The sequence below is a fragment of the Colossoma macropomum genome, unplaced genomic scaffold (genome assembly GCF_904425465.1).
Source record: "Colossoma macropomum unplaced genomic scaffold, Colossoma_macropomum, whole genome shotgun sequence".
In the NCBI taxonomy this organism is placed as follows: Eukaryota; Metazoa; Chordata; class Actinopteri; order Characiformes; family Serrasalmidae; genus Colossoma; species Colossoma macropomum.
The window spans coordinates 18,302,589-18,414,037 of record NW_023494794.1 but is presented as its reverse complement, the minus strand read 5'-3'; the positions used below and the strand labels follow the sequence as shown (position 1 = coordinate 18,414,037).

The 111,449-nt window shown below is 38.6% G+C and overlaps 7 protein-coding genes across 13 annotated transcripts; 4 read left to right on the top strand and 3 right to left on the bottom strand.

Moving 5' to 3' along the window:
- The first annotated feature begins 1,215 nt into the window (after window positions 1-1,215).
- On the top strand, window positions 1,216-22,403 carry hmbsa (hydroxymethylbilane synthase a). 2 transcript variants are annotated; one of them, XM_036580465.1, is made up of 14 exons: window positions 1,216-1,420; window positions 4,222-4,275; window positions 6,428-6,500; window positions 8,593-8,642; window positions 10,334-10,389; window positions 11,875-11,952; window positions 12,987-13,064; window positions 13,194-13,269; window positions 14,465-14,578; window positions 15,926-15,964; window positions 18,981-19,100; window positions 19,927-19,980; window positions 20,158-20,244; window positions 21,232-22,403. In XM_036580465.1, exons 1-14 carry the CDS (start codon window positions 1,394-1,396, stop codon window positions 21,400-21,402), a joined length of 1,077 nt encoding a protein of 358 aa, XP_036436358.1. In that variant the 5' UTR covers window positions 1,216-1,393; the 3' UTR covers window positions 21,403-22,403. The 2 variants fall into 2 exon arrangements, with proteins under 2 accessions (XP_036436358.1, XP_036436359.1); XM_036580466.1 differs by lacking the exon at window positions 1,216-1,420 and adding an exon at window positions 3,969-4,120.
- A 1,016-nt stretch (window positions 22,404-23,419) lies between these two features.
- On the bottom strand, window positions 23,420-24,116 carry LOC118814729 (histone H2AX). The gene has a single exon (XM_036580463.1). It carries the CDS (start codon window positions 24,004-24,006, stop codon window positions 23,578-23,580), a length of 429 nt encoding a protein of 142 aa, XP_036436356.1. The 5' UTR covers window positions 24,007-24,116; the 3' UTR covers window positions 23,420-23,577.
- A 1,893-nt stretch (window positions 24,117-26,009) lies between these two features.
- On the bottom strand, window positions 26,010-60,542 carry c2cd2l (c2cd2 like). 6 transcript variants are annotated; one of them, XM_036580458.1, is made up of 16 exons: window positions 60,202-60,542; window positions 58,717-59,151; window positions 42,584-42,679; window positions 42,325-42,444; window positions 38,538-38,651; window positions 38,032-38,145; window positions 37,460-37,562; window positions 36,118-36,250; window positions 35,112-35,176; window positions 34,606-34,727; window positions 31,645-31,816; window positions 30,564-30,671; window positions 30,240-30,373; window positions 29,502-29,739; window positions 27,199-27,249; window positions 26,010-27,057 (listed from the first exon to the last, which is right to left on the bottom strand). In XM_036580458.1, exons 2-16 carry the CDS (start codon window positions 59,077-59,079, stop codon window positions 26,804-26,806), a joined length of 2,187 nt encoding a protein of 728 aa, XP_036436351.1. In that variant the 5' UTR covers window positions 59,080-59,151; window positions 60,202-60,542; the 3' UTR covers window positions 26,010-26,803. The 6 variants fall into 6 exon arrangements, with proteins under 6 accessions (XP_036436351.1, XP_036436352.1, XP_036436350.1 ...); XM_036580459.1 differs by having other exon boundaries at window positions 60,358-60,542; XM_036580457.1 differs by having other exon boundaries at window positions 60,164-60,541.
- A 1,919-nt stretch (window positions 60,543-62,461) lies between these two features.
- Window positions 62,462-70,213, top strand: dpagt1 (dolichyl-phosphate (UDP-N-acetylglucosamine) N-acetylglucosaminephosphotransferase 1 (GlcNAc-1-P transferase)). The gene is made up of 9 exons (XM_036580456.1): window positions 62,462-63,449; window positions 63,579-63,699; window positions 64,370-64,583; window positions 65,589-65,735; window positions 66,084-66,168; window positions 66,450-66,638; window positions 68,075-68,162; window positions 68,316-68,471; window positions 69,359-70,213. Exons 1-9 carry the CDS (start codon window positions 63,295-63,297, stop codon window positions 69,422-69,424), a joined length of 1,221 nt encoding a protein of 406 aa, XP_036436349.1. The 5' UTR covers window positions 62,462-63,294; the 3' UTR covers window positions 69,425-70,213.
- A 2,042-nt stretch (window positions 70,214-72,255) lies between these two features.
- Window positions 72,256-85,659, top strand: LOC118814725 (histone H4 transcription factor). The gene is made up of 10 exons (XM_036580455.1): window positions 72,256-72,366; window positions 74,606-74,806; window positions 76,547-76,776; window positions 77,581-77,680; window positions 79,165-79,317; window positions 79,849-79,926; window positions 80,509-80,629; window positions 82,153-82,291; window positions 82,506-82,630; window positions 83,547-85,659. Exons 2-10 carry the CDS (start codon window positions 74,644-74,646, stop codon window positions 83,905-83,907), a joined length of 1,470 nt encoding a protein of 489 aa, XP_036436348.1. The 5' UTR covers window positions 72,256-72,366; window positions 74,606-74,643; the 3' UTR covers window positions 83,908-85,659.
- A 3,604-nt stretch (window positions 85,660-89,263) lies between these two features.
- On the top strand, window positions 89,264-94,046 carry si:ch211-117m20.4 (complement receptor type 1). The gene is made up of 4 exons (XM_036580453.1): window positions 89,264-89,574; window positions 90,994-91,161; window positions 91,808-92,014; window positions 93,377-94,046. The coding sequence occupies exons 2-4, from the start codon at window positions 91,029-91,031 to the stop codon at window positions 93,388-93,390; spliced, it is 354 nt and encodes a 117-aa protein (XP_036436346.1). The 5' UTR covers window positions 89,264-89,574; window positions 90,994-91,028; the 3' UTR covers window positions 93,391-94,046.
- Window positions 94,047-94,164: 118 nt separating this feature from the next.
- tcnba (transcobalamin beta a) lies at window positions 94,165-102,475 on the bottom strand. The gene is made up of 4 exons (XM_036580454.1): window positions 102,349-102,475; window positions 99,097-99,238; window positions 96,943-97,077; window positions 94,165-94,370 (listed from the first exon to the last, which is right to left on the bottom strand). Exons 1-3 carry the CDS (start codon window positions 102,425-102,427, stop codon window positions 97,002-97,004), a joined length of 297 nt encoding a protein of 98 aa, XP_036436347.1. The 5' UTR covers window positions 102,428-102,475; the 3' UTR covers window positions 94,165-94,370; window positions 96,943-97,001.
- Window positions 102,476-111,449: the final 8,974 nt, after the last annotated feature.

Here is a 111,449-nt window from a genome sequence, read left to right as displayed (position 1 = left end):
CGAGGACCACAAGCCCACTAAGCACCCTTTGGTGGTCCATGAGCCTATACTGAGGGGGGCAGTGGTCCGTAGTGGGTCTGTGATGAAACTTTGTCATAAAATAAGTGAAAGAATAATTGACTTAGCCATATAAAGGAAATGTAAGATGTTTTCAGACAGTTAATAGCATTACTACAAGCCCCGCAATAACAGTGCACAAAGGCAGCTTTTTAAATTTTTTGCCCTTTGCCTCTAGAAACACCTGACCTGTCAGTTGTCCACTTGCACCAATATTCTGCCGATATTTCATGTTCACTGATACATATCACATATTGCAAGAGTAGGCCCCATGTCACTGTGTTGAAAGTTTCCCATAAATGACATTTTAAGCGAAAACATTGAGTTTTGTTTTCTTGTAGGCCTTCATGCTTTCTAGTGATAAACAGGTGGGCCTTGAAGTGGAAAGGTTCAGAACCTGTGGTCTATGCAACCTTTATGACCGTGTTACTGGCTGAAGACCTCTCATAAAATTAGAATGAGAATATTCCTATTTCAACCTGATAAAATAACATTAAACAGCCAGTGAGCTGAATGAACATAAGTACCTTAATGTGTTAAATGTTATGTAAATGCTCATTCTTTGGTTATAGGTGTAGGTGTGAACTATCAAAATGTCTGTGACCTTTTATCATATAAAAAGCTATTTGTGGAAAATGCATTTTAAAAGGGGAAGCAACTTAAAATCCCATTTTATCTCTCGACCTGTCTCAGAAATCATGAGGCATTTTCCTTCTTTCCTATCTGCGAGTGACAGATGGTTTTAGTGAGGGTCTCTGATCTAGCTGAGCATTTCACTTGATGAGAGGAACATTTTTGGTATTGGTTAATATATGGTGCATGGCGGCATAGTCACAAATCTACACTTCCATCAAAAATGACCAAAAAAACGATAATTTTGTCTTTTAAATGTTCCGGTGTGATTAATTGTTCTTTAAAAGACGAGAAGGTCAACAAATATCAACATGTTTAGCACAGAAATGAAGAGGAGCAGTTTTGATGTATTCTAATAATTTCCAAAAAGTGTCTCACATTACCTGATTTGGCTGTATATGAAAGGGATGAGAATAAAGTTGCCTTAACTAATGAAAATAAATTACTGAATCGATTAATTGAACCGGACAGCTCGAACGAGTCGGTTCGGTGAACTGAATCGAACTTCCTCTCACCAGGGAAGTGACATTCCAAACGAGGTCACGACTGGCGGTTGTAGTCTTGGTAGTGGCCGGCGAGGAGTAGTAAAAATCAGTTACACATGTGAAATTCTCGCGGCTGTTTCGCCTACGCGATTGGGAATTCTTCATGACAGAGACGGGACGACTGTTTTCATCGTTGGACATTTCATTCAGAAAGGAAAATGTCTCAAGAAGCGAGCACGAGTTCAGTAAGTTAACCAGAGTTTTGTGATTGAGGGCGAAGAGCCAGTGTTGGGCTTTGATTGGTTATCCGAGACGTCAATAAAAACAGTCGAGCCGTTCTATTGGCTGGCGTCTCACTGCCCGTCATCCATTGGAGGGTCGTGAAGAAAAGGCGGTTTATGTAGAAGCGCGGTGGAAGGAAGCACTTCCCATGGTTTTATCTGAAGTATTAATTAGTGTTAACGCTAAAATGGCCCATTTGGGAGCGTATTAAGGTTGTGAGTTTACAGCTGGGCTGTTCAGTCGATATGATTGAAAGGCGGGTTGATTCACTCTTTACCCTTGACATGCACTCAATGAAGCGTTGCAAGTGACAGAAATCAACTCGTGTGAAAGCACTCGCTCATTAAACTCAAAGGGGAAATCCACCGATTTTTCAAAAGTTCTGCACAGTTCAGTCGTTCAGATGTAAACAAAGTCCTTCTGAGTGTTTTGATATGAAATGCATATGAAGTGCGTTGTAGAGAAACTTACCGACTCGGATTTCTTAAAGGGGAACGCCACCGATTTGCCACTTCTTGAAATGTCAGTATAATTCAGTAGTTGAGATGTAGCGTTAACGTTAGTCATTCAGAGGGGTTTGATGTGAAATGGTTCATTTGGGAAAAAAAAACGAAATAAATAAAAACATACAGACTCAGAGTTCTTTACAGTGGTGGTGATGGGAACCGGGGATCCCTACACGCCTCTGAGTTTTTATATAACTTTGATGATGGTAGGATAGTCATAAATCTGAACAAAAGTGGACTGGGGACTGTTTCGGCTTAGAACACACTTCATGTATCCCTCCACTATAAATACATTAAAATACATTGATTAAAATAGGTTTTAGACCAGCACTTTTTTCACAGACGCAGATGTCATAACCATTATATGAAATGACTTTCTGCAAGGGAGCTTTCAGAGTGATCAGACTCCTCAGATGTCTGGTTCCTATCACCACCACTGAACAATTTGGACTCCTTAAGTTTCTCTAAAACAAAGCATTTCAGACCAAACCACTTGGAATGACTTTAACATGATAATGATGTAATTATGCAGAAAAATTTTAAAAATTTGGTGGAGTTCCCCTTTAAACAGTGATAGTGATAGTGATAGGATCCAGGCGTCACAATGTCTACAGTGCATATATGGGTCACTCCATGAAAAAAAGTGCCATTTGAGTCAACATTAGGTGCTTGTATTAGAGACAGAAATCTGGTAATAAATGTTTTTCAAGCATGCAAATGCATGTATTCAGTGTTTATTATTAACATAGTATATGATTTGTTGTATTGCAAGTGGAACCTTTTTTTTTGCATATTCATTCATTCATTCATTCATTCATTCGTTTGTTTGTTTGTTTGTTTGTTTATTTGTTTTAGGAATGCAGGCATGTCCATATAGAGTCACTGAGCTTCCGTCTTAATTATTACTACAAAAAAGTTACATTAACATATAATCTTTGCCATACTCAGTTGTGTATGTGCTGCCACATTAACAGTACATTTATTTATGAATTTCTTTGGTTAGGCCTGTCACAGTTATTGCATAATTGCCTTTATTTGAGATGGTTTTCCACAGTTATTATATTTCCCAGTTATATTATGCAGCAACAAACAAAATGTGAATTGGGTCTGTTGGGCTGAGGTAAAACAAGGTTAGAAAGGAAGCAGTAAATGCATTCATTCAGGCATCATGGAGGTTCTGAAAAAAAATCCAACTTCTAACTTAGTACCATGGTGCTCTAAGATATTTTTACATAGTGGGCAGTACTGAGTGAGTCACTGCACTAAATCCAAAAAAAGCAGGCCTAATTATGCTCATTTTGTAAGGTTTTTTTTTGTAGTACTAATGAAATCCACGATATGTTCAGAAAACTGTATTATGTCAAAATTTATCATGATAACGTTAAAATATAGTCTTATTGCCCTAATGACAATTAATTGTCAGCCGAAATTTAATGACCAAGAAAGCCCTACTTATTGTGTGGCTTTTTAGAGGCTTTACACATCTGGTTCCCATCACCACCACTGTGAACAGGTCTGACTCAGTATGTTTCTCTAGAACGGAGCATTTTACATCAATACACTCCAAATTTTATAAATGATGTATTTCACCTATAATGAAAAGCTGTTGCATGGCTTATTAAATAGTTGCTTTTTTGATTAGCTTGATTTGATTAGGCTTCTCGACTCATTGAAATGACCCCACATTATTTAGCTATAGTTTTCTATAGCTATATACAAGTTACTGTTGTAGGCTCATCTTTGAGCCTCCGTGAATCGATGAAACTGGCAGCACCTCTTAGCTATTGAGGCTGTTTATGGTGCTGTCTCCTCAAGCTGAGAGGCAGTTAGGCTATCCTACCTCCTCCTTCAAGAAAACATGGCAGTTAAGATGACTGAATAGCAGTGAACAGTAGCAGTCTTGTGGAGAAATGTGTGTGTATCTGACACCACACACTCCACACATGCACCAGCTAACAATGAGTTATCAGCATTGTCCAGAAGATGCAGGGCGTGGGGACTCGGGCCCTTCAGGATGAGAGCATGTTCTTTTCTGAGCTCCTTCTCCAGAGTTCATTCATTAGTTAGGCCTTGGACAAGAAGGCACACTATCCTTTATAGTCTAAACACTTCAACTGCCAACCACTTAACATGGAAGGACCGTTTAAGTACATAAGAGTGAGTTGGAGGAGTTTTGTTGGCCTTTGTCAGCTACAGGTGCTGAGGTTGTTGGACAGTGGCACTTGGATGAGATTTGTAATTTGGCTTCTTTCTTTCAGGAAGGAAATGGAAAAGTCACCCGGGTTATTCGCATGGGAACCAGGAAAAGCCAGGTGAGAATATGATTTGTTCATTGCATTGGTGTAAATGTCTGACCTCACAATGATTTGATTTGATTGTGATTCTTTTGGAAAGGATTCAGCTCATTATAAAATCACCAAGAGTCGACTTTTCAATTCAGACTGAACGTTTCAGAATTCTTTAAAAAGTGGATTTTACAAATGACATTGGAGTTAGACATATTGGAAAAAATAAAACATAACACATAAAATATGTCATAACTTTTACACAGGACACAGTTTATGTTTGCGGGTAGCTACTGATGTTACATGCCATCTGTGCAGAATATAGACAGCATTATAAATTCGGTAGTATTAGAAGCTAGCCCAGTTCGTTATTACATGGTAATTATATTTAGGAATTTGGCAATTATAGTATCAAGAAACATGCAAGCTAGAGGGCTCTGTGACACTCACATGTAGTACCTTGTAACGAAAATTGGATCATGTCATTGTTCATTGCACTAAGTCTGCAAGCGATAATCATTTTTCTAAATTTACTTTATTGTGCAAGCTTAGCCCCTTTCTGCAGACCCCCTGCTGGTCATTCTGCCTGTGAAATAGATAGATATTTTGAATTAATGTTATCAAATAAGGTTGATTCCCCCTGAGAAACTCAACTGAGGCAGAAATGGGTTAATTCTAATGCTTAGAAAATGATTCTAGAATATATTCTTAACCAAAGAGTTTCTGAAAAAAAAATTTGAGTCATTTATATTTATGAACATTTGAAAAAGACCTACTTTCACTTTTTTTCCTCATTATTCTGTCTTTCTTGATAATATCCTATTAATGAAGAATCAATAAGTTAAGAACAGGCATTAATGATGGGTAACAGAGTTTTATTTATTAGCGTGATAAAGCTTAATCATTTTAAAAGAGCAGTTATGAGCTGAGGGTGGATAGATGAATGAGAGCGGGCGTGTCAGACAGTGTGCTGTGATCGGATAAGAGCCCATCTTCATCTGTCCCTACAGAGATTGCTGGGAGTGACCAAGTCCATTTTACTCTTCACAGTACTTTATCAGCGATGACTTATCATTACTGTCAAACCCAAACCTTTTATCTTAATGTCTTGTCTTTTTTTTTACATAAAAAATATCATCTTCCTTTTACATTGTGTGAAAATCTAATGATAAATTGTCCAATAGAAATGGTCCAGAATTACTTTGAATACATTCTTGTAATATTAAAGGGGAATTCCACTGATTTTTCAAAGTTTCCATATCATTCAGTATTGTTGAGATGTGAACAAAGTCATTCAGAGTAGTTTAGTGTGAAAATTATTTATTGTAGAGAAGCTTGAAAAGAGTTCTTTACAGTGGTGGTGATAGGAACCAGGGGTCACACTGTCTACAATGCAAATATAGCAATTGTACGTACTCTCGAGTTTTTATGTGTATAATAGTAATGATAAAATAGGTAAATCTGAAAAAATAAGTTTTCTTTGGATACTTCTCAGGCCAAACCCTTCTCTCAGAGCTATTGTAAAACAATGTCTCAGGCACCAGGCAAAATATCTGTAACCATTTCATGTAATAACTTCCTGTGATGTAGCATTTAGAGGCATTAAATAATTCAGACGTCTGGTTCCCATCACCACTACTTTGAACAATTTTGGCTTGCTAAGCTTCTCTACAATGGAGCAAACAGTGACTTTGTTTACATCTGATAATAAATTTCCCCTTTAAAGCAAGCGTGGCCAAAAATAACAACCATACTTTTCATTTTCACAATACAAATAAATATCACAGCATTTAGTTTTTCTGAGTTTGATATATTGGAAAAGACAAACAATAGTGCCACATTTAAAATAATGCCAAAACTTTGAACACAGTGATTTATTATGTAGCGTTTCAGATACTGCACTGTGCCAAATACAATTAAACAGGTCTAATTAAACTCTCTTTGTAGTGAACTATGCAGTTGTTCCTTAAGTACTGACAATATCCATGATATGCTTAGAAAAGTAGATGGTGATGTAATTTATCGCCATAACAATAAATATCGTGCTGTGTCCCACCTCTATGTTAAGGTACTTTCTTGTGAAGTTGATAGTGCTGCTGCAAGCATTAGTCTACATATCTTTTGACAGCAGATCTTGCTGATTCTTGTATTCACTGTTGGAGCTGTGTCTATGTTGCAGTTGGCCCGGATCCAGACGGACAGTGTGGCAGAGAAGCTGAAGGAGCTGTATCCTGACCTGCAGCTGGAGATAGGTATGAGACTCATGGCCTGTGCAAAAGTCAGAGACCTTCCTTCATTTATTTCATTTCCAGTCAAAACAGCCATTATGCTTGCATAAGGAAGGAAAAAGTCAAAAGAAATAACAGGAGTTCCCAAAACTGGAGTTCAAAAATAATTAAAAGATACTGACAAAATGGGGCTTCTAACTGTGCAGGACCTGGAAGACCACCACAACTATCCCTCTCAGATAAACAGCACTTAAAGCTTTCATCCAGAGAGGAGAAAATCAAGCTCCACTCTTACTTCAGATCCGAAAAAAATCCAGGTGTTTCCATCCTTCCACTGTGAGCAGACCACCCAACGCTATGGGTCTGAAAGAATGTGCAGATGTCAAGAAGTCATTACTGAGAAAAGGAAATAGACAAAACAAGAAAATTTGCAAATCAAACAAAGAAACTGCTGTTCTCAGAACAATGGACTGACCACCCCAAAGTCCAGTCCTCAACATCACTGAGTGCATTTACATGTCCTTAAGAATCTGATAACCGCAGAAAATCAGATTTTGTCAGTAATCTGATCAACGCATTTACATGCACTTAAGTAATCCGATAACAGGCAAAACTCCAGCTCTACATGAGTCAGGCAGTATTCAGATTTCTGCTTTGCAACCAGCCAGTAAACTCACACAAGACGTGATGTAAACATAACATAAAAGTCAAACTTCATGCCGCAACTTTTTTTTAAACATTGCGCCACTTTATCTGAAAATATGAACATACATCATCGAGAAGATGAAGAATATTTAAATGTTTTATTTCATCAAGCATGTAATTGGTTTCAGCATAGCTCCAAAAGTGTTCATTGCCGTCTCGCAGGTGCTGTGTTAAACGCTGCTGGCTTATTTCCGGTACCGCCTTCTATTTTCGCATATGTGAGACTGAGAAATCCGAAAGAAATCAGAGTAAGAGTTTACATGTGCTAAGAAATCTGCTTACTGAGCTAAAATGTAGCTCTTTTTATCGGATTTCTTAGTCTGATTTCAAGACCTTACTCCGATCTAAGAAATCAGAGTATGCTGTTTATACAACCATTTGAATAATCGGATAACAGCAGAAATCTGATTATGACCAGATGATGAGGTGCATGTAAACACACTCACTGAATGTGTTTGGGATTACTTGGATTGCAGGAAGCAGAAAATGCTACCAGCTTAGTCTCCTGAAAAGAATGACAGCTGTAAAAAAAGGCTGAGTGGACATAATAAATACTGAACAACATGGTCTGGTCAGTTGTTTAGGCTTCTAAGCAGTTTTCTGTTAAATATGTTTTCAGATTTTTTTCCTGACCCTTTAAAAATGAATAACCTCATCTGCTTAATGACCGTTTTGACTAGAAATTAAATGAAGTCAATGAACATTATCTGTAAACCTCTAGGCCTGCCACTATCAGTTAAATTAGTAATTGAGTGATTACTGATCAATCTTTAAAAAAAAAAGCCAGAAAATAAAAATGAACATCATGAACAGAAACACATCATACATAGATTTCAAAATGCTATTGTATTTATTATAAAAAGACAAAAACGTTAATAGAGGCTTAATTACAAAAATACTCATAAATCAGTGTCTCTATGAGGACTTTATTTCTTGCTGTAAGAGAGAGCAGTAGGAGAATTTCAGATTTGCATAATCATCGTACAGCTTTCCAAATAATCACTGGTCATTTATCAAGAAGGTCAGTTTTCTGTAGCTAATCGTGACACAGTGTAATAGCCTCTGTCTGCTTCTACAATCCAGTTTCTTTTATTTGTTTATTGTCTGTGTTTATTTAATTCTTCATTTTCTTCGTCTGTCCCATTCACCACTGCTCTCTCAGTCTGCCTCTCTCTCTCTCTCTCTCTCTCTCTCTCTCTCTCTCTCTCCGTTTTTGTCGCTCTTTTCTCTGCAACGCTTTCAGACAGTTGAGCGATTGTGTTTTAATGGGACTGTGTAATCTACACCATTCCTCTCGTCTCCTCCTCTGATGAATCCTCCTGTCTGTGTCAAAGCAGATCAGCACTGATGTCAGAAATGGAGTCAGTGGGCACAGTTACGTTTTGTTAAACGTTTCCTATGTGTGTTTCAGTGGCCATGTCGACAATCGGAGACAAAATCCTGGACACCGCATTATCAAAGGTAATAATACACATAAAATACATAATATTACAGAGAACAGAGCGCTTCCAATACAGTCATAAGAAACCCAGTGTTTAGGGCTCAACGATTAATCGTTTCGATATCGAAATTGCAATTTGAAATATTTTATTTTATACAAAAATTATATCCCACATTATTCAACATCTTAACAAATTGTGAGTGATTTAACCTGATAATGTATGGCCTGTGAAGTGGCAGTCTAGCACATTCATTCAGCGTTGATCTAAAAAAAAAAAAGGATGTGCTGGTGCTCCTTTTTTGATGGAAAAAAGGCCTGGAGCTTAAGTTGGCAAAAATAATCGCTTTTAAATTGTAATCACAATTGGATATTTTCCCCACATCATTCATCCCTGTGTTTATATTACTGCCTTCTGCGAATGATCATTCTTGGTGTTTCTCTGATGGTTGTTAATTGTTATGGTTGATGCTGTTACTGTTATTTTTAATAAAATAGATTATATGGATCATTCCACCGAGTTGGTTCAACTCAATTTGGTTCCAAGGAGTTGATTCCAAAAAAAATCAATTCTTCTACTCCAACAGCTGTGGCACTCAGGGTCAACTCTTGGCCAAATGTTCGGAATGAACTCTTCGACTTTGTGTTTTTTCATCATAATTGTCTTGAATTGTCGTGAGTTTGAGAAGCTGGCGAATATGAAGTCCACTTCAGCCTCGTGAAGATAACATCCAACTGCTTCCGTTTCAAAGGATTCTGACTAAAGTAATGATTTTATCAGTACATCACTCCGAGTTTCCCCTCACCCCTCAATATGCGGAATGTTATACTTTTCACTTTGAGTGACCCTACATATTAATATTAAAGTTTATATTAAAGTTTTGAACATCCCATTTTGTCCTTATGAAAACAATCAAAACACTACAGAAACTTTACCAAATGTTTCAGTGGTGACAATTTTAGCTCATTTTGAGCAGAACTCAAAAGCGCCAGCCAGTACCTGACTAGCAAACATAGCTTTGAACAGTTGTACACACATTAAATCATAATACCTTTCATTAAAACACAAAAGAGTTTACTCTATTACAGGAAATGTGTTTCAGCAGTGACAGTTCTGAATCTTACACAGTGCTTTTCAGACTTTTGGACACATTTACTTTAAAACAATGGGATCCACCTGCTCGTCGTGTGGCCATGAGGGACAGGGATACAGTCTAAACTTGGGACAGCATTTTTGAATGACCTTTTCATTTAAAAATTAAATTCATGATATCTAAATTGTTCAACTTCACTTTAAAAGAAATCAAAAAGATCTTTAAAAAAATGACTAAAAATGATAAGTATTATTTTCAGAAGTTTAAGGGTTAAGGTTTAGGACAGCCACCTCCTAATAGAAAGTACCCTATAAATGATGATTTTGTGTATATTTAGTTTATTACTATCTCAGTTAATGCCTTGGGTTTAAATAAATCATAACATAATCCTTGTAAATATCTAAAGTCTGAATACTCAAATGTTTTTTAAATAGTTTTTTTTTTTTTAATTGTGGGACTGCAGTTTGAACCAATTCAGTAGAATGGTCCATATCTGAAGAACAAACTAGACAAACATGCTTTGGGATTAGGTATGTTTTAATATATTGCACAAAATTAGTCTTACAGCTACTTTCTAACTAAAAGCTGCTGAAGATGTATTTTTCTTGCTGTTGTTCCAGATTGGAGAGAAGAGCTTATTTACCAAAGAACTGGAGAATGCCCTTGAGAGAAACGAGTAAGCCGTATCCGCTGTGCCTGAACAGAAGCGCCATTGTGGAGTCCTGCCCATAAAGTGACCAGGCTGGATAAAATCTTGCTTAAACCACATCACTGAGAATCAGCATAACAAAACAACAGACCTTTGCCCTGTTAATTATGTTGTAAGATGCTTGAACCAAAGCCTGGGCTTAAACAGTTGGCTTGGAACTTTTTTTGAGCTTTTAGCGCCCTCTGCTGTGAAAACACGGGTACAGCAGGCGATTCTAACATAGCAGCTTGGAATCTTAAAGGGAACTTCCACTGTTTTTTCTAAATTTTGGCATCATTAATTTAAGGTGTAACCAAAGTCATTCAGAGTGGTTTGATGTGAAATGCTTGATTCTACAAACTTACAGAGTCAGAATTGTTGACTGCAGTGGTGAGGGGTCCAGACATCCAAAGTGTTTAATGTCTCTAAAAGCTACCTCACAAGTTATTACATGAAATTATTATGAATATGCTGCCTGATGCTTGAGACGTTGTTTTTCAAAGACTTTTTTTAAATACATGCATGGTGGAGAGGTACATGCAGGATGTTGTGAGGCAAAATAGCCCCTGAAGAAAAATTATTTTTCAACATTTATCACTGTTTTATTACATATTACATTTATTATGTTACACATAAAAACTCAGACAGGTTTTAGGTGTAGGTTCATCTGTGACTTCGGATAGCAAATAACATTTTATTTGGATACACATATTTGCATTAACCACCACTGCATTAACCACCAGTGTAAAGGAAATTAAAGCAGGCAAGTTTCTCACCATTTAATATCAAACCACTCTGAATCACTTTGTTTACATCTCAAGGATTGAATTATGCAAACTGAAAAAGGAAAATGGTGGAATTAAAATTAAACTAAATCAGGATGGTGACTGAGACACAGTTTTGACTTTTTCAGCTCTTTTTAAACATATCTTAAACATGGCTTGTGTCTTTCCCACTGAAATATACTGTACCTGTACATAGTTCCAGTCAAAAGTCTGATTGAATTCATCTGAAATGTATTTCCATATATTTTTCAAAATATGTGTCAGGTTTGTAATATATTTCCATATATGTTTGACAAATGGAAATATGCTCTTATATGGCAGAATATTAAAATCTATTGGCACATATTTAAATATTCAGAAATGATTTAATATGAGCGTAACATATATTTTTCTTCTATATGGGAATTTTTCTTCTTAAAGACTTTTTAATCTATAGGCTTCTGATTTAAATGCTTGAAATAAATGGGGCAAAGAAAGGGCTTTAAAGAGTCTAACATAGAAGTTTAAATTTACCCTACACTATCTTGGTCACTTCACAGTTCTGTATGTGCTATTTGATTGTTCTGATGTCTTTACTATTATTCTAATACAGAAAATAGAAGGAAATGTCATAATGTGACTGTTTTCTCACTGACATTGACTATTTAATTTCTGTTTTTCTGTTAATTTATTCTTTTTCTCTCACCAGGGTGGACCTTGTAGTGCATTCTCTGAAAGACCTGCCTACCTCACTGCCTCCTGGCTTCACTATCGGCGCTGTTCTTCAGTACGTTTTAGCATCTTTAAGGCTTTATATGGTGAAACTTTTGCGCAACTGCAGAAGTTGCAAATCGCTAGCTTTTTGAAACATGACCTCCCTGCAACTTAAGAGCTACAGAAAGCAAACACGTTCCATTATTCTACTAGTTAGTAAGAGTAATAGTTAATGTTTCTCTATATTGTATTCTTGCTATATAAAATGTATCATTTTTATGTCAAGAGGAGATGAAATGATCTTGCTATGTAATTCCGAAACAGCAGGCTGGCAAAACATAAGTGCTCACACAAGCAGCAAACATTTGTTATGTTAATGTTAGCTGGGTAGTTAACTAGTTGTTAAAGCTAACTGGTTACCAACACATAAGGAAAAATATCCCAAGAGACCATCCTCCCTTTTATATTTTCTTGTCTACAATGCATTGAAATAAATAGATTGAAATAATATGATTAAGAATATTGTTTAATATGATGACATGGTACAATACCTGCGTTTTGATTGGCTGTTTCAAGAAACTTGTTTCAAAGTTGGAATGATTGCAACTGTTGCAGCTGAGTTTAAGCAAGTTTGATGTGAGTTACAGGAGGTATGGCAAGCCGTTTTAGCTTTTAATCAAAGACACGTACAAATTTAACTTAATGAAATTCTAATTATATCTTGCTTAAAATGACTAGTGAAAACGTTTACATGTAAGAGCAACATTTATACTTGTAACACTTACGTTTTTCCTAGTAACAAGTCAATTACAAGATTTATTAGAACAAAGTCTGAGAACTTTTTATATGAAAATTTAATAAGCACAGGTTACAATGTAATTGAGTGAATTGGGATATTTTACAAGTTGATGTCAGATTTCATCGAATTTCTGATATAAAAATTGTGGACTAACAGCTAAAACGGCTTTCCATAGACACAAAATAGTCTAATGCACCTTTCGAGCATCAAAAGATGCAACCAAGCTGCTTCATTTTAAAATAAGTGCATTTGAATAGTATGACAGTGCTATCATAAGTACTGACTTTGACATTGTGGATATCTCCCAGACGTGAAAATCCCCATGATGCTGTGGTGCTTCATCCAAAGAATGCTGGACTCACCTTGGACGGCCTGCCAGAAAAAAGGTAGAACATTTATAGACATGTTTCTTAGAATATCTAGCATCATATTCTCAGCCTAGCATAGGAAATTTCTTTTTAAGCCAGGAAGTGGTCAGAGCTCTTACCCATTGTGACCTTGGTGTCCTCTTTCAGTGTGATTGGCACGAGCTCACTCCGCAGAGCGGCCCAGCTGAAGAAGAGATTCCCTCAACTGGAATTTGAAAACATCGTATCCTTTCTCACCCAGTGCTTCACTAAGTGTCTGCATGCTCATGTGTGGGTGAAAATGCAATGTGTACATTCTCTTTTAGAAGTTGAGTACTTTTACAAATACATGTATACAGTTATTCTAATATGGTGATAATCTACAACTTTACATTTTTAAAAATAATGTAGGAAGCTGCAAAGAAATATTAGATGTGATCAGAATGACAAGCTGAGCTACTTAAGCAATAGAACACGTGAGGGAGTGTGTTATCACGAAATAACATCATGGCTGTGATTTGGTCGCTGTAGATCATCACAGTTGTGATGTTATTTGCGATAACACACAGCCTTGAGTGTTCTGTTGATTTTATGCAACAGTTAAATAAATAAAGTAAGAAATGAATAAACTGGGTCAGAAACGCGGCATTTAATATGTTTTAATGTTCGCAATTCCTTCCGCCAAATTATAGTTCCTTAACAAGCAGCTTGTTGCTACGTCAGAGTAAAGAGCTCCGCTCACTCGCTGCACAGTCTGCTGTAAGCCTCGCCTTTTGAAGTACAGACTGAGCCATAAAACTGCTGCAATATCAAGTTTAGCTCGGTTTGGTCAATTTTTGCTGGATCAATATTAATGTTGTTTTGTTCCAGCCAGTCTGTAAAGCATTTTACAGCCCATTTTGTTTGGCGAATGGTATCGTGTTCATTTCTGGCTAATTCCAGGTTGTTTAGGTGTTCCGAGTCTGACCAAATCGGCTGTCGGTCAAATGGGATCTTAAAAGTATCCATTTTCTGTTTGTGGCAAAGTAAGAAGTAAAAACGTTCAAATGGCTTGAGCGTCTCCTACAGCTGTCAAAGTTGTTACTTAGCAACGGCGTCTCAGCGGAGTGATATAGTGTTTGTGAGAAAAACATGATGTTATGGCAAAATAACAGCACAGTTAGAACGCTTCTCAACTGATCAGCTTGCTAACTAACTGCTGTATAAAGATTATTATAAAGCCATATAACTTGTTAATGAAAGTATAACAAAATATGTAATATTGTTATTAACTTCTGGTGTTTACTCTACTTATTGTAAAATCCAACCATTTCTAATATGACGGGTCATTCCAAACTTTTAAACAGTAGAGTATTTTGATTGTGGTATGAATCCAAAGGGTGCTTGCATTTATGAGAGTGTTCATGTACATGTGGTGATCCTTTACTGGGTTGATTTAGAGGGGAAACCTAAACACCCGTCTGAGGAAGCTGGATGAGAAGGATGATTACGCTGCCATCATTCTGGCTGCAGCCGGTTTAAAGCGCATGGGCTGGGAAAACCGCATCAGTCAGGTAGATTTCCATGTGAATCTTTATAATAATTATAATAACTTTATTTATAGAGCACTTTTCATATTGGTGGCTGCTCAGGTTTACAGACAAATGAGAAAGATTAACAGTAATAGAAGAAATTAAAGCTGAATTTGATTTTCTTGTATTATAGTAACTGTTCAGTAACAGCAGTATGAAAGAAGAAAAATTAAATAGAAGTTGAGTATTCATCTAAAATTATATGAAGCAATCACAGATCAAATAAAAAGATTAATTTAAAGAAGGATTTTAATTAAAAGGTGAATTAAACAAATGGTTTCAGACATTTCTTGAAAGTGTGTACCGAGCTTGGCAGCCTAATGAAAGGTGCATAATAGCTTAATAACTCAGAGTCTCCACGTTTTCTGTGTTTTATGGAAGGTATTTGCAGAAGATCAGTATCTACAGATCTATGATCATGTGTTAGAACATAAACAGACATTCTGAGAGGTACGCAGTTGTTTTCAGACCATTAAGTGCTTTAAAAATTAGATAACAAAATTTAAAAAAATACAGGCCACTAGTGCAGTTCTTTCAGTATGGGCGGTTAAAAGCTCTGTGTTTTGTGTTGTTAGGAGTTGTAGATGTTGGTTTTTTTTGGGGGGGGAAATTCAGTAAAAAGGGGCATCAACTCTGCTTGTAACTTGCATGAACAAGTTTCTCTGCATGCTTTAGGATCACTTTAGCATTATTTCTCAAATAATTGAGTGTCATCAGCAAAGCTATGCAAATTTATATCATGTTACCTCTACATAATGTCACTGGGCACTCCACAAGAAATTATTTCCCAGTGAAATAATCTACTTTTGTAAAGTGGGAACTGAAAGCTTGAAATATCCTCTTGATTTTAGCGATGCAGAAGTTCAATATTCTGGATCGATATTTACACAATGCTGGTGTTTAACCATCTACACTAAAGTATGTTATGCTATACTGCATATTCATGTTTATGTGATTTGCTACTGTGAAACATGAGTGTCCTATCAGAGCACTTATGTTGGATCATTTCTCTGTATCTGCTGATGCCCTGAGTTCATAAATCATATGTTGAAAGACAAAAAGTTGGATTGATACATCTCTACTTTATTCATAGACAAATATAGACTTTTGTGCAGTATTACCGTCTCATGCTGTGTAGTGGGGCAAAAGAGTGACTTGCTGGTAGCAGAATCAGTGAATTCATGATAGAGCTTACATGTTATGCAAGCATACCACTTCATAATGATTTATTACGCATTCGTTCATAATGTTGGTTGGTTTGAAGCTCTGGCTTTTATCTGTTGTTCTCCACTGACAGCTTAAATTTCTGTTTAACATTGTCTCTTTCAGGTCTTGGGCCCTGAAGACTGCATGTATGCTGTAGGCCAAGTAAGTTGTCAGATATAACTGGCCATGCAGGACCGTTGAACACTGACATTACATTAAAAACAGCTGCTACTGGATATTATTGTCATTTAGATTTCAAGATTATGTATTCTAAGCTAGGTTGTCTATGTTTGCCCTGTACAAGTATAAAAGAGAGACGTATACGGCTTTATCCTGAAATCATTGTGTTTTGCAAGAAAGCAACGTAGGAAACACCTGTGTAGCCATCTGTGTCAACGGCCGCCATATAGAGCAAAACACTGCTACGCTGCTGTTGTGTTTGCATGTGAGCAGATGCCCCAGAATTTCATAACGAAGGCAATCGTATACAAACCCAATTCCAAAACAGTAAAACCCAATTCCAGTATGTCAGATGCTAAAACGAAAAGTGGTGATTAGTAAATTCTGTTTGACCTGTATTAAATTTAAAATGGTACAGAAAACACAATATTTGATGTTTTACTTTATAAACTTTTTTGTTTTTTATAAATATATGCTCATAAATGAACCAAAAATTTTGGGATAAGAGCATGTTTGCCGCTGTGTTACATCATCTTTCTTTTTTGCGCTTAAAAATCGTTTGGGAACTGAAGACACAAACTAAACTGTGCCTGAGGGGTCGAAGGTCATAGGCATTTATGTGTGGGTTTCGGCCTTTTCCTTTACGCACAGAAATTTCTCCAGATTTCCTGAATCTTTTGATGATATTATGCACTGTTTAGGGTGAAATACATAAACCTCCTGCAATTGTTTGCTGAGGAGCATTTTTTGATGATGCATTTTTGGCAAAGTGCTAAGTCTTGATCTATCCTTGTCTATAAAGGACAAGGCTTTTCCTGGATGTTCCTTTTTATATCCAAGCATAATTGCATCACCTGTTAAAAATGTTTTCCGAAAAATTCACAATGTTTCTAATGTCTTAATTGCCCCGTCCCAACTTTTTTGGAATTGGGTTTGTATGTTGATATTGAGAGATAAGCAGAGTTGGGAGTGTCCCCAATCACTCAGTCCATGGGTAAAACCTCAAAATACCCCCTGGCTGACTGATGAAGACACTGTCACAGGGGTGTAAATCTCACAATGATTCAAATGCATCATGAAGTCTCACCCTCCGTTTCAATACTGTTGCTCGATGCCATCTCAAGGGCCGTTCCACTACTGTATTAGCTAAAATGAAAGTTTGTTAGATGACATTGCAGATCATTGCATGGTTATTTTTTTTCACTATTTTTTACATCAGTAGGTATCTAGCTAATTATAACGTACATTTTGGTTTACATAAGTCCAGTTACGTGCTTGCATGCCAGTTATATAGTAGGTCGGTAACAGACATGTAGATATTTTGTGTGCAAAAGTTTGAACACCCACAGTCAAATGATGTTTTATTTATATTCTAAATGAAACTAAGTTAAAGCATCCTCTACAGAGAAAAAACTTGAATATGGTATTTTACTTACAACTTTTAATGCACACTTTCTATGTATTTGCTATAGGAAAACACATAGGAAAAAAACAAAACATCAGTTGTGCCATAACTTCTGCACAGGCCACATTTTATGTTTTATTGTTTCCAGTATGTTAAATTCAGCAAATAAACAGTAATTATGCAGTAAGTAATTCTGTAGTAATTCTGCAGAAGTGTGTTCTCTGTAGAGGACATGTTAATTTATTTTCACTTCGAATATCAGCAAAGCATGTCCTATGACCAGGGGCATCCAAACTTTTCTATACTACAGTAACTCGACTGGGTAGTTTAGGATTTCCTAACTTCAGATAAGATCTTGTCAGATATAATTATTTGTTTATCATCTTACCTCTAACACGTACAAACACTAACAAACCTAGTACTGAAGTTTCTGTGATATGATCCCAGAAAAAAAATCTTTTAAAAATACTTCTAAAATGTCTCTATAACATTTTATTTTGGCCAATAAATTTGCTAGTTTGGTATTATATAATATTATTATAATAGATTACAATTCTAACGTTTTAAAATCCATGCACTTGAATTGGCATGGCACTGATGAGCATCTCACGGTTGTACTCAACTCTGTTTTTTAACATTCAGTTTGCTACATTCAAACTGGGCTTTGTGCAGCACATTGCTCCATATGTTACAAATGATACTAGTTAGCAAGCCAGCATCAAAAGAAGAAACGCCGTGCACCATCGTTCTCTAAATCTTAAGCTTAAACCAGACTAAGTGTTTTTTTTTTACCAAGTTAAGTACGTTATGCTCAGGCTGCTTAAAAATGGTTTCTGTTAGCTAGCTAATTGGCTTACTGAGGCTAGCTTATAGGTATAAGAGGCTAAACGCTTTGCTTTAAAGCAGTATTGAAATTAAGTTTCAGTTTTCAGTTACTGTGCAGTTTGATTTACATATTTGGGTCAACTTATTTAATATGCAAATGTGATTAGGGTAACTACTGTTAACACTATTTTATTGTAGAAAATTAAAATAATGCCATATAATAATGTTTTTTTATTTGAAAACAGTGCAAGAATTTTGTTTTTAACAAGAAATTTGCTAGTCTTTTATTATTGTAGCACGGGGGGTGCACAGAAGAAGCGTAGACCGCTCAGAGTTCATGCCCATGACACAGCTTTACTTTGACGCAGCAGCCAAAGCACAAGAAAGGAAAATCATTCTTCTTTCCAAAAGGGAAAAATGCTCTTTAAACCTCTAGCACAGCCAAAGCCTGCTACAAAATCCTGCCAGGGGTTATGAATCAGGACCCGCTCTCCCAAACACAGTACCTACTCGAACTGCTCCCAAGTTCACATATCCTGTAAACATACTCCACATACATGAAAATGCAAGTGAAAACCTTTACTTACTTTTCTAAGAACTAAATGCAGTCCGGTTTAGCATCAACAAGCACCATGGGGAACCAAAGCATTCTCTGACGCCGCGTTATATTATTCTGATCAATTATAATTCATTCTAACATTCTGAAATCAATGGACTTGCATTGGCACAGATGAGCATCTCACAGTTGTACTCAACTCTGTTTTTCAGGGAGCACTGGCCATAGAGGTGAGGGCGAGAGACCGGGACATCCTGGAGATGGTTTCTATCTTACACCACCCTGACACTGTACTGCGCTGTATAGCAGAGAGGGCCTTCCTCAAACAGCTGGTTAGTCTTCCTCACTCACTCGCACAAAGAGAAAAGCCAAACTAATGCTGCCGTCACGTGCTGATCGGACGTTCCTGTTTCCCCACTTGGGAAGCCGTAATTAGTACACCTTTGCGTTAAAGTGCTTTTGTGGCCGGAGACATGCTTAGCTAGTTAGCTTGCCTGATCTACTTTGGTGTATCTCATTCACCAGTGGGAGGAGAAAAGTCATTTTAACCAGTAATATCATGATCTACCCACCCCCACTTATCACGAAGCAAAAACTAGCTCAAAGACCCACCCTAACCGTCTCTGCCATGGTCGCTCTCTCTGTTTGTAGCTAGGCTAATTTTGCCTTTTCTCTACTTGTTAAAAATACTAGAAACATCAGGTTCTTTATTTCATATTTGCTATCTTAGAGCTAACAGGCTAGAATTAGCTACCTAGAATTTTGCTTACTGAAGAAAATATAACCATAGTTTACAGCATTAACATGGATGTTAGCTAGGTCGCTAGCTAAGTTGTTAGCTTCAGTGGTCAGTACCAAGGCATACATTCTGGTATGAATATTGTTCCCACTTGTGATTGTAATTGGAAAGGATGTTTATGTGCAACTTTTAGATCAGAACAGGTTTATCGTTTGCTTTGTATCTTAGAAGTAGTGTAAAAATAGCTAAAGCATGGCACATTCTTGCAGCAAGGCTGTTATAACTGTCCTTGTTCTTATATTTGGCAAATAACCCTGAAACAGCTCACATACAGTTAAATGGATTTGGCTACTTTTGTACTTTTGTACTGTTTGACTACTATTTTCTTGTATTATAAATCTCCTTCTCTCTGCTCTTAGGAAGGAGGCTGCAGTGTACCAGTCGCTGTGTACACAGAGGTGAAAAACTCTGTGGTAAGTAATATTCACATATGCTCAGTGAATTTGCACTTAAGGGGAATAAAGTATCCTCTCAGGTCTCAGTCACTGTGCTGCTAGTAATGTTAACTCAGATGGATTGACCTGAATATGTGCTGTTGGTGTATAACCGTGCATATATCTGGGCTAAAATAGTCTTTTCTCTGGTTGCAGCTCTATTTGACAGGCGCAGTTTACAGTCTAGATGGTTCCGACTGCTTGAAGGACACTATGCAGACCAACGTAGAGCTAGACAACAAGGTTCGAGTCTAGACATACACATACACATTTTCTTTTTCTGTTTGTCATTCTTGCTAGCCATCCGCTAAGCTGCATTTTAAAATTTTTCATCAGTCTAAATGGCTTAATTTCACTCTCATCCAGTTACAAAAGGCAGTTTCTGAGTAGTCACGTTTACATGCAGCCTAATAATCTATTAATAATCTGACTTATAGCTCAATCGGAATAGAATACGTCCATGTATACACCTCAATCGGAAAACAATTCGGAAAACAATTTCTATCCAATTGAACGAGGTGGGTAATCCTATAAATAATCCGTTTAATGGAAGACGCCTGTATCCGATTATATTCCCAGTCGGAACATGTATGTATGTTCTGCGCATGTGCGTCATGTCATAGCAAAAGTTTATATTGTTCAACATGGCGGAGCACAAACTGGTCTGCAGAGGAGACAAAGTTTATGCTCTGATCTTTAAACGACGTGGTGGGACGGGCGTCCAGCTTATGCGTCTCTGAACACGACGTCTTACTCTCGCAGCTTCCTTAATAAGTACATGTGAGGTACATTTTTCTGAGTCTGACATTAATTTACGTCAATTAAAAACACAAGCGCACCAACTGAAAACTCATCTCACTCTGCCTGGACCTCACGTCGTGTTCGCTGTCATGGTAACGTTTACTCTAAGTGGTCCTCCATGCATGTGCGTCATTTTGGATTGGATTACTTGTAGTGAGCATGTACACGAAGATTTTCCATCAGATTGTTGAGTGGAGTGAGCATATAAACACCTCAGTCTTAATCTGTAATCAGAATGTATTCAATCGGATTGGCAAAAATCTTTGCATGTAAACGTAGCCAGTGTTCAGAATGCAATTCCAGCCTCGCTCCTCACAACTTTACACATTTTTTTTAATTATTTATTTTAAAACTTTGTGTCACCTTACTGGACAAGTGTGAACTGAGCTTTAGATGCGGAAACCATTTACTCCTCTGTGTGCATTTTAGGTGCCTGAGAGCACAGAAGAGCGTGTCCATGTCGGAATAACAGCAAATAACATCTCTCTGACGGCTCTGGACGCTGCAGAGAAGCTGGGCGTGGACCTCGCCAACCTTCTGCTTACTAAAGGAGCCAAGGACATCCTTACCACAGCCAGGCAGCTCAACGACGCCCGATAATGGCTCTTCTCAGACACTGCGGTGTGCAGGCCCTTTGGGAGATCTCTGACCCACACGACAGACTTTTAACACTGTCAGCTTGAAAACTGCATACAGACACCCACCACAGTCAGAGTCATTGTCACCTCATGTATAGTCACATTATATTTGTATCTGTCAGCATGTAAGATATATCCAATGCCAGAGCAGGACAGCTGCAGTTCTATTTAACTGGAATTAAGAGAATGATTGTACGCCTCCATTTACCAGTATGACCACCATGAAGATAATTCTTTTAGCATTGCCATTTGTGCCTTAACTACACTGAGCCTCAGGCAAAATAGTTCATTTGGAGCTGAATATCAACTGTGATAACATTTCATTTATCAATTACGATAAGTATTTGTAACCATATTACAAGTCAGACGGTCTCTGCTCTTTTAGTGTGATGGACTTTTGTCCACCGTAAAAGAATTACTTTTAGTGAGGTGGGACATTTTCATATCTGGTCATAACATCAGGCAAATCTGCAGCCACGTTTACTCCTAAATGCTTCCTTCTTTTAGCCTAAATCTTTAGTGTCTTTTACAGTGTCATTGTAAAAACACTGGGTGCTACTTCATTTTAGTGGACTTGGGCCTACCTACTTCTCTTATCCACTGCCAAGCCCTTAGGAGGCCCTGACACAGATTAGGCCTAGTGGAGCACTAAAAAAAGATTTTGAGTGGTGAACCTCCATAAGCACTATTAATTCAGGGCCTGACCTAATTTGTGTTCAGGAAACCGCCCCTTATTGTTTGATGGGCAAACAGGACTGTGTAACATTCTCCCAAGAAAAGTCTAGGCAGTAAGATGGACCTCGTACTGGATATCGTTTATGGCCTGAGTCCTCTAAAACTGCCAGGATGCTGATTCATTTACACGTATGTTGTTCTTACACTTTGAAACGTGCCTTATTGTGGTAATGCAGTCTTGAGCTGTACTTCTTAAACTACTGAAATTAAAATTATTTTCCAAAGGTTTCCTGTATATTTGTTGAATTGTCAGACACCATGAATTCCCAGCCATATTCAGTCATTTAAGATTAAAGAGGTGAAACCATAAGTGCATCTCCTTAGCTTGACCAAAGATCATGTATAATCCTGTGTGGCTTGACCGGTGTTGCTACTGACAGAAGTTTAAGGGGAAATATCTCAGCGATGTGTAAAAGCACTTTAATTAAAATGAAGAATTATCTGCTTCAAATAACATTTTAAGTTCATTCATTTAGATTAGGTAGCCAACACTACCCAGGTTAGGCTACAACATTAGTAAGTTACAGGGGAATTCCACCAGTTCAACAAAATTTCTGCACAACTCATTTGTTGAGATTTAAACAAAGTAAAATGGAGCGTTTTGATATGAACTACATTCATATACATTGTTCTTTACAGCAGTGGTGATAGGAACCAGAGGTCATGGCAGCTTCAACCGCCAGTAAACCTACATGCATCTTCTGATTTTTATATGTAATGTTGAAAATGGTAAAACACTAGTGACTAAAAAATGGTTCCTTTGGGGACTACTTTCCTCATAACACCCTGCGTGTACCACTCCACCAGGAATTAAATGAAAAAACTCCAGGTATCAGGCGGTGGATTCATAAGCACTTCAAGTGGCAATGTCCTGTAATGTAATGTAGCTTTTAGAGATATTAAACACTTAAGACTTCTGGTTCCTACCACCGTTACTGAATTCTTCTGACTCAGTAAAGTTATCTAGAAATGAGCAGTTTCTATTAAACCACAGTGTATGACTTTCTCTCTTGAACATTTAATAAGTAAATTCTTGTTGGTGGAATTCCCCTTTAATTGAATTAGCAGTGCTAGAATTGATGACTTAGCGGGAACAGTTCCGACCTGCTACGGTATGTCTATATATAAAAAAAAATAAATAAATAATAAAAAAAAGATTACCAGGAAACAAAATAAGCACCCACCTGAACTAATTACAGCATAAAATTCAGTTAACAGACACCAAAATAAACAGCAGCTCCAAGGTAAGTTCGAGAAACACGTTTATTGGCAACCGTAGAAAAATCACAGAGACACATCGACAGAGAAACAGTGGGAACCGCTCTTTTTCAGAAGAGCTGGGTGGCCCTTAAAAGGGCCTTTGGGTTTGGGTTGTTCAGGCAGTCAGAGTTCGCGCCACTGTTTAGTATTCTTGGGACTGTGAAGATCCTTTCTTTCCCGCCTTGCCGGAGCTCGGGGCGGCCTGGCCGGTTTTCTTGGGCAGGAGCACGGCCTGGATGTTGGGCAGAACGCCTCCCTGAGCGATGGTCACTCCGCCGAGCAGCTTGTTCAGCTCCTCGTCGTTGCGGACGGCGAGCTGAAGGTGACGGGGAATGATCCGGGTCTTCTTGTTGTCCCTAGCGGCGTTACCCGCCAACTCCAGGATCTCAGCGGTGAGGTACTCGAGCACGGCGGCCAGATACACAGGAGCGCCGGCACCTACCCGCTCAGCGTAGTTTCCTTTCCGCAGAAGACGATGGACACGACCGACTGGAAACTGCAGACCAGCACGGGAGCTGCGGGTCTTGGCCTTGGCGCGGGCTTTTCCTCCGGTTTTGCCTCTTCCAGACATATTCGTTGAATTCTTCTTTTGCTTCTCTCAACTAAAGAAAATCAGAGAGTGAGGTGTGTGAAGTTGGTGCAGTATTTAAGGACAGGCTGAAAAATGGGCGCTTTGACCCTCCCCCACATTCCTATTGGTTACGTCCACACCGAGAAGGTTCTCATTGGCTCTTGGGACAAAAGCCTGACAGGATGCGAGCTCTCATTGGCTGCAAGCTGCTATGCATAAACAGCGCAAACCAAAACACCTATCAGAGCTTTGCTAGCCAAGCTCCACGCTGATTGGATGGCAGAGTCTAGCTGTTCTATCATTGGTCTTTACTTCTGTCAATCGACTTTGGGCGGAAAATTCAAACCAATTAAATATGTTCCCTCTGAATTTTAAGTCGATACATCTTGGCGGAAAGTCAACAAAGCCTTTTCTTTGAGATATCAAATTATACCCCAACCCTAACCTCAAAAGACATCAGCTGAAGGTTATCTTAAGATAGCTTTGAAACATAAGATCTGTTAAATGCATTATGTGTTAAAACGTCAGATTCTCATGTAGGATAAAATAATTTAAAAAGTCTCACATCTGTATCTAAATCTGTTAGTATTAAAATAGACATAGCAGGAAACCCTGAGTATACAGATTCAATATTTGTTCTTTAAATGTACTACTTAAGATGAGCATCTAAATTTAGGCCATCATGCTCAAACTACACAGATACACCTAGATGTACATGTATGCCTGTGCTATTTCAGGCTATATTTGTTGCAGGACTGAAGCAGATTCATTCTTTCCCCCCTCCAATATCTGATCCAGAATTTTCTGCTGGTATTGGCTCGATACCTATCAATATTATATTGGCCTCTCTAATTAGAAGGGCTTTTCTTTTTGATAATAGCTCATCTGTATCATAGCTCTGGCACAATATTATAAATCATCCAAAAGTTAGCACATTTAAAAAGAACACTAAGTAAAATGCATTTTTCAAAAATAATTTATTCAGAATAAATTAAACATTGAAGTAGCCACATAGTAATATAAAGCTCCAAATATCTTAGAGGCATTCTTTTCTCTTTAGGCGACTCACTATTACCATAGAGAATGACATTCTGGGCCTAATAGTAGTGTAACATTGGGGTCTTCATTCAGCCTTTTTTTTTTTTTGGTAGGAAAGAGGATAACAGACTGGAGAAAGAGCAAAGGATCTCAGCCATTCATAACCAGATGAAAACATTAGTTTATAACTTCTTCCAGATGTCAAACAAAAATGTTCAATCAATTTTGCAATCAAAGGAAATGCATTGGAATGTGTCGGCCTGAAGTAATCATTGAGAAGACTGCAGAAAGGGTTAGGAGACGACAATGACCTGGATAAGTGCTTACATTTTCATTCAACCAGCTTTCACCATCAAAGGCCATGGCACCACACTTCCTAGAACAATCTTGCTATTGTCTTGTGACGTACGTGGTCACACAATTTCCCTTCGAATAGCTAAAGCCACCAGAAGCTGAGTTAAGCATTCACCTTGCTGCTAGAAGTCTGCCATTTTAGCTGTTATGTAGATCTGAAGGTGGAATTGAGAAGTGCTCCCACTTAAACAGTATTATTTACACATGTTTAGGTCGAGTCAGCTAAGCTATGCATGCAGGGGAACCCACTTTTGGGCATTCTAAGTTTATTGCAGCTAAATAAATAAGGACTTAAGTCACGGTAGGGAACTTTTATTTTGGAGCATATTGTCCAGGATGTGTCTTTTTTCCTCTGAGCAGTGAGTAGTCTTGAAAAGATTGAACGTAATTTGTGGAAACCGTTCATAATATCCCCTGAGGTTTTTTTTATTTATCTAACCTGAAATACTTATTATAGCTTAGTGTAAATTTAACTTGATATAATTTATCATTATAATCAGAAACTTTCAATCATAGTTAAATTTGTCTTACTTCTGTTTGTATGATTCATAGCTTTACAACTAAAATTCACTCAAACATAACTGTGAGATATGCATACTACTCCTGTGTACTAACAAACATTATAAAAGAAGAAGGTGCCACAATGAAAGTACCACTATTTGAAAAACAGGGCTTAATATTTGTTGATCTAACTTGCTATTAACTACAGCAAAACAACAAAGCGCACAGCATAAGCCTCACCATAATTAACCCATTAACAAATCCTTGTTTGGTAAGGAGTAATAATTTAGTGTCAGTGACAGTAAACAATACACAAAATAAGAAAACCGATGAAGAAAAAGCTCCCCAGCGTTGTAAACAATCAGAGAAAGTTTCAAAGTGCAACTGATGAAAATTAAATAAATAATAAAAACACATAGCAACATAATGTGGGAGGCTGTGATAAGGATTGGTTTATGTCGCCCCCTTGTGCTGAACAAGTCTTACAGCATTTCACTCCCCTCCTATTTTCAATTCACTTCTGTCCCTTATCCTCCATGAAAGCAGCTATTTAAAGTCTATTATTAAACCCACAGTTTAGACAATCAATAGGTATTTCAGAAGGAGACAAATCCCTTTGTTTTTCTCTATGTTTCTTTGAGAATTCTGCCCTGAACACAACATTAGCCAGAGCACAGATGTGCGTCCGCCTGAGGCGTATGTACTCATCACACTCGTGAAGCAACGATGGCTGTTTGGGTCAAATATTGTGGACAAGGAGGGTCAAGGCTATGCCTGTCACCTCCCAAAAAGGGAGCACAGGCTTCATTTTGTTCCAGGAACTGTTTCTAACGCTCTAGCTGCCCCTTGCTCGTTCGACTGGCGCCCGCACCACGTCTATCCAGTTTCTCTCTCTGTCCGTGTCTCAGTTGTCGGCCGTGTTGGCCCCCCCGTTGGTGGCGCTACTTTTGCCTTTGCTTTTAGATGAACGGAAGGAGAAGCGCTTGATCAGGCGGCGTGAGAAGCTTCCAGACTTCTTGCGGCTGCTGGAGGAGCAGGAGGCTGTGGACGAGTCGTTGCCCAGGTTGCAGACGTCCTCGTGGGACTGGCTGAAGCTGGGGTCCTTCTGCTTGTGCCTTCTGCGGAACAGCAGTTTCGTTCCACTGCGGAGAAAGCCCACTGCAACCCAAAAATCACAGTCAGACAGTGAAGGCTTATAAACACAGGCACACAATGTTTCTCCATAATTTAAACACAGATATAAAACATAGTCAAATCTGAGTGGTTTGATATGAAATGGTGCATAGCAAAGAAACTTACCTACTTGGATCTCTTTACAATGGTGGTGATAGGAACCAGGAGTCGTAATGTCTACAACGCAAATATAGGCATAAGCAAATGACTAGTATGCCTACATGTGTCTACAAGTTTTTCTATGTATAATGTTTGATAATGGTAAAATAATTACAAACCTGAAAAAATTTATTGGGCACTATATTGCCTTACAACACCCCGCATGTACCCCTCCATGCATTTAAAATAAATGAGTTAGGTAATCTCAAAAATATCATAAAACAATGTCTTAGTCATTAGGTAGTGTGTTCGGAATCGTTTCATGTGAACTTTCTATGAGGGAGCTTTTAGAGTCAGTAACCTCTTCAGACGTCTGGTTCTCATCACCACCACTGTGAACAATTCAAACTCAATTGGTATAATTCATAATATAATTTTTGAGACGTAAACAAAGTCTTTCAGAGTGGTTTGATGTTAAATAGTTCCTTGTACAAAAGGTTACAGACTCAGATTTCTTTACAGTGTTGGGGACAGAAACCAGGGGCTACAATGTTAGTTAATGGTAGTTTCTGATAATGATAAAATAGTAGTTAATCCAAAAAATGCCTTTGAGTTCTGTTTACCACATATGTAAAAGAATGTCTCAGGCATTAAGCAGCTTCCTTGGAAGCATTTTATGTAATAACTTTTAAAACCTTTAATAACCTTTTTAATAATACCTTCCTGTGAGGGAGCTTTTAGAGGCATTAAACGCTTCGGATGTCACCACCACTGTGAACAACTCTAAATCGGTAAGTTTATCTAGAACGGAGCATTTCACATCAAAGCACTCTGAATTACTTTGTTTACATCTTTACCATTTATTTATAGAGACATTTTGTAGAATCAGTGGAATTCCACTTTAAGCTGAGGGCACACTACACAATTTTAGCACTGATTTTCCAGGCATAGACAAATTTCTATTATTTGCATCAAATCCCATCCAATCCAAAGCAACTGGAGAAAAAAAATTCTGAATATTTTCTGAGGCTGCTGTGCTTTCTCCGTTGTGCTGACAAAGGCCACTCACATTCTGTATGGACTCAGTAAACACACAAATTAGCTGTAGTTTGGCACATGATAGGCACCGGGAATTTGCCATTGGCGCTTTGCCACAGCTTTCTCTGGGTGAAAAACTGTGCTGTGTGAGCCTCGTTTTTGGAACCACAGATAGTAACGCATCCTGTAATGTGAACAACTACACTGTGTTTTCACATACTTCTGATGGCAGTATGTTTACATAATACAGATAGTACTAGTCAATACTATGAACAAACAAACTCATATACCATTTTTTGTTTGTTTTAGACATTTTACAATGATAGCAAAGATATCAAGACTATGAAATAACATCTAGAATTATGCAAAGAACAAACAAGTGTTAAACAAATCAAAACTACATTAAGTTTTAGATTCTTCAAAATAGTCCTGCCCACAGTAAAACCTTTTTTTTTTAATCAACCATCTTGTTTCAGAAACATTGTATATTGATACATCCATATACAAAGGTTTAAATACCTCTAGTCAAATTCCAGGTTTTGTTGATTTTCTGAGTGAAAATAAGTTAACACATCCTCTACAGAGATCAAACCATACTGCACAATTTCTATTTATTATTTGCTGAGCTTAACATTTTGGAAACATTTTTATCAACTTTTATTGTTAAGCCTTTAGATTAAAATGTTATTTAGATTAATAAAAAACATATATTCAGTCAGGTGTGTACACACCTTTGTTACTATAAACACTGACCAGCAACTTCATTTAGTACACCTACCTTGAATCTACACGCACTGTCCATTGTATCAGCTCTACTTATCATATAGGTGCACTTTGAAGTTCTACAATTACAGACTGTAGTCCATCAGTTTCTCTGCATACTTTGTTAGCCCCCTTTCACCCTGTTCTTCAATGGTTAGGACCACCACAGGACCACCACAAAGAAGGTATTATTCTCAGCACTGCAGTGACACTGACGTGGTGGTGGTGTGTTAGTGTGTGTTGTGCTAGTATGAGTGGATCAGATGCAGCAGTGCTGCTGGAGGTTTTAAACACCTCAGTATCACTGCTGGACTGAGTATAGGGTTCAAGGAGGCTTTTTTGCAGGGTATGCAGAGAAAAAGATGGACTACAAACTGTAATTGCTTATTTAAGAAGTGCACTTGTATTAAGAAGAGCTGATAAAATAGACAATGAGTGTAGATAAAAGTGTAGATACTACTTAATGAAATGGCCAGTTGGTGTATACAGATATTTGTTTGTGTGCCCTAATGTACTCCAGAGTCAGGCACCTTTATGGTCTTTGAGGCTGCGTGTCTCTAGCGCTCCAGTAGAGCCTGTCTCCGACTCCACGTCATCCACCGACGGCCGCTCAGACACGTCGGATGGCGTGGTCTCTTCCGCGTCCTGGTTGGGAGTTGCTCCATGGTGGTTTGGGGCTCCACTTGGAGAGTGGTCCCCCTGCAGGGCAGCATCCATGGCTGCAGCATAGCCCACTGACAATGCAGAGTCATCTTCTGTAATGGGAACCTGGAGGATTGAAAGAGGGATTTTAAAAGAGGGTCTAAGCCTAGGCATTAGTTAATTTGGCTTATTCCCAAGCTAGGAGCTCACTAGGATGAGGTGATTAAGCAATAAGCTACCTATGAGTTACCCTAAATGTATTATGATTTATTATGTGGGGTAATTAAGGTACATTAGCTTACAAAGAGCTTTCGTCGTTGTGCCATTGATTTTGCATTTACTTAAAACAGATATTAAATGTATAAAACTCCTAGAAGCGAAGTATGACAGAATCTTGGAAGACTTGGAAACTTATTTTTAGAGCTTTGTCTGTGATATTTTCAGCTGTGATTATATTTTAGAGTCTTTAAGCTGATGACAAGCTGGCCTATGTAGTGCCCCACACAATAAGTACAGAATGTAATTAAATTAACTTAATGAGGGAGAGAGATGTCCGAGACAGCGGAATTAAAATTGACAATAAAAAGACAGTGACATCATTATAACATCACATGACATCATCAGACCTTTGACACTCCAGAGATGATGAGTGTGCTGCGCTTGGTGGGGGTCTTCTTCGCTGCCTTACTGGCTGACTCAGTCAGCTGCCGGATGGCTGTCTCTGCTACGGGGTCCAGCCCATTTGAGAGGGGGCTTTCTGCTGAAATACAGACCATACGTACACATGTAGATAAGGAACAAAATGAACAACGTTCATATTAAGGCACAGGATAAGAAGAACCATCTCACATTCATTGCTTCTTTCACAAGTTAGAGCTGTAATTGACACTGACACATGGCAGACTGTGTGTTTTATAAACCTCTATAAGCCTTAATAATGCTGAACTGACTGCTGGGCGTGGGGCTGATGCTGGCTTGGCTCTGGAAGCTCTCTGTCAGCACTGTCGGCCTTTTCTCCGTCACCTCCACCTTAGACGGAGACCTAGAGGGAGAATCGCCTATACGTACATGCAGTGGTAGAGAAAAGACAGGAAGGAAAATAGTTATAAATTGTCAGATGAGGGTCATGGGTCCAGTGGTCCTTATTCATTAAAGCTGCGTATGGTCAAATCTCATCATAAAATAAATCACATGCAAATTTCACAGACAGTTTTATTATACCTTAATTTTATCTGTACGATTAAACTGTCTGGTAGAAGTGCACATAATATTTTCATAGCTTGAAAAATGCTTGATTTGAGGTTAAATAATCAAAATTGTTGTCAAAAACAGCAAAACTGTGAGGTAAAAAAAAGAAGTGATAATATTAAGTTTGCACACAGCAATACTTGTTCTAGAGGACATACACTTATTTTTTCACACTGATTAAAACAAATGCTGCAACCATACATTCCATTAAAATTTTTTTGCTTTATACTACCAATACAGTAAATAATTACCTCCCTAAAACACAAAACATAGCTTACATACTACAGTAGAAGCTTATATACTGCATATTATCACTCATGCAGACCGTATTTAATGAAAATAATCTCACTGCAAAATCACTTAACAACATTATCTAAAGAAGGCTACTACACTTTAATCATTTGCCAATTTATTCTTTTCAAACACTAATTTTAACACTATAAAGCTATTGTAGTGCACATTCTGCTTGACCTTAAACTCCAGCTTTAAGGACAACCACTGGCACATGAGCCTGCTGAATACTTTTGTTTTATCTTATTATCCAAACATCTGTATGTATTAGGGCATACTTCATGTAAAGTATATGTATATGAGGGCAAATTGGGGCATGTTTGTTGCAAATTAAATGTAAATAAAGTACTCTTGTGTGGGCACAGAACTGATTCACCCACTGTGCCCATATCACCACTCATCTAGAAGGCATTTCTAAGGTATGCAAGATTAAATGTACTTTATGGTCATTAGGACTGGCTCTGATGAAAAGGGAATTAACTAGCAAGGTACCTAGCTTGCGGTCCAGCTTCGGCCGTGACTGGATGGTAGTAACTGTGGTGACGATGGTGCCGTCTGGCATGATAGTGCGGTCCACGTCCACCTTTTTGGACGGTGTGAGTGAGGAGCGAAGTGGTGTGGCGTTCTGACATCCACGCATATCATTCAACTCCATGTATAGGAGCTACAAAGAAACAAAACATTGAAAAATCAGATCACAACAGAACACACTCGTAAACAGCCTGAAAATAAACCTAATGCAAAGAAAGTGACCATGGTCACAGAGATGGATAGCCATGTGTAGTTACTGAGTTAATCAGGGACAAGTGGTCAGTCTATTTGGTAGTCTGAAGTAAGGAGATACGCTTCTGTTAAATAATTCACTGAGACATTTAAAACAGTAGCTTATCACAACTCATATCAGTGATGGAAGACACTGGCTGAAGCGTTGTGGACGTTGTAAACAACAGATTCTTTTGCATAACCCACTACATCTGCAGGAATGCAGTGGATAATGAAGAGTTTTCATTATTTTTAAATAAATTATTAATTTGGTCCAAATGTTTTTAAAAGTAGGGCTGGCCTGAACAATGTTAATATAGAGTATACCTTTGTTATTCTGGTATCAGTTTCCTGTTTAGTATTAAGGGGATTTGTCTTTGTTTAGCCACAAAAATAACAGCCTAAAATAAATGTAAACAGCAAAGGCTTCCGGTGGGAATGTTAGTTGTTTTTCTTTATTTCTTTTCTAATAAAAGGGGAATTCCACCGATTTTTCAAAATTTCAACATAACATAGTCGAGATGTAAACAAAGTCATTCAGAGCAATTTGATGTAAAATGGTGGTAACAGGAACCAGGGGTTGTGATATGGCCAGGGGTCACAAATATAACCATTTTATTTATTATCCAAAACAACCCGTGAACCTACACGTCTTTTGAGCTTTTATACATAATTTACATTTTTATTGATGTAACAATGCAGAAATTTTTATTGATATCACAAAAGCAGCTGTGAAGTCACAAGTTTTTACCATTGTATTAGAAAACAATCTCCACCACACACACCATTGGCACAACATAGGAGCTGCTCTGCTACTACCACAATAAACAAAATGACTATATTTAAGTAAATTATTATTGTATATTTACAACCCCGCTCCCAATGATGTGTAAATCATTTAAATTCTATATTTCAATGAAAATAGTATCATATTAACACATCATCATATCAAATGTTGAAACTGAGCATTTTTATTTCTTTTTTTAAAAAAATTATTTGCCCATTTTGAATTTGATGCCAGCAGCACACTTCAAAAAAGTTGGGGCAAAATCCTGTTCACCTCTTCTTTTAACAACACTCTCCAAGCATTTGGGAACTGAGGAGACCAACTGCTATAATTTTGAAAGTGAAATGTTTTCCTAATCTTGCTTGATATAGGATTTCAGCTGCTCAGTTTCATGGTCTCCTTTATCATATTTTTCATTTCATAATGCAGCAAATGTTTTCAATGCTTGACAGCCCTGGACTGCAGGCAGTCCAGTTTAGCACCTTGACTCTTTTACTACTGAGCCACGCTGTTGTAATACATGCAGAATGTCTTGCTGAAATAAGCAAGGCCTTCCTTGAAAAAGATGTCATCCAGATGACAGCATATGTTGCTCCAAAACCTATATGTATCATTCAGAATTGATAGTGCCTTTACAGAAGTCAAGCCATGCCATGTGCACTAATGCATTCCCAAACTGGACTGTCCGTCTCCTCTTTAGCCTGGAGGATGCAGTGTCCATGATTCCCGAAAGGAATTAATGTTGATTTGTTGGATCACAGGACACTTTTCCACTTCACCATAGACCATTTTCAATGAGCTCGGGTTTATATATGGTTTCGGCGACGAACTGTGTTCATAAACAGTGGTTTTCAGAAGTGTTCCTGAGCCCATACAGTGATTTCAACTACAGAATTGTGTCTGTTTCTTATGCAGTGCCGCTGGAGGGCCTGGAGACCACTGCCAGCCAGTAGTGAGTATACAGAGATTTCTCTGGATTCTCTGAATCTTTTAATGATACTATGTACCGCAGATGATGCAATGCAAAAGTTCTTTGCTATTTTACATTGAAAAACATTATTCTTGAATTGTTGCACTATTTGCCCGTGCAGTCTTTCAGAGTGGTGAACCCCTCCTCATCTTTACTTCTGGAAGACCCAGCCTCTCAGGGACACTCTTTTTACGCACAATCATGTTAATGACCTGTTGCCAATTAACCTAATTAGTTGTGATGTTCCCCAAGGTGTTTTTTTAGCATTAGACAAGTCTACCAGTCTTTTGTTGCCCCTGTCCCAACTTTTTTGAAACATGTTGCAGGCATCAAATTCAAAATGCTTTTATTTTTCAAAAAACAGTAAAATTTATCAGTTTCAACATTTGATATGTTGTCTTTACTATTTTCAATTAAATATGAGCTTAAATCATTTGCACATCATTGCATTCTGATTTTTATTTACATTTTGCAAAGCGTCCCAACTTTTTTGGAAACAGAGTTGTAGTTCAAAACATAACAGAAATATAGTGATATAGATAATAGTGGCTGTGTTATTTGATTGGATTTCTTCAGAGTTTACGAATAAAAAAAAGAAATGGCCTTGTGAAATGTTTTGATGCATGTCTAGCGTAGCTGGTGTGAACTGCAACACTGATTAATATGGAAGCGTATCTGTTCTGTCAGACAGACGACTAAATATGCTTTAAATATAATTGTCTTTAAAGATGATTTTGGAAGATCATTTGGAAATATCAACAAAGCCGGTAAAATGCTGTTCAGGCCAGCCCTATCCAAAAGGTACGTTAGTTTAGGACAAAACACATTTAGGTATAAAAAGAATTGCCAACTGGGTGGAATTGCAATACTTTTCATACTTAAATGCTCAGGAGAGACCCAGGAGACTGAATACCATTTCCAACATCCCACTCACCTCCAAGGTGACAGTAGCTGTCGGTGCCAGACCATGACCTGGTGTGATGGACAGTTTGTGAAGTCCATTGGGACTCCTCCTAGGGAGATCCAGTGATAAGCAGGCATGACCCGGCAAGAATTCTGCCAGATGGGACAGAAAAACCTGATTGTGCCAGAGTAAACACAAAGGGTGTCCATCCTTCCATTTGGAAATAATTTGAATAGGGGATGGGAGGAGGTTTCTTTGGTCTCATGAACCCACTTTCCTGCACAGTTTCAGCTATTCCCTGTTATAAAACATCTTTATCCAACCTGCAAGGAGCTTGAAAACTAGCTGATGAGTTTGATTAGGTTTGGTTTTGGGGAGAATACCTGAAACTATGCAGGGCATTGGAGACTGAAACTGAGAAACATTTTATGGGTATTTACATGATCAAATTCAATATGTTTTTCTTTTACTCTAAGCATGCTAAAGACCGCAAACACTTAAATGAAAATGTTTTTTGGTACAAATGACTGACTTACGTTCTCCTTTGCTGTTGCGCTCCACAAGTCTAACTTTGAGTTCTTTGGTTTCTGGTTGCAAATCCCTAAAAGAGAGAAAAAGACAGCTGTAACATGTTCAGTCATGTCTTCACAAATAACTGCACACACAAAAACACTACATGAAACACTAAAAAAAAAAAACATAAACTAATGTTTAACCACAAAGAAGTTTTTGATCAATGCACATGTCAAGGTTAATTCTTCAAGCAACTTTTAGGATGCCAACTAGTCTTTGTTTTGTTAATAGTCAAGACCTTCACAGTACCACAGCATATTGACTTCACTGAACTATTCAAAGCAGGAGTGTGTGAACATGCTATGAATGGTTTGATTAAAGTGAGCTAATGGCCCATCGTCTGCTCAGGCAATGGCTTTCGACATCCACAGCCCAGAGGGTGGAGGGTGGATTCACTGGCAATCTCATGCTTTTATAAATAAAAGGATTCTGAAAACACTCAGCTCTCCTCTATTAGCATGAAAGGAGACTTGCTTAATTAGCATGAAAGGGACACGCTAAAAAGGTCACTTAAGAATGTTTAAGCATATCTAGGGCAGCCTGTAAAGGCTTAGTCTCCTGGTGAGCATGCCTCATTTAGAGAAATCACCTAACGAAACAAATGGCTGAAGATAAAAGCATTATAGTAATTACTGAATGAAAGACTTCTTTTCATCTGAGGTAGCTCAGTTGGGATCGCTTCACTCTTTCATTCCATAAAGCTTTCTATAAACTCTTGCAGAGATCACATTCACATTGCTAAGCTATTTTTTCAACTTCCTGATAAAGACAGATTTCCAATACAGAATCTTCATTGTCTGTGGAATATAATCTTATACCTAAGCCTAATCCGTCCTATTGCATGTTCATACTCAGTAACTACTTCATGTTGTCCATCAGAGCTGGAATTTCCACCCGAGATACAATCTTAGAAGAGCTCTGAGACATTAGTATGACCAGTCTGTTACTGGCCAGATAGGGTGCACTCACAGCGTGAGGTCTTCTCCCCAGTCCAATGTGGCTCCAGGGCTGGTGGAAGGTGTGAGGAAGCGTGTTCTCTTCTCCAGTGCGGGGACATCCAAGCTCAGGACGCAGCACAGCTCCCCGACATGAGCCTGGCAACCTGAAGACACAACATCACTAACCTACAGCTTACCCACACATCTGAACACAACAGCTTGAATACAGCTGCCAAGACTACCTTATTTTACCAACAGGGGATTTACTTCAGCCAAAAAGAAAAATATTAAGCAGAGATAGCTATGTCTGATGTAAACATACCAACGCACCTCCTAAAGGGGTGTGGCAGTAAACTCTAGAGCAAGATTTTCTGGTTCAAAGACTAGGAAAACCTTTTAATGACATATCTTGAAAGTGGAAGGGACTTTTGAAAAACGATAACTGCTTTGGATCTTTTTTCTCACTAGCTGGCAAATGTAGAAGGATGCCAGATAGCTAATGTTACTGCTAGTAAGCTGAACATATTATAGCCATCATTTGCCTGTGGCAACTGTCCTGAAATCATCATTACAATGAAGACAATGGATTACTCGTCGACAGAAATGACTTGTCAGATGAGGAGGACAACATGCTAAAAGATTACAGTTTAGTTATCTAAATACTTCAGTTTGATTCTTTTTCTCTGTCATTCTTCAACTGAATTGTGTGCATTTGATAGAGAAAAAAATCTTGTTTGACAACTGAGGTAAGAGTTACATTAATGCTAGCTCTGTTGTATTTATTAGTCCACAGATGGCTGCTAGGCTAGCAGCCAGGACTGGGTGACATTACAGAGATTCCCAGTATTTTTGGTGTAATGCTTGCTGGGTATTGTAGTGGTGGAACACTGATGAATGAAAACATGAAAACAATCTAAAACAATGAATTCTGCCAAACCGATGAGGCTGAGGGATACAACACGACAGCATACTGCATAACACTGCAAATACCATATTAAATGCTAGTTTTAGGCTGGAAAGCTCTTTAACATGCTATATTTGTGAAGAACCTACAGAAAGCAGTTAATGGGTGCACTGTTTATGGATTTTATCTTTCTAAGCTTATGATTCATTTTAAGAATGATGACACAGCATGGAAGGCGCAGATAAGAACAAAATACCACTGCAGCACCTACGAAACACAAAGTCTTTAGCACAAAGACTTCTATAGCGAATTATGACATTAAGCTGTAGGAGTAATCTGTCTTTTGTTTTAAAAGAAGAAAGACTATTCTACTTGGAAATCCTCAATAAATGATTAAATGAAAAGAAAGCCTACGCAAACATGTAACATGCAAACAAATCTGTATACAGTGGCTGAAAGGCAGGTCTACCTTTTTTCACACTGGAGGCTTTCAGTTGACGCACCAAAAGGCGTCTGAGAGCATTGTTCTGCTGTGGAGAGTTCTGGCTCCCTTCCTTCTTCTCTCTGGGAAACTGCAAATGTAAGAGGGCAGAGGTTACGTGTAAAGCGGAATATGCTATGTGGTCCTTTCTTCTGAATTAGTTCAAACTGTGGTCCCACAGTAAGAAAAAAAGGATTAAAAAAAAACAACTAAGTATTCAGATCTTAGATCAAATCTTAATCCCCTAAACTGATTCATCCTACATTTAATTTTCAAAATAAAAAAATATATATTAAATTAATGCTATATTAAAAATGCCATCTGACATTTTTAAGTCACTACTAAAACACACACGAGCTGGAGTCCATAGGCAGAGGCTTGTTTCAGCCAGACCCCCTGCATTTTAGAACAGGAAATTAAGACTGCATCCCTGCAAATTCATGACATCAATGAGTGCAAACTGCTTTACTCTGCTAATAAGCTGATCAGCTCACCAACCAATCAACAGACACGAACCTCAGGTAGGATATTGATGGTATGTGTGCTTTTTTTTTTCTTACAGCAGGGCTGGAGACACATGCTCTCAGGTTGAGGATCATGGCAGGTTGCGTGGCATATAGTGTGTCCTCCACCAACTTTGCTATCATATCCATGTCCACCTCTGCCTCGGAGCTCTACGCACAGGAAATAACCTAATTACACAAATCAACTCTACAGCAGCTGCCTGTCACTGTGCTCAACATTATAGTGCCATTTCTGTTACATAGTTTAGTGGATGAGTCCCTCTTAAAAGCACAGTCATACTAGACTTGGAATAATATTAATATTACTAAACTGCTCACTAAATCTCATATCTTATTCAGCTCACCAGTTTCTGAGCTCAATCAGGCATGTTACGAGTGCTTTGGTACTATTTTTGAACACTAATTTAAATGAAAGTCATTAGAGGACAAGCTGTTATGTGTTAAATATTAACACACTCTGAGCAGCATTATCTACTTATTACAAACAAAATGCAAAGAAACCATAAGCTGGTGTATAGCTCAGGTAATTTCCCTCCCCCTACCTCTCTCTGAACTCTCTGTCGTGGAGTCACGGTTAAGGATGGCAGGGGTTGCTGGGAAAATGTCCAAGAGACCAGCAGGCCTTCTTCCTCCACCTCCTCCAGACAAACCTGCAACTGCAGCAGCACCCACACACCAGCATTTGTAACAGTAGAAATTATCTAACATCAATACTTACATGTCTTTCAGCACTACAGCTTGAAATATTTATCCGGACCAGACAGGACATGACTGCATGCGTTGGGCGTCACTTCTCAAATATGTGTCAGGTTTGGGTTAGGTTCAAATTACCCAACTGGGTTCTCACAGTCCATCTCCCACTTCTAACAGATTTTACCCTGCATTCTCCCTGATTTTCTTTTTCCTCCTTACTTTACTCTTCCCCCTACTTTCTTTACTTTAAAACATTTTTAATCAGACCACTCGAGTTGCTGAAAATTTAGCACCAAGGTCTATGAGGCCCACATTTGTGAGAAAATGGATAGGCGGAAAATAAAACAGTGAATCGATTCATGAGAGGGCAGATTAGTTGCATAAAACAGGTGGACAGGTGATTATTAATTATTTATTACTCTGCTTCGAGGCATGCCCAACAACACACTTATCCTTACAGTGATAAAATCACTGTAACGCACAGGCTCTCGTGGCTTCTTGCTATATTTTATTATGTCATATGTTTTATATTTCTATATATTATTAATCTATAAGTTAATGATGGATACTATTGTCGCTACAGTGTAATTTAACTTGTGCTATCATTAGAAATAGCAGGTTTCATTTGGGTCAGCTCAGGGCAGTTTCAGAGAGAATTTTGTTGGGTTCAGGTCAGTTTCAGACCCAAAACTTGTGCTGTGGGTAAGGTCATTCAGGCTCAGAATGGGGTGTTCAGATTGGGTTGTTTTCAGGTTTGGACAAAAATGTACGGAACAATTATAGCTCTGTTTGACACAAGCAATTCTTGTACTGTGAATGACACGAGGCAATAGCGTTTGCATTCTTAAAGCCACACTATAGCCCTATTCAGGGATTAGTTTTACATGAGGAGGTGTGATAATGTAATTATTACCAGTGTTTCTCAGTGATTGTAGTTCTGTCCGAATGCGCCATGCGGTATGTTTTACAGACTACGCACTCACGTGTGAGTAAAGATTCCAGTGTCTTTTACCTTTTGTAAAACGTGCAATTAAAATAACCTATTTTAATCCTGTGCGAATCGACATGTTGTGAAAAACGCTGTTATGTTCTGTGGAAATAGAGTTTCTAAAGTATGGAAGGGTTTACCTGTGTTCTCTGACGAAGCTGAAGTCAGCTTGTTAGAATTTTCCTGTTTCACCTTAAATAGTGCGGCAGTTAATATTATAACAACCGCTGTATTTACACTGCTCCGGTACATCAACGCACAAAATGTAAGGATGTTGCTGCACGGTGCATGATGAGTCCGGCATGTCAAGTCTTGCGTACGCAGTACCAGAGAACTTGTAGAGAGGAGAATTTACCACAGTGTAATGTTTTCCATGCTTCCATGAACACTAGAGGGCGCTCTTGAGCGAGCCCAAAACGAACGAGGTTAAGATGGAGCATTGGAGTTAAATCATAGTTTATGAATGCATAAACATTTTTAATGTAAAATAATACATAAATTTCCTGAACACAGAACAGCATAAAACATTTTAACACCATTGTTATATTTTAAAACAGTTTTAAACCCCAGTTATAGGAGTGTAAAATGGTGCCTCATGTATGTTCATGACTTCTATGAGCACAAACATCCAAAGAGCTGCTCTGCTAGCCAACAAGTCAGCACTCAGTCGGTGTAATGCTAGCATCTAGCTGCCCAAAACCTATTTGCTGCAGAAAAAAAGGAAACATAAATGTCAGTTTTCTTTGCTTTTACAGTGAAATACATCCTTCTACTTTAAAAAAATTAAAGGAAAGCTCTGGGCAAGACATTAGAAACAATTAGAAACTCAATTTTAGCCGTTTAGCTCCATTGACCCTTATTCATTGAGGATTTACTCGTGGGTACCCTCTGGGGCTTTGCAATCATGTTTTGGATATAACAGGGGAAATAGAAGAGGTCATAAACTGGCTCTGGTGGCGTGGAAAAGTTGAGCGGAGCTGATTTTCGATCAAGTGAATCGCCATCTGTCAATGCAATGTATCTACCCAATCAGGAGGCAGCTCGTGTTTGCGTGATTCATGTCTGCAGCACAAGGTATGAAACATTGATTCCCCTTTTCAAATGTTCCAGCGTGAAAAGGTGCACCAGTGACAAAAGCAAATACATTTAAATACAACTGTTTACCTCCAAAATTTAAAACCTGAGCAGGAAAACAATCGCTTGGATGATAATAAAACGAAATGTCTGATATTGACCGCAAGTGGTAAATTAACGACATAAATCCTAATCTTTCCAATTTTATTTCATTAACATTTTGGAAAGTATTTGAAGATGCGTAAAAATGACGCAAACTACATTGACTATCTGATTATTCAAAAAAAAAGAAGCATTACTTGCATAAATATTACCTTAGGGTGACTACATTTTTATTGTATTTCACAGGGAACACCCCCATAACACCCACATATGGGCAACTGAAGAGGGGAGGACGCACCGGAGCAGTATAAGTGCAGCGCGAGGTGCCACAATGTAACTGCTGCACCATTCAAGGTGGAAAGAGAAAATTCGAACAAGAAGCTGGCTAATACAAAGCAAACTTCAGCCTTGTTGTTCTCTGTGGCTAAAATCAGGCCGACATGTAATGTTACTGTCCTGTCTCACATGTTCAACTCAGAACATGTAAAAATTCCAGAAAAAAAGTATGATTTTATGCGCTGAAGATGACTGTTTTCTAATAATTTAGGATGATACTAAACACAGTGTAATAAACAGCATTAGTCAGCTTAGGAACACTCTAATGAATTACAGAACTTCCCCCAAGTAAGCTGCAAGCTTGCTGATCGATCCTATGATGTTCCTATCAAATACCGCATAAACATTTTGATGTATTACAGGCGCTCACATGGTCTGAAGGCTTCCTTCTGAGTGCACTGAGATTAAGTTTTAAATGGTGCTTCTCCATTAGTCACAATCAATAATCAGAATAAATGCAATAATCACCTCTTCTATTCACATCTAGCCCTAAAAATGTAGATTCACATTATGGAGAATGGATATCATCTTTTGATTACATGAACTCTGTGAACTATAGTCCCTACAGTCACAATAAGGCTACATTAAATTATTGAAATGGCAAAAGGAGACCTACATGCAAACTGATACTACAGGCGTGCCTCCCTTAAGAAATACTGTAGTTTCTAAGGCTTCACTTGGAGCAACACAGAGATCCAAGATTATCAAATATATCTGAATTAATTATGTTTTCATTGCAATCTAAATGGCAAATTTTGCGACACAAACACAGATGCATTAGCAAGTAAGCTTGTCCTTTTCAAAACATGTCAAAAAGAAAACAGCACTGAATGGGTTGTCAGCACACAGCAAAAATGGATTTAAAAACTAATCCAATGTGATCCTGCTGCCTAATTGCAGCCTTAAGGTACATTCAGTTTGCAATGTACTCTTGCAACAATGAAACAGCTAAGCACATTACAATTACTGCCACTGTAGAACATCTTAGGACTGTTTGCACATATTTACAAACAAAAGACTCACCTTAAAATCTCACTTCTCTACAAAGCTGGATTAATCTGTGCATTGCTGAGAAAGTAGCTATAAACACATATATGCATATTCCTGAATGTAATTACTTCTTTTTTAGTTTTTACCTGGGCCTTCATGGGGTCCATGGTGATCTGGTATGTATCCATGGAGACGGCCGCCGGTGACTGCTGAGTGACAGTCACTGGGAACGTTACCATGTCAATGGAACAGTTGCACTGCAAAACCTGGAAGGGGAGAGTAGTGAAATTCACAAAAGTGGACAAAAACAGTGTGGATTTGAAACACTTCACAATACAGGTTCAACACAGGTTAAAATATTCATGCCAGAACACTCAACTATAAAGAAGTGGATGTGTGGCTTACCATGCTGTGTGCTGATTGGTCTGTGCAAGTCACATGGTCAATGGACGCAGAGGTAGGGAGCTGAAGGCTGTCATCAAAGGTGATCTGAATTGAGCTCTATGGAAGGAGACAGAGACACAGACTGACACTGATTTCCCCAGCAGAAAAGGCATCTCTATTGTGGGGCAGTCAAAAACTCCTCCCATCTGTGCATTCTGCTACCAGCTCAAAACAATGCTGAAGGAGACTGAATATGAACAGTGCACTGTGATATCTATTTATGGACAGCAAGGTGTACAACAGTGTAGCTATTCATATTTTTTGATATACAGAAAAAAAAACACACACTGAACAGCTTTGAAGAGCTAAGAATGAGCCACAAGAATTCTGACTGCAATCACCTAAAAAACAAAAACAAGCCATCTCTCGTGATCAACAACAACCCTCTCCAACACGGCACTCTACATCTAAATATGCCATTACATAAACAACTGAGATTACACACTGCAAAAATCGAGCACTTCCCCTGTGTCTTTTCACAGACACACATGCTGGCGCCACAGGCCAAAACACATTGGTCAGTGAAGCCCAGGATGTGACATCACTCTGTCCCGGGTGACAATGGCAGGCGGCCATGGCTTGGAGCTGCCAGCGCTGGTTCGAGCCAGAACACCGCAGCTCCAGAATGACATAATGCAGCACATAGGAAGGCGCCAAGTGGGAAAGAGCTGATTCAGGACCCTGTTCCTCAGCTCAAGCTCTGACCCAAACCACTTCCAGTGTAGCAGAGATTCCTGGTCTCAGATCAGCACAAAAATGGCACGGCGCTACATGGAGGGAAGCCAGGATGGAGCAAGACAGGCATGCAAGCAATCAGCTAATGGAAATGACTGAGGAGAAGCAGGCTGGCAAACACAGTGCTGTTCAAACTGTTGCTCAAGGGAATGTTCGGAGTGAATGGGCACATTCTGTCTGTGACATTTTCGTATAGGCAGTGGTTCTCAAACTAGTCCTCAGGTTCCCTCTACTGCAGCTCCCAAAACACTGAACAAAGCCTTCAAAAAAACACAGAATACCTGGTATTCATGGGAATTACAGGGCACTTTGCAAAACAGATTTCATGGGGCGTATCCCATACCTCTAGTCGTGCAACTCTGTTTCCTTTTTTTGTAACAGTTGATGAAAGTGAAAATGGAGTAAAAAACGTCCTATCTGGTACATGTTTGGCGTTGAATCCTCCTCCCCTATCTTTACATCCTTTCTCGGCAACCTCAAAGAGAGGAGCTCAGACATCACTTTCATCATTCATTACTGGGCTTAGACACGTATGTCCTATTTATCAACAATTCAAATTATTAAAATGCAACCATGTCAACAATTTTATTAACTTACATCATCCTTTCATCTCATTAACTGTAATCATCCAATAAAAACACAGGGTGAAGGAGGAGATGTTATACCACAGAGGTAGGACAGAGGAGTCAAGGGGGCATCAATTAGAGTTTTAAGATCCACCCATGTTGAGGCCGTTTGATATACTCACATTATTAAGCACTGGCACTAGAGCTGGCACCAACCCAATTCTTTTTGTATCAGCACTGATCCTGCATCTATTCATTATCACAATATTCAGCTTTTAAAACGCAAAATTAAATCAAGGTTCTTCACAAAACTGGAGACACTCGTGCATTGGGAGCTGATGCCAGCAGTAAATGCTGCGTCTAATATCAAAGAAAAAAGGTCTCTAATCGGATTATGTAACAAATTGAGCCTGAAATAATGCAACATAAGAAAAGAATAAAGAATAAAAAATGCTCTCTCTAACAGATTGGTCACTGCACAAAATCAGAGGTAATCCAAAAATCAGTGCCTTGAGTTTCTTTTTACAGAACACATTGCAATTACACTGGCCCAGTGGGATGCATTTCGTTTGTATTCTAAAGGTTATGCTATTAGCAATACCAGTTCAGATCTGTTTTAAAAATTACGAACACTGCGTATCCATTAAATTATCTGCAATCTGCAATTAAACACACACACACACACACACACACACACACACACACACACACACACATCCCCAACTTCATACTTCATGCAATCAGAAACAGAGTGAAAGAACTCTGTAACTCTAAAGCAAGGGAGAAGTCCTCCTGAGTGAGAATCAGAAATTGTGTCAAGGCTTTGATACGTCTAAACATAATTCACAACAGAGTCAGGGTTTTCCTCCTCTCGTATACTTTCCGGTGTCTGTCTGTCTGTCTGTCTCTGTCTGTTTGTCTCTGTCTGTTTGTCTCTGTCTGTTTGTCTCTGTCTGTTTGTCTCTGTCTGTTTGTCTCTGTCTCTCTCTCTCTCTCTCTCTCTCTCTCTATGAGCCAAAGGGATTAGTAATTGTGTTTGACTGGATTGCTTCAACTGGCTTGGGCTCAGCGCTCTGTGGAGCAGAGGAAGAGAGGACACAAATCCCCTATTGTCATGGCATATGTTCATCATTGCTTTATGGCAATCTCTCTCTCTCTCTCTCTCTCTCAGCAGTGTGGAGGTACAGATGTGTGATCATTAGGGGAGTTACGATACTGAATATAGTTCGATTTTATGTTACAAGAAATATTTTTAATATTAGTGACATTAAACATATTGACATAACTGAATTGGATTGAATAATATTGAATAATAACATTCCTCAATATTCACTGAAGAGACAACCACAAAAGTAAGAAGAAACATGTTCTAGCACCCTGACATTATTACATTTTGTGTGTATTTTAACTATTTTATATATAATTAAATATATACTGTGGAAAAGTCAGTTTTTTGAACTCCTGTTTTGGAAACTCTTGATTTCCACTTATTCTCCTTTGACTTTCCCTTCCCCACTTCTTATATTTAATCTCCTCAGAAATATTTCCTTTTACCATTTTAGATGCACATGGGAAAGAAAATTTCAAAGCAGCTGAAGTGTATTTTGGCAGTTGCTTGTGTGAATATTAGTGTCTCTTTGATGGATAACAATGTTAGTGAAACCTTTGGGAACAGCTTTTGTGGTTGGTTTTAAAGTTGGAAGGAGGGAGGAGTTAAAATGGCAGGGAGCACAGAAGTAGACACTGGATAAATGAAATAATGATAGATTTAATATTATACTTAGTGGTGGAGGCTTTTTGTGTAATTTTCTGTTAAATATACATGCTTCCTGCTTTTGTTTCCTGACAAAGAAAAATTAATAAATAGTACTGGACATTTTGACTGCATACTGAATAAACGAAAGGGAGGGATATCTTCTAAGAAAAGTACCTGTTTGTTGTTGATTATGTTTTCACCAGGTGCTCGGGCTTTGATTGATTATATATATTGTATTGTATTGTGGTGCCAAAAAACCAAAATACATATTGTATGATTAAATTTGTATATCATTACACTACTAGAGGGAGACTGTGTTGTGTGGTTTTCAAAAGTGGTGGTTGAGCTCGTCAAAGATATCATATGGCTGCATGCTCTAGTGCAGGCATGTAGTCTGTCATAAACAGGACAGGAACGTAAGGTATGGCTGGAACTACAGTGAGGAACATAACGATGACTAAGCAGGACTGTCTGCCCTCCATCCTTTAAGACCAAAAATGAGATATGAGGTTTCAGCAGGAAATGCGTTAAAGCTGTCAGACTTCAGTCACAGTTATCTACAGACAATAAGATCACACCCACTCCCTTCTCTCCATTCCAGCACACATCATCCCCCATGTTCACTCAGTCCTGCCTTTCCAAAGCAACCGGTTTTATGAGGAATACTAGTCGATAACAGTTTGTAAACTTTTGAGTTCATATTAGGTCTAATTACAAGTCTTAAAGTAGGGCAGCACAGCACTACAAAAGAAGAAAATGATCAACATTAAAATCCATTAAATCATAGATCGTGCTGCTTTCGATCACGTACAGAGATGCTTACATCACAACACAAATTCACTACCAGGCATCACCCCTGCACAACTAATTTGCATAGAATGACAAACCCTCCAAATTTACATCACAAGGTTTGCATGGCAGCTGCAGAACTCCTCCTCAGATTTCCTTATCAGACATATCACCCAAAAACAAGAAAACGACTTCAAGTACATAAACACTTAACACGTCTTCAAAGTTAACAAAGATATAGGTCTTTAGAACCGAAACATGGCTAAAAGCACAAGTTAATGGCTAAGACTTAAACTAGAACTTGAAGGCAGGCACTGTTGACTCTTGGTTGTGATTTATGCAATAATATATGAAAAGAAACGCTCCATAGTGAGATATTGGCACTGGTGTGCTGCAGTCATAGGCAGAAGGGCAAAGGCCTGCATACAATTATTATTATTATTATTAAGTGTCGTCAAGTCGTTTCCGACTCCAGGTACTCTCAAAAGTCTTTGCCAACACCGAAGTTCAGAGGTATCTACATTTTTTCCCTGTCTCGCTTTGTTCATCGCCTAGCTTTCACATCCATAGAGAATCACAGAGAAGACCACAGCCTGGACAAACCTGATCTTTCTTTGTAGAGATACATCATCGCATTTGAAGATCTTTCCAAGCTCTTTCATCCTTCATCTGCCGAGTGCTATTCTGTGTTTTATTTCTTGCGTTCTCTGTTGTTAATAATTAATAATAAGTAAGAAAAGCTGTCCACCATTTCCACATCTTCTCAATCAATGCTAAAGTTAGCTTAGTTTCTTTCATCATCTATCAAAAAACGTAGTCTTCTTAATACTGAGCTGAAGTCCTATGTCTACATCAAGTGTCTTGCGGTTATACCACAGTTTCATTATTGATATTTCTTATTAGATTTTTAGACAATGATGACACATAAGCTGATTAACAATTTATTTACATCCCACAAAGTTCTGATCTTTTTGCCAGTGCTGAGGCATACGATGTGCTTGAGACTTCAACTAGTCTGTGCAATACATTTAAACGCAATAGTCAAATTAGAGGAAAGGTCATACAGCTCTTTTTCTCTACCTCATGACTTTGTGTCTTCTCATCCTGTTTTATCCATTTGATTTGATCCAATTTATCTATGCCTATATTAAAGGTAATTAAAGATTTGTCACTGTAGACATCTTAAGCTTATCACTTAATCATAAAATCCCCTCATAAATTGACAATTTTAAGCTTTTTACTGTGATCACTCAAAATTATTAGCTGTACATAGCACACTCACTTCCATTAATAAGGACAAAGTGAGAGTTTGATGTGTATCGCATTTTGGAGTAACACTCCCTGCTCGAGTTATGTTACTGTGTCTAAGAAACAGTATTGATCAGATCGGGCCAACACATGACCTGTTAGGTCATCTGGGCCGATCTTGATCCATTTCCTTGATCGAGATCTAGTTCCTTGTTGCAGCTAATACTTTTTTGACAATATAGGGAGACACTGGCATCCATCGAATGTCTCTTAGCCAATTTCATTGCATGGTCAGGACTAAGTCTATGTTAACATTACAAGCCGCATTGCTCAATTCCGATTTCTTGCTCTTGATCCGATCTTTCTAACTGTAACATTTGTGCAGGTAAATCTGTCATTAATGTGAATGAACCTGTGTCCTGAAACAACCCACATGAGCATATCCTAATTAATAATGTCATGTAAATTAACCACGTGCGTCATGAACAACAAACAAACTAGCCAGCAGAACAACCCTTCGTCAAGAAGATAATTTGCTCTGAACAGCTCTCACATAATTAGAGTAAAACGAGGGGGGACGGGTCGAATGCTTTGTTTTTGCATCTTTTGCTGGCACTCACTTCAGGTTAGGCGCTGCTGCCAAGTTAACGCTGAATGATACAAAAACAACACATGCGTTCTGGTCCGAGTGTTCCCATCAAGGTCGCACAGGCACGATTTGATATACATCTGATTGAACAGCACATTTGAAAGTGGCTCAGATCCATGACACAGATCTAAGAACATCAGATCTGTATCACAATAAGACAAAATATCAGATTTGTGCCCCTTCAGCCTGGTAACCTAAACATTACCCAACTATGGTTAATGAAATATAAACATGATTCTCATGATCCAAATTCTAGATTGTGTATGTGTGTGTGTTGACACTGTTCCTAGCCTCTCTGATATGGTGTCACTTTATGTTTAAATCACCCAGGCGTGGACCCCTTTGGCGTCCTCAAACACACCACCAGTCTGTCCAATCATCCAGAAATAAAACAATGCCAGGACTGCAAAACATTTTTAAAAAATCACAACAATGTTTCCCAGCATGCCTCAGGCCATTTCTAGCACAAAGAGGGCTAACGACTTCGGAGGACGAACACAGGGCTACCTCAAAATAAACAGTGAGACAAACATACGCAGACATAGCGCCTGAAAACCGGCAGCTTTGCCCGAGTGCCTAGCTTGAAGTATCCTGCAGCGAAGCTCAGACGTTTTTTTTTGAAGATATCAGTGACTCATGTGGAAAGTTTGGCCTCAACAGATCTGCAATTTCACTTCTGGCTTTAAAACCTTACAGCAGATGCAGGCTCAAGTCCTGGCAGAAAGAAACAAACCAAAAATTTGAAAACAGGAAAAAATGCAGATGCTTCATGTGCAATCAGGTGTGAAAAACTAAATAATGTCTACAACTGAAAGGAGGAAACACGTTACATTCTAGATCATAAAATAAAAACCTGCAAGTGCAATTTAATTACTACAGGCAATCTGTGCCATATGAAGGAGTCACCAACATGAAACAGAGAGGGACATAGAGAGAGGATGAGAGACAGAGAGAAAGACATAGAGAAAGAGAAGAGACAAAGCTTTGACCTTGAGTCTGTATTCTTTCGCTGCACATGTATCTAGGTTGCCTCAGACACTGAGAGACATATTCTACACCCGAGGCATGATAATATGCCATCCTCTCATTCTGACACTCACACACACGCGCACACACAGTCAGACATTATCAGATCACCCAGAGCAGTGTAGATGAGAACAAAGTGTCCAATTAATTTGATTACAGAAAACAGTTATTTTTTTCCCTCACTCATTCTCAAACAAACAGTGGATGTGGAATGTGGCTCGAGCTTTGACTGCACGTGTGCAGACTTGAGCTGTGAAGGCATGTTTCACAAAACAGACTCTACAGACCCAGAAAAAAAAGTATTTAAAAGTTCACGTTTAACTTTTAATGTGTGGATTCATACACCTAAAACAGTCATAATTAATATTTACATTATCATTAACTCTCTTGGTACATTAGACTTAAACCGGCTATTTTTCTTTAAGCCTGATCTACGCAAATGATCTCTCTTCTAATTGGCTGTCCTACATTGCAACACACTCAGAAAGCAGTCCAGACTGGAACACTTCTTTTCTACTGAAGACTGAATAGTGGATGCGCACAGGTACTCGAGTACACGGTTAACCTTTCAAGGTGGCGATATTAGAACAGTGAAATGGCTATTTCACTGTTCTAATATCAGAATTCTGTCAGAATTCTTTATGGGACGACTAACAGTTCCGTCAAACGGCAATATTATGTTTTACCAATACTGTGAAATTAAATGACTGTCCATTTATTAACTCTTACAGATACTCAAATATCAAAAGAAGTCAGTATGTACATCGCTACTCATATATGTTTTCATAACCGCTACTCATATAGGTTTTCATAACCGCACAAAAGCAATGAATTTAAAACAGACTGTTTTACATATGCGGTCCATATGTAGACCACATAGCCCAGGAAAAGGATGGCACATTTGATGTTACATCAAACTTCTTGTTTCAAAAAGCAAAGAAACATTGTTTTTTTTTTCTCTGATCTGCCCGTTAAACCTTGTTATTACATACATTACAGACATGTTACTACATACATTACATACATATAATATCTAACCCCAAACATCTTTATAGAGCAACAAGTACTCATACCAACACTTAAATGTTATATGGTATATAAACACTGAAATGGTACATGGTATATCACACAAGCTGAAAGAGCTTTTAAGGGTTTGGAATGGCACACAGAATGCAAGATGGCATGTACTAGCTGTGTCAGGGACACATCTGCACAGCTATTTGCAAACGCCCTCTATTCTGCCATCATGTGATTGCTGTGCTCAACATGTCCTCTGGGTGATTGTATGACTCACATAAACACACATACACAGCATGAAGTCCACACACAAATACACACACATACATACATGCATACACACACGCATACACATGTGTGCACCAGAGCCATCAATTACAGAGCGTTGTGCAAATGAATCAATAAACTGATTTGGTAGTGACCATTTCAGAGAAATCTGTGAGAGAGTGACATAAAGAGTTGTAATAGCCTCTGTATGTGTGTGTGCACCTGTGTCTGTGTTTGCGTGTGACCATGCGTGCATGACATATGTGCCTGCAGACTTCAGTCATTGCATAATCTCAAGTATGCGATGCATTAGCCTGATATTTGTGACTGAATCTGGGTAAAAATGTGTTTGTCAAAAAGGTCAAAACAAGTCAGTCTCATTAGCGAGCTGAGAGTCAACGACTTTACAAGTCGTTTAAGATTTTGTGTGAGTGCTTAATCATCTTAAGGAGATATTACAGTAAGTATGTGTATAAGACACATAATCGGTAAGTGATACTATATGTGTGTGTTTCTCTCCTTTTGTTTGTGTGTGTGTGTGTGTGTTTATCAGCACTCAGAGGACGTCCTTCTGCTGACATGGTCACACGTAACCAGCTGTGCCAATCCCTTTCTGCCAAATCCCTGGATTATTGAGGGTGAGAGAGAGAGAGGGAGAGAGGGAGAGAGGGAGAGGGAAAAATAGAAAGGGGAGAGGGCATAAGAGAGACAGAGAAAAAGAAAGGAAAGAAGAATAAAAGAGGAAGAGAAACCATGAGACAGGGAAAGAAAACAAGAGAGAAAAAGAGACTGAGAAACAAAGAGAGAAAAGGAAACAGGAGAATGAACACAGGAGACAAAATGAGAGAAAATCTTTGCAGGAGCATGTCTGGGTATGGGAAGGGAGGGGAGGGAGGGGGACAGAAAGAAAGAGAAAGAGAGAGAGAGAAAGCGAAAGAGACAGACAGACAGACATGGAAAGAACAGAAGAGACAGAGAAAGAAAGTAAAAAATTAATGTGTGATTGCAAGAACATGCATGAATGTGGGGTGGAGGGGGATAAAGCTTCTTAGTGACCTCGTGTTTTACACATCGCAGCTGTAACACATGGTCCACTATGCACCTCTCCATCACTCTGAATGACTGGGATGAAGTGCTGAGGCCTGCATGTTTCACTATTCAACAAGGCAAACAGCCCCAAAAGGGTGCCACTACATCAACAGCCAATTTATTATTAGTTAATATTATTATTGGCCTGGGCTTGCAATTACAGCTGATGATTACAGCCAATAATTTAACATTCATACATCTCTATGCACCATCCCACTTTCCATTTCTCTATCCCAATAAAACATGGCACTGATCTCTCCTTTCTCACTCACTGAACGCTCAAGCCACTCTCTCTGTCACTCTCTGTGCACCGGTAATCTGATTAAAATGCCACTGTGTGTGGAATTGCATGGTGAAGATTAACCGGCTGGTCAAATTCCCATCCTGACTTCCTCGCGAGAGGTCACATGGAGTTGGTGTGAGTTTCTTAGCACATGCTGCAAATAACAAGAGCTGAAGGCCGTCTAAATAACATCCACTGTCATGAGAGCAAGAGTGCGCTTTCTCTGTAAGGGGATGCTGCTGGTGTTGTGTTCAGTTCCACTGATCTGACTGCCCATGAGTCATAAGCTAGCGTCCACTCCGACACATACACACAAAATGGTCCCTGACCTCTTCACCTCCTCTAGCTGTCATTTCAAATATACTCATAGCGCTCGTATGTCCGAGATGCGAGCCAACAGGGTGCTCATTGAATGGTGTTTCTTCTGTCTCTTTCGTTTAATTTCTTTCTCTTATGCCCTCTCTCTTCTCCAGCTGTTCCTTCTATGGTCTTAAAAAAAAAAGCCTCAAAAAAAGAGTGCTTTGGATCAATGCCACTTAGGGATCACTTGTGGTTCCCCAAAGAACCTTCTAATGTATAGGTCCTGAAAGGGCCAATACCATGGAAAAAAAACACAATGTAATACACATAGTGCAGTATGCAAACACAGCTAAAGCTCCATAACATACCATTTACTCTGCAGCCCATATGGTCTGCACATACAAATTAAGTTGCAATAGCAGTTTGTTCTGAAGTCATTGTTTTTGTGATGTCACAAAAAACAACACATTTCCATATATCCACCTATTCAGACCACAGCAGTTTAGCTCCGCCCATTCACAGTGAAGTTATAAACTGTGTTTCAGCACAGGCTGCTTTCTGAATAGGCACAATTCAAGGCAACAAATCAGGAAAGAGATTTACAAACACCATTCTTAAAGGTGAAGCCTGTTTAAACTTACGGAATAAAAATGAATTAAATGTTTTTGGTACATATATCCTCATTAGTATGCAATGTGGTACCAGTTTAGCACTAACTCATTAGCTCCTCTGAAGATGTAGCTTCCGACATGAAAATGTACATTTCCCTAGGGCATTTTTTTTTAATAATAAAATGTTTTCAAATTTTACTTCCAGTGCAGTCTAAAATGTTAGCCCAGAACCCTGTACTATTTCGAGCTTTCTTTTCTTTCCTTTTTTGCTGTTTTTTTCCTTCCCTGCAGTTAATCTGATATCCATTTCATTGAAAAAGCAATAAGCAATGTTTACAAGAAAAAAAAACAAAAAACAAAAACAAACATGCAAGCTATGTACCCGTAATCCACTTAATCATAATGGGTCCACACCCATGGGCGATGCCATGTTTATGTGACAGCAGAGGGACAAACTTGTCATAGAAGAAAAAGAATTGCATGCTCACTGTTAAAGCTGCGAAGGCCACATTAGTCACTTTCCCATAGGTTACTCAAAGCAGTACATGACAGGCGAGTTGCATGTTGCTAAATACTGAATGGGGAAAAATGATCAAAGCGGATTGTTGCTACTCTTTAAACATCGAAATGATGGGGAGTCTGCAAATAATGTTAGGCCATGTAATAAAGGAATAAATAAATAAAAGCTAAAAGACCAGGGTCAGCAACGAAACAGGCTAAACATCAGTGTTGCGTTTTCCGGGCGGAAAGGACACAGGACTTCAGAAGGATGCCAAACTTGCTTTTTAACCAAGTTAACCAATTGAATATACAATTACTTTACTTGTTGCGTCGAAGTATAGCAGTATTTTGGCACTAGAATACACGCTAATAGCATTCAAGCTACATACCAATTGAATGCTTTCAGCAATCTAAAAACAGAAGTCGTCCAAACGACACTAGTTCCTATTATGCAGTACTTAATATTGATGTAATACTGCTTGGCCCTTATCAGGATAAAAAATTATTCATTTCAACTAGAAGTGATAGCAAAGTTATGGAAGAATTTTTTTGGATTTTGAACCCAATTTTCTCCCCAATTTAGTTGTCTCCAATTTGGTTGTTTCGTAAGGCAAAGAAGAAAAACGCTTATTGCACATTTAACTCAGACATCAAGATTAGTCTGGATGTACATCCTCCTTGTTCTATATGAATTACAGGTTTTTCCTTGAACCCTCCATCCATGGAAATAATTTAGGAATCTTTATTTTTTGTAGTGCAACAAAGCAAATAGTGGATGCATTCTATGCCCAAACAATATCCCTAACTGGTTAAACAGGTCCATAGAGTTACAGTAAGCGTATACTAGAAAAAGTGACACTAATCTGAATGTCAGGAAAAGATGAAAGACAAGTTCTTCTGTAACCTCCTTCTCACTCTCTCTTTTTGTCTTGCACGTGCAGACACACACATACATATATACCCACACACACACACACACACACACACACATACACACACACACATACATACATACATACATATATATATATATATATGTGTGTGTGTGTGTGTGTGTGTGTGTGTGTGTATATGTATATATACACACATATATATATGAGTCTAAAAAGGTTGTCACTAGGACCGAGACAGAACCAGGATATCAATTTTCCTAGAGCTATGCCAACAGGTGGCTTGCTGTGTGTTAAGGTGGTCGGGCATGACCTAGCGCAGGCTGTAATTTACACTCGTGACCTGAGCTCTTGTTCTCTCCCCCTCTCTCTCTCTCTCTCACTCACTCACTCACTCACTCACTCACTCACTCACTCACTCACTCACACACTCACACACACACACTCCCTCACTCACACACACACACACACACACACACACACTCCCTCACTGCAATCCCACTAGCAGGTTTTTCAGGTCAGATAGATTTAATCATGCATGTTTGAGGGGGTGGGGGGTTTCCATCGAGACGGAGTGTATATCTGAAGAACATGAGGAATTAACCTGGAACATGTATTCATTTCACCCACCTCTCAGCACATGAGATGCACAAAGTGCTAGGAAACTGACGTCTTGGCAGCAAATGTGGTGGCATGACGACAGTGTGAACCCAAACCACGCATGTCACAGCAATGCTTATGGTGCCATCTTGTAGCATACAAATCAGCAAAGAGATCCAAGGTGTTCTCTTAAATCAAGAAATACAGTCAAAATAAATAGGATTTTTCCTTGATTTCAGGAAGAAAAACACCTTAAGTCATCATTCCTCATGAGTTAGCAGGTTCCAACGCAGTGTAGACCCTGGCTACTGGTCAGCTTATGCAGCAGACTAATCTGACAATATGCTCCTTGATCTGTTCAACAAAGCATATATTTTCCTCCTGAATGAAAACCTAAAACCGAAAGTCTTTTATCTTGTATTAGAAGACAGAATGTAGATCAGAGTTTCCGAATTGGAACATTTTCACTAAACCTTTTTTGACAGACTGAGAGGCTTTCACAAGCAAGCCTCTAAGAACATTCAAACATACAATATGACCAATATTTAGATAAAAAAAATAGAGGAAGGATATTCAACAAACAAAAGAGAACTTAACAGTCTCAAGAAACAGAAGCAGGAGTTCCTAGAAAACATTCAATTTTCAGCTTCTACAAAATCCTCATTTCATCATGCAATACTTCTAATCAGCTGAATGTAAAAGTGAAAGGTGATTAACAAGGCTAGTTATTCTCAAAACTATCCTCTGACCCCAATAAACCTCTTGCTTCAGTACATCCAGGAAGATATCCTCACGTTGCAAGGTCATTTAATGACTGAAATGTCTGAATATGCCTTTTTGGTCAAAGACTGTGTCCTTTCAAACTAAAAAGGAAACATTTCTTTCATTTAGTGTTGTTGTTCATGTAACTGGGGTCCTGGAAACAACTGTAAGAGGTCAGAGAAACATACTGGAGGAACAGGGAGACTCAGCATCTCTCTCTCTAGAGCAGCAGGGTCAGGCACCTAACATGGGATTTTGCCACATTCACATGGCATGATATCCACCTCTTTCTTAAGTTCACTCACACACTTCACATTTGACCTCAATACCTCAAAAATAAGCATTTGCTAATTTGTCTTGTAGTCACAAGAGAGACTCTTGAATTTAAAACACTTCATTAAGAAAAGCCCTGACTCCACAACAGCGTAGTCCATCATGCTCTGCAGAATCTTACACAGCAATCGACAGAACGAAAATGCTTGGTGCTGTTTCTGCACTTGGCTCCCATCCACACCTGAAATTAAACGGAGGTCCTGTAAACAGCGTTCTGCTGGATCTCTCATCTTTTCCCTGAAAAATACGACTGACTGTGGAAAAACTGAAGCTGGAGGACATGAGAATTGCATAACCAACATCCTCTCCGCACACCTCCCCTTGACAACCTATGAAATAACTAGGTTGCTGAAGTGGCACAACTATTGGCTGGAGACCTTGCGACAGAAATGGAGTGGAAGACGACGTTTCGAGTATAATCTCATTGCTTCCTATTTTACAACACCTTTGCGATTCAGGGAGACCCGACAGCATTAAAATCAGCTGAGATGCTTTCGGATATGCGGGAACGTCGCATATGAGCGGGCAGACAAAACAGTTAAAATTTCCAACATACCAACATTCACTCCAGCTGATCAGAACAATTGTGTAGATGGCTACCTGTCACAAATATACAAGTATACCTGCATGGCCTTCACTGACAACATCACTTGAAAGCCTTTTTGGATGTTTCCAAACTGGGCAAGTCCTAAGTCAAATCATGTGAGATATTAAAGTGGGAAGGGGTTGGGTACCACCAAGTGTCATTCTTCTCTCCTGTGGAGGGGTGACTGGGGCTCAGATTGACCCCCTTTAAACTCAGCCACCACACAGAAAACGTAACGATGACAAGGCGAGGGGCAGAAAGAACGAGGGAGGCAGGACATCACTCACTCTCTCATTCTGTGCCCAGAGGGCAGTCTACGGCACTGAGCTTTGATACCCAGGCAGATCAAACGGAGACACGGTTAAATATAGGAAAGGAGACCTTTGGACACGCCAGCTATCTCACACTATATTGAACAGTCTGAGTGATATGCTCAGTGCTGGTAGAAGTCACCCTTTGTACTGAGCTGAGACCAGTTTTCCATGGTCTTCCAAGTAAAGCACAAAGGGAGAAGCTGGCTTCAGATCAGAAGACAAATAAAACACCTACCCTGGAGCTTCTGGAACAAAAAGAGAAAATGAAGGACAACTCAAATTTGCATATGGGAGTCAGAGCCTTCACAACATGCCCATGAATGCTGGCATCTTAAAACTAAACACACACAGTGCAAACATCTGTGAGGTACTGGCAGTGTTGTTACTACGACTTACACTGCATAGCTAATTAAACAAACTCTGTGAAAGCCAACATTAACAGCTTGAGTGTGAAAGAGTGACCATAAAAAGGATCCCAGGACTCCCTTGATTGAAGAAGACTTTTTATATGTTTTTTATACTGCCCAATGCCCCTGGGCACAACAGTTCAGATTTTCTCCACTAAATGCAGAGCTTGTGACACAAGTGTACAGGTTTTTCCCTTTTAACCAACCTGTGAAATGAGACATGGTGACTAATCAGAGAAATCAGATGTTGTTGAAATCATTTAACCACCTGCGATAGCTAACGTGGTGGCATGACCGTGGGCGTCCACCCCACTGCGCTGGTCCCCTGGCATCCCAGATGCTGTTCCTTTGGCTAAATGTTTGCTAATATCATTCTTGGAAATAAGATCTTAAATAAAAAGGTGTTAAATAAACTGCTGTCATACAGAGGGGCTATCAATGTAGAAGCTAAACAGTACCTAACAACATAACCTAGATTCAATGATGTCAGCATCTCAGAAGAGGGGACCACCAGTCGCCACAACAGCAATATTCTTAATAGAAGTTTTAATAAATATTTACTTTTTAAAAACAACACCTGATTTTAGGTAGAGAAGTCTGCTTGTTAATCATAAATACAATGTATACTGTCACAAATTCTTACTTTCATTGTACAAAATTTTTTCTGTCTACCACAGAAGGATATGTATATATACCACTGCTGTCAGAACAAAACCTCATATCTTCAAAATGAGAACTTCACAGGAGAATCAAAACCACACTTTACTTTTAATGTAAGTCAATAGAACCAGACTTTTTTCCCCCCCAAGTTATTTTGGGCCAATTATTTTGCTCCATTCATCATGAAATTTCCATACAATGTAAAGGGCAACAGGCATTTTCAAACAATTTAAAAAATTTAAAAATCAACAAAAAATGGAGATGCTATGTTTTATTCTGACAGCAGTGATTATATATGTGTGTATGTGTGTGTGTGTATGTACAGTATAGGAAACAAGCCTCAGGAGAAAGATATGATATATGATGTAATGCAGAGAGAGCAAGAGAGAGAGACAGACGTTACACAAGAACCTGTCTTTCACTCCTGAAACTCAAACTCCTACACATTGACTAACGAGTAATCCTGCTACACACACAGTGCCCACACACCCTCTCTGAAACAAAGTCTATAAATACCTGTGCCCATACATAGATATATGCACGCCGAGATATGACAACACACACCTACATACAAATGCCCAGAAACATATGTTCAAACACTGCCACAGTCTCAGGACCAACCATACACAAAAACAACTTCTTACTAATGTCATACAGTAACATGCGTTCCCTCAAACATCTGATTCTAATGCAGTGTTAACTCACCCCTTGTCTGCAGGCTTGTTCGTTAAGCGCTCTCACCCACGCCCTCTGCCAGTGTTCCCTGAACGACTTGAACGCGAAGAGGGAGGACAGGAGCCCTTTGACCCCAGCCTCAGTGTCACTTCCCGAGCCATCTCGCCCAAATCGGAGCCTCAGGAGGGAGCCCCACACTCCGCCCGTCAGAGTCTGGTGGGTGAGGCTGAGGGGCAGCTGCCAGGAGCTCTCTTCGCTCCGCTGGAGCCTGGCACCTCTCCTAGGCCTCAGTAAGGCCAGGGAGAACTGAACAAGCCAGGCTAGCACGACCAGCAGCGAGACACAGAAGAGTGCCACTAGCACCAGCCAGCTCACGTCCTGGAAACTCATCATCTCCCCTCTCGCCGATCACTTCAGTCGCATTTTTATTATGGGCTGGAAATTCTGATTAATCGAGGTGGGAGTCTGTGGAGATGGAGAGAGGGTGTCATTACGAGCACAACAGAAAAACTTACAAAATAAAAAAGAAGGAGATACAAATGCTGGAGTGAATTCTTTTACATGCAGGTCTTGAAAGGAGAACGGGACAATATGAAAATATTCAAGTCAGAGACAAGAACACCACGCTCTATATAGCATAATTCACGTACAGAAAAATGTCAAATTCTAAGCTTGTACCCCAAGAAGATCATGGCTACATAATCTAATATAGTGAATTACCTGAAGGCTTGTATACACTGACTTATCTTGCAGATTGCAAACGTACATGTAACACTGGTGTTCAGTAAATCCACAATCATTAAACTTATTCAAAGAAAGCATGTTCCTTCCAGCTAGCCGTTTATTTCTCAAGCTGCTCTGCAAATTTAATGTGAGTTTACGGATCTCCGCGTATGAGAAAAGAATATTATTCAATGCTTGTCTCCGACTGCGAGAGTGTCTTTCCCTCTCTCCGCTCAGGGTATCTTGCTCGGCGAACACCTGGCAGCTCTAGCTGCGGCGTTTCGCTTCCACACACCAGCACAGCAGCCAGTGCGGCTCGGCGGTAACTTACGTAGCTACACACCGGCATGTTAAAGATGCACTATTTAAGTTTCTAACATCATTTATACGTGTAACTCGGCAAATATCTTTGGCTATATTGAGTTCTGTTGTTGATTATTTATTTCCCTTCTGTTTACGGCCACCGTGAGTTTAGCCGCCTAGCTCGCTAGCTCAGACCAAGGAGGTTAACGCTAGCTAGCTTCATTCTCGCCAGCTTCTTATTCGAATTTTCCGTTCCACCTTAAACTGTGTAAATGTCGCATTCTGGCGCATGTAGCCAGTTAAGGGCGCGAGAATGTAACTGCTGCACCATTTAAGGTGGAACGCACATTTCGAAATAAGAAACCAACTTCAGCTTCGTCTAGCTCCGTCAGCCGTAAACACCATGACTAGATGAGCTCGCAAAAAGCAAACAAATGTAAGAATTAGTTACCGTTTTCAACAAACGGCACAATGAGTAAATAACGTTACAGCAAGTCTGCAGAATGTCCAGCAGCAAGACGCCAGTCCGCCAAACGCAGCCTGGCAACCAACATTAACGTTGCTGACAACCACCGTTAGCCTCCGCGGCTAGCCGCTGATATTCTCGCTCGTAATCCGAACAACCGTCTTTTTCTATGGTCTTACGGTCACTTTTGTTCCTCGCATCTCCTCGGAAACATTTTCTCCACGTTGTAGTGTGCACTTCGATTCGAAACATTGACTTATAAGCTCGTGCCGGACCGTAACTATGACTGCGTCTGCCCTCCCACCGCTCCCGAAACGGACAGCAGAGCTGAGCGCAACTGTCAAAATCGCTGCACAAACAGCGCGCGCACCCAGCGATGCCCGACTCCTGAATGAATGGATCATTTGATTCGGTTCTTTTCCATAAATCGAATCGAACCGATTCACAAGTACAACTTTGGGAGCATTCACAGAGCAGGTGTTTCCTGGTCACAGATTAAACCCAGTCTAGGACTATATTGTAATGTCAATGGCGAGTTAACTTCGAAAAACCTTTCCAGTGTAGGATTAGGCTAAATCTTGCAAGCAAGAGTTTTTTTCCCATTATTATTGTACTATTATTTACTAATGTTTTCATTATGTCCTTTCGGGAACCGCGTAAAATATTGTATTTTTTTTCCTACGTATATATTGTATTGAACAGCTGTAGAGGGTAATTACCTAAACTTCATCACAAACAATGTTTGTACATATTGTACACATGATAAAAAAAACTTTTAAAATTAGCCCCATAAAATCACAAATCATTGAATTTCATCTACCAAGATAACATGAAATTTTTATTGCTCAAAACTGCTCATGTGTTTTTGCAGTGAAGACACTAAATGGGGCAGATCGTAAACGATTGAGAACGAATGATTCGTTGAATCTGACATTTAATCCTTTGAAACGTCCAGTTCGAAAGAATCGGTTCGCTAAACTGATTCGAGCTTCACAGCACATGTCGCGCGCATTTAAAGGGACATGTACTGCATGTTCTCGGTAGCGCGCACTCTTTCTTCTCAGCCGCCTTTTGCCTTCTGGCGAGTTTAATGCCTCTAAAGGCCACCTCGCAGAACACTATCACATGATAGTTTTGAAACAAGCTTTTGGGCTAAAGTGTCCTTTTTTCACATTTATTCATGGCGGAGAGGTACATGCAGGGTGTAGAAGCAAAAGTAATACCCAAAAAACATTTTTTCATTTACCACAATTTTACCGTTGTCAGCATTACACCTAAAATAGGACACATAGATTCACTGGTCATTTTAGTAAAGTGTCCACATGTGTGTTATCACAATCCCTGGTTCCTACAACCACCACTGTAAATAAATCAGAATCAACAGATTTCTTTACAATGCACTTAAAGGGGAACTCCACCAGTTTTTCAAAATTGGTACGAACTAGACGAAAGGGGTTATGAGCGCTACTTGATGCCTGTGACAGAGTTTTGTGTTGAAATTTTAGCCTAAAATGTCTTGTTAACCCATTTTAATCCATTCGTGGCGAAAGTATACATCCAGGGCAAAGTAGTCCCCAAACAAAACGTATTTTTTCAGATTTTCCAATATTTTACCATCATAAACATTACATATAAAAACTTTATGAAGAAGATACGTGTAAGTTCAATGGTGATTTCAGATAATTAATAAAATGGCTATATTTATGTTATAGACACTGTGACCCCTGGTTCCTATCACCACCACTGTAAAGAAATCTGAATCTGTAACTTTTTCTACAATGAAACATTTCACATCAGATGAATTTGATTACATTGCAATAACTGAATTATGCAAACATTTTGAAAAATTGGTGGAATACCCCTTTAAGAACGGGCTGTGAAATGGGTTGTGGGATATATTGATGACAACCAATATCATATAACCACTTATTGCAATTAATCATTAAAAAATATTTATTTCTGTATTTGTATGTGTCGAAATGCGAATTTAAAAATCGCTTCAATCGGGATTACAGAGTATAATGTTACACCAGCATCAGAAAAGTGAACGTTTAGCAACGTGGAACGTCCTACAATCTCAGCTCCTTTTCATTGATGATGATAGTCACAGACGAATAACACACGAATAATATTTTCCCATATATTAACTCATGACAAACATAAAGAAGCAGTGTGCTGACATACGATAAACATAAAACACAATGTTCAAAATGCTCGATTAGAGACGTTAAATTTTTAGCTTGAATGCTATTAAACAAATGTGTTGCTTGAACGCACCACCGAACGCCGAGGTCTTCCGTTTCAGTGTTCAGTAAAATTGAAGCCGAAAGAAGATTCGTCCGTGTATTTTAGATCGATTTTGTATGTTGAGTTTTACGCTCGAATATGCAGTTGTTTGTGTTTTATTTGCCTGGAAAGATTTTTATGAAAGGTCAGACTATGCAGCGTTCATGTTGACGGAAGTAGACGTGGAGTTTTCAGTTTGTCCGGCGGCTCGGCTGGAAACAGCGACGTTTCTGTCAAATGTAGCTGAATTTTCAAGAGTTAGCGTTTAGCTACGTTAATCTTTGGGTTATAAACCATAATCGTTCACGCAACTCTATAGTCTGCTTTCTGTAATTTAGCAATGCACGCTTTTAACGAGGAATACCTGAAACACGGTGAACTTATTGCTGTGGGAGCTAGTTAGCTAGCTACATTAGCTTGAACTGTCATTCATTAATCTGATGACTGCTCTGTTGAGCGGCTGAGTTACAGCTTGCTGAAAATTCATGAAGCAGTTGTGGTTTAAAACAACGAAAGAGGTCGTACATTAGCTCTTGCTATTTTGTTAAGATGTCCTTAGAACTACTTTCGTCTACTTTAGGATTTATAAGCATATTAACTAAAGTTGGTAGTTCAATAGTCTGACAGACGTAACCGACAGACAGGAGTCTGCCTGTGTTTTCTCTGAATAGAAGGCTTGAAAGCTTCATAGTCGTGTTCGGTGAAGGAAAAATGTTTATGTACTGACAAGGAACTCACTAACTTTTCTCTCGAACTTAAACGGTCCGCATCGCTCTGTCCAAGCTATATTACAGTAATAGGTAAAGTAATAGTTTTAGTTAAATTGAAAAATGTCTCCCATTCCCATCCTCCCCCTTATTATCAACTGCTGCATGTCTGCTCTTGGGTGTGTTGCGACACTCAAGCTCATTCCAGCCTTCAAGGAGCATTTCATATCTGCCAGGCTCTATGGCCTGGACATGAACAAAACAAGCAAAAAACAAGTGTGAGTTTCAAGTTGTTTTATTTTTACACTACACTACTTTAAATGTTTTTTTTTTTTGGATGAGGTATGTGTCTGGAGTTGTTGACATGAAGGAGCATGGCTAACTCATCCTATTTTCCATTCTTTCAGGCCAGAGTCTCAAGGTGTGATCAGCGGCACAGTCTTCCTCATCATCCTCTTCCTCTTCATTCCTGTGCCTTTCCTTGGTTGCTTCGTGGGAGAGCAGTGTCGTAGCTTTCCACACAATGAGGTAAAAGCAAGATGACTGAGTGTGCCTCAATAGCATTAAAAATACTTCTCATTTTGTATTTCCAAGGCCCTCACCAGTAATCAAAATCTGCTTAATCCCAATATCATTGAGTTGCTTTAATTTCTCTGTACACTTGATTACTTTTCTCACTGGTGGTACGCTACACATATGCCTTCCAATTAGTGAATTCAGCCACTTAAGGTAAACTGTTTTCAATTGCGAAAACACAGCTTGTATAATCTAAGTAGAAAAAGCTTTGTCAATAAAATGGCACACTTTGGAGCAGACCCACATGAGCCTGAGGTCACCATGCCCAATGCCAAGCATCGGCTTGAGTGGTATAAAGCTTCCCAGCACTGGGCTGTGGAGCAGCGGAACTGCATTCTCTGGAGTGATGGGGCACCATCAAGTACCTTTGGGATGAGTTGGAGTGGTGTTTGTGATCCAGATCCCATCATCCAACCTGGCTGAATGCAATCAAATCTTCACAGAAGTGTTCCAACATCTAGTGTAAAACCCTCCTAGAAGAAGAGGGGCTGTTATTGTAGCATACTCCCTATAATAACACTGATTTTAAAAGAAATGTTGGTGTCTACAAACTTTTGGGCATACAGTATATCTAAAGCTTTGTTCTGGCTCTGTTTGTTTTTGTTCTTGATCTGTGATGCAGTTTGTGCAGCTGATTGGTGCATTGTTGGCCATCTGCTGCATGATCTTCCTTGGGTTTGCTGATGATGTGCTAAACCTGCGATGGAGACACAAGCTGTTGCTGCCCACAATGGCCTCACTGCCTCTCCTCATGGTCTACTTTACCAACTTCGGCAACACTGTCATAGTGGTGCCCAAACCGTTCCGGGCCCTGCTGGGGATGCATCTGGATCTAGGTTAGTTGGACTTTGACTGAAATAACTTTAATTTCTTTTAAATGCATACATGCTTCGAATGATGTGTGAATGATAGTGTGGAAAAAGTTATAGTGTGGTATTTTAGGTTATTGGGATAAAAAAAAAATACTGTGATATTTGAAAAGGAAGAATAAAAGAGTAAAAAATGACCAGATAAACTATAAAGGGGTTTGAGGGGGTGGATTAAGGCAGCAGTTAAATATTCTGGTTAGGCTGTATGATATGGACAAAACACCTTATTGCAATTATATTCCTACATATTACAGTTCCAGTAACACTTCATATGATATCAATAACGTACATTTGAACGAATACTTGCTTGCAAACACCAAAAGAAACATTCAGAGATAGTTTAAAGGCTCATTTACATACTGTAGCATTTTGTAACATCATTATTGCAAACACAAATGGTGTAGTTAATATTAAGGAACAATATAATTTGCAAGGTTTGTGTATAGCACCTGAAAGAGCTGTCAATACATGGTGATTCAGAAAGATTCATTTGATTTCAAAATGATTTATTTCACTTATAAATCATTACCGAACAATGCAGTGAATTGTAAACGAGCATAAAATGTATGTAATTTTACAAGTGCTCAATATGAACCTCCTCCAGCTGCATGGACAACATCAACACGATAGTCAAATTAATCCCATACTTGATTGAGCATGTTGGGTGTCACTGTACTTTCAATGTGATTTCGGAGATCATCCAGTGTTGTTGGGCGTGACCTTTTTCTTGGAACTGTTGGTACCAATGACGAATGCTCTGAGCTTTTGGAGGTTCACTGCCAAACTGACAGTCATAAACTCTATGACCCCCTCTTTCAATTGGTATGTAATTGGTTCCTAGGCACCTCATGGTTGTAAAAATATTGCGCTTTGAAATTGGATTAATCTTTTTGAATCACCCTGTATTATCTTTTTAGCATGTGTACTGCTTCGTAAATGTCTGAGGATTTGTATTTGGTCTGTTTCGTGCAGGTATCCTGTATTATGTATATATGGGCATGCTAGCTGTGTTCTGCACTAATGCCATCAACATCCTGGCTGGCATCAACGGCATTGAGTCTGGACAGGCCCTCTTCATCTCTGGCTCCATCATCATCTTCAATGTACTGGAGCTCAACGGTGAGCTGAGGTTATTTTTTGATTTCCAATGAATTTGTGTATGACCAAGAAATCAATCCTTCTTGCAAGGCCTCAGAGCTTCCAGAATATAGACGGGAGAGAAAAATGAATTTGAAGGCTGAAAACACTTTAGGAGCTCATATTTCAAGGTCGTTGAAGTTCTCTGAAGCTTTCCCCTGTGGCAGATCATGCACTAGAACTAGCTTCCATGAACAAACTCTCCTGCAATGAGAAAAGCATCCTCTCTTCAGCTTCATGTAGTGTTTATCTCATATTTTCTGGCTAATGTATATTACAAAAAAGATACCATTTACACAGATTTAACTAACATCCACTTTTCCATTGCAGGAGACTACAGAGATGACCATGTTTTCTCTTTGTACTTCATGATCCCTTTCTTTTTCACCACGCTGGCCCTGTTCTACCACAACTGGTTTGTTTGATGTCTTCTGTTGTACATACCTGTTCAGAATGTATTGTTATAGTAACATCAATGATGTATTCATAACACGATACCTGTATACATCCCTGTTTGTTGTTTAACAGTTACATCGAATGAAAAAGTTACAATACAGTACAGGCTTCTCTCAGCTGAGTGTATCATATGCAGTGCTAAAGAACAATGCAAAACAAACCATATACAAGCAGCAAATATCTTGACAGCCATGACTTTATAATGTAATCAGCTCTGTCATTCTTTTGCTTGTCTCTTAGGTACCCCTCTTCAGTATTTGTAGGAGACACGTTCTGTTACTTTGCTGGGATGACATTTGCTGTAGTGGGCATTCTCGGCCATTTCAGCAAGACCATGCTGCTATTCTTCATCCCCCAAGTCGTAAACTTCATATATTCTCTGCCTCAGCTGTTCCGCATAGTCCCATGTCCTAGACATCGTTTGCCCAGGTAGTCCAGATTTTGTATTTGCAGTGACTTATTTACTTCATTTGCATTTGTATATAGATTTTTGTTTTAGTTCAATTCAGTTTTTACTGTCTCACAAGGGGAAATTTGGTTGGCAGTAACTACACAATATATAACACCACCAGTAATGTCCTGATCCAATCCAATGGAAAATTTGAGAGAAAAGAGCAGGCTACTGCATGCATACCAAAGTACTATGAGTATTCAGGTGTTCCACATCTATAACATGGTTATTTCACAAACATGCCACACAAACAAGAGATATAAGTTTAGAGTGTGTATCACTATGCAGATCAAAAATCCAGTGATTTTACTGCAACATTTTAAACCTGACAGGGCCCGTATTTACAGAGTTTCTCAGTTTAGAAGTGCTGACCTAGGATCTGTTCTTGTCCATAAAGTCATAATAAATCAAAATACCAGATTTTTACATTATACACACTAACCAATTTTATTGTAGCTTGGTATGTTATATTTAAATTGTGGAATATCCAATGTTCATTAATATTCACTGTGGAATACCCAATATTCATTAAGTACTTGAATTGAATGGGGGGACAAAAAATGGATGTGGACATGCCTACATGCCAAACAAAACACATACATATATCAGAATAATTTAGGTTAGGGATATGCTAGTTAGGTCTGGTGCCATAAACCCCAGTTCAGTTTCATAGTCACCCCAAATTTAGCTCTTGAGTTCTTAAACTCTCTATTAGTTCTTACTGCTTGCATCTAAAACCATCAGCCTGACGGCAATAGTTAAAAATCTCCCTGCAGTGGAAATTCAAGACAGTCTAAAATGGCCTTTGCCTTCTTCAGTACTTGCTTATGATACAAGTCAATAAGCCGGGAGTGATGCAATTTGATGACCTTGCTTGGCATTTTGTTCATGCTGGCAAGATCAGAATTGTGACTTTGGCTAATAGACAGTGCTGGGAATGTGCTAGTGTGTTGTTATGTGTTCACTAAACCCACACAATTTGATAAATAAATATCACAAGGTTATAAATATCATCAGCAAAAATGTTTGGCTGGAAAGAAGTCAGAATCAGCCATGAAAACTTGTGATCAGTTAATCTCTATAAACTATGTAGCAACAGAATAATTTAAAAGTAACTCAATAAAACTTTTATACATCATAGAGGAATTCACATTAAAAAGGTTCATCTTCCTGAGGAAAAACAGACCATCGAGACACTGTTTTACACACAGCCACGGTGCAATTTATTGTATGATACCAAAGTTCTAATACTCAACAATCTTGATACTACATCCTTTTATTACAGTTGACTTGAAGCTAGGTTGGACTCCTAAGTTGTTCCACACTTATCACAATCATCTGTGAGATCTGAGACAAAATCTTTGATCAAAGTCAATTGACTTCTGAAGTATAAATGTGTTGAATCTGTCTGCAGATTGCAGGCGGACACTGGAAAGCTTGGCATGAGCTACTCTAAGTTTAAACAGAAGGACCTTGGCAAATTAGGACAGCTTATTATAAAGGTGAGGCAGAACATACCCTCAACGTATTTGAGAATTCTATCAAAGAATATGACGTGACTTGAAGTATAACTTTGGAAAAAACTGTTAGGGTAACTCTTTTACACTGAGAGATTTAGTTGATGAAAAACCTCCATTTCTTTCATTGTCCTGCAGGTGGCAGAAGTGTTATGGCTGCTAGACGTGCGCAGGGGTCAGGAGGGAGATGATGAGTTTATTGAGTGCAATAACATGACCCTAATTAACCTGGTGCTGAAGATACTAGGCCCCACACATGAAAGAAACCTCACAGCCATTATGCTCTTAATACAGGTGAGGGTACAGTCTAAAGCCTCTGTATTTCATTTCCCTATATGACCACCTCTACTAGGCTAAGCTCACATTACACTGTTGAAATGGAACAAGTCTGATTTATTTATTTATTTATTTATTTATTTTGCCTGAATGTGACAGACCTAATTTTGTCAGAACAATGTGACCACAAAAATCTGATTTTCTTTGCTCAAATCAGATTATCATCCCACACATCTTTCAGGCACATTTAATATTTTATGTTTTTTTTTCAATGTTAAACTCTAAAAAAAATAGAAATTGTGCCTCAGAATTTGCACAAAAATGCCATATTTAAGGGTGTTCTCTGTAGAGGATGTGTTAACTTATTTTCGATTACAAAATCAACAAAACATGTAATTTGACAAGGGAAAACTTTTTATATGACTATATATGTTACATATAATCTTTTTTTTTAAAAAAACACTGCAGTTTTCCTGTTTTGTCTTGTTTTAAGATGTCTTGCTAATATTTGTTTCGAACCGTTTTTTTAAAGTCATATAATTTAAAGACAATTCAAAAGTAACATAACATACTCAGGATTATCAGTAATCAGAAATGTGTATCAAAATACATTTTTAAGTAACGTTCCCAACCCTGCCTATCTTTATATTAATTTAAAAATGTCTGCAGGCTGTTCCTTTCAGGGCAGAGTTGTGGTCACATTAATGACAGATATGGGTCACTGAATACAAACCGTGAGACAGAAAGCGATTCGTGCAGAAAAACTGATTTAACATTAAGCATGTGATGTGAACATAGCCTTAGATCCTTTTTCATTGTTTAGGGTTTGTCATTTGCTTTCAAGCCTTCTCTCATGCTGTGTTGCCTTGATTAAGTTAAATGTTGCATTTTCCCATCTTACGCAGGTCTTGGGGAGTGTGATTGCTTTCGGAATCAGGTATCATCTGGTTCGGCTCTTCTATGATGTCTAGCCCTCGCCACACAGAACGCATAAGAGCAACAGGGACTTCCCTCCTGAAACAACATTACTGTATTTCTAACAACGGATTAAGAGCAATTCTGAATGGCTGCAAGTCAGCCTCTCATTTACCACTTGCCTGAGGATCTGTTTACAGTGTCATACAATTCAAGCACTGTGTTAACACTTCCATATGTGAAGGTGCACAGTCAAGCCTTTCAGCATCATGGTTCAATCGTCTTGGACAGAAGGGCAACAGTCAAAATAATTCTGAAATGTACCAATTCTAATACAGTAATGAAGTGGGATAAATGAGCATCACATTAACTCTGTCCGAACTATTTAGCCTATGGCAGAAGCAATACTGAAGGAATATAGAAACATTGCTATTTCAGAGACAAACTGCCTGGCAAATGTAATTGTTTGAATGAGTAAATAAAAAGGTAGGACCACTGAAGTACTTCAGCATTAAATTTTATGCCTGCAGTGATTTCTTTCACTTAGTAATCCCTATTCATTATTTTTGCACTTGGAAGTGCAAGAGGACTAAATCTGAAAGCTTGTAGTACAATCTCATTTACATTGTACTCAAGTAAAAGTGCAAAATGTGGATTAAAAAATAAGTATAGTACAGTACATATCAACAGTAACCTCCCATCTCTAAATTCTGTTTTGATGGACTGTAGTTTGGAAATGTGAGTAGTTTTTCTGGGGTCTTGCCTGTAGGGTCTGGGTTTTTCAGAACACATTTTAGCCTGAATGCTGAGCAGCACAAAGCGAAATATATTTGTTGTTACCTGAAGAAGTTACTCGTGTCATTTTTGAGCGAATGCCTAGAGATTTTATGGTATGCATATAAATACATATATTTTTCCTTTATCCAATATTTCCAATCCAATCCTGAGCCTTGTGGTTTCATCAGTTTGACACTGGACCGAATATGTGTCAGAAATTATTGTTTACTCTCCTCATGAAGAGCTTGGGTTGAAATTAAACATTTTTAAACTATTATTGTGATGCTTTATTTCACCAATTTTTTAATATTACACTAGTAATTGTTAATAATTGGGCTGTTTCACATAGTCTGAGGTAACTGCAATTGAGCCAAGTCTCACATAAAACAGCATGACTTGTCTAAGATTGTGAAGATCTGTACTTCTAATATATGAAACTTGCAACCTCACCTTTCTGCAGAGAAAGGCATATTTCATCTAAACATTCTTGGAGGAGACCTTTATGGTTTTGCTGAATTACACAAATGCATATCAACTGGCTGACAAACAATTCAATTTTTGATATCAGACATTACATTTCAGTAAGTGAATAGGTTATTAATACTATTCAAATGAAATTGGCCAGAATTCAATTCTAACAACATTAAAATTTTACTGCTGCATCAACAAGAACAGTCCAGTCACAGCTACATAGAGAGATATTATAGTACTGTTGCAGTCCATATACACTCTTTACAAAGATGAATGCACATTTGAGAGTTTAGTGGAGCAAAACCCCTAAGCACTGGTTTAAAGAGATGTGGGAAAAAGTGATGTGGGCAAAGCAGTCATCCTTTACCTTATTTTCTACAAGTGCATGTGCACCAAGAGAACAGTACAGGCCTGAATGCTTGACCTCTACAATAAGGGGGTCTGATGGTTTTGTTATACCATGGGGACATTTTGCTGGCATGCTTTGGGTCCCCTTGTTCTGTTAGAGGGAAGGGTCACTGCAAATCAATACACTTATTCTGACAGATCATCATTCCATAATGAAACATTTCTATCCTGATGGGGGTGGTCTCTTCCAGGATGACAGTGTCCCCTCTACAGGGCATGAGGGGTCACTGAAAGGTTTGATGATATACTGTGGCCTTCACACTCATCAGATCTCAACCCAGTTGAGCCCCTGTGGAAGATTTTTGACTGTGTTAGACAGCACTCTCACAACCATCAAGATACCAACTAAGAGAATATCCTATAGAAGAATGCTGTGCCATCCCTCCAGTACAGTTTCACACTCTTATACAGTTTACGCTAAGGCGATTTAAAGCTGTTTTGGCGACCTTACTGAGACACTTTATATTGATTTTACACTTTAATGAGTCACCTGCCTATATGTTTCTTTTGCGTATAGATATATTTTGTATTGCCAGAGCCGGTTTAAGAGGAGCCCGGCCACTTCCTATCCCCCCTGTTATATCAAAAATTGGACTGCTAAACAGCAGAGGGCGCCCGCGAGTGAGTCCTCAATGAATGGGAGTGAATGGCGCCCAAAGGATAAAATAGTTTCTAATCACTCACCCAGAACGTTTCTTTAATTTAAGAAAGTAGAAGGATGTATTTCACACACAAAAAAAACAAACAAAGAAATCTTACCTGTATGTTTCCTTTTTTTCTACAGCAAACGGGTTTTGGGCGGCAGGAGGCGGGCATTAGTGCTAGAGCGTGATGATTGATTGGCGAGCGGAGCAGCTCATTGGCTGTTAGCACTCACTGACGTCATGGACGTACATGAGGCGCCGTTTTAAACTCCTACAACTCGAGTTTAAAAGCTCTTAAAAATATAACAGCGGTGTTAAAATGTTTTATGATATTCGGTGTTCAGGAAATGATTGTATATTTTTACATTAAAAATGTTTAAGCATTTATAAACTATGATTTTGATCAAATGCTCTATATTAACCCATTCATTTTGGACTCGTTCGGGAGCGCCCTCTAGCGTTTGAGAAACACGGAAGACAGTGCAGAGAGGTGATTCTCCTCTCTACAGGTTCTCTGGTATTGCCCCGTTTACACGGAACACTTCAGAGGACACGAATGTCCGGAGGAAGGAGATCTCCGACGGACTGAGAGAGACCTGTTTTGATTGGCTGCTCCGCGAAGGGGCGGAGTTTAGGCGATTCGTTTGTTTTTGTGGGAAACAGCAGCGCGGAGGAAATGTCAAAAACAGGAGCACAAGGTGGGTCAATTTGGAGCTTTTAAACAAAACTTAAACAGGAAACTGTTAAAAACAACCACAGTGAAACGATCTTTCCGTATCTTATACCACAAATACAAAAACCGCCACTGGATACTAACTTGAAGTTGTCACGCTCATGCTAACTGGCTATCAAACCCACATCCTCCTCTCAGTTACTGAGGAGTAGTTAGCTAACTAACCTAACCGGCCTGTGAGAGACGTAAAAAGTAACGTTATTCCATCAGTTATAAATAGATTTTGGGTTCGTTCGTTGTCTGGCTGTTAACTCTGGTGCTCAAATGTAACCATGTATGTTGCAGTGGCGTTAAGCCTAGCATTATTGATAGATATACGTGACTGTGCTGGAAACCCGCGAGTTAATTCATTCTTTAATTTTACCGCGCCTTTCAAAGGGCAATTCCACCGTTTTTTAAAAAAAGCATAGTTCAGTGGTTGAGATGCAGGTTAAACAAACTGATTCAGAGCGTTCTGATGTGAAATGATACATCATAGAAAAACTTAGCAACTCACCCAGGTCAGGCTGTCTTTTCAACGGAAGTGATAGGAATCGGGGTCTCAATGTCTACAAGCGCAAATATAGCCATTTTATTTACGATGCAAAACCACCAGTTAAGCTACACGTGTCTTCTGAAGTTTTATATGTGTAGTTCATGATACTAAAATAGTAGTACATCTGGAAAAATGTTTTTTTTTTTCTTCTTCTGGGGACTATTTTGCCTTATAGTGTCCTGCATGTACCCCTCCACCATGAATGTCGTTTAAAAGATACATTTCAGGCCAAAACCTTACCGAAAAATCGGTGGAATTGCCCTTTAAGCCTCCGTTTGAGGTTGGCTTTACTAACGGCGTTAACGCACAGGTTGTTCGCTGTCGCTGGTCGCAAATCAGTTGTGGGTTTCTGTTGTGTGGTTAAACCCTTTAATGTATTATTATGAACATATTAATGATCATCCTTCAGTAATAAGGATTAAGTTGATTTACAGCAAGGCCAAAAGGGGGCAAAGAAAGAAGCGTTTTTAAAGGTGCGATGTGTTTTCGTCAGTCAGCGATACCACGTGGCGTCAAATACGCTTGTTGTTCAAGGTGACGCGTTAGTAATGATGGGCAACATGACAAGACTTTAACATTACCGATATAAATTATGTCACAGCACCCTTTTCTGAGCATATCGTGGTCATCGTCAGTTCTTAGAAAACCATGACCAACTTACTAAGAGAGCATATTTAGTGTTCTGTTTAGCTAGATTATTTGCAGGACTGTATGTAAAACTGAACAAAAATGACTATACCCATAACGTCTTTCACTGATTTTTTTTTTTTAATGCGACAATGATGAGCTTTTTCTGTTCCAGCTTATCATATCTCAGAAAACAAAAAAAATTTTATGCATATTATATTTCGCGAAAAGGTCTTCCAAGTATTGCAATATGTTGTATTGCCTATGATATTGCAAAATGTAGTCTCACAATACTTAAGGCTATTTCTAACACATGATGTGCCATGATATTTGTTTTTTTCTGACATCTGCTAAGTTAGAACAGACAAACTGGTGACACGTTTTAAAAATACTATCAAAAATGATGAATTCAGTTAAACATTTCACACACTAAATCTAATTAAAGAGGACTAATAAAGTATGCAGTACGCTTTAAAATATGCTTTAAAATGAGCTATTTTTAATTAAAATACTTAGGATGATCATCTAAAAATATTGTCATGCTATTATTCAAACACACCCCACAGGAAGAAATACACAGCTAACATCACACTATGTGAGTGATCACTATTTCATGATAGATTTGTTACAGGATTGAATTGAATTTATTTCTTCTGAAGCCTAAGGTCACCATGCTCAGCGTTGGGTACAAAGGCCAGCCCAGCATTGGGCAGTGTAGCAGTGGAACTGTGTTCTCTGGTGTAATGCAGCGTCCTATATCTTTGAGATGAGTTGGAGTGGTGTTCCAGAACTAAACAATGTCAGTACCTGATGTCATTAATGACCTTGAGGCTGAATGCCATCAAATGCTCACAGCAATGTTCCAACAACTAGTTTAAAGCTTTTTCAGAACAGTAGAGACTGTTACTACAGCAAAATAGGGATAAACTCTCTATTAATACCTTTGATTTCAGATGAAAACGTCAGCTGAGCAGCTAACCTGTCATTTTAAAGACAGTATGTTGACAGTAGGTATCATGCTGTTGTTTTTTGTGTGTTTCAGATACTTGGCCAAGTTTAACGTTCAGTTAATCTCGCGTTATGGCCCCTCCGGGCAAACGTGCACCACGCCGTGAGGAGTTCACTTTGGAGCTTGCATGTGAGTGGGGCACGTGCCAGGAGACGTTTGGGGGGATGGAGGAGTTCTGTCAGCATGTGGAAGAACATTACAAAGCGATGGAGAGGGACAGCCCTGATATACCAGGTGAGAATGCTTCATCATAGTCAAAGTTGGGTATTAATTAGCTTTGTTTACTCAATTTCAACTACAATTGTGTAATGTTTGCAGTTTTTGGATTGTTTTTTTTAATAATAATTCTTTTGCTTCTGCTCCAGTAGGGACCTGTAGTTCATAGTTTTTCTTAGTGTTTGAAGAGGAATTCCACTGGTTCTTCAAAATTTCTGATTAATTCAATCTTTAAGATGTAAATAAAGTTACTGAAAGTGGTTTGCTGTGAAATGCTCTGTTCTATAGAATCTCACACAGTCAGAATTGTTTCCAGTGGTGGTGATAGGAACCAGATATCTGAAGCGACTAAAACCACTACATCACAAAACACTATTACATGAAATGGATAGGAATGGAGAAATGAAAAAAGTAACAGGAAGGCGAAAAGGCATCTGGACAAAAACAATCATATAAAATAAAGAATACGTATAATGATTCAAATGTTGCTCAAAAATGTTTGGAGGAATTGCTTACCATTTATGTAATGGAAATAATTTCTAATAATACATAACAATTATTGTTTTAAAAGTGGTGTAGTCTTTCAAAAACACATGGGGCAAAATTATTGACACCCCTGAAGAATATTTGAAACTAAAACCAAAGAAATTTACATCTTTGAGGGGAGAAAAAAAAAACTCTTTTTTTTTTTTTCTTTTTATTGCTCCTGGGCTCCAGACTCTACTGATGTCTGTGACCATTTCCTGTTTCCCTAGGGTATAAATATGAGGCTACACACCTCAAATCCACTTATCGTCCGTCAACATGGGTAAAACCAAAGAGTTGTCAACACAAATGAAACATAAGGTTTTGGACCTGCTCAGATTAGGAAATTGCACAAAGGAAGTTGCACAAAAAGGGTGATGCTCGGAAGACATGAAACCAAACATCACAGTTTCAGAACTGCACAGTTTAGCTGAGTCTTGGGGTTTTCAGACTTCAAAATCCACTGTTAGGTGCCACCTCCATAACAAGAAAGTTTTTGGAAGCCACATAATGCCGTAACTGAGCTTTTGCAAAATGTCATTGAAACTACAAACAAAATTGTGTAATGTGGTAAGATGAGACGACAAACACTTTTTGGTCAAGCACACCATTATCACATTTGGCAAAAAAGGAACAGCATAACATGAAGGCACCTTATACCCACTGTCAAATGTGGTGGTGGATTATTGATGTTTTGGGGCTGTGTTGCTGCTAGCTGTCCTGTGGTTCTTGTGACAGTCAATGGCATAATGAATTTAACTAAATAGCAGGGGGTTTAGCCCCAAATGTGTCTGCCTCTGCCAGAAGACTAAACGTAGGCATGGATGGTCCTTTCAGCAAAACTTGAAAATCAAAATCAAAACATCAAAATCCACACAGAAAAAAGATGTTTTTTATTCCAAAGCACAGTGTAAAAATAAAAATATGCATTTTAGCCATTTGTTTAAGCCTGAAATATCACTCACTGCATGTGTTGATTTTAGCTCAATTTTATGAAAGATTACAGTGGTTCTGGACTGTATGTGTAAACTATTCATAAGTTTAAGTGTTATGTCATTTCAGTTTTATAGATACGTGTTGTTCGTTGTGTGTATTTGCATGCAGGGCTCGCTATGTAGCAAAATTTGGATCCCAGTTTGAGCAACTGTACAGTTTAGATTTCAGACAAAAAGCTCCCAAGTTGCATTGTTGTTTCTGTGGGTTACTTATTTGGCTTTTTGTGCATTTTTGCAGAAGAGGTGTACAGCTGTCTGTGGCAGGACTGTGGCTTCTGCTCTGTGGAACTGGACGGAGAGTTGCTGAGGCATATGTTTTTCCACTGCTACCATGCCAAGCTGAAGCAATGGGGATTAGCCGTCCTTAAGGGCCACCCGGACATGGGCACCTGTTCAGTGGGTCACCAAAACCGCAACATTGTGCCAGAGGTCCAGGACAGCTTCCTCTGCCTGTGGGAGCACTGTGAGGTGATGGTGGTCCCTTGTTAGCCTGATTTTCAAAAGGGAGATTTTGAAAGTTAAAATAGTCTTGTTGTCGTATAACTGAACTGTTTGTTTAAGATAAAGTGTTAAAATCTGCATTAACCAGGTAGCATCCTTACAGGATTCTAGTAGTTTGTTAGTGCTAAGCTAACATTGTTTAGCATTAACACTTTCAGATGAGGCTGAAGTGAGTTTCTTGTTTGAATTTTCTGTTCTACCTTAAACAGTACAGCGATGACATTCTCATACATTTAGGCACCAAAATGTAATTGCTGCAGCATTTAAAGTAGAGTGAAAAATTTGAAAAAGGCAGTTCCAGATAAAACACAGACATTTGAAGCTTCTAAAAGTCAGTCAATGTTTGTGAAAGACATATTTGCATATATTTGACATGTAGCAGGGTCACAGTGACTCTTTCAGTAAGGAGCTCTGGTATAGAGCTGGCTCTGCTGTTTTCTGTTCCTAACAACCCACTGATTAGACTGCTGCTCGTATTCATAGTCAGTGACATATCTAGAACTTCGAGGAGGCCTAGAGTGGCGTTTTTCTCGCGAAATTGGTATTAACTCCTTAAAGGTCATGAACGTCTGCACCCTCAAACTTATTGTTTAGTAAAAATCCCAAATCAGTAATTGTTAAGAGGGATGAATTGAAATCTGGAGTTGCTGGCAGCTCAAATGGGATACAGTTTGTGTGTCTAGAAAGACAAGATTGGTGCAGGTACTCGTTTAACAAGTCTAAAAACATTGCTGTATGAGTGAACTGCATGTTGTCTCATGTTTTTCACAGACAAACATGGACAACCCAGAGTGGTTCTACAGGCATGTGGAGATGCATGCACACTGTCTGGAAGCCAATGAGGAGAGCGTACTGTCCTGCGGCTGGAAAGGTGCATAACCATTAATCACGTTTTTAACGTTGTGGACTGACATAAGGTCGTTCGATTTATGTTGATCAATTATAGTAACCTAGGACTTGAAAGTTCATCCCAAAATTAAATAGTTCATGCATTTTGTTTAGTGATTTGAGATCTGTATTAAAGTATCGTAATGAAGTCTCTCACATTCCCACAAGTGTTCTAACACGTGTTAATGCAGTCTAAGAAATCATAACTTATTATGAATGATAAAAGTAATTAATCATAGCTAAAAAAAATACATACCCATTAATCTTTGTATCTTTTTTCTGATCGTGTGAGCCTGAGAAACTTGCCCCTTAAGTCTCAGTTGAAGGGCTGCTGCTTACTACAAGCAGTATAAGCAGTCACTTGGGGACCCTGAGCCATGAGGGGCCCTATATGTATTATATAGTTCAATTGTAATGTCAACAATTTTTTTTTTCACTTCCAGAAAGTCATTCAAGGATGCATTATATATAATTGATTTTATTTTATCTTTAGTTCTTTTTAATTACTTACATGTCTGTTTATAAAGACTATTCTGCCAAAAAAGTCCAAGCTGCTGCCCACTGTAAAAAAAAAATTGTTCTTACAATGAAGTGTTCAGGCCTATTGATTTATTTACACCCAAGGCATTAACTGAGATAGTAATATGCTAAATATATGCACTTATTTATTTAGAAATGTCTTTTTAATTTTTTTCAAGTGAAGTTGAAAGATTTAGATTTAACAGGAGTTTAAGTTTTAAATAAAACTTTTTAATCATGTTTTCGTGTCACTACCAAAACACACAAAAATTTAGTCCATAGGTGGAGCCTTATTTTAGCCACACCCTTGCATTTTAGAGCAGGAAGTGGGACTGTATCCCTGTCCCTCATAGCCACATGTTGAGTAGTTAGATCTCATTGTTTTGAAGTAAATGTGTCCCAAAATCTGAAAATCAGTGTGTAACATTATGATTTATCACTGCCAAAACATATTTTCTGCAAATAAGTAAATATTTTTGTTTAATGAAAAATATAATGATTTTATGTGTGCACAACTGTTCAAAGCTGTTTGCTAGTCATGTACTGGCTAGTGTTTTTGAGTTCTGCTCAAAATGAACTAAAATTGTCAACACTGTAGTGCTTACAGTCACTACACAACGTTATGATTGTTTTGTTAGCGACAAAATGGAATGTTCACTTATTTGTTTTAATATACTAAACATAATTAAGGTATGTGTTCATTCAAACCAGAGGGATTTTAGTCTAAATTCCAAGTCAGTTAAAAGTCTCTGACTTTGAACCAGTTTGGTAGAACAATCCATATAGAAATTACAGAAATGACTGAAATATTATAAATTCTCTTTATTTTTGGATAGATAGTGATGTACTTTTGGGTGGGAGGGTTGTGGTTGCCTAGTTGCTTAGGGCTCCCAAATGTCCAAAAACAGCCCACCTCAGTGTAAAACTCCTGTTTCTTTTATCCATTAGATTGTGAGGCGTCGTTTAAAGGCCGGTTTAAGTTACGGGAACACATGCGCAGTCACACTCAGGAGAAACTGGTGGCGTGTCCAACCTGCGGAGGAATGTTTGCCAACAACACCAAATTTTTTGACCATATCCGACGGCAGACCTCCATTGAAGGTGAGGAGCAGTGGGGTGGCTCGACTTGGAGCATATAATATGCGTGAAATGGCAACAGAAGTAGTGGCGTAATTAGCTTTTGCATGCTGTTTATTGGCTTGTACATCTTAATTGCCTAATCTCCTGTCTTTCTTTCTCTTTCTGCCTGTCTCCCTTTTTCTCTCTCCTGCTGTCTCTCCCTCTCTCACTGTCACCCCTTCCTCCCCTTCCCCTTCCCCTTTTCCCTACATCTTTATTGCTTAATTTCTTTTTTCATTCTTTTTCTTTCTTTTTCTTTGTTTTTTCTTCCACTATATCTGTCTCTCTTTCTCTACATCGTAATTGTTTATTCTCTTTCTTTCTTTCTTTCCTGTATTGACTCTCCCTCTTTCTTTCTTTCTTTCTTCTTTCTTCCTTTCTCTCTTTTTGTCTCTTTTATGCTGTGTCTGTTTCTTTCTGTATTCACTGACCTTCATGCCCACTGTCAGACTTTCTTCCTATTTTTGACTGCTGCCTCTCATCTTAATTCTTTGCTTGCTGGTCTGTTTATAGGTCAAAGGTTTCAGTGCTCTCACTGCTCAAAGCGCTTTGCCACAGAGAGGCTACTGAGGGACCACATGAGGAATCACGGTAAGAGCGTCTTCTCTCAGCTAGTGAACCAAACAAGCATGCAGTTACCTGGACAGCTATTATTAATGTTTTGTAAATTCACAAAACAAATGTGGTTTTCTAACAAAGCCGCCCTGTTGTCAAACTTTTTTAAAAGTCATTTAAAACATCAATGCAAGGTTCATGTCTATTTAGAAATCTCTCCAATCAGTCCTTAAATCAGGGGTGTCCAATCTTATCTACAGAGGGCCAGTGTGTCTGCAGGTTTTCATTCCAAACAATTACTTGGCCATGTGTACTCTTGCTCTGTTAGAATGAAAACCTGCAGCCATACCGGCCCTTTGTGGACAAGATTAGACACCATTGCCTTAAATGATATATATGTGCATGAGACCTCAATTAATTAATGAGTTGGAAAATAAATGTGTGATTCAGTGAATAGTAATGGTAGTATTTGCTTTGAGCTGCTGATATGGTACTAGGCCAGTCCATTTCATAATAAGCACATCATATATTCATGTCCGCTAAAAGAAAATTCATCAACTAATGCATCATTAGTTTTGCTAGAATGTTCTACAAGCTCCGTGTTCTTTTTGTGCATAGTGAACCATTACAAATGTCCGTTGTGCGATATGACATGCCCCTCGCCATCCTCGCTAAGGAACCACATCAAGTTCCGCCACAGCAACGAGAAACCCTACAGCTGTGACTACTGCGAGTACAGGTACAGTGATAGTCTTATGAGACGTGGTCTCGTAACGAGAGGACACATCTGGGACAATTTGTTAAATTTGTGATGCTGAAAAATGTTGTGGTTGAATGCACCGCTAACAAGGGTACGCCTGCTCTAAAACCCACCCCAAATTTTTCGTGCTTTTTTAACATCAGGAGTACAAACGATTACACAAGCACAGTAAGCTAGCTAGCAGATCGCTGTTTTAGCTAACTGAACTCTTTTTCCTTGCAAGAAGGTAAAATGTATTTTTTTTCCCCGCATGACATGCAACACATTTATATTTTGATAGTGTTTTTGGGGGGCTTTTCAGTAGTGATGCACCGATCCGATAAACTGGATAGATTTCAGCTGAAGTGTTTTTACACGTGACACACATCAAATTCTTACTATATCTTTTTATTAATAGAACTGAATGCTCTATATACAGCTAATTATTATGAATTATCACATTACAGGCAATGTTTTGTTGTTTAAGGAGATGAAACATGAATTGCGGCATGTATTTTTCTGCAAAGAGCAGCAGCATGTCAAAATAAAATTGCAGGAGGACTTATTTTATTTCTGTTGTGCTTCACACCAGCAAGTAACTGTTTCAGATTTTTGCATTTGTATCAGTTTGAAATAGGCTAAAATACTGAGTGCATTTACATGCACTCAATAATCCGATCATAGTCGGATTTCTGCAGTTATCTGATCATTCAAATGGTCATGTATACAGCATACTCCAATTTCTTAGATCAGGGTAAGGTGTAGAAATCTGATAAAGACAGCTAGATTTTAGCTCAGTAATAAGATTTTTCAGTGCATGTAAACCCTTACCCAGATTTCTTTCGGACTTCTCAGTCTGTGCATGTGCGAAAACAGACGGCGGTACTGGAAATAAGCAAGCAGCTTTGCCACAAGATGGCAGCAAAACACTTTTGGAGCGACACTGAAACCAATTACATGCTTGACAAAATGGAAGAATTAAATATTCTTCATCTTCTAGATGATGTATGTTCATAGTTTTAGGTAAAGTGGCGCAATGTAGGTTTGAGGTTTTACGTTACGTTTACATCACAACTTCTGTTGTGAGTTTATTGGCTGGTTGCAAAGCAGAAATCCAATTACTGCCTGACTCATGTAGAACAAGAGCTTCCCTATTGTCTGATTACTCAATTGCGTGTAAATATAAATGGATTACTGACGGTTACAGTTATCGGATGCATGTAAACGCACTCAAGTCAGATTTTTGGGTGATTTTGAGATAATAAGGTGATCTACAGTGATCAGTGATGAGCACACTGTTGTCCGCTGCTTCAGCTCCGCCGTCAACGAGGCGTTGAATTTGTTTAAAAAATTGTTGTTCCCAGCCACATTTAAGCACAAATTTCTCAGGGTTGTCCCCAGATGTTCTCATTACAAAATCTCTCTCTCTTTTATTTGTTTATTTATTTATTTATTTATTTATTCATTCGTTCATTCATTCATTCAAGCATCGGTTACAGATTTGTGTATCTTTGTGGTTTTAGCTGTAAGAATCTCATAGATCTGCGGAAGCATCTGGAAACACACAGCAGTGAGCCGGCCTATCGATGTGACTTTTCTGACTGTGAATACTCCACCCGCTCCCTGCACTCCATCAAAAGCCACTACAAACGTATACACGAGGTGAGCCGAATGGTTAACCGACCAAAACAGATGAAACGTCAACCAGTTAAATAACAACATGCACAATGAACACAATAGCACTGCAAAACACTGCAGCAGTGAACTAATCACATTACTACTACAAATGCTTACATTCCATATCACCACAACAAATAAACAGAAAATAATCAAATCACATTATAAAACCATGTGCTAACTTGTGATATGCGTTTAGGGAGATTACACTCCTCGTTATAAGTGCCATGTGTGTGAGCAGTGCTTCACCAGAGGGAATAACCTCACTGCGCATCTACGCAAGAAGCACCAGTTCAAATGGCCTTCAGGGCATCCCAGGTTCAGGTATATATTTTGTTTTCACTTTTTTTGCTTAGTGTGTTCCTATATTTAATATCTGCCAGCTTGCTAATTTTTTAAGTTAATATCCATGCTTTGCGCAAAATGCATTCTTTAACTGTTGTTGCAGGCAGGCTTTACAGAACATTGACAAGCAAAACTCAGCGTTTTGTCAAAGAATGCACTGTTTCAAATTATTACATGTCTTGTAATTAAGGAATAAAAATCTCAGCATGAAGTTCACTGACTTCTGCTGTTTTAATCTTGCTTGCTAGAGAAGTGAACAATGTAGCCTACACCACTACCTACTGTAGCAGGCCCATGCACAGACATTTTGGGGGGTAGGGGCTCAAAGAGACAAAAGTATTTGACAAAGCCAACTAACTGTTCTTTATTTATTCTATGCTTTTTGTAATATTTTCAGGGCTCACAGTTTTCAAGCTAGAAATACAAAATTTTGCTGAATCGTTGAGCCTGTATAGGAATAGTGTGCTTGTGTCTTTGGCGACTGACAGCATATAGGGTTTTCTTTAGATATACACATATTAGCAACCATCTGGGATACCATAGCAACAGTCTAGCACCACCTTAGCTACCAACTTGGACAGCATAAAAACATCTTTGTCAAGCCAACTTAAAGTTTGTTCATGAACTTTCCCATCCTAGTTTAATTTACTGTATTGTATATTTACTGTGTATTGCAATCACTCTTACCAAGAAAGACTTATGTTTTGGCCACCAACGCTCACCAAGTACCTGATGGCATCCTATGACCAAAAGTCAGCTTGGTGTGTCAGGGCCCTAAAGCTGGTCCAACCTCGTAATAGTAACTACAAAAGACCAAAACTTGAGCAGGGTGCATGGATAAGTCAGCTGAATCTGTCTGTCTTTGAAACTTTCCATCTGCCTGTCTGGCCTTCAGGTATAAAGAGCATGAGGACGGCTTTATGAGGCTGCAACTGATCCGCTATGAGAGCGTGGAGCTGACAGAGCAGCTGATGCGGGAGCGGCAGGGCGAGGGACACAGCAGTGAGTCCGTTCCCCAAACGCAGGGCCTCCAGCCTGGGGAAGATTCGGAGGAAGTTAGCAGTGCAGACAGACGCTCTGAAATGGAGATGAGAGAGGAGGGAAGGAGAGACTGCGGAACGCAGGAGGTGCATGTAGAAAACATGCCGCTCATGCTCACAAGCAGAGCTCCCTCAGAGACGGAGGCAACAAGGGAGGAGTCAGTCATGCGACAACTGCAGGACACTGCCCAGCAGCTAGGCATGGAGGTGGTTTAATGTTCCGTCCCAAAACACGTACAGTTTTTGAAAGCCAATGTGCTTTTGTGTCTTTTGAAATAGGGGACCCACTCAAGACCAGAGGTACTCTACTGTGGTCGTGTTGCCTCTTATGCACTTATAGAGTGGAGATGGTGTGGACTAAGCCTATATCAAGAATGTTTTTGAGAATGAAGTGAGGGTGTATGTGTGTAAGTGTATGAGTGAGTGAATGTAAAGGAGAGAGAGGTTCTACTGAACAAGCTTGATTTCTAGGCCGGAAGGAGAACGTAACATTCTGCAAGAGGTTTAGCACATTGTACAGTTTTTTACAACGTTTTGTTTTGCTTGCTAAAGGGATATTAATGGGAAGTTGCTACTGAAGAACTTAAAATATGTTATAAATACCCTTGCTTTTATTTATTGATTTTTCTTTTTACTTGAATTACGATAAGTTTACTGTCTGCTTCAAAAACACCATCAAAATACCATGTTAAATAATGTCGGTGTCATAAGAAAACCTTTTAATATCTGTTTATGTAACTTAAGCTTGAAAAGTTTGCTTTTCAGAATTTCTTTCGGTCTGTCATAGAATGTTCACACAGTGGGGGAGGGAAACAAAACAAAGGTTTTCTTATGACAGAATGTTTTCTTACGATAGTTGGCCCTTTAACATCATATACTCTATATGTTTCATCTTAATGGGTAATTTCCTAAGATTTTTCTGAATTTCTGCACTGCTCAATCGTTGATATGTTGACAGTCATTCAGAGTGTTTTGATGTGAAAGTGCATTGTAGTGAAACTCACTGACAATGTTAGTGAAATGAAACAGGGGTTACACTGTCTGCAGAATAAATATAGCCATTTTATTTAGTATCCAAAATGACCAGTAAACCTACACATGTCCTCTGAGTTTCTATATGTAATTTTGATTATGATAAAATTTAGATACTATCTTGCCTCACAATGCCCTGTGTGTAGCTTTCCCCCGTGGGTGTATTTGCAAAAACAGGCCAAATCTGTCGTAAAACATTATCTCATCTTGCAGTGTATTCACAACTTTCATGTGATGTAGATTTTAGAAGCACCAGTCACTTCAGATGTCTGGATCTCATCACCATCAACTGTGAAAAGTTCTGACTTTGTTTACATCTTAAAGATTGACTATGCAGAAATTTTCAGTGGAATTCCCCTTTAAGATAATTCTGTTTTTTTGATTTGGCGTGTTTATTGCATAATGCTCTTCTGACTTCTGTGCAAAAATCTTCTGCTTCATGCCTTTGGGTCTTATTAGGCTTGTTTACATTACCTGGGTCTTGGCTTAGCCTACATGCTACTACAGTGGACCATGTTTTTCTACACTTAAAAAAACTGAATAATATCAAGGTTTTTTTTTTTTTTAGTAACATTCTGAAATAGTTCACTGATATGTGCATTACAGCAGTTGTGGGTCACTCCAGCAGCCACTGATAATATTTCTAGTGCTGAAATTAAAACATAGCACACATTCTGGTCCAAGTGGAATAATAAAGTGTAATATTACAAATCGGTGCTGGTTTGATGAAATTGAAATTAAATAAATTATGGTAATAAATAAAGAAGGAAGCTTTTGCATTGTTGTTCGGTATAAAAATAATCAAACTGTTATTGATATTGACTTAAAGAAGCTAAAATTTCTGTTAACTTATAGTATGGAGCAAATTTTAGATGACAAACATCAAATAGTTCAATCAAAGAGTCAGCTGTCACCCGGTTGTCAGTTGTCTTACATACAAATAAACAGTAGAAACCTAAAAAAAACTAGCCAACCTAAGGCCAAGATACCCAGCATTCTTAGTGGTTTCGTTGACTTGGGTTCATCGCTTTTTTCATTTTTCTTCACATTTTTTTTACTTGTTGCTGTTGATCAACGTCAGTCCACAGTTCCATATCAGTGTATCTTTGCTATAATTCTTCCACTTGAACACCACAAAAGTTTACTCACCCAATTATTATTGCATCAGTCAGTTGACCTTGGAAGATTGACAGGCTACAAGACCAGTCTGATTGATTGAGAACTATTCTACCCTGCTGATATATGTGAAAACCGCATTTTGTTTTATATAAAATAATTATCATTCTGCTAAGCACCAGTTGCTAAGGAACACCTAATTTTACGTTGCAGTTAACTCTAAGTGATTTTTTTTTTGCCTTGGCACATACAAAAATAGCAAATGCACACACATAACTTGTTTAAAAAACATTTGAGCTGCAGACAGTTTGGTCAGGATTTAAAGAAGACTGGGAGCAGGACTACGTCAAATTCTGAGCTTGTTGTTTTTTGGTCAGCAGCTGTGATGGCAGAGCAACTAACAAATTGGAAATATCTGGAAATGAACAAAATAGAGAAATGGCTTGAGTTGGGTTGAAAATATCACAATACTTAAAGGCGTTTTCACAACACGATACGCATCATAATATTTTGATATACAGGCATGATGATCCAGTATTGCCACATTAGTGATTTTTAATTAACATTTAAATAATAAAATATTTCACGCATTGCACTAAATCCGATTAAACAGGACTGATTATATTCTCTTTTTAATGGAACATGCAGTTGGTCAGTGTTCTTTGGGTACAGATGATATCCATAATATGCTCAATATGCTGTTTAACTAAAACCAGGGAAGGTTGCATCAAATTTATTGCTCATTAAGGCCCAATTAAACAAACTAACACAACTGGTAACAAGTGGTAACAGTGGTTACCTTTTAGTAAAATTTTAATGATCTAATGAGCGTGTTTAAACTGTATGGCCATTGGCTATTTTTTTGTAAAAAAAAAAAAATGGAAAAATGTATTTAAAATATTTGTCCACTTAAAAAAAAAAGCCATTCATAGGTATAAATGAATTAACTAAAAATAAAATTCCATTAAAATAAATATAATACAGATTATTTCTAATGATCTTTTCTTGCTTGGGCTGTCATGGACGCAGAGCGCTCAGCATTTGCTTGTTACCTTAGCCTAAGTTAGCTTACATTAGCAAACAGACAGTGGCAGCACATACAGAACTGCTATGGGCTACTTTTAAAATGTCCTTGTACTAAAAGAACATATTAGGTGTTAAACTAAGATTAGTATAATTTTACACACTGGATTATGGGATATGTAAGGCTGCGAAAGATACCTTCAAAAAACAGTCAGTAGGTTTTTATACAGACTTTGACTTCGGACATGACTGGGTGCCTTCCTGCCTCGGAATACTGTCCGAATAGGCAGCATTAGCTACATTTCAGGCACAGCCATAAAAGAGAAAAACTGAGGAAAATGTTAGGCTGAGCGTGAAAGTCTGTGTCTTTAGGAATGATTTGAAGCTTGAATGAAAGTGAGAAAAGAGATTGTGATGAAGGCTCATGCGGCGGATAATCCTCTATGTCCTTTAGCTGTCCTGGTTGTGAGAGACACTGTTTATTAGTCATGGCTGCTTAGAGGTTATATGGATGAGGTTATGTGGTTTCTTTCACAGTTATGGCAATGCCTGGATTTGAACAGCATATACAAATACAGTATTGTCCAGCGTCCACCTCCAACATGGTATCTGATCTTTGTAGCGTGCAGTTTGATAAAGATTAGTCCACTCACACAGCTTAGCAGCTTAGCCTCTCTCACTCTCGCTCTTGCTCAGCAGGTTGCAACCATTAGCGTAAACCATCATAAGCTGTTTATGGCTTGTCCACTGTATGGTTTTCTGGTCAATGTACTGCCACGTTTAGGTGGTGATTGGAAGGTTTTTTACATAGATTTCAGAGAATGGACTAAAGAAGGAGCTCAAAAAGGAAGATTACGGTGAGAGGAACGTGCTGAAGGGAAAGTGGAGGTTTCTCTTTTGTGCCGATTCGCCCCTTTTCTGAAGATGAGGTTTAGAGCACTTCTTTGGCTGTTTCTGGGGTTCTCATATGGGATGAACACTCAGGTGCCTGAAATAACACCAACAGCAGTGACTGAAATAACAACAACGGAAGAAGACCAAGGAAGTGGTAAGACAAATTATTCTTTTGATGACCGTTATAACATATTACAGCACTTTTCCAGCCTAATCTCTGTCTGTGGCGTTTATATCATGCTGTGGATTGTCATGGACAATCATTTTGACAGAAAGATCTGAAAAGAAAAGAACTGAAAACTTCTCAACTCAAGGTGCACTTATAATAGAAGCCAGTGGGAAGCTGCTGAATAAACAGCTGAGAGATGTGACTGTATAACGCAAATTTGAAAAACTATTACTTCATACAATACAGATCCAAGATTAAACTGGTCTTATAAAGTTTTAGCCAACCAACGTTGCAGCATTGAAACAGCATATTTAAAAAAAAAATTCCAGTTACTTTTATTTTGCAGAAGGCCTCTTATGTTTTTTGTGTTTAGAGCCCTGCAAAACTGCTCATTGGCAACTAATTCTTTTTGTTTTACACCTTAAATAATATATTTTTTGATTAGTGGAAAAGATAAGAAAATATAGGCTGATTTGAACTACTTGCTGATGCATCTTCTTTGCAGCTGCTAACAAAGACCTTGGAGTTTTATTTAATTCTCTTTACTCTGGGAACCAGAAAATGTCAGTTATAAAATCATTAAATAGTCATTGCTAGTCAATAAATACCAATATTTATTGCAGAAACTTCACTATTTGCTGTGTTAATAGCCTTTTTTTATACAATTACCACTGCTAGCATAATTTGTTAGAAAGTTGTAAGTGGCATTCATTACATATTCTGATATAAAAAAAAAAAAGTTTGTATTGCAGTTTTATTGTAGTTTTCAGTAACTCTAGTAAAGACAAAACCCTGGGGGAAACTCCAGTTGAGCAACTCTTCTAGAATGAGCTTGTTGCTAATGGTTGCTAATATATTTTAATGAATTCAGCTGGATTTTCCAGCTGGTTTCTACTGGATATTCCACACCAGTAGGCACCAGTAGTTCCAATGTCCAGGGTTCCAGTTTTCCAGGTAAAAACAGTTCTACTGGTATAAGTAAGCTGGTCCAAACTGGAACCAATAGAATTTTCCTACTGCTGTTCTACTATGAATATTATTGAATGAGCCTGTTAACCTTTAGCTATCTGCCAAAAATATTCACTCTAATGAGGGCAGAATGTATTCCAGTTACAATGAATATAGAGTAGAAACCAGATACAAGAGAACCTATTAACAGCACCCGGAAGTCTCACATTATTTTTAAAAAGTTCTTGGGAAATCTATATTCAAAAATACTCATGTGTGACTGGAAAATAATTAAGCAGTAAGACACCAGAGGGAGTTGCTGCTCTTATTAGGTGTCAGTATATCACTATATCACATACAGCGAATAGATAGAGGGATAGTCCCTTTTGAGAGAAAATGGGGGAGAGTGAAATAACACTGTTATTAATAAAATACGTCTATATATTGTATGTCCATATTAGAACCAGTTACCTTTTAATGATAATACTCGTTGTTTAGTTGTCTGAGTTTCTTTTATGGAGATTAATAATGTGGGTTAGGTCTGCTGGAGGTGGAGCAGGAGGAGGAGCTGGCAGACACGTACTGGTCTGGGACGGCGCCACTGTGTTTCGGAGGCTGCAGGGGGCGTCACAGGGAGCTGAAGAAGGACAGCTGTGGGGACTCGAACTGCTGCTGGGTGGGCTACAAGTCCCTCTGCAGGGGTATGTATTACCGTTATTCGTATGCCTTAGACCAGAATGGACTGGTCCACATGAAGATTCAATGCTTGTTTTGAATAGCAAATAAAATGGCTATAAAAATTTGTGTTGTACACACTGCGACTCCTGGTTCCTGTCACCATCAGAGTCTATAAGTTTCTCTACAATTAGCTATTGACAATGAAGTCATTGTTTTGAGATGAAAAGGCATAATGCTGTCAGAAACAGAGAGGGGAAAAAAAAATATATATTTTTTTTCTCTAGCTGGTGGGAATGGTCTTCCAAGTCTATAAGCTATACTGCATCGTTTCTGCTTAAACATCTCAGCAAAATGTGAGATATTTGAACAAATTACATGAAAAATATAAACTTAAAAGTGAAACTTGTAAACTTGTGCTCACGCAGCTCTTTCTACTGGAGGTCAAATTTTCATTTAAAAAGAGTATGTGAGTAAACGCGTGTTTACTCTCTTCTCTAATAACAGTGGGGTGCACGTCCTCTGTCTGATCCATTGCTCCATTTTGCAACCTGAGCTGCCCATTTCATTACAAGCCCTCGTCCACTTGGCCTCATCATTTGCCTCCTTGGGAAATCCCTGACTCCAAGGATTGTTCCATTACTTTATTAGCTCAAACCCCCAGAGGGGCAAGGGTTTGAGTAAACGCAAGTTGTCCAAAAGTCATTGCGACCTAAAGCATTTATTTTTTAAAAAATAATAAAAAAAATGGCAGATGAAGCTGTTTTATGTCTAAAACAGTAAACTACTTTAAAAAACTTTTCTAAACCGTAACATTCGACTTGACGGACTCCATCTGTTATACATGACTGCTGACACGACCTCATCACTTTACTTGGCTGGCTGGCTAGTTAACATCCTAAAAGCTGCATGGCTACTAACAACAACAATACACCCTGCTTCTACACAAAGTTTACAGTTTTTATGTATGTTTAAACTTGAACTTATCAAAATAAGAGATGAATAGCAAAGTTTGCATGGCTAGCCGATTAGCTCACCAAGGCTAACCTGCCGAAGACAAGTGTCTTCTGTTTAAATAATCCGCTCCTTACTGTGCCATCCTCTCCTTCTTTCAGTGGTCACTTGTGTAATATAGGTGGAATGCACATCCGAGTGGTGAGACAAAATGGTCAAGGGCATATTAAAAGTATTGAAACAGGGCCTAAGTACTTACATACTAACATACAAATACATACACTACAAGTACATATAGCCCTGTTGTATGTAGACACTGTACAGACTCTCAATTCCTAAATGATGTGTTATAATCTCTGTAACCACAGCATTACCAAGATAGTTTCTTATCATTTCAAAGAAATGTGCTGAATGTATGTACTGTTAATACTCATGCTGTGTTCTTTTACTCATTATATTTTTGTCCTTCACCCTCTTGTGCTCTGCACTAGTTAACTGTGGCCCTCCTGATGTGGACTTTAATGGGATGGTGTATGGTAATGACTGGTGGGTGGGCTCCGTGGTGCGATACGAGTGCAGGCCAGGCTTTGTGTTAGTGGGGGACCCAGCACGGGCCTGCCAATCCAATGGGAAATGGACCCCGAAGCCATCCTGCCTCAGTGAGTTCTGCACCCTTCGGATCTTCACTTGCAGACCCCCTGACAGTCCAGATATGCCAGGTTTTTCTCATAAGTGTTAAGATGTCTCGACTGTACAGAGCTCTTATTACTATTGCTATTGGTTTGCCTGCATCAGCCATCTAACAAAGTAATACTCAAATTTCACAACCTCAGCAAGTGTGGCACAGTCAAGAAACTGAAGCTGAAAATGGCTGGCTTCTGCAACAACTGGACAATGATCCAAAGTGTTTGGAAGCACCCTCATAGTCCCCTGACTTGAACATCATTGAAAATCTGAGGGTAGATCTTAAATATGAATGTAAGACAGCTCAAAAGGGTGGGTGCATAAGCCCAAATGGTCACAGAATAATTACGTATCATTTAACAACTTCTTTTCATACCTTAAATACAGATGCAAAAAATACAAATATTAAATAACTCATCTAAAGCTACTTTTGATGGACAGTTTAAAATATTGAAATCTACACTGAACAATTTCTTACTGTGTATATAAAATGAATATGGACCAAATTAGTTACAAAGTGTATATACAAGTTAATAAAATGACAAAGATTATTATTATTATAATATTTCCAAAAAATTTGTATCCCAGATCTCTCTCTCTCTCTCTCTCTCTCTCTGTCAGGAGTGTGTCAGCGGGGTCAGGTTGAGGTCGGTCAGAAGGAAATTGATGGTGCATGCACCTCCACCTGCCCATCAATTAGCTATACAGGTTCTGGTTCCCTGAGCCATGGCTGCAACCTCATCAACAACTGCAGGACCAAAGAGGCAGGCTGGCAACGCTGGTTTTCACGCTGTGCCTCTTGCGAGTGTGACTGCTTCATCCCCTGTGGTGAGACTCTACATGACTTATTTAAAGCGAAAGTTCAGTGGATGACGCCAAAAAACAATCAGCCAAGACATGTTTGGTGTCTAATATTTTTTCTTCATTAGTTTTGCCTCAGAGCTACAAGGCTATTGTAGATGAGAAGTAGCTTATAGCCAACGAATTATTGTCATGCAAACAGCATGCAAATCATCACTTGCCTAAAACTGCTTTGAGTGTAATCTGGTAATCTCGAATAGACCTTGTGTAAGTGATTTCTGAGTCTGTACGACATACTGGTATCTATAAAAATGGACAGAAGTACATCACATAGCTAAAAACATTAGTAGTTGTTGAAGTTGAATACTGTTGAATGTTGAAGTCTGAATACTGTTCATACACTGTTAGCTCTAGTCCCAGACTAAGGAAGCAAGTTTTGGACACTAAACAAGTCTTGGCTGATTGACCACATTTGGGGTATGACAAAATTGTATGCATTTAATTTTTTTGGTCATCCTCTAGTCCTTCATCAGTGGTCACAGGATGCTGTTGGCTGGATATTTTTGGTTGGTGGACTATTCTCAGTCCAACACTGACACTGAGGTGTTCAAAAACTCCTGTCTGATCCACTCGTACCAGCACAACACAGACTAACACACCACCACCACGTTAGTGTCAATGCAAGACTGAGAATGATACCACCACCCAAATAATACCTTCTCTGTGGTGGTCTTGTGGGGGTCCTGACCATTAAAGAAGAGGGGGCTAACAAAGTATGTAGAGAAACAGATGGACTACAGTCTGTAATTATAGAACTACAAAGTGCACCTGTATGATAAGCGGAGCTGATAAAATGGACAGTAAGCATAGATACAAGGAGATGTACTTAATGAAGTGGCCAGTTGGGGTACACAGAATGTACAAAGTATGTCCTGTAAAGAACTTGCCAGGGTCCACTATGGCCAATGTATTCTGCCAAAAAAAAATCACCCCTTTAAGTGTAAACTGGGCAGTCCTAACCCTCACAAGAAGGTTGTCCCACTCACACAGCTTTAACAAAACTGTGTCCCTCTGCAAGTCAGAAAAAGCTAAGAACCAAACAAAAGCTTACACTCAAGCCAAAGCAAATGACTGTCTGTCTTTCTGACACTCATCTGTTCATTTGTCTGTTTGTAGGGCATGTTTTATCACATTTCTATCTTGAAACATTAATGGATGTTTTATGTAACACTCAGTTTTAGTTATCATAGAAATACATTTAATATTTTACTTCCTGGGACCCTAAGTCACAAAACATTGATTTTCTACCAACAAGTCTGAGGATGCCTTCAAGAGATCTGTCTGATCAAATGAAAACATCTAATTGAAATGCTTCATTTTCTGTTTCAGCGTCAGCAGGGTAGAGGATTTTGCCTCTTCTTCTCCACTTTTACATGGACTCCGTCCCACGAGTGATAATCACAGCCACACAAAGTACTGAAATGCAACTCTTTCCAGTATTAATTTGTATGGATGATCGAAAGTTAAGGGATATTTGGATGGTCACAAGTCAAGAAGGTTATTTACACAAGAAATTTCATTTCAAGACACTTTGTCCTACAGACACCACAAAAAAATGGACCACAAAAGACTGGACTTATTTACTAAAACATGAAGGGTGTTTAATTCAACTGTGACTGTACATGGGAACCCAGAACTTTTGGTTTGTCACTGACCAAATCCAGCTATTTTCAGCCTGTATTTCAGGCTGGTGTTAGGAGAAGGCTCCTCCTCTGTATTCACGTTTCAGCAGGGATTAAAGTTACTGACCTGGACAATCAGCTCTAGTCTGAGCTCAGCATGGAACTGAACACCTAATCTTGTTACCCACCCAACACAGGTGTCTCAGTGTTGTAAATGTGTACTGTATGTTACTCCAGTTTTTCATTATATAGTGAGCTGCTAGTTTATTAGAAACACCTACCATGTACCTGTACGCAGTTGCTATTCAGGTCCACTTTGTAGGTTTACAGTTACTATGTGTTTATCAGAAACTGACCACTGATGAGGGGCACAGATTATGCATCAACAAATGAGCTATGGTCACTACATCTACAGCAAGGTGTACCTACAAGGTAAATGTGTTTGTAATAAAAAGGCCAGTGACTTGATTTTTTGTCATGAAATACTACATCAGGTGGTGAAGATTGCTCTTTATTTAGTCTCTTGGACATCTTACATCTGTTTTAGAGAAACAGCAGAAATAACCAAACGATTGTGTTTGCTGGGGAAGTGTATTGATTTGAACATCTCATATGATTGAGCCATTAGTGAGAGTCTTTGGACCAAGTGGTGTACTTCAGGATGATATGCTCATCTGTTTTGGGTTGATAGCAGCCAACACCTGCAAAAGACAGAACAATTCACATAATAATAACCATTTTAACTGACCGCATACAGAAACGTTACAATTTTATTATCAGAATTTTCAGGAGATCAGCAGATCAGCAGATAATAGACATTATCAACAAATAATAGATTTAATATTTCAGTATTCCGTTATTGTGGAAGGGTAGGTGTTTAGGTGTCGCTGGGCTGGTGCGCTAAAATGTCTGCATTTTATTCATTTTACTGCATTTGTAACCTACAAAATTAGATGTTGTCTTCTTTCATAATGCTAATCCAGGTAGATGAAATTCCGATTCCTACGTTTTATAAAGGGTTGTGTATTGACGTTGGTATCAGTGTTGGCAGATACACTATGTAGACAAAAGTATTGGGACAGTCCTAATTATTGTGCAGCTACATACAAGCCTAAGATCAAAGTGTACAATGCTGAATGGGTCGGGAGTGGGGCTGTGTGGTGTAAACTGGACTCTGGAGCAGTGTAAACGCATTCTAGGGAGCGACAAATCATGCTCCTCTATCTGGCAGACTGATGGACAAATCTGGGTTTGGGGAATGCCAGGAGAACATTACCTGCCTGACTGCATTGTGCCAACTGTAAAGTTTGGTGGAGGAGGGATAATGCTATGGGGCTGTTTTTTAGGGGTTGGCCTAGAACCCTTAGTTCCAGTGAAGAGAAATCTTAATGCTTCAGCATACAGAGACATTTTGGACAATTGTATTCTTCCAACTTTGTAGGAACAGTTTGGGGAAGAGCCTTTGCCTGTTCCAGCATGACTGAGCCCAGTGCACAAAGCAAGGTCCATAAAGGCATGGTTGGGTGAGTTTGGTGTGGAAGAACAGGACTGGCCCACACAGAGACTGTGAGCCAGGCCCTCTCATCCAACATCAATGTCTGACCTCACAAATGCTGTTCTGGATGAATGGGCAAAGATTCCCACAGACACACTCCAAAATCTTGTAGAAAGCTTCCCAGAAGAAGGGAAGTTGTTATAGCTGCAGTGGGGGGAACAGCTCCATATTAATGCCTATGGATTAAGAATGGGTTGTCATAAAATCTCCTGTGGGTGTAATGTGTAGGTGTCCATGTAGTGTACGTACAGTGCTCAAAAGTAGTCTTGGGATGCTTCTTTCATTATTATTTTTTAAACTTATTTTATTGTTAAGTATTAAGTATTGTACTACACAATAGCAAACGGAAGATCTTTCACTTAACGCCTTCAAAACAAATTTTGGAATACTAATCTAAATGCAAACCAGAGATATCCAATGTACCATTCAACACAACTGACTCCAAATTTTATTCTGAAAGATATTGCTTTACACAGAGCAGAACGAATCTGTTCAGTAATTTTAGTTACAAAATATCTGTAAGATATTATTATATATATATATATATATATATATATAAATCCATATATATATATATATATATATATATATATATATATACTGTGAAAAATGTACTAAAATCATGGACAGAGACCAGAGTTGTTCAACGCCTGCCAAACTCTGGCCATTCAAAAGAGAACATCCAACAAGCCTTGCAGAGCTTCAAACTCATGCACTCCATGCCTAGAAGACTTTTTTCCGCCCTACTGAAGATTTCTGTTAATTATTTTGAGTTTCAGGTAGTAAACATTGCTGTTATTGCTGGGTGTTATCGTTTTCTTGATGGGTACAAATGAATAAATGCTTAATATTAGTTTGCAAAATAATTAATAAACAAGACATCAGTTGTATTTACAGAGTGTCCCAAGATTAATCTTGAGCACCGAACATGAAAAATAGTGGATAATGGCATCGGCCCACATTTCTCTTATTGGTTCCTGACCCTATCAGGTTTGGGAGGGTTACTTTGGCTATGTTCACATTACCAGGCTGAAGAGACACAAATCCAGGTTTTTTGCCTTAATGTGACACAGATCTGATATTTTCAGAGCTGTGTGGCCACGCAAATCTGACCTTTTCAAATCAGATCTGAGCCAATTTCTCATGTGGTCTTTTGGTCATTTTGGTCATTTACGGCATTTGCCAGACGCATTTATCCAGAGCGACTTACAATTTGATCTTTTTTTTTTTTAAAAACAGGTAGACAAAGGTAGTGTTAGGAGTCTTGCCCAAGGACTCATTGACGTAGTGTGGGGTCTTTGCCAGAGCAGGGGATTGAACACCAGTCTACAGCATAGAAGGCAGAGGTGTTACCCACGACACTATACCAAGCACAGATACATGTCTAATCCAAAGGATTACTATGTTAATGCACCATAATCTGATTCTTTTCTGTTACTTTTGGATTGCTTGTCTTTTAAACAGATCATTGGTGTTTTTTTTCCCTAAACAATTATTAAGCGCTGTTAAAAGAAAATGTGATGTTACACATTCGTAAATGTGCTCCTGTCCCAGCTTTTTTGGAATTTGAATTAATTTAAATCAAGTATAACAGAATTTACTATTCACTGCTTTCTGTTTTTATTAGCGATTCACAAACTGTCCCAACTTCTTTTGGAATTAAGGGTTTTGTAGAAACATCGTGCAGAGTGTTTATGTGCCCGGAGGCAACTCCTTACCCACGTCCAGCACGGTGACAGTACCATCGTGCTCAGAGAGAATCTGCCAGTACGTGTGTTTAATATTCGAACCTGCCACTCCATTCACACTCTCCAAAAACAGTCCAAAGTTCAGGGTCCACCGTCACCGTGAACCTACAGAGTTACAGTGATGCAACTATACCATCACACATGCAGAGCCAAAACAATTAGTTACAACTTAAATATGAATTGCAGTCTTTTGGAATGTTGTCAGTCTTGCCAAACTACTCAAAGTGTGCATGTCTTGTAAATTAACAGCCCCCCGGTTGAGCAAGAAGTCCAGAGTCCAGAGACATGAGTGTATAGACAGGGTATCTATTCCCCACAGTGTCTCTTCACATCACCTCTTAATTCTGCTTGTAACAGAATGAAATTACACCTTATATCTGTTTTATGGTGCGATGTAGGGATGAACATATCAGTTACCAAAATTATCACAATTTCTGATATTAATGTAGTATCAATAATAATGCAAGCTGAAGTCTCTTAATATATTCAGTACTGGCATTACATTTATATACATTTTTAATTGTAGCTCTCACATTATCTTAGTACACCAAAAAACAACTGCAATTTAAACAAATGTGTGTTTAAATGTGTTCAAACGATGTTTTGTTGATTTTCTAAGTGAAAATAAATACACATCCTCTACAGGTAACACACCTCAGTATGGCACTTTTTAGCGCACAGCGCATATTTAGTGCACAGTCTCTTTTTATTTGATGAGTTTTGCATATCGGAAAAGTGAAACACGCCGTAACTTCTGCACAGGCCATTATATAACACTTTAAATTCAGCAAATAAACAGTAGTTGTGTATTAAAATGTGTAGAAGTTTTTCCTCTGTAGAGAATGTGAACTTATTTTCACTTAGCAAGCCAACAAAATATCAACTGACCAGGGGCATGCAAACTTTTGCATATGTCTGTAATCGCATCATGTACTTTATTATTAAAATGATTTATAACAACCAGTATTTCATTGGGTTTTATACTGCTATATATCATTAACACCAGTAACTACTCCATCCCTGGTGTGGTGTAGTTAGGAAGTCCTGAACTGGATATTCAGCTCTTTTCGTTAGTAACCCTAAAATCCTCCACCTATTATATGTTCCTGATCCATGATGCTAAAGTTCCTTATACACTATGTTTTCAGTGGATGGTTCTTTACTCCAGCCTTTCTACCTGATCTCTATCTACCACATCTGTAGCGTCCAGTCGATTTCTGTGGACAGTTTCAACACTTTTTTCTGTACTTACAAATGATTAGAAAACCCATTGATGCAAAACACATTTATAATAGTAACATACAGGTTGAAAAATGCAACAAAAAATCTTTTTTATTGTCTTGCGTCAAAGAACCCATTTATTTTTATTATTGTATAAACACTCACTAGCCACTTAATTACAAACACCTATAAGAATTAGAATGGTCACATTGTATTAGAACACATAACATATCATAAAGTATTGCACTGTACTGCATTGTATTGGACTGTATCATTGTAATATGGCTAGCAAGTTAGCTCATGGCTACAGATTGTTTAGGGCTTCTATGCTGCTGAGAAACTAGTCTGAATGGATCAGGCAAAACTCCACTTCGACATTTGAAAGTCTGCCATTCTGGTATGATACTATGTTTTATAATGTTGAAAGTTCTAATAAACTGAAAATGGAAACATTATATCATTTTTCAGGCACTTCTTATTTTTGCTGCATGGCAAAATGTATTAAATCAATGTACCACAGCATTATGCATTTTTTTATTTATTTATTTTTTTTCAAGGCATTTTTATTGTACAGTTTTATGATAGTTTTGTGTTCATACAGGGCATTTTAAGCACATTTTTATATAAGATTTACCATTATTTTACCATTTTCAACATTATGCATAAAAACAGTTTCCCTGGTCATTTTGGATAGTAAATAAAATGGCTATATTTGCCTTGTAAACACCCGCACTGTTAAGACATCTTAGTCAGTATACTATTTCTATCAAAACACTCTGAATGACATCTCAATGATTAAATTATGCAGAAATCTAAAAACATTGTTAATTCTAAAAGGGGGCTAATGGTATCTTGCAGCATGAAACAGTATAGTGTGTATGCATTTGTGTATGTGTTTCCTACTTGAATCCGCTTTTGCTGTCTTCCAATCTCCTTAATGCCCCGTACAGCACCCCTCCCTCACGCACAGAGGTGTGGTACGACTGTAACATGGCGCTAAGATCATCCATCACTGTGATTCTGATTGGCACCGTCTTCAGCTCGTCTGTTTCAGTAAAGAGAGTGGAGAGCGGCTTTATCACTATACAGTGCAAAAGAGTGATAAACTGAAAATCTACCTGTGTTTAACAATGTATCACCAAAACAGTAGTCCATGTTTATTTATAGGTGTTTGTCTGTTGAAAAAAAAACTTATATGGTAGGCACAAAAGTTTGCATCCCCTTAGACATTCCCTAATTATTCCATTAGAAAGTGTCTAAGTAAAGTAACTAATGAAGCTACAATTTCAATTAAACAAGCTAACCTTTATATATATATATATATATATATATATATATATATATATATATGGAAAAAAAATATTGGGACACAACTCTTAATTACTGAATTCAGGTGTTTCTTTCAGTCCCATTGCCACAAGTGTATAAATAGTATACACTAATAGGATAATAGTAATAGGATGTCACCATTCCATCAAGTCAGTTTGCGAAATTTCTTCTCTCCTAGATATCAACTGTGAGTGGTATTATTGAAAAGTGGCAGAGTTTAGGAACCACAGCAACTCAGCCACGAAGTGGCAGACCACAGAACGGGTTGTCAAGTGCTGAGAGGAGCATAGTGCATAAAACGCACTAACGCTCTACTAGGTTTGACTCCAAACCTCCTCTGACATCAACATCAGCACAAAAACTGTGCACTGGGAGTTTCAAGGTATTTCCATGGCTGAGCAGCTGCATGCAAGCCTTACTCCACCAGCCACATGCCATGCATTGAGTGGAGTGGTGTAAAGCATGCCGCCACTGGACTCTGGAGCAGTGGAAATGTATTCTGTGGAGTGATGAATCACGCTTCTTTTTCTGGCAACCTGATGGACTAGTCTGGATTTGGGGAATGCCAGGAGAACATTACCTGCTTGACTGCATTGTGCCAACTTAAAGTTTGGCGGAGGAGGGATAATGCTATGGGGCTGTTTTTCAGGGATCGGCCTAGGACTCTTAATTCCAGTGAAGGGAAATCTTAATGCCTCAGCATACAGTGACATTTTGGACAATTGTATGCTTCCAACTTTGTAGGAACAGTTTGGTGAAGAGCCTTTTTTGTTCCAGAATGACTGAGCCCCAGTGCACAAAGCAAGGTCCATAAAGGCATGGCTGGGTGAGTTTGGTGTGGAAGAGCTTGAATGACCCACACAGAGCCCTGACCTCAACCCCATCTAACACCTTTGGGATGAACTAGACTGGAGATTGTGAGCCAGGCTCTTTCGTCCAACATCAGTGTGCTACCTCACAAATGCTCTTCTGGATGAATAGGCAAAAGTTTACACTCCAAAATCTTGTAGAAAGGTTCCCAGAAGACTGGAAGCTGCAAAGTGGGGAGGCCAACTCAATATTAATGCCTAGGGATTTAGAATGGGATATCATAAAATCATAAAATCAGGTGTAATGTGTACATGTTCCAATACTTTTGTCCATACTGTGTGTGTATACTGTGTGAGTCAAATTAAAACAAATTATTGAAAAAATCAGAGCTACACCCTCCTGCTAGAAACATCAATTGCCTATGCTGTGTTTTGGATGCTGGCATTCTGGTCAGCAGCCCCATCACAAAACTCACCGTCCAAAGTATGCATGCTAACAAACCAGCATATGTTCTGTTTTGGATGCTGGTATTATGCTGGGTGACCAGCTAAACCAGCACCAGAGCTGTTTTTTTTTTTAGTCCAAACCTACTTGCATCCCTGGTTGTAACGAACTGCATAAGAAATCACTATAAATGCAGACTGTGTTCTTGGTATAACTCCTAAAAATATCTTACATTGATACTGGAAGTTTGCTGCTATTCAAAACCAGTATGCAACACTTTTAGAACACAATGTAACCAAAATCTTTGTGAATTCATTTGAGCACTACTAGGAAAGTTTACTGTTAGAAAAAGTGGATGGGTAGAAAAGAAGAGAGATGAACAGACACTTCTGGGTCAGAAATACCCTGTGGAGAATATCAGTACTGAATACACAGTGTTCCATGAAAGATTTTTGTGCAGTTTCTATCCACAGAATAGAACAGATGCAAATATGAATGATTAGACTAAGGTTAAAATTACACTGAAACAAGGCATCAGTGTCACCTAAAAGTTTATAATGCAAATGATATATCACAACCATACAATGGCCAACTGCAGAAAGATAGGTGGATGTATATGTGGATGGTTAATGGATGGATAGGTAGATAGATTATAGATAGATAGAGAGAGGTTTGGGCAGCCCTGGCCAATGACATATTTTGTTCATTTTCGAACAGTGATTGTGGCAAGTGTAAAAATTTGGAAAGTCTCAGAACTCCTTTAAGCATCTGGCTTTGGATTTGAAAATGAAGCTAATTAATGCATACAAAGCAGGTGAAGGCAACAAAAGTTAACAAAGCACTTCCAGCTCACAATTTCGACTGTTTGAAATGTCATTAAGAAATGGCAAATGTGGAAGTCCAAGATCTGGAAGACCCAGAAAATTCTGGCTAGAAATGCAAAGCAAAACACCTACATGACGGCAAAGGACTTGCAGGACAATTTAGCTGACACAGAAGGAGTGGGACACCATTCATCAGTGCAGTGTTGCTTGCACAAACATGATCTACGTGGAAGAGGCATCAGAAGGAAACCTTACATGCAACCCCATCACAAAAGTCAGCATCTGAAGGAGGATTAAATGTGGCCTCTGCAAAAGTTGTGGCACATTTTATATTTTATGTTTTGTTATTTTTTGTTTAGTTTTTCAATATGTTAAATTCAGTAAATAAATGGGAATTTGTGCACAAAGTTTAGTGAAAAATATATGTTTGTCTGCCGTAGATGTATCAACTAATTTTCACTAAGAAAATAAACAAATCATATAGTTTGACCAGGGGTGTTCAACCTTTTGCATACAACCGTACAAGCAAAATACAGAGAAATAGATAGAACATCCATACGTACACTGATAGATAAAGAACCTTTATAGACAGACTATAAGAGATGTATAAAGATGTATTCATATTTAGTATGAACAAGCACAGGTACATTCAGGTAAAGGGATGCAGAATGTCTAACATCCCTCTTTACTATAAATGCTGCATTTTCATTTGGTGGACAGAAACGCCCTGGCTTTATTGTCTACTCACCTGTTTGCACGGGCAGGCCCAGTGTCAGAGTGAAGAGCAGTGCTACGGAGCACAGAGCAGAAAGCAGCTGAAGTGCCATTGCAGCGGTCAGTCAGGTCTGAGTTCCTCCCACAGTCTTCCAGCCTACTTATACCCCTCTGTGTGCATTCCCTGCTTCTCTGCGTGGATGTCCACGTTGCATGATTACAAAATGTCTACTGTGTTACAATGAGGCCTTATGTGAGGTTCTAAAGGTAACAGTGGAATGATACAGTTTAAGATATGGAGGATATTCTTTGATGTTTTGTCTCTCTTTTTGGTGCAAACATGTGCTTTGCTTCACATATAGTTTGCTATAATGGACGTTCTCTGCGTACAAATGGAGTACAAACACTTGACGCTGATTTAGACTGAGGATTAATGATGTGGGCAGAATGGCCTCATGACCCAGTGTTCTCTCCTGGGCTCCTTGACATATATCATGTCAAATAAAGTGCTTGAGAGAAAGGTGTGGGAATGTTTAATATGTTTTTACTGCATACCTACACAGTACAGCAGTCATATAGAGCATATAATGCTGCATTAAACACTTCCATTGGAGTAGATTTATTTCCTCTTTATGTCAAATTTGTTATGATATCCCCAAAGCTTAAATTGGAATTTCACAGATTTTTCAAAATTTCTAAATAATTAAACAGTTGAGATGTAAACAGAGTCAATCACAATGGTTTGATGGGAAATAGTGCACTGTAGAAAAACATACTGACTTCTTCAGATTTCTTTACAGTGCTGGCAATGGGAACCGGGGGTTGCAATTTCTACAGTCTTTTACTTGAGTTTTTATATGTTATGCTGATAATAATAAAAACTGTGGTAAAGATGAGAAAATACATTTTTAAGCCATTTTTCGTTAATCAAGGTACAAACAATGTAAATGTTCCCTCAAAGGTACAACAGTGGTTTTAAGGTCCAATTGTGAACCTTAAATAAGTTTTTCCCAGGTCAAAAGTACATATTTGTACCTTTTCATAAACTAATGTTTTAAAACAGAACAATAAAATTGTGGGGTGTGTGGAGTCAATACAACTTAGAAAATATAATTTCAATGGATTACGGTACTATTATGTTCCCTGACTAAAAGTACTGAGATGTAATCTTGAGGGTACCACCCCAGTGACAACAGTGACAGTTTGCTATAATGGGCGTTCTCTGTGTACAAATGGAGTACAAACACTTGACGAATAATAAAACAGAACAATTAAATAAAACAGAACAATAAAATTGTGGGGTGTGTGGAGTCAATACAACTTAGAAAATATAATTTCAATGGATTACGGTACAATTATGTTCCCTGACTAAAAGTACTGAGATGTAATCTTGAGGGTACCACCCCACTGACAACAGTGACAGTTTCCTACCCTTTATTTCTGAGAGGGTACTACACCCTGCATGTACTTCTTTACCATTAACATGTTTTAAACAGTAAGTTTTTGTGAAAATCTTATCTCAAAACTATTGGGAAACAATGTTTCAGGCATCAAACAACTTTTTCATAACCATTTCATGGAATAACTTTCTGTGAGGGAGCTTTTAGAGGCATTAAACGCTTCAGACGTCTGGTTCCTATCACCCCCACTGTGAACAATTGTGACTCTCCGGAATGAAACCTTTCACATCAAGCCACTCTGAATGACTTTATTCATATCTTAACAATTTAATTATCCAGAAAAAGTAAAAAATAACCTTGAGCAGATTAGCACTGTGTCTGTGTATACTCACTTGTGCAATGTCTTTCTTTAAGGGAGTGTCACTAAACTGTCTAAAACAGTGTTTCTCAACCCTGAATAACTGCCCTGTTGCATTTGGCATGCGTCCAACTGAAGTACTTAACCACATGATTTCAGTTACAGGTACTTAACTACAGTTTTGATGGACTTTCTGAGTATTTTTAAATGATGCTACTTTTAGTTCTTTTTCAGGAGCTATTTTAAATGAGATTAGATATAATCTCTGACCCACTAACACCAGTGCAACACACACAACACATGCTAACACACCACCACCACGTCAGTGTCACTGTAGTACTGAGAATGATCCCCCACCCAAATCATACCTGCTCTGTGGTGGTCCTATTGGGGTCCTGACAATTGAAGAATAGGGTGAAAGGGCACTAAAAAGTATGCAGAGAAACAGATGGACTACAGTCTGTAATTGTAGAAGTAAAAAAGTGTACCAATATGGTAAGTGGAGCTGATAAAATAGATAATGAGCGTAGATAAAAGGAAGGTGTACTTATTAAAGCTGCTGGTTGGTGTATATTTATGAGGAAAAGCATGTACTTTTTCCTCGGTTCGAATATATACAGACAGACAAACAGACAGTTTCTTCACACATTGTGCCAAATTCCTATTTTTGGGAGCAACTTCATTCTGTTCTGTTGGTTCAGCACCTTTGCCGTAGCTCACACCTCTCAGGCTCGAACGTAAGCATTTTATTTTAGGTTGAAAGGATCCCGAAAAGGGGAGAACAGCATGCTGGATATACTAACTGCCACTGTAGTTCTTACTCAGAACTACTTTTTGACTTGATATAATTTTTTCCTCCTGCTCAAGTTGTTTTTCAGTAGCTACTTTTATTTCTCATTCCATGAGTTGCAAGTTTATTAGAAACACCAACCTTCTGCCTACACTCTGCGGCCATTTGATCAGAAATATCTCCCACAGAACTGCACTGGGTTTACAATTACTGACTGTAGCCCATCTGTTTCTTTACTATTTGACAACCATCCACACATCAGTAAAATTTTATTAACTGCCCCGCCCAAAGGCAAGCTGTGGCCTGGATTGTCCAGTGCACTCTTAGTTGAAAATGTTGAAACATTTCTGACTGTTTGTAGTTATGCAATAGCAGGATATTAGAATGGCCTGTGATCTGTTTAGCACAGGTAACCAAGTTTTAATGGGTATGAGTAATAGTTATGCTTCCTTCATTGATTGCAATATTGTTAGTTGCTTGCATTTCTGATTACATGACATTGTGGGTCCTATTACATATGATGCATTTAAATAAAAAAAGGTTAATGTTCTAAAAACACTGATGAGTGTGTGCTGCAAAAGCAGACATCTGCAAGCTTTGCTAATTGGATAGATATGCAAATAACATACTTTAAATGTCCTTTTAATTTCAATTTTATTGAAATTAGTTTTTCCAGGCATCTCTCAAATGATTGACAAGGAAACTAAAAACTATGGTAAAAGCCTTGTTTCTTTGTACCAGTGACAATAAACACAAAGGACCAGCACAAATTAAATACTTATCTGCAAATTGTCAAATGAAAGACATCAGCATACCCAGCAGTTTATTACTGATGTGAAGTTGTTTTAAATGTTTATTTAGTATTATGTTCAAACACTCTTTTTGATACTTGTATTCTTCATTAATTTTGGCTGGTTCTGAACATTGTCTTCGCTGGAATCTACAGACCCTGGTACTACTTGCCAGCAGAAACCAAATATTTGACAAGATTTTTGCTGAAAGCTTACTAAAATAAGGCCTTATTCAAAATACACTATATCATACGAGTGAAATAGTAGGCCAAAGTAATTACAGAGTGAAGATACATACTTACAAAATGTACTGCAGCAAATTATGGTCGATATAGCTGGCTATCGAGTTGCTTGCCAGCTAGCGTTAGCTAACTTTAAGTGCGTGAGGTACATAAAAGGGCAGAGGCTAACGTTAGCTAGCTAAGCCTGAATTAGCTTATCGCCTTTGTTTCGCGCCCGCATACCAAATCACAGTTATAATATTATTCACGTAAACATGCTTTCTGACACTGAGATGTCTAAGACCCTGATAAAATGAGTGTAAGTACAAGGTAAGTGTTCCTAATAAACTGGTATTTTATTGTGACAATGCTTTTATTTGATCATTTGAGGTTTTTGGCTACTATAGTCACCTTTAGCCATACTGACCTGATTCAACTCATCAGCTCATGGGTAGGAAACACTAAAGGCTGCTGCAGGAGCAGGACTGAGGCCCACTGGTAAACAAATAAACAAACAAAAAAACTCTTGATCCTGCAAAAGCCGCCTTTTCTCTAATGTGTTTGAAATGACCACTAGGTGTCGCCAGACCAACTTTCCTTAAACTGGTCATACGCTAAATGTTCACTGAATGTTTAAAGTATCCAGATACCCCTTCTCATTAGTGAATTCAGCTACTTTCAGGTGAACATGTTGCTAACACAGGTGTTCAACTGCACAAACACAGCTTTTCTATAGAAAAGCATTGCTAAGAGAATGGGACACTAGAGCAGCCACACAAGCCCAACATTATCATGCCACATGCCAGCCCTCTACTAGAGAGATACAAAGCCCCCAGCATTGATCTATGGAGCAGTGGAACTGTGTTCTCTGGAGTGATGGAGCTCCATCAAATACCTGAGTTGGAGTGATGCAGAACTAGTCATCCAGCATCAGTACCTGACCTCACTAATACTGTTGTAGCTAAATGCAATCAAATCCTCACAGCAATGTTCCAACATGTAGCCTCCCCACCAGAGTACAGACTTAGGATAGATATATCGGGACATATAGGGTAGAAAGTATCAACGTACTGATGAATATCCTCACACAGTCAATAAGGCTGACTCTAAAACCCTGTGATCTTTCATTACGTTCAGCTACTGATGAAGCAAACAGCACTGTAGTCACTGCCATTCGCTCCATTTTAAAATAACATGGATTTTTAAGGTAAAGCTGGACATAAGAAACTTTACAACACCCGTTTTGTGCTTATTGATCTTCCCATGTCAGTTCAAAAGCCCTGTGTTGTTTTTTAGACTGCAAGCTTAAGTTGTTTTAGCCAATTGCAATTCGCTTAATGGGGTCCCTCTGAAATAGGGTGAATTCAGGTAGAATGGGAAATGTTTTGGGGGGAAAATTGGGGAAGTAAACTAGACCATCAAAATCCCTCTCCCTGGACTAATGAATGCTGTTTGTTTCAGTTAAATCAGGGCTTAACTATATTTTCATGCTGAATAATATTGATATTTGTTTTCTATCCCTTTGGACCTTTGGCCTAAAAACTAGTGCCTTGATTTTACTTGATTCAAAATTGTACACCAGTTCCACAGGAATAAAATATGTTATAGAACACAAATATTTATTTCAGCTTACTCACTTTTCACAAGAATTAGTGATATATGTAATATATTTTATTAATGTGGAACCGATTTATGCATTTCAATCAAGCAAAGTCAGCACACTTTTCTTTAGTGTGGGTGGCTTTCAGCTTTGAGCAGGACAGTTTGAGAGATACAATGGCTGCTTCTACTTTTAAACTGCATTACCCACAGTAACTGATTTTTTTGAAAGTGGAACACACATATGTTGGTAATATTTTAAATCACCACACTGTTAGAAATAAAGGTTCTGTACAGGTACATTTTTCGTTCATTATGGTACAAACAATGTAAGTGTACCCTCAGTGGTACAATTGTGTACCTTAAATATGTTTTTCCCAGGTGAAAAGTATGTATTTGCACCTTTTCATAACCTAATGTGTTAAAACAGAATTAAATAAAAAGCTTGTAGACAGGACAGAGTGTGTGGAGTCAATACAATTTAGAAAATATAATTTCACTGGATTATGATAGAATTATGTTCCCTGACTAAGGGTGCTGAGATATACCGTTGAGGGCGCCACCCCACTGACAAGAGAGGTACTGCCCCAGTGTACCTTAGTACCTTTATTTCTGAGAGCGTATAGGTACCTACTCATTTTAACACTAAAGAGCAAACTATTACATAAAGAAAAAATACAGTAAATAACCTTACCATTGCTTTCAGATGCATTCATTTAAAAAATGTAGCCACACCCACAACAGTGACGTCCCATGAGCGCGCATCTCGGTCACATTTATTCGTATCGAGCACACGTAACAAATTAGCATTTATTCACATTTATTCATTCATATATAATTTTCTTTATAACGTGGCTGACGCACGACACCTCATCAAGAAAACACATTTTATTTCTCTAACAACATTCATAAGAGTGGAGTTTCATGCGTTTTGTAGTAAAACCACCTTCATTTATTTATATGCGAACGCATATAAGCTATTATTATTATTATTATTATTATTTATTCATTTTCATGCAATATGTAACCAGTAGGCCTATGTATTCACATTCGGACGTATACAGGAACATATAAGGAACATTTGTCGTGTGACAGAGGCAATAAATCTCGTGCCATTAAGCTGTTCCAATATCACCTGATGTCCCAGTAAACATGAACTCACTCCTGATATATATATTACAGAAAGCAGGGACATTCAGATACATATTGGTCGCAGTAACGCCATCTCAGCGGTCTCTGCTGTATTTCTGGTATTTTTGTGTTTGTGTAACCTGTCCGTCTCTGCTGTGGGTCTATTTTGTGTGTGTGTGTGTGTGTGTCCCCTTGCCGTACAGTGCTATTTGACCGGGAGTAACCCCGCGCGCTTCACCGGGAGTAACCTGCCCCGCCCACTGCACCAGCACCAGCAGCAGCAGCGGCAGCAGCGCCGTTAAAGGGACCGACCATCATCAGCCTGGAGCAGCCCGAGTTTGTTTACATCCACAGCGAGCTCCAGACATGACCTGATTCATCTGAACTCAGCAAACTACAGCACACACTGCAGCCCAGTGATGTTTAAGCGGGATTTCTCAGTTAACCTCAATAAGAACCGTCTACCTTACGGCTTGTCTGTTGGCTCAGGCTAACCGAAGAATCCCTGATTTGTCTTAATTCATCATGCCCACGTATATATCAGCTGTAGGCTCGTGTACACGCTTATGGCCGGTGTTCTAACAGTTTATCCTACTCGTTGAGCCGGTCGTACCGAGCATGCGCACATCATTACGTAGTGGTAGGACTTGTGATTTTAACGTTAAATCAGCCTCACCTCAGGTCTCTTGTACAAACTCAGAGTAATATAACTACTAACCCCCTGATAAGGTGACATCGGCTATCAGAACATCCTACCTATAGGTATAAATATGCGCTACAGTAGATCATTTCGACAAAGTAGCCGGTGTGAAGTCTTTTAGCTGAGCTGCTCGGAGCTGGTGCACATTTTCTCAGATCTCAGTGCAGCAGGGAGCGTGTTGCAGTGTTCAGTGTCAAACTGCCTGCGCGACGAACTAAAACGTTCAGAGAAGCATCGAGACACCTGCCCACTCACAGCTCATCTCGTGGGAAAACCGAGCACCCACCCCCGTGTCCCGTAACCGTGGGCTGGCGCCCAGCCAGCAGCCCAGAGTTTTCTGCAGGGACTGAGAGGAGCTGCTCCAAACCCCAGCCAGTCCACACAGCCATATTGCTAACTTGCTAACTCCCTTCTGTTCACCTTAACCTCCCTGCTCAAAAAGGACCAGCAGGATTAAAACCTAATGGTTTTGCTTTCTAATGGGAATTGGCTTAATGATTCCCAATAGTGACTACTAGTTTCCTGTAGAACAACTTTAGATCCAGTAAGGAAACCACTATCAAATGAGTCATTCTGTGGAAATGTCACCAATTCAGCAATCTTGGTTTTTAAATCAATTAAGCTATCTAGAATTTCAAGCACCACAGAAGAGCTCGTCCTCACAGTCATGTGTAAAAGTTGAGGCCATATTTTGAGGGGAAAAAAAAGAACATTCTTCTGCTATTTTAACTGCAATAATCTATACATGACTATGAAATATATGATTTAAACGACATAAAGAAAACAAAAGCCAAATAAATATTATAAAATATATAAAGAAAGCTGTCCCCAGGAGTCGTGTCACTGGTGTTACTGCGTAACCAAAAATCTCTTATGTTGAAATAAAAGTCACACTGATGACATCATTTGACTTCCTTTTACCTATTTTCTGAAGCTCTATGAAGAAAAGCACATGGTGTCTTTTCAGTTATGAGAAATTTACTCATTTAGCTCATGATTTCATATGAAGCTTGACCTACGACCTATGACCTTGCTTTATTCTTAGGTAATTGTGAAGAAATAGTATCCACATGGATTAAATTACATTGTTCAGTGGATATTCCATGACTGACAACATGTGGTTTGATGCTCTGTAGCAGCCATTTTGTAAAATGCATTTTTCATTAAAACTGTCTCTGGTGTTACTTTTCTTATGTGTAACACCAATGATGACCAGTGACTCCTATGGATAGATAAAAAAGTGGACGTTTCTGTAGAATGACCCAGTGCATTTAGAATCACTAGTCACCTGTTAAACCATTAGGTTCCTTTATACTCTATTATCATCTCATTTAAAGAGCCAAATACATTATGAAACCAGTAGGAACCAACAGGCACATTTAATGGTTTCTATGTTTTTTTTCAGCAGGGCTAATATTAGCCTTCCCTTCATTTTTATTTGGCTTTAAAGTAGCCAGGTAATTAACATTTTTACATATTTTCACCTGATAGGATCATTAAAGAGAGTATTCCGGCCCAAAAAAATCGTGGCATTTTCTGTTAATTTTGGTGCACAATTTCTATTCATTGTTGAGTTTGACATGTTGGAACAGAATAAAACAGAAAAGCGGCTACAGCATTAACACTTCAGAATAGGAATTCATGTCATGCCTCCCAGGAGAGTTTCATTTTGAAAATGCAGCCACACCAACAACAATAAAAAACTGTAGCCTATTTGTACTGAGCACACATCTCAGTCGCACTTATTCATATTGAGAGCACAATTCCAGATTTTATACATTGTTTTAGTGCTTTCTCACTACAACACCCAGCATGCACTATGCAAATACAGGACATAACTATTGGGAATCTCCACCATGGCAATAAAAAACTCCTGACTGTGATGTGGAGGCTCATAAATACTAGCTTGATATTTGACTTCCTTGAAGGAACACTATGACACTTTCCGCCCTCAAGTGTCCAAACAGTTGTTTTTCAAAAGTTAAAGGTTCCTCCCACCTTCAAGGTGCGTCATCAGAGGGGGGGGGGTTCTGTTCTTTAAACCTGGTGAGTGACTAGCACCGCTCTAGGATGCGAATAAGCATGTTTACAACAGATGGTTCTTCAGTAAAGGCAGTTGTTCTAGTTTAGAACCATGAGTTCTAT

Bases quoted from the DNA above. Each gene is read 5' to 3' on its own strand.
- hmbsa (XM_036580465.1), top strand. From the start codon at position 1,394: ATGTCTCAAGAAGCGAGCACGAGTTCA. The intron at 13,270-14,464 runs GTATCCTTTCTC...GGGTTGATTTAG, and splicing joins AACTGGAATTTGAAAACATC to AGGGGAAACCTAAACACCCG. The intron at 19,981-20,157 runs GTAAGTAATATT...CTCTGGTTGCAG, and splicing joins CAGAGGTGAAAAACTCTGTG to CTCTATTTGACAGGCGCAGT.
- LOC118814729 (XM_036580463.1), bottom strand. From the start codon at position 24,006: ATGTCTGGAAGAGGCAAAACCGGAGGAAAAGCCCGCGCCAAGGCCAAG.
- c2cd2l (XM_036580458.1), bottom strand. From the start codon at position 59,079: ATGATGAGTTTCCAGGACGTGAGCTGGCTGGTGCTAGTGGCACTCTTC. The intron at 42,445-42,583 runs GTAAGCCACACA...CTCCCCTTCCAG, and splicing joins ACCAATCAGCACACAGCATG to GTTTTGCAGTGCAACTGTTC. The intron at 30,374-30,563 runs GTCAGTTCAGCA...TCTGTATTTCAG, and splicing joins CATCAGCCCCACGCCCAGCA to CAGAAAGCCCCCTCTCAAAT.
- dpagt1 (XM_036580456.1), top strand. From the start codon at position 63,295: ATGTCTCCCATTCCCATCCTCCCCCTTATTATCAACTGCTGCATGTCT. The intron at 63,700-64,369 runs GTAAAAGCAAGA...TCTGTGATGCAG, and splicing joins GTAGCTTTCCACACAATGAG to TTTGTGCAGCTGATTGGTGC. The intron at 66,169-66,449 runs GTTTGTTTGATG...CTTGTCTCTTAG, and splicing joins GCCCTGTTCTACCACAACTG to GTACCCCTCTTCAGTATTTG.
- LOC118814725 (XM_036580455.1), top strand. From the start codon at position 74,644: ATGGCCCCTCCGGGCAAACGTGCACCACGCCGTGAGGAGTTCACTTTG. The intron at 79,318-79,848 runs GTGAGGAGCAGT...GTCTGTTTATAG, and splicing joins ACGGCAGACCTCCATTGAAG to GTCAAAGGTTTCAGTGCTCT. The intron at 82,292-82,505 runs GTGAGCCGAATG...ATATGCGTTTAG, and splicing joins ACTACAAACGTATACACGAG to GGAGATTACACTCCTCGTTA.
- si:ch211-117m20.4 (XM_036580453.1), top strand. From the start codon at position 91,029: ATGGTGTATGGTAATGACTGGTGGGTGGGCTCCGTGGTGCGATACGAG. The intron at 91,162-91,807 runs GTGAGTTCTGCA...TCTCTCTGTCAG, and splicing joins CCCGAAGCCATCCTGCCTCA to GAGTGTGTCAGCGGGGTCAG.
- tcnba (XM_036580454.1), bottom strand. From the start codon at position 102,427: ATGGCACTTCAGCTGCTTTCTGCTCTGTGCTCCGTAGCACTGCTCTTC. The intron at 99,239-102,348 runs GTGAGTAGACAA...TTACTGAAACAG, and splicing joins GGGCCTGCCCGTGCAAACAG to ACGAGCTGAAGACGGTGCCA. The intron at 97,078-99,096 runs GTAGGAAACACA...GTAACTCTGTAG, and splicing joins GACAGCAAAAGCGGATTCAA to GTTCACGGTGACGGTGGACC.